Genomic DNA, 113,259 nt, shown 5'->3' with positions numbered 1-113,259 from the left:
TCCCAATTGTGACATGTTCGGAAATATTTCTTGAATGTTCCAGCTGAAATGCAGAGAAGCTGTTTGCATTCCTAAAGGCAAAACCTGTGAAACAGACACTGCAGTCTTGTCTGGTCAGTCTCCTGTCGACTCTCTTATGTGTTTGCTTTTTCATTCTAACAACACAGCTGCAGACGTGTCCTGATCTGAACACCTGTAATCTTGACATCCTCCTAAAGTTGTGAAATAACAAAACTTGCCCCTTTTGTAACAGTAAAAGTGATGCATTGTGTCTATAAAAGAGCGATGATGTAAGAGTAGAGATAAAGAGTAAGATGTCTTTTATGTCTGTTACATTCGTACATCCATTTAGAGAGACATAAAGAGGACAATGATTGTGGCACCATTGTTGTACAACATTCAATTTGATTCATCCATCCATCCATCTTCTTCCGCTTATCCGGATTCAATTCAATTTTATTTATAGTGTCAAATCACAACAGAATTTATTTTAGAACACTTTAAAGATAGAGTAGGTCTGGACCACATTCTATAATTTACAGAGACCCAACAATTCCCCTGACAATTCCCCCCAAGAGCAAGCATTTGGTGCCACAGTGGCAGGGAAAAACTTCCTTTTATCAGGCAGAAACCTCAGGCAGACCCTGGCTCTAAGTGGGTGGCCTTCTGCGTCGACCGGTTGGGGGGGGGGAGACAGATATATAGAATTACAGAGATATGACTCAGAAAAATTAGAACAGTGTGTATAATGGAATGACATGATGAACAGTGGCAATTACTATAAAAACATTAGACTACCGTACAAATGTAAAATGATCACAAAAGAATCAAAATAAATACAGTAAAGAATGTAGAATTAGAATTAGAAAGCAGCATCAAATTAGAATATTCACAAAGAACAACAACGTTGATCTAATTTTTAGTCATACTACCGGGTGACATTGTTGTAAAATAATCCTCAACTTCTGCAAACATACACACATGCACTTCCACGTTTACTGTTAGAAATGTGAAGTATTTCCACCCTTTGATAAGGGTGGAATAAATAATAAATACTTTTTTGTGAGGTACTCAGCTTTGAGTACAGTCAGGGTGCTAATACTGCATTCCAGTCGTGTGTATGTGTGTGTGTGTGTGTGTGTGTGTGTGTGTGTGTGTGTGTGTGTGTGTGTGTGTGCTTGCGGGTGCATGTGTGCATGCGTGTGGACTTGCACAAAGTTAGCGGAAAATGCTTGCGTTTGACAGGGGATTTGTGCCACCCAGATAGAGCTTTTAATCAAAACAGCATTTTTCGCCATTGAACTGAACAAAAAATCTGGCTCCTCTGCATCTCATCAGGTTTGTCATATTTGAAATAAATGCAGTACCCTTTGCTTTAATAGCAAGGATTGAAAACTCCAGATAGAGAAAAACAATATTTGCATTGTGGGTTGATCGCCATCACATGCAGCCAAGCAGTAATACCCCTAATACTCCTTGAAAAGGCGCAATATTTTCCTCCATAATGGTTTGCTTAAAGAAAGTATTCAGAGATAATCAGAAAGCCTCCAAAACCAACAAGCTGATAATGTTTCACCTCTGCAGCACTGCAGAATCAGATCACAGAGTGAAGGAGAGCCAAGCTCTGTGGTTGATCTTCTAGTTGATCTCACCTCCTGACCAATGCCAGAAGTGTTTGTGTGTGTGTGTGTGTGTGTGTGTGTGTGTGTGTGCGTGCACACGCTCTTTGAGAATGTGTACAGTATTTACATAAGGATTGCAGGAGCTGAATTCAAGCTGCTTTCCAGTCCTCTGATGATATTTTCATGTGTTTGCTTCCCCTTCTTTTCTTCCCTCTAGCTGCTTTGCTTACAGTGTGCAGTTGCTCAGTGAGCTCCCTGCTGTAGGCGGACTGAGGAGATATCCCCTTACACATATGGGGCTCTGGGGCCACAGTAACCCTTTTGGAGCACAGGCTCACATGGAGTAAAAGAGAGCAAGGGAGAGAAAAGTTGGATAATGGTGGGGAAACAAAAAACGAGAATCAAGGCAAGTTTTATAGCACAGATCATACCCAGGGGAAAACTTAAAGGGATAGTTCTCATATTTTAGAGTGGGTTGTATGGGGTACTTATGCATAGTTAGTGTAATACTTCAGTAGATGGCGGTCAGCACTACCCAGTTTGGAGAAACAGACACAGAAGCTAAGCAATGTACTGCTGTTGATGGGGGAGGCAGTAAAAAACGTATTTTAGCCACGAAAAAAAGGCCCTCATAAAAAGAACAATATCAGTTCACCGCTTTATCTGGCCGTTGGACAGCCCTTTTTTTTGGCATTACATTTATGCAACTGTGCCACACACTGTATTATGTTGCATATCAGCTGTTTGGGTCAGACTTTCAGCAGTTTATGGAAGAAAAAACAAATTCAAGAAAATAAAAATAATGACAGTGATGACGAAATACCGTTCACTGTGGAGAGAAGAGGATATCTTTATGAGCCAGATTATACAGAAGAAGAACTTTTGCAGAGGGAGACTGAAAGAGAGAGAGGGGAAACTTCTGTGAAAAGGAAAGGGCTGTTTGAGGGCGAGATAAAGCAGTGAACATATTTTAAACAGATTTATAGTTACTGGTTACTTTACAGATTAAGATTTTACATATAACTTGTGATCAGTTTATAAAATATGATGCATTGTTACAGATTTAATCTCTCTTATAAGATGTTCAATGTTACATCATTATCAATCAGAAAATAAACAAATATTTGGATGCTGTTAAATGATTCTACATTACTTAGAATTACTGACTGCCAGAGTGGCATCCAGATGTTCATGTGTCATCCCAAACAGGGGCACAGTTCAGAGGAAAAACACAGTCAAATAACAGAGAAAGGATCATTTAACCCCTGCCTCTCCGAGAAAAACATCCCACACAATCTCTCATACTTTGAAAAAATTCTATGGGAATTCCCATAAAGTTAATGACAGAGAGAGAGGGGGGACGAAAGAGTGGGACATACAGAACAGAAAAAAAGGTTCTTTTGAATTGTCAAAATAAATAAACATGTTTGGGCTTATAGGTTGGAGCATTAAACCCCACAGTGAGAATCTTTCCTGGCAGAGTCCCAGCACGAGATGAAAGACAATCCCACTTTAAACACAGGCGTAGGAACGTATCATTTATCTCTCCACTTTATGGGAGGTCAAAGCTGTTATGATCTAATAGCTGAGGTGGAGCTACCTCTCTCTTTCTTTCTAGAAAATTCCTATACAAATATTTTGAGCATCTACCGTTCGTGGTAATTATAGAACACAAGAAGCCTGTTCCATGCTGCCTGTGCGTACACATCTGGCAAACCTTAATTTACAAACATAAATACATCCATCTTCAAGAGCCCTTAATGGAAAGCAAAGCTATAATCTGAATGTATTATTGGTGGGAAAATTAGTTTTAAGGTAGATGATACTTGGCCAAGAATCTCAAGCAACTCTCCCTTTATCAGATGGAGTTGATTAAAGTCTTGGTTCTGAGGAAGCACATGACTCAGAAAACATCTGTTCAAGATACAGGGAAGAGCTCCTTGGCATTTAATGAATGAAACTCTTGGCCTGCTGGGGTTATTGTAGAAATTATTGCTAATTCGCTGTGGGGGGCATTTAATAAGGTTGCTGGGAGTGATTTAGAGGTGAATCACTAAACAAAGTTTCCATGGCAATTAAACCTCCTTTTATATGCACAATACATGTTCATATTTCTTTTGGGAAAAAGTTCATTTACTAAATATCTGCAAGCTGTGGTTACAATATGTTCAGCTGTGTGTGCTGCTGTAGCGGAAAAGTAATGTCACATGGAATTTATGCTTATACTCGTGCATTTGTTGTAGTACAATCTGGCTCAACGGATGTACTTTGCTGGGATAAAGCCTGACATCCGGTGCATCTCCCTCCTCTTTTGCTATGTCCACTTCAGGGGGCTTTGGACGGTTGTGATTGGTTTAAAGAAAGGACTGCAGTTTAAGGGAATTGGTTCTACCAAATCATGGATGAGAAAAGGCAAAAAGTTAAAGAGAGAGACCGCCAGTTTGAGCCAACAATGCTAACCAGCAGGACCGAGCTGAACTACACCGTGGGCTGTGAGTGGCTCTGAGTTGGTTGTGAACAATAGCGCAAAGGGAATTCTGACTGCCAACATGACACAATATGGGCTTGAAGCTGTCTACCACTAATGCCAACAGAAACAAGAGCATTTGACTGCTGAGCAGGTGTGTACTAAGACAGCTCCCTTCAGTTGCTTTCAGACAGCTTTTTCCAGCAACAAATCTCTAAAAACTAACTGTACACTACGTGTTCAGCCTCAAATGACAGACAGACAAAGTTAGCAACTAGCTGGTGAACATACTGAAGCATTTAGCAGTTTAAGAGCCAGGTAATCCCTGCAGTAATGGGTAGACCAAAAGCTAAATGGAAAGTCAATATTGGAGTTACATTCTTCATGTGGCCAGAAACACGACTTCAAATGAATGCTGATGTTGTTCCGTATCTGTATCCAATAGCAACTGTTTGTGAACAAGTTCATCATATCAACATAAAAGGTGATACTACGTCAGTGTTGTGTTTGCAGCTGGTTTCTGCTGCCCCCAAGTTGCCAACCCCAGCTATGTGTTAGCCTGACATCGCCAGACTAACTTGCAAATGCATGTTAGTCTGCCATCTCTCAGTTAGTTTTTGATTTCCAAGGGGCAAATGCCTCTGGACGCAATTTAATAGACCTACAACTAATTCAGAGCAATGAAATATTGTGCAGAGATGAGCTGTGATGGTCTAGCATCAACATGTCTGTAAACGAGTGTTGCCATTCTTGCCATCATAATTTGAAAATAATACTTCACAGAAAGTTCCACGTCAGCTGCAGCCATCTTGGTTGGTTTCGAGAATGCCTTAATGGCGCTCTTCTTTACGCTAGGTTGCTCAAAACCTTTCTTTTTAGTAAACTCTGGGTACACAAACAATGTTCTCAATGCTTGCGTTCATGTGTAGAGCCCATGGTGCTAATTCGAGCAAAGTTTCATGTTGTGTCGAGCCTTCTTAGTGTTTTAAAAATAGCTAGCATAGAAAGAGGCTAGCATAAAAGTGCCCCTAGCACTCCCATTCAAAAGGCCATTTGACTGAGAAACGAAAACACGGTAAATCTTAAAAGTGGCGATTCCGTCCTAAATATGCTTTTAAATGAAAGTGTGACTCGGGTACATTCACAAAAAGACCCTAGGTTGCATTTTGGCGAGAGTTACGCTTTAAGGAAGAAAATCTGGAAACCGTAGGGGGACCAGACACATCTGCCAGAGCAAATAAAACTTTAAATCTCAGATTCATCTGGTTCCCAGGCAAGGTTTGTGTTGTTGCGCCCATTTAATAAGGAATGGACACTAATACAGTCATTTCTAAAGGAAAGCTGTTACCATGTTACAAGCCTTTCAAAAACCAAAGTATATTCGGGAACAATATCAAAGAGCAGTTGTCAACACCATTATAAAAATGAAAAGCTCAGCGAATCATCCTTTTAATAGTGATTAGCATTACCGTAAAGCAAACCCTAACCTAGTTCCACTCCAGTCCCATGCTATTACCCAGACTTGAGCTTACTGAGGGAAGACTTTAAGGTACTTTATGCTAGTTGTGTTTTTTGTAACCATACTCCATATGTCCATCTGTCATAGGCCTGCTATACATACAGATAAGAGGCCAGTGTAATTGCCGTGCGGCCCGGCAGTCACGGCATGACCGCTGATGTTCTGCCAGCACACAATCAAGATGCCTGCTCCAGATTATCACGCTGTAAACAAACTGGTGCGGGCCTCTCCCTCAGCGAACTGTCAGGTCTCTTTCCTGCTCTGGGATAAGCAGTTCTAACTGTCAGCTGCCAGACTGGGCTCAATGTTTCTCTCTTGACATACTGAGTAAATGTGTCAGAATCAGATAACCAAACCAACCAAATCCATCAGCACTCCATGAAAATATTAATTGTTCAACATATTTGTAATTATTTATAATAGTATCTACTTGATCTGATTGTGTTGTTGAATCCACATTATTCATTTCTGCTTGTCTGGTGCTCTATTCGAAAGGGGGGAACTTTACATTTAACTGCTTATCCTGAGAAAAACAGAAAACCAGTAAAATGTCTGTTTTTGGAAGGCTGTAAATTGTAAATGAGGGGAAACATTAAGGCGGCCTTTTTTTAATGAGTGCAGAGTTAAACTAAAGAAAGACTGTAGATAGTAAATATAAGATAATTGCTCCTATATAAGTATGAAGAAATACCCACAGGGACTGTGACTGCAATATTTTGTTTTATAAAGTCAAAGTTGAAGAAAATATGTCACACAAGTTACCCAACAGCCATGGCAGCTTGTGAAAAACAAATATCTTTCCATGTCCCAATGTCTGTTGTGTGCATGCTTTTATTATTTGGCTTTAACCAGTGAGCTCCAATCTGTTCCTATTTCTCGCCGAAAAAGTAAATAAGCATGCATATAAAGCGATATATATACTGTATATATAAATAATGAATTGCAACACTGCCTCTGACAGAGAATTATAAAACATTGTAGTTTGGTAAAAATTAAATTAAATTAGGTGGATATTTTATGTCTATTTTGTTGACAAAGCATGAATGAACTTTGCAACCATGAATTACAAAATCTGTATAAAGTTCATCTTCTTGCTTAATACTAACCAAAAACAACACATTTCAGGAAAAACACAGGCTTAGGTACAGCCATTCTCTGACATGTATCACCACAGCAGAAGTAACTAATGTCACATCAAGCCTGAGAAAGTGAATGATACTAACTAAACATGCTGGTATGCAAGAAATAAATACGACTTGAGCTGGTTTTTATGCATTCAACATATTTTTTTTACATTTGACAATACACACAGTGTGTTTATTGTAAACAAACACCAACATTATTTTTGAAATATTGTGCAATGGATTTAAAGTGTAGGAAGCCTTCTATTTCTCACTCAAATGTAAAAGGTGATACTATCATATTCTGCTTGATAGCACCTCACGGAAACATTAAGTCTAAGACCTGTTTTGTCAGGATGTAGTGCAGATGTGTCAGAGCCCTGTGGCTGAGTGTGTGAGGTCTTCCTACCTTGTAAAAAAAATGTAGCTGTTAAACCAACTTGTGAGTTTTTGGATTGAGTTATTCTTAGACCAAAAACATTAACAAGGACATTTTAAGGAAGGATAGAAGGGGACTTTTGAAATAAAGGGCCAGTTATTTTCAGAGTCACTGCCACAGTGGAGACCATCTTTATTGGACCTGAAGGACCTGAAGTTAGGATTGACTTACGCTTCTGACCTTTGACTATCTTGCCATTCTTGTCAGGGATGTAACTGTGTTAAGTAAATCTAGCTTGTGTCCTCACAGTCCAAACAAGGAGCTGGACATTCTTGTGAATGTGGGAGTCAGGGGAATGGGACATCTCTGATGACTTAACTGCCTCTCTCCCACAAGCATGGCTTTGTCTGCGTGCGTGTTTGCTCACATGAAACAGGCCTGTGCTTCGCTGTTGTCTGGTCAGTAGAGAAAAGCCTGTGTGGCTGACTCGTTCCCCTGACCAACGCCACAGTCTAATCTGCGGTCCGACAAAAGATAAATGGAGAGTCGCATGTGTTAACATAGACTTGGCAGAGAATCCTACAGCTTAGACATTCAGTTCAGTTAGAGACGTGTAAAAAGCTGGAAGTACATAATGAAGAACAGATTAATGGACAGTAAGGTAATAAAAGAGCTAGGTAGTACTGCAGTCAGAATTTATTCCACGGCATGTGTTTTGTATTTTACCCAGTTTCACGTGAAACTAGGCCATGGATAATCCACGGCTTCCAGCTGCGAGACTTCAATTTTGGAAAGAACACACACACACACACACACACACACACACACACACACACACACAAAAGCACGTGCACACGCACACGCACGCACACACACACGTGCACGCACACACACGCACGCACGCACGCACGCACGCACGCACGCACGCACGCACGCACGCACGCACACACACCCCTGGAAGACTGCATGCTGGGTGGAATTCTCCACAGTGCGTTTTGACCTGGGAAAGTAAGAAAAAGAAGAAAAAATAGAAGGAAAGGAGGAAATAGAGATTGACATTTTTCTTAGTTATGGCCAAAAGTCTTAACTACACCTGTAAATATGTCTCTTTAAATGAGAATGAATGTACACATGAATGTAAAACAGCTTTTCAGAGATTGTTCCAAGATGCCTTTTGAACGATAGAACAAATGAGAGAAAGGGTTTGCATTACAGTAAGCACAAACCATTTCTATGCCCATTGACATATGACTGCCTATACTGTGGCCAAGTGAAAACAGGCTCATTGCACAGCGGTGGATATGTTTCTCTCTTCTCTGTGCTGCTGTGCAAACTGAATATTTTATCAACTTTGATCAATATTACTGGATACGTCTTCTCACCTGCCTATTGCCTGATAAACCGGCTGTGGGTGGTGCCTGCACAATTCATATAAAGAATGTGCATCTGTGCAAATGGCAATGCACATAACTTTTGACAGCCTCTAATAAGAGTGCAAGGTTTTGCAACGGATTTCCATTGTTGGTCCATTCATTAAATCAAACAAACATAATGCCACTGTGAGGGAAATTGTAGAAAACCTTGAACTGAAAATAAATGAACAGAGCCCTCAGGGACACCAGAAGAAAATAAGGGAGTAAAAAAAGCAAAAATTAAAATTAAAGCCTATGTAGGATTTGAACATTCTAACTTTGCCGCCCCCAAGTGGTAGGGTCAAAAAAGACCCAGATGGATCCGATCAGGGGACACTGTAGTAAGACCCAGATGGCACCAGTTTATTCTTTCAGGAACAATATCCTTGCCAGTAGGTTTGTATTGCTACATTGCAGTACTCAGACATTATTTCTCCTATTAGCCAATGGAAATGCCAGTATAATGTGAATGTCTGATCCCTGATTAAGAAAAAAAGCATCAGCTAAATGATGCCTTAATAACAAATGTATGTAATGAAAATACATCATGATGCATTATGTTTTCAACACATCTTCTACCTAAACAACAGAATAGGTAGATTGCTAATGACTCCCAAAACAACATATATGATATGCACATACATACATACTCACACTCATATACCCTACTCATACACATTCTTATGTTATGCATGCATGCATGTGTATGTATGTATATTAATCAGAGTATATATATATATATACTGTATGTGCAAGTCATGTATTCAGTTTTGGCCTAGGTGGCTTCTCATAGTTATGAGCTGTTTGCAAAATCGACCTTGCGGTTGTTTTCTGGATGAGGACGATCTGAATGTTGTACACCCTCTAAGTCAAGCTTTGCTGTTCATCTCAATTTTTTTGGTAAACCTACCTTTTATGTTACTGTAATACTGAATTTGCATTGATCTTGTGCCAAACCCCTGATTAAATGTCACTGCAAAAATGCCACACCTTCCTTTTCAAACTAAGGTCAATTATTGTGCAAGCCTAGTGAAAGAAAAATGAAACACTTGTTTGACCGCCATCGAGGTGCTTTTGTAATAGATACAGTATTCACTTTAGCATCAACAAAAAGGCCCGTTGAAGTATTGTGGCAGTTAAACATGATGTGACACCCAGCCTAAAGGCAAAACAAATGACAAAAGGGTTTTAGATATCAGTTATTCTTATTAGTCTATTATTCCAGCAGTCTACTGAATGACTTTTCGTGCTGGGTGGGAGTGATTCATCTTTTGATGAACTGAAATGTGAGCAGATTATGGGCGTTGGGGGCAAATGCTGAACTAATAAAATCAGATTAAATTAGGCATTTAAAAAAAACCTTTTGCAAGAGCAGGGTTCCCGTGGGTCCTTAAAAATTATTATTATTATTATAATTATTATTAAGAGTAGCTGATGTTCTGCATCAGCTAATGGGGATCCTAATAAAATCAAATCAAAAAGTCTTAAAATGTCTTAAATAAAATTTTGTGAAATTAAGGTCATAAAATGTCTTAAATTTAGTGTAAATTTGCTGTAGGTTTTAAATTAGCTGCCCGTGTTTTTAAGATGATGGGGTAATTTGTCACGGATAGTCTACCGTAAATCACCTAATGTGTCTTTGGTTACCTCACCTTCGTAACCATTTGTAGTCTTTTAGAGATAAGGCCTTGCAGCATTTTTAGGAGTTATATGTTACATTAGCTAGCTAGCAGCAGAACGAAGCGAACAAAAATTTCAGACTCCCTCGCTGATTCTCAACTGGCGGCTTCGAGTGGTTTTGTGTCGCCGCCAGAAACTCAAAGGGCAGAGGTATTGTGGATTCTTCACACAGTAAGCCAACACGATTATAATGTTACCAACAAAATAAAAGTTAGCTTTGTAGAGATCGTGGGATTTTCCAAACCAAATAAATAGCCCACATATTTACACAAAACTGCTTTGCTATCCCATTGTGGTGTAACTAAGATATCTGCAGAATATTTTTTTTTCCATTGACAGATTTAGCTCCTGTACATCCGCGAAATTCACATGTATAGCTATTTTTAACATAGCACCCTGTCAGCGGCACAGCTGATGTGATCCAAACATTTCCAGTAACAGTTAACTTCAGAGTGTGAATTGTTTAAAATTAATCACTTTATTTAAATATGTTGGAGAGTTTCTGTGTGTTCCACTGTGGTTCCTGATTTGTTTTCATGTTTCAAAAGATTTTTGGATTTAATTCTGTGATGTTGACATGGAAATGGCGAAGTAACATTGTAAGTGATGAACCTGGTGTGCTGTCATCACGGATGTATTGGCTGTCATGCTGATTTGAGCACGTTCTACATGTCTTGTTGACCAATCAGATTGCCTTTTCGAATCTACTTGTATAATTTTTGTTTTTGAGGATGCTATAAGGACATTATTAAGCTATTAAGTTAGTTAATAATCTTATTAATGACTCAATAAATTGTCTTTCTTATCAAATATTTTTTCCCAACTTTTTTAGGTCTTAAATTATATTTGTGGTGGCCTTAAAATGGTCTTAAAAACCATTACATTTGACTTTAAAAATAGTGCAAGAACCCCAAAGAGACACTAAAATATAATAAAAGTAATGCATGACTATTTATGACTTAAATCATTGGCCATGCAGCAGCATACACTGTGCAGTTTTCTTTTTATGATACGACAGCATGTGGTTTAATCAAAGCATTCCTGCATGAATGAATGTGAATGTCAATACACTCTGTCACGCTATGTGAAGAAGGCGATGCATAATTACACTCATTCAAACACTCACACTCAAATATGTTTACTCACTTTCTCACATCTCAACTGCAACACAAACATGTGGTCTACAGTTTTTTTTATTGCTTTTAGATCGTCAACTTACATGTATTGCAGATGTACACACACAAACAGTCATGTTAATTCAACATAGACCATCAACATATGAACAAATAAAATAGAAAATATTAATCAAATTAAGCTACAGACTAGAGGGGTGAAATTGACGTTTATTAATTATCCTACCTAATTTTGACATGCACAAACAAATAAAGTCTTTGGTGATTCATATTGTGTGCTATTAATATGATTTCATCAGAGATATGCAGGTGGTTTTCAGTGTGTGTGAGGTGAGGCCAACAGGTGAGGCAATAATTGCTCTGGAGTTATTGGCAACATGTTGCCAAATAAAACACAGTAATAAAATCACTGTGGAGTAGCTGGAGGAAAACCACCCAGGTCTGATATGGCTCAAAGGGAAGCTGTGGAGAGATAGAGAGAGAGAGAGAGAGAGAGAGAGAGGGGCGTGGAGCGGGCTGAGATAAGTGGCACCTTTGGGTGGTACAGAACTGGATAACTAGTCATATTTCAACACGTTTCTAGCCCTTAAGTCTAAAATGGGGCAATAAAGTATGTATAGATCATGCATTGTTACAGGTGGGGTCGTATAAAGCACCAGTCTTATGTCAAAAGGGAGAGGAAGTGAGTGAGGATGTGAAATAACAGAAATGAGTCTTTTTTTCAGGTGAAGTTATTAACTGAATCCAAAATGTGAAATGTTACCACAGTGATCGAAATATGCACTTGCTGTGGTATGCTAGTAATCAACAGTAATATGACAATACAATCTAAACTACAGAGTTATTACGTAACTTTTTCCCAGATCTGGATATCACATTGTCTTTGTCAGAGACAAGAGATTGCTTCATTGTAATGATGATGGATCTGCTGACAAGCAAGCACTGAGCATTTCAAAATGGATGAAAAGTGCAATGGATGAAATCATAACAGCTACTGAGCTTGCATGGCAACAGATACATTCCCATGACATCTAAGCCATCTGGTGATGAAGATTGTGTGCTACGACTGAAAGCTCCAGAGAGAGTTAGTTGAGATTATTTTGTCAAACTACTTTTTCCAAGGTCAGGAAGGAAATTTCATTTGATCCACAGTGATATGTAACAAGTCACGTGAGAGATATAAAAAGCACAAATGAGGGGATAATTTATGTCCATTAGTTGTGTAATAATTACAGCATTTTAACAGATATTTTCCCTTTTTGAAGTGCTCAGTCAGCAGGTAATTTTTTCACTTTACCAATGCGTCAACTCAAAGGCAACTTGCTTCACTATGTGTGATCATTGTAAAGTTCATATCAGGCTTATTTAAATTATCCAAGTGTATTTTACTGTAAACTTTTCCTCTAACAAACTTTGGTCAGCATTTGTTGTTTTTAAATCTTTTCTATTAGATAAAGTGACTGACTTTAAACACTCTGAAGACACTCCGTTAGGAAATGTTTGTTGTCTTACCTTTATATAGAAGGACTCACAGTGGCAAGTCCTTTTTTAGGACACATTGTGTAACACCTTGGACATGTGCCACTATGTGGCTTTATTTGATTGAAAAGTGTTGAATGTAAGATTTGTAAAGATTTAAGATGGTTTAATAAGGTGCACCAGATCAATCAAAAAAGGATTGCTACAGTGAGGTTAAAACATTCAGCTTCGGTGCATTTCATTCTTCTACAAAAAAAAATTTGTGGAAAATATTACTATTCTGCAGCCATTATATATATATATATATATATATTTTATTTTTTATTTTTTATTTTTTAATTAATGTTATTAATCTTAAAATACTGTAGCTTTGTTTTTGAAGAAATGTGTCCTTCACTATTGAGATGAAATAAAGTAAATAAATAAAATGAAATAAAAAATGTAAGTAGAAAGAACAACATAAACACCATACTATACAAAGAGGTCAGCAGGTCCCTCTCTGTTACATCCAGTGCAAAAGTCTAAGTCAAAGGTCAAGATTCCACCTTGACGTCTAAGTTTAGTTCAGTATGTAGCCAAGCAGTCTCTTTTCTCTCCCTTCTGATCCTGATCCATCCGCCAACACAGCCAAACGTCTTCACCGAGGCCTCACTCGCATGTTTTAAAGTCTTTCCTGAGTGTAATCACAAAAGAAGACCCCTGCAATGAAAAATGAGCTTAGATTAGGTAGAGAGAAACAGCATGTTGTTAAGGAGGAAAGCTGAAACTAAAACTAGGTTTAAAAACAAGAGAGCTGTGCCTATCAGCACAAACCATGCTTGACCACCAAAAATTTGGGTGGTCATCTTCCACCACAGATGAAGGCTATTGGACTGAACTTGCCTTAGAGAGCTGTGAGTGAGAACTGGCCTCCCTGTGTGGAAAGTCAGAACGTACTCACATGGTGTTTAAGAGGAAAACAAATGAGCAACAACTTCACCACTTTGTTTTCAGCTGTGACAACAGCAAAATGAATGGAGACGTATTCTGTGATGACATTACATGAATCAAAAAGAATCAAAAATATGCTTATGTTTCTTACTTTTTTCTTTGTCTGCAGTTTAACTTCTATACAGCCATGACCCTCGCTCTTGCCAATAATTTCTCATGCTGAACCAATTTAGCTTGAGCCGACTAAATGGGATTACCCCCTTGGTTTTCCTTTTTGTGAGTAAATTAATATAAACTCTACATAAATAAAATTTACAGTTTTTCTCAGTCGCTTTGGTACATTTCTCGAATCATCCTCAACATTTGCAAAACAGTAAGTGCATTTCTCAAAACAATTTGTACAAATAGCAAAACACCATGGATTACCTGCAAAAGCCAGTCTCTTGCTCAAAATCCTTAGTTCATCTCTCAAAAGTAAATATCTGTGTCAATGAACATGTCAGTGCCATCAGAATGACAAGTCCTTGTGTCATTGTGTACGGATAAGACAGTCTTGCCAGTTGATGGTTCATGAGCTGCACCTTCGTTAGAGAAAGTCAAGATTCACCTGGGAGCAATTTACCAATTCAGGACAGATTTAGAAAAAAGTCTAATGGAAATGTATAGAAATATGCTTGACATATTATGACAACTTGTTCAACCATTTTGCATGTAAAGACTTATGCTATGAACTAATGCCTAAATGTTGTTGGGGGTTGACATAAGCAATTGATAATGTAGGAAACAGCAGAGAATTGTACATAATCATTTGCATGGATGTACCAAAGCATTTGCAACTTGCTCAAAGAAATGAGAAACTGCTTTTTTGATGTGCACAAGTGACACAATGATGTGAAAATTGAACAGGTAGTTTTGAGAATTTCAATTCTGATCTGAGAAATGTACCAAAGCGACTGAGAAAAACTGTAAAAAAAAACTGGGGAATCCAAAGTGATGAAAGTGCTGCACATTCCTAAAGGTGTGGCTTTTGTAGATAGAGTTCAGTACAGAGGAGAGTTGCTGTGCAGAGAGGCCAGAGAGAGGCAGGGACAGAGCGCACTCATGACACTAACACTAAAGTAAAACCAAGGAGTCAGTAAAGTAAGTAAAAGCAACTTACACAGATACCATTGCACTCACTCACTGCAGAGCTTACTTCTTCTTCCCGCCTAATGACATATTTTCAGTTTTTTTCTTCTGTGCCTCATTGAACAAAAGACACACCTTTATGTTAGCAAGGGGTTTGTGTGTGTGTGTGTGTGTGTGTGTGTGTGTGTGTGTGTGTGTGTGCGAGACCTCATGTGACACAAATGTCATAACTGATAATTGAGTGTTTGGTAGCTCCAGGTGAAAAGCTTAAATGACACTGTGTTGATTGACTTGGATTTGGTTTCTACTTGCCTCCTCACAGCAGGAAACCTGTATTACTGCCATTGTTTTAGACCCTTACACTTTGATGACTGTGAGTACCTTCAAGTCTAGACTGACATTGTACTACAAACCAAATTTAATTTAGAAAGGTTTTGCCTGTGATCGCTGCATGTGTGTGCAGGCTCAAACCATTCCTATTCCTAACATTGTTCCCTGCATCCCCTGAGGTCACAATATGACATGTTCACTATATGATTGTTGCCATAAAAATATCATAATAATTAAACGTAATATTCTGATATTGCTCTAATTTTGCTAAAACCAAAAAGTAAGTATTGTATTCAAATAATTATTCCTGAAATTGTTTATGGAGCAAAAAAATTGTCATTTTTGGAAATACGCTTATTTACGAAGCCCCTCGAACATGGGGGAGAAAGAAATAGATTTGTAGAAAAAAAAAGATAAATACTGTACTTTTTGTGTTCTCCTGAAAAACTTTTTCAGGTTGGGAAAAAAAAAGAAGAAAAAAGTCAATGTACTTCTAGGTCAGTTCGGCACCATGGAAACAACCACAACAATGGAACACACACACCCGTTGGAGAGGTTCATAAAATAGAAACCCCAGCGCTGGGGGGTCACAGTGTTGTTTTTTTTATCCCAACTTGAAAAAGTTTTGATGGAACGCAAAAGTTTCTCGGGAGAATGCAAAAGTATTTATCTTTTTTTTTTCCATCCATCTATTTTGTTTCTCCCCATCCCCACGTAGGTGCTCCGTAATAATTTGCTTTCTGGCAGTTATTTCTTGGCTGGGACCAGTGACTTTCTGGAGTCTCTGCTGGAGGGCGTCGTATGCTCTACAGATTGTAAAGCGTTTGAGGCAAATTTGTGATTTGTAATTTTGGGCTATATAAATAAAATTTACTTGATTTGACTTGCCTGCAACTGGTCAGAGCCAAGAAAGTATAGAGAGCCAAGACATATTACACTAAGTGTATTAAATAAGCATATTTCCCAAAATATCAAACTATTCCTTTAAATAATCATTTTTTCCTTTCAATTTTTTCACATTGTGAAACATCTCTTACTTACTAACAGAAACACTGATATTTCAACTCTCACTACAGACTTACAATATCCAGACAATTACATGTAATAGCCACAGTAGATGGCAGGTAAATAAGAGGAGGTCAGAGGAAGTGTATACATTGGAATAGCATGTGTGTGTCTATACATGTGTGTGTGCATGTATGTGTATGTTTTAGCAATCTGGCTCATATCACATCTCCATCACAGACTCTAGCTTTGCTACTCACCACCTACATTTCGATGTTATGTTACAAAGATAGATAGATAGATAGATAGATAGATAGATAGATAGATAGATAGATAGATAGATAGATGATTAGAATGGAATGGAATAGAATAACATAGAATAGGTTCTACCTCTGTCATGGCATCATCAATCTGTTTCAGCTCCTCATAGTGGTCACGAGAGTCTCTTAAAGGTTGAACCATGATCTCCTCAATCTGAGGGAAAAGCTGTTGGACACCACAGTGAGAGCAAAACTTGTTAATCAGTGAGTGTGTTTGTAAAGGAACACATCTGTACAAACACATGATCCTACCTTCATGACAGTCTCAAACATTGGGATGAGGACAAACTTGATGAATCCAATCTGAGCAGTGGGTTTGGTGACTTTATCTCTGTCCATGAAGGGAGCCACAGGGAGACCCTCAGACTTCTCCCTGTCACTCTGGGAAGCACATCCGTGGGAATATTGTCATTTAGCTATTGCTTACACTGTAAAAAAATGTTCTACATCTTGAATTGACATGATGGATTTTGATAATGGATTTTCCAAGAGTTATATTACATAAAGCTTCAGTTGAGGTCACCTGCATGAAGTACTCCTCCAGTAGGCAGTCCACCCATGGCTCAGCTACCTCAGTTGGCCTCACTTCGTTGGAAATGTCACAGCACTTGATTAAAACCATCTTCAGCTGAAGACACACGCACATGTACACAAACATACATGCAGCACATAAAAAAACACAGGATAAAGAAGTCTTTTCATCATCAGCACACATACAGCATCTACGGTATTTCTGTGACAATTTTCCCAATTACACTAATACAATCCATTTGGCCTCTGCTGATCACAGATAAAGGCCTGCTTGTGTTGAGGTCATGTGTTGCATGTGCAGTACGGTAAACAGCTGATGTCAGGTGGAGTTGCAACATGATCTTATAAGGCATAATGTATACATACACATGTCACATGCTCTTCGTTGGTGAAATCAAAGTTGTCCACTTTTTGCTTAAAGGAGTCTAGTATCTCCCCGTGTCTGGCCATGTCGGTGGCCAGAATGAGGGTGATAATTGTCTGGAAATATAAGAACAAAACCAAAAGTCTGCTAGAAGATAGTTACATTAGTTACAAAAGACTGTGCAGGATTAAGATGAAATTTAGCATGCTTGTCATGAATAGTGAGGGTTTTACATGTGCATCTCACCTGTCGGATCTGTTTGAAGGCCTCAGGATCCACATTTGCAAAAATATTGCACTCAGGAAGAGAAAGGATCTGGAAGGCCACAGCACAGTGATGGTTCTCCAGCGGAGATATGTCATTGTAGCGCACTGCCAGCTCTGTGTGGGCATTGATTTGGTACCTGGTAGATGGATGACCAGGGTGAATGGATGGATTGATAGTATATTCCCATGAAGCTTTCCTGAAAAGATAGGTCCTTGCCCGCCCAAAACTCCAACCAGAAACAATATGATAATCTGAATCAGTGTGTTTACATACCTGAACTCTCTCCATGCTGAACTAGTTTCACAGTTCATTGACAAAAGTGTTGTGCAGAGGATGTCAAAACATACTGGGGTCAACGGGCATCTGCAGTGCTACATCTTTCAACACACCTACAGACAGAATAGGGAGTCTTACGTGTTGTTGTAGCCAGGGTGGTCCAGGTCATGACACACTGCAGCTGTCATTAGAATGCCCATATCTGTGAGAGTCAGCTTCTCCTGCACAACAGTATAAATGTATACGTATATAAGTGTTTAAGTATAAATTATTACAAATTGTCAAAACAATGGCAAAATGTCCAGTCTTGGTCAGTATTTCAAACAAAAAAACAACTTGTAACACACACACACACACACACACACACACACACACACACACACACACACACACACACACACACTCGGACCATACCTGTAGGTTGCAGAGGTGAATCATGCCATACATCATCTGACTAACACAGAAGCAGTGGCGAAAGTTGTGGAAAGGGTTGCTACGGTAATTCTCCTGAATAGCCAACTAGAAGAGAATTATTCATTCAGCGACTGACTGCAAAATTCTTAAACCAAAAGTATTTCCAGCTTTGTACCATTTGAAAACAGTTTTGTAATGCCCTTTATTGCTCTAACTATACCAGCCAGCGTTTGAGTGTGATGGGGTTCATGTTGAATTCCTTCACCAATCCCAAGTCATGGTACATATACTCCAAACAACTTAGCATCTGCAGTCACAAAGGAAGGGAAAACACATTCAGACCTCAGACACATGGCTAACATAGAAAGGAAATGGCCTATTGAGTTCTGGAGCAGCAATGCCAACAAACCTCGTTATGTTCCCAGTGCCAGACATCGAACGTTGGCTTCTTGAGCGCCTCAACAGTCTCCTGAGACAGTGTGTACTGTATATACCAAATAAACAAGGCCATCAGAACTTCAAAAGAGGCTGTAGAGATCAATGAAGTTAGCTTTGTCTAAAAGTAATGCAAGCAATAGTCCCAGTGGACATACCTTTGGGTAATTGGGGACATCTCGTCTAGGAGTTACCTTCTTCCCATCGTCAAAGTTGTATTTGCATGGACAGTTTACTCTGAATTTAAAAGGAAAGACATCCCAAAAAGTTAATTTCAAATTAATTTAACATGATTCTGTTGACATCTGTGAGTAAGATGATCTAATGTCTAACCTGCCACCACCTCTTGAAGTCATCTCATCTCGTAGCTTTTTCAGATCATTTTTACACTTCTCAATCTCCACCACCTTCAAGCCCTCCACTGAAGCAAGATGACAAGAGGTATTACAGTTTGGCTTCAGCGCAGTTTAGCTGCATTTCATGTTTTGTTTACATCTCAGGTTGTATTGCATTGGAAAAGGATTTTCTGGGGAACTCTTTTCTTTAAACTACCTACTATAAAATGTACCACTTACATTCCACTCTCTTCTCCAGCATTGCTAGTCTGTTGGTGACCTCAGTCTTCAACTCATTGATGCGAAAGGCTCTGTGAGAGGAAAAAATAGAAAACGATAAGAGACTGACACATATTTCACATGGTCCATTGGTCATAATGAAAAAAATAAAACTGGAATGGGGCCTACAAAATAAATGACAAAGGTGAAAGAACTGATTTAACTTGCCTCTACGGGTTGAAGCTTGTATTACCATAAGTACCTAGTGTCAGGTATGTATGTGAGTTATGTATCAGAGGGTGGGTGTGTGTTTGGGGGTGGGAGGGGGGGTGGGGAAGGGGGTGTTTGAAAGAGGCAGGCTTCAGCCATGACATAATATAAACAACTGCGGCGTTACCTGCTGAACTGATCAGCCACCTGGGACAACACGTTCTGAAACATGTCCTCCTTCTCTGCAGACATAAATGCACTCCTGATAAATCATCATGATCAAGTCTGGTATTTTCAAGCTCATTGTTACTTTCACAGTAGATGTGTTGTTGTTGTTGATGCATGCATGTGTGTGTGTGTGTGTGTGTGTGTGTGTGTGTGTGTGTGTTAGTGTGTGTGTGTAGAGTGAAAGGGAAATAAAGCTGTTGCTGATAGCTTACCTCCAAGTTGACCAGTAGACAGAGGAACAACTTTGTACAGAAAGCTGTGAAAAAAATCAGCGGAGCAGTAATTATTCCTAATTTATGGTATCAGCCTAACAATTTCTTCATATTGTTCTTATTTCCAAATATTGATCAATCTGACCACAACGTTCATTAAGTAGCTGTTGAAGAAGCTGTTGTGTAGAAAACTCCGTAGCAGCTACTAAAAGAACCCTATGCTGATTGTTTTGTTAGCTACTGTTTCCAAGGTAAAAAAATCTTTAAATCTTGACCTTCGAGTTTTTGTAAAAATGAAAATAAATTTAGAAAAAGGATGACATAAGTAAAATGTAAAAATGTGATTTCTATACAAAAACAATATGATAATGCTGGTATGTTACTTTGGAGAGTTGGTGGGCATGGTTGGATCTATGGAGACCAAGGCCCCTTCTGGGTCCACCATCATGATGGCAGTGTTCCTGCAGTGAGAGGAAAATTAAGTAGATATACAGCAAGTTTTATTCACTCTCCTTAATATTTTTTTCTCAAGCTAGAAAGTCTTTTGAAAATGTGGACTTTTTTTTACCCAGGGAGACTGTTAAATAGTGTTAGGGTTAAACAGCAATGATCCATACATTGCGTATACATAGAAATACGTTTTTTTTTCTTGCTTTACAAAAAACTGTGTACATTTTACCTAGAATGTGTTTTTTCCTACAGTATGTTACAAAGTTGAGTCAGTAAAGACTTTGGCTCACTGAATGAAAGAGAAAGAGGGCCAAATGGATGAAAAATACATGTATGTATTTACTTTCTTCAATAAAAGCAAAACAGAACTAAAGACAGACGGCGACTCCATATTGCATATATCATTTATCATTGTCTGCTTTGATGTGTATGGCTAATGCAGTGTGTCTGTCTGCCTATTGCATCCACATGCTCATGTTCTTGGCTGCTTTATGCTGCTTTGTGATAGTTCTAAGGTTTTAGGGCCATTTTCAAGTACACCCAGAGAGCCAGATAGGGAGTGATGTGATCTACATGTGAAAAAAATAATTGAGATAACAGTGAGAAAACAAAACAACAAACCTGGGAATGTGAGATGAGGAACACAGAAGCTCCTTGATGTCACAGGGGCTGCAGTGCCGACTGAACACCACCTGTGAGGTAAATGCATTTTGTATAAATTCATATGATGGAAATGATGGCAGAAGACCACTACTATGTACATTGGATGAACACAGTAGTGGTAGCATGTTTAGGAGAAACCCTCTTCTGTGGCCCACATATCCAATACAGTGCAATCTGTGTCTACATGGTTTCACAAGGCACAGGTTTTTGACATATGGGAACATAGAGTAAGGGTTGGCTCGTTTTATGGTTGAATAAGGTCAAGTCAGCAGAGAGACCAATGAGAGAAAGAAAAGGATAGCTGGAGTGTTTGTGTTCATGGAGCTATTGAAGATAGCAACAGTATCCATGCCTGTCATATAACCAGCCCAGTTTATAAAACTTAGTACAGTACATGCATAGAGATTACAAAATCTGTCTGTGGAGGGTTGATAGCAAAGAGTGGGCGCGTAAACTGCGTGCAAAAACTGTGATCTCTACGGTGGCCCTGAAGTGCAAATCACAACAGCAAATAGAAAAACGCAACAGCAAATCATAAAACACAACAGCATATAGGAAAACACGACAGCAAATAGGAAAACACTTCAACAAATCATAAAACACAACGGCAACTAGAAAAACGCAACAGCAAGTAGGAAAACACGACAGCAAATATGAAAACACAACAGCAAATATGAAAGCACGATACAGTTTTTTTCAATTGCTTACACACTAAAATTAAAACTTTCCCACAATTAGCAAAACCTTACACTCAAGGAGCAAAACACTGGCCTAGATTTGCACAACTGTAAGCACATTGTCAGCTTCACACTTTTTGCAAAACATTACACAGTGATTTGCGAAACACTAAACACACTTGTATGCATTTGACACAGAAATCTATCATGATGTCATTTCCTTGCAATTTCAAAGCAAAGGCTTTCAAATGAACACACCCATGAACCAATTGGTTAAACACAGCCACCAGGTACGTAAACACATGATTGCTTAATTGTAGACACACCAATCAGGTTTAAGCACTATATAAAGTGCAGCAAGTAAGTTCACCTGCTTTCAACCAAAATGGAAGGAGTCAGAAGAAGAAGACTGAGAGTGAGAGGGGGAATCCACAGAGGAGGAGAAGGAGGTAGAGGAAGAGACCCAGCCAGAGGTAGAGACCGAGGTGGAGGTAGAGGAAGAGGGAGAGGGAGAGGAAGACCTGAAGCCGGAGAATATGCTCAAAGAAGAAGAGGACCAAATTTATCAAATGAAAGTCGCGCAACACTAGTGGACCATGTTGTGAACCACGGATTGACGCTGAGGGAGGCTGGACTAAGAGTTCAGCCAAATCTTAGCAGATATACAGTGGCATGTGTCATAAGGACATTTCGACAAGGAAACAGGTAAAAGAAAATCTGTCTACAGTTACAGTAATCAGCTGCTCATTGTATGCACCATATCAGCACTTTTGATACCCCTCCCCAGGGGCGTCGCACCCGTGGGGGATGTGGGTGTTTTAACACCCACACTTTTCCCGGTGAGAGGGTTCAACACCCACACTTTTTCTGCAGTTTTTCCACAGTTTTGCACAAACGCCTTGCGTCGAACTGCCGCCGTAGCTACGTCGTAGGCTGAAGGCTAGCTCTAGCTCCATAGGTTACTCCAAGCTTCTTCCCTTGTGAACACCTCCGCTCTTCACTCTTCTCACACCACGCTCCGATCTACACCATAGACTGTATGATCTACACACTGCTGTTTACCTTTTCCTGCTACAACTGAAATCCCACGGGACTTCAGCGCAAGACTACAGCCAGCCTTCTGTAACGCTGTTACTTTACAAGAACCAGGCATCATTTGTCCCGTGTCCATGTAGTTACATAGTCACTGATATGATCATAACCACTACAGTGCTCAATTACCTATTTTTGAGGGGGAAATAAACTTTTTTCGCCGCGAAAGCATGAACTGTCCTCTGGAGGACATCCACCAAACCAGCGGGTGCCCGTGGATTGTTGTCGGCCGCGGCAGGTGAGGAAGGCGGGGAGGAATTAGAAGGATGCCGGTCGGCCCTGCTAGCCTGGCTAAGGCAACTAACACACAGTTTGCCACTGCAGAGACTACTATTCACCAACGCCAGATGGATCGCACACAAAATGGATATATATGCTACAAATACACACAGAACTGCTGCTTGATGATTATTACCGAAGCCTGGCTGAACACTCACTCATCCCAGACGGCAGCTATCAGCTAACAGGGTAGGTGAATTTAAACAATGTCTGAGTTGAAAACGCATCTTGTTGTCATGTAAGGGCCCTGTTCATGTTGCACAGACATCTTAATTGCATTTTGTGTCTGTTAAGAGGCACAAAGGCACTCTTTATGATATGCCCCCAAAACTGCCGTTTTAGCTAAGTGGGAGCTCTCGGCATTAGCTGCAGCAGCTCCAGTTAGCTAGCACCGATTTGGCTCCTTTTTTTTGCTATCGACAGTACTCACATACTTATAGCGATCAAGTAAAAATTGTCCGGAGTTCTCCTTTAATGTAAAGGTCTGAATGGAACCCATTTAGGCTACCCATGAGCATTAATACATAGAGGCAGGAAGAAGTGCTTTAAACCAGTATTGATTATTGAGTGTATTAAACCAGTATTATTATTGCAGAGATGGGGTTTGGGGCTGAGTCAGTGGGACTGTTTCTGGGGGATGAGTCTGAGGGAAGAACAAGGGTAAGGAGAATGCAGAAGACAAAAGATAGGTAAAATAAAAAGTGAACCCCCAGAAACCCCACGGACCCAGCCCCAAACCCCATCTCTGCAATAATAGGCTAATTAATAAAGGCTGGTTTAAAGTACTTCTTCCTGCCTCTATGTATTCATGCTCATGGGTAGCCTAAATGGTTCCATTCAGACCTTAATATTAAGTCTTTTTCTGTTATATGTCAACAAGACATTTTCACCTGGCTATACCCAATGTTTAGATCTGTTGTGCTATTTATGCAAATTAGCACATACATAATTAGATTATGCTCCATTTGCCCATGTTAACAAACGATTATCCATTGTTTTTATTGTTAATAAACAAATCACATCCATCCCCCTCACTTTTGAAAAGCTTGCTACGCCCCTGCCCCTCCCTGTGACATTTGAGGATTGAGGGTCGAGAACGACAAGGAGGAAGGGGGCCCATATTCATGCGAGTGTTTATGATCTCCGGCCCCAGGCCCAGGTAGGACGCCTGTGACCAAGTCGACGCCGCAGCTGTGCAAGGATGGATTCGACATTCAAGACAGTTGTCTTGCCAATGAGGTTATTGCCTGTGATGTTGATGAAATTCTCTGGCCAGATCCAGCTAGGCGAAGAGCTAATGTCTAGTATTTTCTGTACTTTTCAGATCATTTTTTAGTTTGTTGTTGTTTTTTCTGTAATTGTAACCTGTATTGGATACAGTATTTGATGTTTGTCTGTTGTTTGCTGAGCTAACAGTGTTATGCACACTACTGTAGTAGCTGTATGAAAACTGGGACTTGTTTTGTTGTGATTCTCCATGTTGACATGTTGACTGATTTGGGTATATGGAGAGAAATAAATTATATTTTCCTCAGTCTGCAGAATTGGTCTTGTGTAGTGTTTGGTGAAGTTATTGTATATTTGCACTTTCTCTGTGTACTTCATTTACAGTACTGTAATCACTGGGAAGTAGAATTGCTAAAAGTGTTTTAGGTTAGCAACAGCAGTGTGTATCTGATTCAAACATAATTAAGTCATATGGAACATGTGTGTTTCATATGGTAACAAAATCTGTTTTTTAAAAATTAGTGTATAGTTTTTGCAAGAGTGTTTAATTTTGCAAAGGGTCTGATGTGTTCTGCTAATTGGGTGTGTGGTTGTGCTAATTGTGTGTAGTGTTGTGAAAAAAACGGTCCCTGTTTTCAAAATTGTGCTTAAGCAATTGAAAAAAACTGTATTTGCTGTCATTTTTTCCTATTTGATGTCGTGTTTTCAGATTTGCCGTTGTGTTTTCAGATTTGTTGAAGTGTTTTCCTTTCCTATTTGCTGTCGTGTTTTCCTATTTGCTGTCGTGTTTTCCTATTTGCTGTCGTGTTTTCCTATTTGCTGTCGTGTTTTCTTATTTGCGGTAGTGTTTTCTTATTTGCGGTCATGTTTTCCTATTTGCTGTCGTGTTTTCCTATTTGCTGTCGTGTTTTCCTATTTGCTGTCCCTATTTGCTGTCGTGTTTTCCTATTTGCTGTTGTGTTTTCATATTTGCTGTCATGTTTTCATATTTGCTGTCATGTTTTCCTATTTGCGTTGTGTTTTATGATTTGTTGAAATGTTTTCCTATTTGCCGTTGTGTTTTATGATTTGTTGAAATGTTTTCCTATTTGCGGTCATGTTTTCCTATTTGCTGTCGTGTTTTCCTATTTACTGTCGTGTTTTCCTATTTGCTGTCCCTATTTGCTGTCGTGTTTTCCTATTTGCTGTCGTGCTTTCATATTTGCTGTTGTGTTTTCATATTTGCTGTCATGTTTTCATATTTGCTGTCATGTTTTCCTATTTGCGTTGTGTTTTATGATTTGTTGAAATGTTTTCCTATTTGCCGTTGTGTTTTATGATTTGTTGAAATGTTTTCCTATTTGCGGTTGTGTTTTATGATTTGCTGTTGCGTTTTTCTATTTGTTGTTGTGATTTGCACTTCAGGGCCACCGTAGTTCTCCCATCTTGAAGGGAGCAGGTGTAGCAGACAAACATTCAGCCTCAGGCTGTGGGCTCCGGGCTCTTGAACAGACATGTGTCATCGCCAGCTCTCTACTTGAAGCACTCTGCATCACCAGATCAACAAGTGTTTCATTTATCTGGCAGCATGTTTGGAACGCAGAAACATGAAACTCGAGGCTTACACCATTTGCCACGACTGTTTGAATGATTGCCGTTACGACTAAAACTCAATGAACTAAATCAGTGCTACACTTTATTTTGCATTCTGTTTTTTTTTTTTTCTTTTGTTTATCACCACTGTGTATTGGCTTAATTGCTGCTTCTATAAAATGAAGCGTAAGGAAATAATCTAAATCCATATTTTCATTCATATACAACAGAGGTGTAAGGCAGCAGAAAAGAATGCTTGTGTGTAAGCTGTTAACAACATGTTTTGTTTAAAGTTGGTTTTATAATTAAACCCATTATTAAATTCTCAATGTCTTATTGTAAAATGAAATAAATAAATAAAAATGTAAATTTAGTGGATGAGTCCCAACTGCATGAATTTAAACATACTTTGGAATGTATTGCCAAAACAATCCATACAACATTAATTCAAGTATTTTTCATTGATTGATTTATTTGACTACAGTTAGATACCTAATGCCTAAAGATACTGTTCACGGTTTACAGTTAACATTTTTGGGTCATATTAAATCTATATTTGTTTGCATTTATTACCAATCCTATTTACAGTATATGACCAGTTTGCTGGCAAAATACAATATGATAACGTATATGTATGTATGTATGTATGTATGTATGTATGTATATATATATATATACTTTATCATATTGTATTTAACAGTCAGCATTTTAACCTTGTTTAATCCAGCTACTAGCTAGCGGTACGCTAACGTTAGCTGCTGTCGAGTATAGTGTTAACTAGCGTCACGTGCAGCAGTGTTTGTGTTGCCTGTTATCGTCTGTTTCAGAGCATCAGAGAGAAGCGCAGACATATGTATATATATAGTCAAACCAGCTCATTTCACACCTCAGAAAATGTTTTTAGTCACATTATATTTGTAACAAACAGGGGAGACTGAACATAATTTTACAATGTTAATAAACAAAAAACCCAGAAATACAGCCTTTTCACTAGAATTAGACCCACCTTTTGCACTTTCCCATCCACATCCAGGTAAATGGTTTTAGGGGCATAGGAGGAGGAGCTGGAGCCCATGTTGACCTCCTTCTCCTCTCTCAAACACCCGCAAAGATTCTGGCTCGAAGCCCTGATCGACAAACTTGATGAGCCACTAGAGATACTGGAGATATTAGATATATAGATATTCTTTTCTGTTATTTCGTGCAGAAACAGCTGAGTGTACTGTGAATGCCTTATAAAAACAGTAAATCATGACAAAAGAAGATAAGAAAACATCAGCAACAGGTGCGCAACACATTTCTGTCAAATGTCTGTCAACAAATTTCAAATGACATAACTCAAGTTTTTCCTGTTGCCATTCTCAAGTTTAAAAGAAAGAAAAAACAAATACAAATATAAAGGAAACCCAAAAAATGACCATGACAAATGTATAAAACATGAATATTTTCCATAATACACAGCCTGTTTTCACAATTCTGTTAAATAGTAAAACGTTTTCTTTCAATCTAAAACAAAAAAACATTTTCATCATACAATTATACAGTTTAAATAAATCACAGTCAAATTAATTGAACAAATGCAAGAGCACTCACAGTGTCAGCGAGGCTTTCCCTGTGGATATGAAAGGTAATGTCCCAGGTGCTGAGGATGCAGCTGACTCACATGAAGACACACAAATGCACATACACAAAGGGAGAGCTACAGGGGGGAGAGAGAGAGAGAGGATGTGAGTGATAGAGAAGATGAGAAAGGGTATGTGTAAGGGAGCAAGAGGGATATGGAGTAGTATGAATATAACTGGCCCTCTTACTGGTTGCCAGGGGACAGTTACTATGGAAAAAAAGACAACCCTAATGTCTTAATTGTATGTGGCTTTTACATGCGCTGGTCACACTTCTTTTCTGCATAGTCTGATTCACTGTGTCTCATGGGGGGGAAATACACCAAAGCGTTACATCTTCATCAAATACTGAACATTACTTGTTAACTACACAGCTATCTGATTGAAACCTGGCTAGATAAATATATTTTACGCATGTGTTCTGTTAAATACAGCAATTATTACTGGCCTAAAAGGCACGCAGGCACAAAACATTAATTTTAGCACCAACAATAGATGGAAAATGATATCATATCAGGGGGGACCTCATTTCAAGCAATGCTTTGTTTTTCCTGTCAACCACTGAGTTGCATGAGTGCTGAATTGTATATACATGTGTGAATGTGTTTTATGTTGCACATTGCCTCCACCAAGAAGGTTAAGGTTTTAGTTTGGTTTGTTTGTTAGTTTGTTCGTCTGTCAGCACAATAACTACTGGCCTGATTTTTTACTTAATTTGGTGGGAGGGTGTAGCATGGGCCAAGGAAGACCAAATTCAATTTTGGAGTAGATCCGAATCATGGGGCAGATATACAAATTATTTTTCACTTTTTGTTAATACTGCGAGATAGGGCATTTGTGCTGCATTCATGTGGTGTCGGAATAATTGAAAAAATGTGTTCCCCACTGGGAAAATTCATACTGCATTAACGATCGAGTGCCCTTCTACAAACATAGTTTATGTATTTGTGTTTGTTTTAGGTGTGTGTGTGTGTGTGTGTGTGTGTGTGTGTGTGTGTGTGTGTGTGTGTGTGTGTGTGTTACCCTCCCCAGTCCACTCATCCACTTGTTGAGAACAGGTCTAGCAGATGGTTTTGTCAGACAAGTTCACTGTAGCACTTGAGAAGATTTTGAAGTGAGGAATGACTTTTCTTTATGCATTTCATTTCATGTCATGTTAATTCTTCTTATTTTTATAGCCCAAAATCGCAACATCTCCCTCCATTTGTCTTGGGGGGCTTTATAATATGTAGCCTTCAACATTTGTCTTGATAACATCGATTTGGATAAGGAAAACAGATTTATTGAGAAAAAAGAAAGACACCTTAGGAGGGGCAACAGAGGAGGGATCCCTCAACAGCAGTGTGGAAGAAGTAATCTGGCCCATATATCTAATCTATTAATATATATTACAATAAATTAATACTGATAATACTGGTGCATCAGTGTGTAAGAAGTGTTTTTCCTGTTGGAGCTTTTTTTAAACATGTTATATGCAGTTAGACAAGTATTAAAAAACCCACCCTAGGGGACGTCCTCCCTCCTGAGACACTAGATGAATGTAAAGGGTCGATAGATGATTAATGAAGTAGAAAAGAAGAATAAACTAAGGTACACACATTTGTATTCATAATTATTTTGTATTTGGATGTTTCTTCTGATCTTTGTTTTTTTGTTGTTGTTAAATATAGGACAATTTGACTTAAAACAGATATTTAAATGAAACTCTCTGAGGCGTTAAAAAAGGAAATGTCTCTTTGGTGGAACTGACAACAACTCATAGACATCTGAAACGTGACAAGGAACTCCAACTTTAAAAGATTGGGATCCACAGGTTTAATATTTAACAAGGCATTGCATTTCACATAATTATTATATGTTTTAATGTTTCATAGTTCTAATCTGAAAATTAACAAGCAACTATAGCTCTGAAATAAAAGCAGTGTAGTAAAAAAGTGCAATATTTGCCTCTGAAATGTATGAGAGTTAACATAAAAATACTCAAGTAAAGTGCATGACAGACAGTCAGACAGACGGACAGACGGACGGACAGATGGACAGCCAGACAGAAAGTCAGACAGACAGACAGACAGACAGACAGACAGACAGACAGAAGTAGCAATTGTAGAGTTGTAATATGGAAAAAATTAATTGACAATATTAAATACATTAAGTAAAAGTACATAACATGTAATAAGCAAATATTAAGTGTTATAAGTTCTAAGAATTTTGGGGAAAAGGGACAGTGAGTAAAGACTGTGGATCAGAGAAGACACTGGTGGGACTCTTTTGTCCATTTCTTCTGTCCATTGACCCAAATAAAGTAATGACTACTGCAGGTCGTGACACAAGACACACTAGATACAAGCTTTCCAACAATAAAGTCACCCTCCTATTCTGGGAACTTCATCACACATCAACAGGCTGGTATGAACAAGGACATTAGATGCAAGGCTCGACGAGGCAATAAAAGGAAATAATTCATTAGAGATGCAGAGCATCATACATCAACTCTATTTAAGTCATGGGACACCTACTCTCCACACGCTTGCAGATTCACAGAAACATGTGCTGTATGCACACAGATGTGATGATCCTGCTCCCCAGAGTCCAATTACTGCCTGGGCTTCCAAGCTCCTCTGCCACTCTGGAGGAGAGGTGGAACATGATAGGACAGACTGCATGGCTAATAAAACCATGACATTAAAACAGATTCAAAGCAATTTCCAAGCTCAATAAAAATCACCCACTATCATTTTCTGAGTAAATTTCATTTTCCATTTACTTTAAGCCACAAGCGATTATGCACATGTTTATGTGCTTGCTGGTCTGTGCTTGTGTGTGCCCGTGATGCTGTATGTGTATTCATGAGTCTGTGTGCCAAGGAATAAATTGAGTTTCAAATAGAACAAAGACGGCAAAGCACAGATCAAAACAGGCGGATCTGATTTGCAACCACAAGACTCATCACACCTTCAGTACCGGAAGATACATTTCAGGATAAAAGCAATACATCCAATCATGCAGATCTTAATGACAAAAGATGTGCAGCTGGACCTCTGAGGGGAACACATTATCCTGATAATAGTGATTGACCAGGCCACTTTGTGCGTGCGTCTTTGTGCGCATTAGTACACCCTTTCACAAGTTTGTACCTCACAATCATTCAGCACTTCTTTTTATGCTTGCTGACAGTGTTTCTTGTGCAGTGGAAAAAAAAACAACATGCAATATATTTGGGGATGAAATAAACCCCATATTAAGTAATCATTACTCTAATGCATGGATTTCCAGGAACAGTTTTTCCATAATTAGTTAGTCAACCAGTTGGGCATGGATGTCGCTTTAGGTAAAGCAAAAGAGCAAAACAGTGGTAACACACAAAATATACTCCAAAATGGCATATGTCAACTGCTACATTTTATGGATTAAAAGTAGTAAAGGTAAAAAAAATATATAGGGTTAAATCTCTTCCTGACAAGTGTGCATTGAAATACAGTAGTTAAAGAAATGTGTGGGCGACACCTAATGTACTAGAAAGGAATTACGCTCACACTCAAGACTGGCAGAACTCATTCAGCTCCCTCACAAAGACAAAAGAAAAGTTAAAGCATTTCTACTTTGTGGTATTACTTTGTTGAAACACTGATTAAAATACAATACAGTTCAGCCTAAAATGAATGTTTTTGTAGCAGAGTTGTGGTGAAATTTCTTTTACATAATTGATGACAAACTACAAAGTATTTAAACAGTTTTTATTACCTTAGGTTATACGATGACCTAATGTTGAATAAGAATACACTTTGTGGTTTAATTGTTTAAAAAAAAAAACACCTGACCCAAAACTATTAACTTACATATGTACAGGTATTATCAAAAGTTCCCAGGAAAATTCAGAGTTCATCAAGAAGCAAAACATATACCAGAGCTGGAAATTCTTTACTGTCTCAGCATCATATACATTATATACTACATGCTGGTACACAGAATATCATTTTTCATATGACAAGATAAAAGACTACAGAAATATTGTGCATAGCCGTAGAGAAATACATGATAAATAATGGCATATGAAGAATTAGCTGAAAGTGAACTCATCTCTTAACCTAGTGCCTCAAATCCATTATCCTCGTGGCTGGGTGAAACAGAAAACCAATAAACTACATATGTACTTTACATATCACAGAATGAAAACGTACATTAAGCCGTTGTCACTGCTGTGATGGACAGTGAGTCTGATCACAAGGGTCAAGACACTCTGCCTCTACAGGCAGGTGGCTAGTTGGGATGCCTACTGGTGGACGGGCTTTTCTAATCGGGCTGAAACTGCGTGGAGATGAACAAGGAGAGTGAGCAGGGGAGCGGATTGGGTGCAGGGGAGGACCTGGAAAGGGTTGTGGGAGAGGCTGTGCCAGTGGAGATGGGCAGCGGGGGTATCTGCGTGGGGCAGACCAGATAGGCAGCTCAGTTCTGTTGGAGGAGGGGGGAAGCACTGGAGCATAGGTAGCAGGGATATTCATTTCTGATTGGACGGCAACATTGCCAGAACATTCTTCCGAACGCTCCATAGTCTCCTGAAACAAGATGAAGATACACAGGTTAAAATCATCATCAGCTGTGGTGTTATCTATGATTCTCATTTTAATGAAGCCATAAGTTGTAAAACATCTAAACTGGTGCTCTATGGATGTTGGTCCTGAAATATCTCAACAATTCATCAACTGCCATGAAATTTTGTAGACAGACATTCATGGTCCAACAGCAGGTTGGCATTTTTGATTTTAAGGAAATATTTTATTCTATTCTATATTCTATTGGATGCATTAGCACAATGTGATTGCAGCCATTAGTGGCACCCAGAGGATGAATCCTGAATGACTTTTGTGATCCCCTGATTTTTACACTTGGTGGATTGCCATGACATTTGGTACAGACAAATGTGCCTCTCCTGATGAATTGCAAAAACTTTGATGATTGTAGGACTTTGACTTCTTACATTTTTTATGACTACCTGCAAAACTAATGGCATTTTCACCTGCCTCAGCTGTACTTTGTGTTTATTGCAAACTGGCAAATGATAGCATGCTAACATGAGTAACTATAATAGCGAACATGGTATACATGTTACCACTGTTATTGTGTTACCTCAAAGTACTGCTGTGCCTATGGTAAGTACAGCCTCACAGAGCTGCTAACATGGCTGTAGACTAGTCTTGTTTTATTGTAAAGCTTTCAATGGCTCATATAATTTAGATGCTAGATGGAAATTTTGGTCATAAAAGTTTGACTTACATCTTCATTGAGAACATAAAGAGGCATGGGACTCCTTCGGCCAAGTGTAGTTGGTTTGGGAACAACATCAACTGCAAAACATATATATTTCTTTTAGTATTGTTTGATATTCTGCTGCCTAGTAAACACTTTAATGTGCAAAATTATTCTTGGGTGTTGTGTGACATGTTTTAAAAGTTAAAACAATATATATATATATATATATATATATATATATATATATATATATATATATATATATATATATATATATATATATATATAAAGGTGTTGTACACATTTAAAGATGTTTAACTGTAACTGTTGCTCACCATCATGGCCATGTTCACTCTGCTCCAGATAGATGGGAGCTCTTTGGGGGACAGGTCGATGTTTCTGTCTAAAGCAGGAAAAAAAACACATGGTAGTTCATAAAAGCTACAGGTCACTGAGTTTATTACTTTTTCACCAATTTGTCAGTGTATAGTGACACTTTTGAACTACTTGAGATTCTAGTCACATCGTCAAGTGCCATATCAAAGCCAATGAGAGAGGGAGAGAGAGAGAGAGAGAGAGAGAGAGAGAGAGAGAGAGAGAGAGAGAGAGAGAGAGAGAGAGAGAGAGAGAAAAGAGGACAGAGAAGAAAGAGTAGCTCTCACTTGGATGGTTTCCAACAGGCACACACTGTCACCAGGGTGATTAGGAGGAATATGCCCCCGGTGGACAGGATGATGTATAGCGAGCTTCGTCCTAAACCAGAGTGATACACAGAGGTAGACAAAGACACAAAGGAAGAAAGAAGGAAAAAAAGAAAGAAAGTGGGAGAGGTTTGTGTCAATAACAGCAGGGCAATTGAGTTTCTCTCTCACTGAACTGCTGACTTGTACCTTTGCTTCACATATAACTTCAGAGCTTAACAAATATATTGCATGCAAAACTTCTATCTATTCCTGTTTTTCTCTTTGATAGTGGAAAAGTCAAGTTTACAGGATTAGATGAAGTTGTGTCTTCACTGGTATAAATGTGTCAATTTGGAACATCCTTTTTTCTTTCAAACTATATGTTTATGGAACAGGCATAAAAAAATTTTGTTATTGTTTTATTACTCTTTTTTTATTTTACATTGCTTGCCAAGTCTTTTAAGTGTGCTGGCATGAATAAAATGCAGTGAAGTAGCACATTAGGGTAGTCTCTTTGAGACTTTGTGCCGTGCTGCTATGCATACAGAGGGAAAAGAGAGCAGTTTGAGGGCCTGTCTCTTCATGCAACACATCATAGTACAGTGATAATGAAGTCAGCATTACTGAAGTCCACTGAGGCAAAGCGTCCTCCCCACCTGCCTTCTTTTCCTGTTCCCTCCTCATAAATAACTGTCCATTCATTGGATTAGACTGCTTTTCCCTCTCTCTCAGCGTGACATGTCGCCCTATGCTGGCGCCCAGTAACAGCCGCTGTGGGTCAACTCTCAGGCTCACAGCCTGGATTTGCACTTGTTGTAAACAACATTGTTGGAGAGACAGGCATGCATGTGTACGGGTTGCCATGAGATGATAATTGCTTCTGCTAGCTACTGAAAATGGATGGTTGTTGAACAATGAGATATAATATATCTAGTTTCCATACTCGTTTTTACATTGGTAAATCGGTTGGTATTTATTAGACCTAGAAACCAGTGTTGGAATGTAAGTAACTACATTTACTCAAGTACTGTGATGTACATTAAAATGCTTACACATTATTGCACAGGTAACAATAATCCAAAATTGTAATTTGTAACAAATTAACACCAACAGGGTAATTCTGCATCTCATTTGACATTGTAAGTACATTTAGCTGATTCTGTACGTTTATTTAACATTTTGTACGCAGAACTTTTACTTGTTGTGAAGTGTTTGCTATTTTTTATTTAAGTAAAAGATCTGAATACTTCTTCCTCCCCTGCCCATCTGATGTTACTATACCATCATCTCTTCATCCTAAATGTAAACTTGTATAACTTGAGATCCTACCGGTGTAACATGCCACCTACTGTAGACAGTGAGCCTGACAGGTGTGCTCTTCATGCTGCTGATGGGGTTCTCCACTGTGCAGGCGTAAATGTCATCATCTGACATCACAACGCGTGAGATGGTCAGCACTTTTTGGTCATGTGAAAGCAGCAGACGTGTGTCATTGGTCAGCACCTTGCCTCCCTTCAGCCAACCGTAGATGGGCTTTGTGCCGTTATTGTGGGAACAGTGGAGGTTAAAGTGCTCGCTCCACTCCAGGACGGACGAGGCTATCATCTGGATGTAAGGTTTGGACACGGCGACTGAGACAGGGAGACAGGACAAAAACACAGGGGGGCTTAAGATTGAATATTCAAAGATACGAGAGGGTGGTTGAGCTCTAGTTATATAAGAATATAATAAGTGGATTCCTACTTAGTGTCTCAAAAAGAACACTACCAACTCTGTGAATCACTGCGTATCATGTTCTGAAAAAACTAAACTCCAGTATTACAACTACGCTGTCTTGGGCAAGATAAGGTATTTTCAACTTGTATTGATTTTCTTTTAGCTTCATAACTCCTCTTCCGTGTTCTGCTCAGACTCACATATTTTGAAATAAGAGAGAACCCAGCTCTTTGAAAGCAAGGTCATTCTGCATACCATCCACAGTGAGCTCAATGTAGTGCTCTCCAGTGAAGGTGTCATCTGTGATGGAGATCTCAACTTCGTACGCCCCTTCGTCTGACAGCTGCAGGTTGTGAAGCAGCAGTGACCCATTCTCAAACACCACGATACGGTTGCGGTACTCTGGCCTCAGGTTCCCTATGATGTCTGTTCCTATGGACTGCACAACAGTGATAGGTTTCTCTTTGTCCCTCTTTAGCTGCCACTTAATCACAGGCTTGTCTGAGCTGCTGCTGGAGTAGCTGACTGACAAGAGGGCCTCTTTGCCCACAGTGCCCCTCACCACCTGGGTTTGGCTGGTCACATTCACTCCAGACACCTCACCTGGAAAAAATCAAAGAGACGATAGTGAGGTCTTGAACTGAGTAGCAAATAGATATGAATACAGGGATATGAAGGAGTTGTTGGAGGTAATACAAGGTCTATCACTTTGCAGCCTTTGATGCTCACACGTAGTGAAACAAGAGAGGACTTGTGCAAAAACACACTAATTACTGCTACACTAATTACTACAATAACTAGAACAAACAGAAATGAAAAATAACAGTAGCAAAGGGACATGGATACTATGATCGTGTACAGTAATAACGTACATTCACAAAGTGTAAGTACAATATTACGGTACTTTGATTTTACATGAATATTCCTACTTTTTAGTGTCAATAGTTTCCACCAGTGTTGTATTATGTATTAGAAATTTAATTGTACTTTTTACTCTATTTATTTGATTTCTGTAGTGACTTGTTCATTTGCAGTATTGGTTTTATCTTATTATATGACAAGCCCTCATAAGTGTTACGATGTTAGAGCTTGAACTTCCCATCAGTATGTTGTTTCAACTGTTTTAAATAGTGAAACCACTTGAAACATTAAAATACATCTTACACGGTGATGCATTCATAATCTTAGAAGCCAATGTTATTTTATTGTTAATTGCTGGTTTTACTTTACTGGTCCATTTTTGACAAGATCACCAGCTCACGACGCAAAAGGGTTTCAAACGTGGAGAAAAAAGACTCTGCACACCCTGGTCCAATGCAAGTATCCAGTTTTTAAATCTATTTTTTAAATAAAGACTTGCATTCAACCTAAAGTGCAGAGGCTGCCTTTGTCCACATGTTATTGGTAATTGAAATTAGAAAAATTATGAATAGTTTTCCATTATGCCAATATTGCTTTTCCAGTACTTTTTCCCGCCACTGCTAAAAGATGAGACAGTTAAGTATTACTTTTGTATGTAAAATCCACTTTTAAACCAATTTTACATTCCATCCTATTTACTTTGAATAGTTTAGATTAGGTATAAGTAGGTAGGCCTATATATGCATAATATTTTCATATTCCTAACTGCAGGAAATGCACTTAATTTTGATGCAATAAAACATAAAAAAAATTCTGACTTTTATTTTAAGCAGCTTAAGTTCAATTTCATGTAATACCACGATAATGTCACAAAGTGCTTTTATTCTTTAGGCTTTCACCCAAGATGTTTTTTTCTTGGTTGCAGACTTGACATTTTTGCCTTAAAAGGTGCAATATGTAACAGCTAGCGTTTATTATAGTTACTGCAGCCTAAATTCAAAATACTGGAGAGTCGTCTCCCCCGGCCCGTCCTCCCCAGACTCGAAGTTTACGGAGGTTGCCAGGTTGAGAACGCAGCATCTAACAATGAGTATTTACATGCACACCATGCACACCAATATTCCGCTATTATTCCAAATATGACAATATTCCGAATTTGATACAGGTCATGGAAACAGCCCATTCCAGTTGGATATTCCGAATAAGGACTTTTTCCAAATATAGCATTTTCTGATTAAGACATGTGGGATATTGCGGTATTATTCAGATTTTAGAGGCATTCTTTGGACATGTATACAGCGCATCTCAGTCCAAGTTTTTACCGCAAGCTTGTGGTCAGTTCTGTGTGTTGCTACGGTTGCTGTACAAAAACCAACCAGCCAACAGTTTGCAAGGCTGCAGACCTGATAAGAAGGAGGAACACAGCTACTTTTAAACATTATCAAAGACATGGTTATCACTAGGTTTTTGGACATGCGCACACATCGCTACGCCAACCTTTTCAAGAAGCTGGTTAAAGGAATGAAAGAAACGCTGTGTCCGCACGGTCCAACAAGTCCGCCACCGCTGGTGAACTTAGAAAAAAATCATATTTTGCACGGCTACATATAAACGTGAATATTGGTGGAACATTCACTTTCATTAGCCATGTTTAGCTTAGTCGGAATATCGTCTTTTTTGGAACAAGGGCAAAAACCGGAATATTATGTACATGTAAACTTAGTTACTGATGCAAGTCTCACACAGCCAGACATTACTCCACAGTGCAGCCGACTAACGTTAGATGCTGTCATAAAAGCCCGTGCTCACGAGGAGCTCTGTCCCCGCTGAAAACACCAATACCTTGCTGTCCTCTCTACCCGACTGACACTTTCTCGGCTTAAAATTACGGCAAAACCACTAAAAACACTACTACCTCGCCGTCCTCTCCACCCAACTGACAGACACTTTCTCGGCATAAAAGCGGAGTTGTCAGCTTAAAATTATGGCAACAATCGCTAAACTCACGGTCCTCTCTACCTGACTGACAGACACACTTTCTTGGCTTAAAATTACTCACCGTTGGTTGGCTACGGCCGCTGAAAGGGCTACACGGTTGTTTTGCCAAAGTTAAATTGCATGTTTCCATTATAAGGAAGTCCAACTTGCGGTTTCTGTCATAAGTCTGTCAAGGTGGTTGTAAACAGCCGTGGCCCGCTTGCCTGGTCCTCTGGTAACATTAGGAGTTATCGCGTGTTACCATGGCGGTGTTAGCTAGGACCAGTCGGGATCACTTCACTGGTGTTTGTGATTGTCAATTGTTTTTGCGAGTAACCAACTTGAGTACTCTATATAATTCAATGTGAGTACACATATGTTAAAATGACTGAAAATGGTCGTCCCTAGTAGTCGTGATAAATTACTAGTCATTATAAATTAGCCTGAATCTTAATGCTTACCTGTTCAGGAGAAAATTAGCTAACTCTGCGTCCTTTTGGGCTCTAAGCTGTCTCCACCTTCCAAATACATCTCTAATATTTACCTGGGTTTTGTCTCTGGTCACGCAACTGTTAGAAATACTGAGGTTTTTTAGGTTGGGTAGAATCTATCTCCTTTGATCCCGTTCGTTTGTTTGCTGCTTCCATGGCGTTTTTTTACAGGTATATCTGGCAACCCGGCCCGGTTGTCAAAATGGGCAGTTGATACCAACACACAGGCCAAAACACAAACACACATTCTGTCATGGATTAGAAATTTCAAAGGAGAAAATACTGGCTGCATTGTTGTCAGAAAAGATAGTATTTCAACTTAGCATGTTTCCTTAATATCTGATGACATATTGTGGTCATTTTTGGATTTAATACAGTAAATATATTAGGCCTACATATTGCACCTTTAAAACAGCCATTAGTCAGCTTATGTGTATGCTACCCACACAAACAAACTCATATGCACACATGTTGCTTTTCACTAATCACTGGTCTGTTCCTCAGAAACTCCTCCCAGGAATTCCTCATGACCCCTCGTAGTGAACAAGTATACTCTAATTCTGATTTGTGCTCCCCAATTATCCTCCACCTCCCACAGTGATAAGGTATTACAGTGTGAGCCACATTTCTTCCTTTATAGAAGAGCCCTGTCTTGGAAACCAAACACAGTAAAGCTATTATGTTCATAGCGGAGATTCCTATAACTCAGCTGCGGCTGAACACACAGAGGTCTAAACATTGGCTGCGGGCCTGTGAGGGGCATCCTACTGTTAGAGCCTCAGTGATGGAAAGATCAACCTAGAAAAGAGGGTGGAGAAAGAGTCTGCACTGTTCACTATTCTTTGCAGTGAGGCAGTTAGCAGAGCATCGCCTTATTACCGTGGTAACCATTTGGTTCGCCTGACAGGGGTTGCTGAGGCAATAAGACAAAGGGCATGATTGTTGGAACTAGTTTCCTCCCTTGAAAAGAGTGAGAGAGCGTTAGAGAGGGAGAGAAAGAGAGAGAGAGAGTAGGTCTTTGTCACTGGTGAAGTTGGAGATAGACACTGGATCCAGTGATTCTACCAAAACTGGGTAAACTGAGCCCATACTAGGGTCATGAAATTAAATCACACATTTTAAAACCAAAATCTCCACATACTAAACTTTTGACATCGCTTTAGCCCTCAAATTAATTCCTCTAAAGCTTCCCACACTCAAAAAAGCAGGCCCTGCCCTATTCAACAGCTCTGCACAAAACTTGATATCATCACACTTAACCTACACATCCCCTTCTTACACGCCTACAATGGACACTCCTGGCTCTTTTGAGCTTGTGATGGGGGCCCAATAGAGAGCACCACCCATGAACGAATCCATTGTGCCGCCAGCCGTTGGAATACACGGATAATAAAAAACAATCAGCAACTAACTTAACCTGGATTAACTACACTTCAAAAGGAGCAAGGATTTGAGTTTTGATCTGGTTTTCAAGTGACACAAAGAAAGTAACAGACTGTAAAATAAGAAAATTCTAAAAATGTGTTAATTGAAATGATAATTACTGATAATGGGCCCAGACAGGTTTTTCTTTGCTTGTTTATAAACTGTCAGAATAGAACAATTTAATGAAAATCAATTTGCTTGGTTGGTTGTCATCTGAAAGATAGCACAGTCTGGGTAGATTGTTTATCTTCTAATCTCTGGATAGCATAACAATTGTTTGAGCTTACCTGTGAAAAGAAGGAGGAGGAGGCCAAAGATCGTCAGTAGTGGAGGAATGTCAGTAAAACTGTCGCCTGTAGAAGAGGTCTTCCTCTCCACCTTCATCTTGTGTCCTGGGCAGAGTCTTTCTCCCACTTAGTGAGCATGGTTTATCCACTCTGGGCACGTCGCTGCGGCTCAACACTTTCTCCACTGCCCGCCTGCCTGCAACACTGGCCTCTGCCTGGTCACACTGAGCCCCACTCTCCTCACAGCACCCCAGTCACAGCCAACAACAGCCAACTGTGTGTGTGTGTGTGTGTGTGTGTGAGACAGAGACATAGTGTAGATGAGCTCCTCTCTTCCACTCCATGTTGCTCTTTCTGAAAGGAGCTCAAAGAAAACAGTGTTTGTTTTTTTAAAGCTTCCTGTAAAAAACAAGTGCTGTCTTTTTTCTACATTCAAACCCATTAATGGGCTAAATCCAATTTTGAGTTCAGCTACTTTGCAAGAATTCCTACCGAGAAGAATTACTGTACTTCAGCTCTAAGAGGAGCCCCCTTAAAGCTCTGAAATGTCTGAGTTTGAAAAACAACTCACTCACCCCATTTCTTTGGCCCACTTTTGTCACATAGTGCAAACTCCTCTCTGGGCTGGAGCCTCACAATAGACTCACAATTTGTTACTGGGCAACCAACCCTGCTCTTGACCCACACACAAGCACATGCAGCCTTGAAGCATTTTGCTGCTAGTTGCTACAGTACCTGTCGGGTGCATGATCCTTGGTACTATATTCGGAGCTGAGAGCTACATGATAATAAGAGCAACACATGAAGGAAACTCATAAAAAAGAATGTTCTACTGTACCTACTGTGTCCCCTAGGTGGTGTAGAAGCTACAATACGGCAGTGAACTGATGCATCTTTGGCAGTTTACATCCATGGCAGTTTATCAACAGTGTTGGCCATGATTTTACATTAAAGTTGTGGCTGTTTTGCTACACTCTTGCTCTCTTTGTTTCCTGTTATTTAAATGTCCAACACGCCTGTGTAAAACAAAAAAGGGTCAAAAGGTGTATGTGAAACAAAAGGAAAACATCAGGCTCTCTTCAAGAAGGGAAGTCTGACAATTAAAACAATGTCTACAAAAAGTCAAAATACAGTAGATTGAATTAACTATTGTATTTGTATTGCTCTCTCTTCTGACGTCCAATCTACCATCCAGCTCGGAAACACTTTTAATAACCATCACTAATAAATGGTAAAGTGATAGTTAATTAAACCTATGCTTATGGTTATTTTACTGTTAACAAACAATGGAATGATAATTAAAAACTTGTATTAATTATTAGCAGTGCTATAATTTGTGTTATTTTACCAGTTTATTCATATATTATATTATGTATGCGTTAATGATTACCAAATGATTTGCAAACCTTTAAGAAATCATGTGCAAACTGTCTATAAACATTATCAGGATGGTCTTTATACAGTTACAACTGATGATTATATTACCTTGTTAAAAATAAATACTTTGTAAAGCATCTATATACATTATTTAGACAGCTATTATTAGTGCACTAATAATCAAATAACCATCTTTTTTATAGCCAAAAAGATTTAATGGGGCCAAATTAATTATACTTAATGCTTTGTAAACAATTTTTTAATCATTAACTGATCATGCTAAGCATTAGTTGCAACTTTATAATAGCATCCAAATAATGTTTATAGATGTAGTTTTGAAAACAATTATTAACGAGTCTCTAAAAGTAGGATGGGAGCCAGAGCCTTCAGCTACCAGGCTCCTCTCCTGTGGAACCAGCTCCCAGTCTGGGTTCGGGGGGGCAGACCCCGTCACCACATTTAAGAATAAACTGAAAACCCTCCTCTTTGATAAAGCTTATAGTTAGGGAGTGAGGAGATCCAGAAATGCTTGTTACTAACCTAGCTCTGGGGAGTTTACTCGCCGGAGTCCTTATTTTCTTTTTCAATTCAATTTCAATTCAATTCAATTCAATTCAATTCACTTTTATTTATAATATCAAATCATAACAAGAGTTATCTCGAGACACTTTACAGATAGAGTAGGTCTAGACCACACTCTATAATTTACAAAGACCCAACAATTCCAGTAATTCCCCCAAGAGCAAGCATTAGCAGTGGCTAATGCGACAGTGGCGAGGAAAAACTCCCTTTTAGGAAGAAACCTCAGACAGACCAGCATATCCTGATCCTGCTTCACTACACCCTGCTACGCTCTGCGGTGCCCTGCTGAACCTGCTACGTCCAGCCATGCCCTGCTGTGCCACGCTACATACTGTAACGCCCTGCAGTGCCCTGCAGTGCCCTGCTATGACATGAACTACTACGACTACTATTTCTAGTCACTGTTCCATTATCTTTTATTGTGACTGTTATTGCCACTATTCATCACACCCCCAACCTGCACCGTCAGACACCGCCTACCAAGAGCCTGGGTCTGTCCCAGGTTTCTTCCTAAAAGGGAGTTTTTCCTCGCCACTGTCGCACTAAATGCTTGCTCTTGGGGGAATTACTAGAATTGTTGGGACTTTATAAAATATAGAGTGTGGTCTAGGCCTACTCTATCTGTAAAGTGTCTCGAGATAACTCTTGTTATGATTTGATACTATAAATAAAATAAAATTGAATTGAAATTGAACAAGTGACAATAGAAATTATCGGTATAAACTAATTATTTAATATTTCACTAAACTAATGATAAAATAACATAAATTATAACATTACTAATAATTAGTAAACAATATAAATCATAATTTCATTGATTGGTTTATTAACAATAAAATAATTATTAAGCAAAGTTTAATTAACTATCACCTTACTATTTATTAATGATGGTTATATTAATGATGGCTATTATAGAGTGTTACCTCTAGTTCTAATTTCTTGTGAACAGGACTGTCAGATTTTATTACATGAGACAGTATGGGCCCCTATGTGTTACCTCAGTCATTTGATCTGTGTTCCACTGTTTTCTGGAAATTGTTTGTATGCATTAATGAGTCAATTGCAAAAGTAATCTCTCCCACTTTAGGAAAGCAGTCTTTGTTTTTTTTGGTTTTTTTTTTTAGCATTTTGTTTGACGACAAAGGGAGTTTTTATGCGGAGGAGGAATCATGGTTAATAGAAAACTCCAGGAATGTGGGAGCAGCTGCTGTTCACCACCACTCCCCCAGAGTCCAGACTCCTGTGTAGTGGCCCATCAAAGCCGAACCTCTCCCCTCCACCTCTGCCCTCGATAAAAGCAGAACCTCCCTCTTCCTCTCATCTTCTGACACACTGTGAATCAATGGGGACTCTTTCCACTCAATACAGGAAGAGAGAGGAGCACAGCTGGGGCCTGTGTGTCTAAGTCAGTTTGGGTGCTTATGTTATGACAGAAACCATTATCACGTTTGATCCACAACAAGGCTGATGTCATCCCATGTGACTCAGATATACACATTTGACAAAATGTATCTTTACAATGTGATACACCATGATGCCGATATCACATCTTTTGACTGTGATTCCTTTATCTTACAGTGTAACTGATGGTGATCTATCAGGTGTTACACACAGCTGTGGCATTTAAGTCCTCTCATTACTGCTAAACTGTGTAACCTACTTGGTATTGAAGATACTGTATCTCCTAAGATGGTGATGCCAGTGGCCAGTGGCACAACCACTGGAAAGCAGATAATTGCGCCCCCTGCTGTTTTCTTTTGGCTTATTCATATCTAATTATCACCCAGGAGACCAGAAAGATCTTTTCTCTCTGACAAGCTGTCTGAGAAACAGCACAAACCAAGCAAGCCGATCTTGCACATGCTCTACTCCTAAAATAGTCCATGTTCAGCTTTAAAGAGACAATGCTATCAATTTCTGCTTCACCGTGGCAAGTTTAAGGCTGCGCTTCACAAACTCGCACCCGCTCACATGACTCACATAAGGATCTATTAAGACCCTAACCAACATGATTTTCAGGCTGTTTTTGTTTGTTTGTGGAAACCTGTCTTTTTCCTCACTCTCAGAATTCAATCTACAACACAAAGTGGGTGTTGTGCTATGTTTGGAGGTGTGCAGAATATTGATTGTTCACCCACAGTCATTAAAGAGACAGGAGAACGTGGCCATGGCACCTCTGGGACTGAGTAGGAGAAAAGAGAGAATCGGTCCATATAAAACCCATAGAGGATGTTTATGAGAGCGTGGCAGAGGAGGAATGTCAGCCTGAGAAGGAAGTGGTTTGCACTCTGTGTTTCCAAAAACCACTGAGAGCAAGACTCATGTTGGTTATCCTATCTCTACAGCTGGTGACACAATCAACAACGCCTGTGTATGTGTGTGTGCGAGAGAGAATGAGTGACTTGAGTAGGATCTGCATACTAATCTATGGGTTGTGTTTTTCCTGTGTGAGAATGCATGTGCAGTTTGAGTTTGTGCAGAGTGCTGTATGGCTCAGATGTGTGTAGGTGGGCTGAGTGGGAGCACTGGGAGACTGAAGATGCTCTAGCCTGTTTCTCATGAAGCGAAATAAGACGAAGCACAAATTGTGTTGTGTCTTTTGTGATTCAAACAGCCTTATTGCAATAAAGATAGATAGATAAAAAAGCATTGCCAAATATCCAACAGGTGCACACATCACTCAGTGGTGTAGCTGTTCATAACAATGCTGTTGATAGGATGAAAACTTTTTATAAATGTAATGCATCCAGGCTTTGCGTACAATCTAATTATTTAAACAGCCCTATCTAATAGCTATTAGTATGAGTAAAACCCCAACTAATTTGTCTAGTGTAATTGGCAGTTGTAAAATGAGAAATGCACATAGTTTTATGTAATGAATTATTCATGAGATTCCTCGTGCAAGAGAGCCACACGGGAGACAAAACAGCTTCATGGAAACTGCTCTTTCTAATTAGCAGCCTTGCTTATGTTGCAGTGACAAAAGAAAAAAGGGCAGCTTTGGCTGCTGTAATGTTGTACAAAAACCTCAACTTTACCATTGAGGAATAGAAATGGAAGTGACAGACGACAATAAAGGTTTCTTTGAAACAAACCTTACTTAACCTGATTGAATTAAGTTTAAAACAGACATTTCACTGTGTATTTAAGGTGGATTTATTAGTGTAATGACATGACTCTACAGCAAAGTTCAGCTAGGTGCTATTCATTTAGTTAGCATGACGACTCTGCAAACTATGATAATACATTTCACTCACCTGATTTAACACACGTCAAACAAGTCAAATCCACCAACACAACAACAGAGCATATTGAAGTAATGTCTCAAAGGAAAGCTGTACCAAATGCATCTGCAGAAAAAAAAAGTGTAATCACTGCATGCTTACTGTTCTGGAAGATCAGATTTATAGAAAATGCTTGAATAGGTGAAAAGAGAATGTACTTATCATGTGATCAAAAAGAAAATTGAGGTGCAATCTGAATTAAGTAACTTAGAATAAATAGAACATACATAGCTACTTCTCCTCTCTGATGTTTTAATAATTTTTGTAAGCAAGTCAAATAGGTAAATAAAAGTCAAGATACAAGCACATCATTAACAATGCAAAATAAATAATTTTAGCCACTAAATACGCAAAGTCTAAAGCGGATGCTTACAAGGTTTATACACAGATGGTATGAACTGATCCATCCAACAATAAGCCCTGTTTAGCATTTAGAGAACATTCATTTATCACATTCACAGATCATCATCTAAAACTAGCACACTACCAGAAGTTTCACAAGTACATGCAGTGAGTTGCAAATTCTGGGTCAAAGACATCCGAACTGATGAGACTGCTGAAGAAGCAGAAAAGGAGTGTTAAAGTTCACAAAAATTCACATAACACACCCTCAAAACTGTCGGTTCATTCTCTACTGCTAATTTGTGTTGAAGAAGAAAAAAAAGACTCCTGGGGTAAAAAGGTGTGCCTGAAAGCCAGCCCAGCCAGCTTATATCAGCCATCTCTCGCTACCTTGCTTCCCCTCTTTCTCTTCATCCAGGTCAGGACAGAGGCGTCACTGCTCTGGCACAGATGTGTCGTCACTCTCTACTGCCCCCGATCCTCCTGTCTCTAAAAACAGAAACAGGCAAGGCGTAGTTAAATACAGAGCCTGGAAAAAAAACTGTTTCTGTTTACGCTCTTATCGTCAAGGTTAAAGGCTCTAATGCATAGTCACAAACTGTACGGATACTTGTTGGTGGATCTATTATAAAACACACACTTGAAGAAAATTTGATATCGAGTTGCTGCTTAAGGAGAATTAATTTTCAAAGGAGGTGGAACTTTCCATCATGCAAATATCTGTTTGTAGAATTAATTTCTAAGTTTTGACGCATTTTGTAATGCTGAGAACGTGACTTACATGACAGATAAGCTCAAAAACCCAATTTTATGGTGAAAAGGGGGTCTCCCCCAATGGGAGGGAATGCATGGTTCCAGTCCGACAGGTCCATTAATTCTGCTTGGCCCTCTGAAGCATATACTGTACCTAATGCACCTGGAGCTATAAATACATATCCTACATAAGGATGCAAGGGAGCCCGCAACTGGGTTAAGGAGAATCACTGAAGAGCATCCCTTGTTTCAGCCACATCCCCAAAGAAAATGCTGCTTTGTCTTATAGGAAAAGGTGAAATTTTGAGGGCTGGGAATCTAAAGCTTTGTCTTACTTCTTAGAACAATTTTATACTACAATGACTTTGTTTTCTTTTGTCCTTTTCAGAGATAAAAAATAAATAAAGCATACAATCTAATCGAAGTGTTTGCTTGAAACTAAAAACTGAATTCTGAAACCATTTCCTCGTCCACAGTTCAAGAATACAGAAAACACAGTATAAAATACAAACTAGAAAAACATGTTTACCATTGTGAGAATGTAACTTGACATTTTCAATCTCTCTAGCGATTTAACAGCACATCTATCAAGAGATTCATTTATAACCCCTTTAACAGAGTAATTAATTGAGCGATTCCATCATCTGCTGCCGGAGACAGTATGGGGTAATTAAATGAGTCACTCAGTTATGTATTGCAGTAATGACACTTGGGAAAACCCATAAGGGCCTCTAATAGGTGTATTTAATTACGTATAGCTTTTAAATGGTCCTAGTGTGTATAATGTTAAATCAGTGTGACATTTTCCCTTGAACGTCTTATTATGGGACACCTGAAGAAATCTTATGCTCAACCAACACCATGCAGAACATGCTATAATAATAGCTAAATAAAAGTTATTTTATTTATATAGAACCTTGAATTGTTCTAACTAGGTCTGTTTACGGTAAGCAACTTAAGCTCTCCATCGCTTACCTTCCGTCACCTACTGTGGTTACAGCTCCTGATGGGAGACTCTGTTACCATCCTTACAGTCACCAGCCATAATGCCCTCTTTGACGGCATTATGTGACCTTATCGCATGGTTCTACACCACTGACCTGTGCCCCCCTCGCTGCCGTTGAGCACATCCCCAGTGCTGCTCACCTCCTCCCCTTCTGCTTTGTCCTCTGGCTTCATCTTCTTACGGGTCATGTGTCCACGGAAGCCAGCCTGGATTTTGGCAGCAGCCCTGTTGGCCTCGGGGTCATCCAGGGGGATGTCCATGATGTCCTCCTCCTCCTGGGGCCGGCTGCACTCCTCCTGCAGAGAGGACCAGAAGTCTATCACAGAAGGGTAGCATATTACATGGTCATATGAGGATGTTTTTTTCCCCCTGGAACATGGGTGGAAGAATCTAACCCTCAACAGATTGCGATACCATATTTTGTTAATTGTATACGCCACAACACTACCTATTAGACGGAGAGGAATGTGCGCTTGTTGCAGAGTGGCTCACCCTTATTACATGACTTCAACGGGGCTCTCAGGAGGTCACTAACCCACATTGCCTCCTTTTTTCTCTCCCCTTCTCCTCTTGTCATATAATTCACTGATGTCTGAGTCAGCCTATTTTGTAATGAATCATCATTGTCTGCTGTGTTTCTTCTCTTTTTACCATGGAAACTGTTTTTTAAAAAAAGCCATAAAACTGCATGTTTAGATGACATGTGGATTCCCAAACTGAGCAACAGTCAATGATTATAAGATCATTGATCATCATTCATTACACAAAATAAACCAATCTGCTTTTTATTTGGATAAGAAACAAAGTTGGGGTAAAAATGTGCACAAAATAACTTCTTTCTCTGCAACCTGGGCCGAAAAAGGACGATTCAGTGAAAATGCTATTGTAGTCAACACCAGCAGCTCATTTAGTGACTGAAAGTACAGCATCCACTGTCCCAAAGGAAACATGGGGGTGTGCGGAAGAGAAATTCTGGCTTGTCATAAAGTGTCAGGAGAAAAGTGCCAAGGCTGTCGACAAGTTATGTAAACACCAATTCAAATTCTGTGGCAAACACATATCAGCTACACCCCGTGCTTTGCTTATAGAAACAGATTGACATTTCATACAAAGGCAACCCACAGAACGAGCCCACTGTCATCCCACTGCCTTGGTGAAGCAGTGCATCATGTCTCCAGTGAAACCCCTCCAGTGTAGGAGTGTGACCACCCACCTGTTCCGCCAGCATTCATTAGCCTCTCTGTCTGACTGCTCACTGTGCAGCCAGAATCCAGTTTTTTTTGCAGCAGAGATACACGAGTGCTGCACTGAAATTGGCTGGCTACACACCTTCTCAGCTCTTGTTGTTTTTATTGCCTCAGGGTCTTTAGACTTGTGCTGACACAAATTGATTTGAAATATTCTGATGCAAATCTCTAATATTATCCACTTATAATATAAATAGCTTGAAAACTGTGCAACATACGACTTTATGTGGTCCTTTTTTGTGAAGAATGTACCATGTGTGAATCACACTAACATAATATATTTTACTCCAGTAAAAGGGGAAAAAAACACACATGGCAGTATGCAATTCCAGGGAAAACAAACACTAGTAAATACCATAAGTAACTAACAAACTGTATTACCCAATTAACCAAACTGACGAGTGGTTAAAAATAAAAATAAAATTAATTTATTAAAAAAAAGTTAATCTGAAGCTTCTACTTACATTGTGACAGTCCATTTCTTACTCTCAGAGACGACTTCAGTCTTCAGGTGAGCTGAACTAGTCTGACTTGAATGCCTCGATTTCTATGTGGACCAAGCAAAGCTCTCTTTAAATGTGTCTCCGGTACAATACAGATGCCTCACTGGCTCTTACTAACAATCACTGTATGTTCAGAAACACACGCTCACGCACAGAGTGAGAGAGAGACATAAAGTCAGAGTGAGAGGAAGAGAATAAGAGGGAGGGAGGGAGGGAAAGAGAGACCTCCTACAAACATGGCAGCAGGCATTCCATCTTTTCAGTCCCATTAAGGCTGCTGACCTACTGTGTTCACATTAACATTCACCGAGTATAGCCTAAAGACTTCAGAAAAGTAACTGAAACATGCTAAATATGTAGATTATTTCAGTGATTTCAAGTTTGACCGTTTTGAAACACGTGCAAATGATGAACTATACAGTCTGGATATAAATTAGGAAACCACAGAGTGACTATCACATGCACTGAGCATCATAAAAATTCACAAGTTGCAGTGTTACAACACTAAACTCCACAAATAAAAACAGATGACCAACTTAGAAATACTGTGTAAAAAGCCAGATGGTCATAAACAATAAATTCTGACTTTAAATTCTACTAATAGCATGAAAATAAAACAGTGTAAGCATCTTGGACTGTTTTACACTCAGAGGTGTTATACATTTATTAGAGGCAGAGTGAGCTAACAACCCTCTCCATCCCTCTGATCCCAGCTGGTATGGCCGCCCACACTCCTTTGCCAGCCTCAGAGACAAGACGGAGAGGGAAACAGAAAACATCCATTTATCTGAGTTATATATCTGACATTAACAGTCTCTATGTTAAGTTATCCTCACGCTTAATTTCACAATGCTGACTTGCTTTATCAATCAATTCACTGTTAATCTGAAGGAACAATCACCACTGTGTAATTCAGTTTACTGTAATCAATCATGGTAGTTAGTCTGCTCATATTAGCCTAATCATTAATGTATCTAATAGTATTTATTCTCCAACAAGGATAAGGGAATAGGAACATAATTGCAGGCACTAGTAAACAGTGAATTAAAGACATAGAAATTAAAATAAAAAGAATAGACAAAGCATCTAAGATACAGCAGCTAGGTCACTGTTAGAATAGATGGCCTATATATTGTATATATATATATATATATATATATATATATATATATATATATATTGTACTGTTTTGTGGTAGCTTTTTTTCAGCTGAAACCACTTCTGCCACTGTATGTTTTGTACGTAAAAATACACAAAGCAAAAGTGCTGTTTTACTGTTTAATCAGTCAGTTAAAAACTGCTATTAAGGTAGATTGCTGATAGAGATGGTGCCTAGCAACTATCAGCATCACCATCTCCTATTAATTCCATGACGGCACTAAGAGGGAGCAGGATGGTAAGGGGTTACCATGGAAACACACTTAGTACCCCTTCCTACACTCCCCTCCGTGTGTGTTTGGAGCCCTGTTGGTCCAGACAAATCCGACAGGGCTAACTGTGACAGCAGTAAAAATGTTAAAGGCCTTAATTCACAAGACAAATTGTCCAGTCGGTCTTATAGGATGACGCTGTGGTGGCTCCCATGAGGAGATTGGAACTGGAAGCAGTATTACAGTTTTATGAACATGCGGCAGAGCAAAGGCCTCACACAGCATCTGGAACACGCCCCTATGAACAAAGACACAGATTATGGTGAACTTTGAGACTGAAACTACCATTTCTGCACATTTCAGTTAAGATGATTTTGATTGTGAACTTCTCGATGACATTTAAAGTTTATCGGAGCAACCGCCATCCAGAAAATAAACTATTTTCAATCACCTATCCCTAGAGGGTCCACGGAAAAAAAGAGGGGCACTGTTGTTCAGACTCGTCCTTGAAGGGTATATTTATATAGGCTACCTGAGACAGGAATGGGAGCAGAGCAGGCTGTAGCTAAAGACACCTCTGTCTGAAACTGTAAGATTTATTCTCAGCCTGCTGACACATGTGGAGGAGATGTGGTGAGTTGCAACAGTCTATATTATATTTAAATCATACAAGTTATGGCCATGAATGTTAAACTATCAGGGCTATTTTCTCATTGCAAAAATGTTCATCTATGATGTTAAGTTGTATAAAATTGTACAATTATATGAAATATGAGGCATTACTGATGCATATATTGGATTATTATATTCTATATTGAGAAGAAGCATCACATTTTACCTTGTCACCACTCTTGCCTTCAGGCTCTGTGGAGTCCTTTCCAGACCCAAGTGGCCTCTCCTCTCCTTGGTGGTCTGCAGCCGGCCGACCTACACTTTGAGCGGGGCTGATGCGTCCCTCTTCACACACTGCATCACTCTTCTCTTGTATTTCAACCTTTCCTTCTTCTACACGTTCCTCTGCTTCTAAACATCTCTCCTTTGATGTGACCTCTTTTTCTATCACTGTATCCTCTGGCTGTGACTCTACAGGTGTTCTCTGACTCGCCTCGTTCTCCTTTGGTAGATGTTGTGCACTTGTCTCTAAAGTTTCACTCTCCATCTCCATTGCAGCAGTTGATATATTTGACTGGCTCACTTGTGATGAGGGATTTTCCACGCCACCATCATCAATTTCTTGATCCTCCACCATACTATATCCTTCTGTATGTACGTCCTCTTTGTCTCCTCCAACCGTGTCTGTTGTCTCATCTTCTTTGAAGTTAGGGTTGTTTGATTTTTCCTCTTTTTCAGAATCCTCATTTTGGTGAAATTCGCCGTCACTTATCTTCTCATTATCTTCATTTTCGTGATCCGTTTCATCCTCTGGGTTCTCTTCGTCTGTCTCGTCGGTGGGCTGATGTGATGCTGAGCTGATGGTTTTAACACCTTCGTGCTTCTCATCATCATCACTATCATTTAAATTAGAATCATTTGTGTCCACCATCTCCGTCATTATATCAGATGCTTCGTGCTGACTTTTCATTTCCCCCCCTTCAGAGTTAACTTCCTTTTCAACTCCAATCATTTCAGGTTCATCATGGTCTAGTGTGCTAGATATGTTTTGGTCTGTTGCCAATGCAGTAGTCTCTTTCCACTCTTCCTCCTGTTGTGTTTCTAATACCTTAGCCTGTAAGACCTCTACTGAGCCCTCTTCCTCTAGCTGTTTCTCCTCAACCTCTTGAATCTGCTGAACATCTGGAACATCTTCAAAGCTAATCTCAACCAATGAATCCTCCTTTGCTATAACATTACTGTCTAAATCACCCTCTACAGGAGCTAAACTTTCATGTATTCCCCCAGAAGAAGGCTCAGTCTCTGGTCCTTCCTCCTCCTTTGTTTTTTCTATCTGATCTTCTGCTTCTTGTTGATTGCCCTCACGGGTTTCAGATTGAGACAATGATTGTGCAAAAGTTTCCTCAGGTTGGGGTTTTGAGCTGTCCTCATCAATGACATGTGTATCATCTTCAGCAGTGGCTCCTTCCATTGTTCTTTCTGTTCCTCTGAGCTCTGTAGCACACACATTAACATCAGAATATGGAAAGACCTCCACAGGTTCTTCAACGTCAGCATTTTCCTCTTCTTCTGAGACTACAATCTCCTCATTGACAACTACAATCTCCTGTTCATCACCTCCCTCATCTTCTGCCATTCCTAACTCCTGAGCACACACATCTAAATTTGAAATCCCTCTGAATGATAACAAGTCAGTGGGCTCTAGCTCAGACTGAGATATATCTTGGTCTGGAGCAGAGCTGCTATCCATTCTATTAGCTGCCCTATCAACTTGATCACATGTCGTTATTGTTGGGTCTTTCTCCTCCTCTGTCCCACTCAGCTCATCTGGCTGTACATCTGCAGCTGGGATCAAGTTGACTGATTTGTCTTCTGAATGTCCCTTTCCCACTGAAATAACACCTTTCTCTGTTATTTCATGTTTTTCTTCTTCTTCTTCATCTTCTCCATCATCATCATCATCATCTTCTTCTTCTTCTTCATCTGTGTTTTCAGTTAAATCAACCTCTTCAGAGACATTAGGTTGTGTGGTGGAAACATTTGAAGGTTCTGCTGAATGACTGGATTCATCTTCAGGTTGAGACTCATATGATTTTTCTCTAAAAAAGTACCAATCAAAATGAAAGACTTAAGGTGATGAATGTTCAATATGACTGGAAGAGAATTTAAGTGATACTGGTGATTTAAGAGATGCTTCTTGAAAACAATACAAAGTCATAATGCTACTGTTACTGTCGTCCTGCAGCTGTTGGCCTCTTGTCCTTTAGTCCTGCCCTTTCTTCTCACACTTGACACTGCTAACCTGAAAGTGCTTTCAATACCGAGGTGACCTTCACATATGCATGATTCATTTCAAGCATTTAAAAATGACACCTTTCATGAGGTTTGGACAATGCATTGTCCCAACCCCATTGCAGGCTGAGAGACTGTAGACTAGTGCTGATATCTCCAACACTGGGCAACTCACACCACAACAATCTAGTTTGATAAATAGCGCTACATTTAGAGGAACAATATGTATTTTTGATTTTAGGGTGAACTGTCCCTTTAAGATTGCGCACATTTTTTCTTCCAAATTCTATTTCCTCATTTTCCTAATCAGGACAAACAAACAAACAACAACAACAACAACCATGTCTACACCTCACACAGCAACTCCTGATGTACACCTTGAAGTATTAAACATGAAAAATATATTTTATTTTAATTCTCATTACTTCTTCTCTTATTTTAATTCTCATTACTTCTTCACTTGTCACTTGTTACTATTCTTTCCCTCATGCCCATCCTCTCCCTCTCCTGCTGATCTTCCTGGCTGTTGATAGCACAATAAGATGAGACTCACTTGGAAATGGTCACCTCTGTTGCAGGCTCTTTTTCAGGACAAGGCTGTAGAGGGAAAAGAAGGTGTGATGGTAAATAAACATAGTGACAAACAGAAGAAAGATTTATAGGTGTGATGAGAGGTGTGACTTTGATTTAGTACCCCAGTATCCTTGAATGCATGGTTGTTATAGAATCTATCTTCCAGTTTAGCAGCCCAGTCAGCAGGGTCCATGCCACTATCTACAAGAAAGAACAACAATCAATTATTTGATAGCAGTTAAATGGCATTGGCCTCATTTTTACCACATGTTATATTGTAATATGCAGTTACCTTCTCTTTGTTTGAGAAGAGCATCGAAGTACTGTGCAGCATATTTAGGGATATCTTCAGGCTGGTCTCGCAGGACTTCTCTGGCCAGCCCCTCCAGGATGGTACCAAATCCTCGCGGGACCCGGAGGTGAGTGTTGGAAAAAGGTACTGACATTTTGTTGTTGTTGGATACACTGAGACGGAACTTCTGTGACAGACAGCTAGGGATAACCGACCTGGAGAAGTTGAAGGGTTTCTCAGTAATTTACTTTCTTCCTGATGTGTAGCGTAGAAGAGGAGAGAAACTAGGTAACACTGGAAACTTTCCACAGAATATAAGCTATAAGCGTTTGTGACGTTAGTTATAACTTATAACGTTAGCTAGTTAAATAGAGTAACGTTAGCTAGGTATGTCGTCACACACCACCTAAATTGCTAAAACATATATTTAGTAAGATTTAGAACATGTCAAAACATTAGTAATTAGTTAGACCTGTTACCTGAAATGACTCGCACTTCGTATCCACCTTAACGTTACTTATGAATGTTTTAGGTAGCTAACATTAGTTAGCTAACGTTACCATAGACAGTAAAAGAACGTTACTGTGTTTTGTTGATAACTGTTTCTAGGCAACGGTTGTAACATTAACTACGGACACTGACGAGGCTCAAATGTCATGAAACTCACAGAAAAGAATGGCTTTATTGGATAAAAAATGCGGGTCCATTACAAACATAGAAAACGTCACAACAAAAAGGCTAACGTTACATATAAAAAAGCATTACTGAAATTAAAAATACAGATAAAATGTAGCATGTAAAACTAAAAACAGACGTGTTTTTCTTCTCCCTCTCCTTTTCCAGCAGCAACGAGCCCAGTCAGGCATATGTGATGACTGCATACTCAGAGTTGGTGCTCATCTTGCGGCTGACCTCTCTGGGCTGGGGGACATGCAGTCTGTCAGCTGAACGTGAGGCCTGCAGGTGAGACCTTGATTCATCTCCCCACCACTGGAGGAGAAGCAGAGAAAAATTCATATAACTTTAGCATGTTGAGAATAATGAATGTCGCAAGACTTTTGGGGGGGCCTCCCCTAGTTAGGCTCTGTCCCAGGTAACAATTTTTGGTTCCCAGAACGTAACATATTGACTCTGAAGTCCAGCCCTCACCTCTTTTTGATCTCCAGGAGTCAAGTAGCCAACCTGAGTGAGCTCTGGTGTACTGACGCCTCGGACAGTGATCATTATGTCAGCATATGGAACCTCAGTGTCACTCTCAGTATCTGGGCCAAAGAAAATATTCAATATATCAGTTATTGTCAGTCTTTTTATTGCAGACAGTGATGCTGGATCACTTAGAAAACAAGTGTGGTGGTACTGCTGATCCAGAGATAATCTCACCTGGTGTAGGAATCCTCAAAGTCACTCTTTCACTTTGTGTTGACAGTGACCCTGGGGAATATGACGGGTATGAATGGCAGGACTGCATTTGTAGACTATATTTTTGCATTTGATTTTTTTAATATTTTAAACTCTTTACCCTTCACTGGTGAGGGGACAGCGTGGGGAGGTAGTGGTGACCTGAAACAAGCGCATATAAATAAAGAATTTAGCAAAATCATATATTTTTGAAGGTAATTAAACACAGATTTACCCAAATAGTCATTCTTAAATTGTACTCACCCTGACCTTGACACAACAGGCTCCCCTGGAATGTATGACAATATTAACACAATTTTATAGAGATGAAGTTGTGTGCATTTTCTTATTCAGAAAAGTCTTACTTTTTTTTTTACAGCCAATGTAGGTTTATAGTGTAATATTTTGTGATCACCTTTATCATTCCGACTCTGTCTGTTCCGGTTCAGACATAGGTAAACGGCCAATGCTGCAAGCACCGTGGCCACAGCAACGGTAACTGTTGCTAAAACCTTAATTCCAGTAAATTCTCCTGTTAACATGGAAACAACAACATTAACTTGGATTGTATTGTTATTATTACTATGGATATCATTATCTACCTTCATAAACTTAATATTATATACTGCATCTCACCCCCACTTGAATCTTTTGGCTGAGCAGGAAGAGATGCTGAGAAATGTAGAATATAGTGTATATATAAATAAATCTATAAACATAATGCAATGTTACAATTGTAAAATATCTTAATATCAGACATTTTAATTAAAAAAATAACATTCAAGGTCCTCACCATTTTTTGTTTTACTCTTTGGGGTAGTTGTCCAGTTTGGGGCACTTGTTTGAGCTGAAAAAAATGGCACACAAAAAAAACATTAAAAAACACGAAATTAAATCTAGTTCGGGCTTTGTAACATGTGTTTACTTGTTGCTTTCTTAAAGAATTGCCAAAGACAAGCTATAGCTTATATTGAGTTTCATACAATAACCTTTACGTTGCAGTAAAACAATGCGCTCTGTTTTCGTTTGTAGTTGAGGGTCCCCTGTATCTTGTGTGTAGCAAGTGTAGTTCTTCTTGAGATCTTCACTGGACACATTTGATAGATGAAAGGACATCGTGCACAAGCTGCCTTTGATTAATGTCCCGTGACAGCCAGAGTTGTCGGATGATTTACTCCAACAGCCACGAACAAATCCATTGGTGCAATTGTAGGTGCAGTTCAATGTTAGAGAGTCGCCTAACGCTACAGCCACGGAATCAACGGGCATCTTCATATTAATACAGCTCACAAAATCTGCAAAAAGAGGACATTATATTAACTTTACAGAAATAAACATATTACATTAAATACAGAGCACATTTTTATAGATGCATGAATTATGGAATACATGCACATATATTTAACACACTTAATTGCTAAAGTCTAGTCCAATGATAGAGTATATAGACTATACTTTACCTTGTGTCACCCAAAAAAAGAGCAAAGTGAAGTGGACTGAGATCATCATTGTTATTCTGATTACTGCTGCCTCAAAACATGCACTCAAATATCTTGTGCTCATGTAGTTTGGTGGGTGCATGCACCTGCAGAAAAATGCTGAAATACCCACACATATGTTCCAACCCTTTAGTAAGGGTACAGGAAGTGGTATACGACAGGTTTCAGAGCTGTGTAAAAAATAATTCATAACTTTCCATGTATTGCACCTGACTTCCTGCAAAGTAAAAACAAAATGTATTCTCAAACATGAAAATACACAAATTACACAATAACATATTGAATCAAAGTTTTAATCATGTTTTAATAGTGCAAAGCATACATTTTGAAAACAAAACAAACACAATGTGGTTTGCATCTGCAGATGCACCATTGTAGCTCGCTCTCTGCTCAAACAGAGGATGTGTCTTGACATTAATTTTCCACTAACATTAAATAATTCATTTAGAAATCCTCACACTTTGAACACAAAAGGGGTCTTTGTGATAAAGCTTTCAACGTTAGCATGTGGATTCATTTGATTCCAGAAACCCATCCGATTTTCATATCTGTCCCATATTTTCTTCTCTTTATAACCTCTAATTGAATTACAGAGGTAACATAAATAATTGAAGTGATCCACTCACAGAGACCATATCTAGGTTAGCCTTAGCACATACTCATGCATTATGGAAGTGGAAGGTACAGTTACAGAACATCATCGCACACCATTATCAGCTAGAGCAATCACATGGGACTCACATTTCATGCTCTTGTATCACTTTCAGTGACTGAGGGCCTCTCACTTTCATGCCTTTAAACAATCTGTCCTGTAGGCTCAGACCAAACCGTCTTGAATGGAAATACACACAATAAAGAAGAACCAGTGTGGACTTCAGTGATAATGTGTTCAAGGAAAGTAATGCACCTTTTCTGTTTTTCAGCTTCATGGATTTTTCTGCTGCTGACACAATCTGGACTTGCCTCAGGTAAGAGCAATTGACTGTTACAAGTTATATAGTTGTTTTTTGACAGTATATTTAAAAATGTAGCTTATTTAAGAAGAAACAAAACCATATTGACTAGACGGTCAAACATACATATTAACTAATGACTGATATTCATTTATGTATGTAAGAATCATCTGAAGGCAGTGCAGACCTCCCCCTCTTTGAAGAGACAGACATTGCTCAGTGTCCAGAGGGAAAATACTTCTCCCACCAGCTTTGTTTGGAGTGTCCCTCTGGTCATTTGTAAGTCATTAACCATTTTTGAAATGACTAACCTGTGTAATTTTACTGTGTACAGTACACTATGAAAATACATCAATGCAACCTTAATATAAAAATACATTATTTGCTCCTTTTAATCACATGTTATCATTTGAAATAAGATTAAAAAAATGAAATGTTTGAAGACATTTAACTGTAATATAGATACTACATTACTATATTTTGTTTTATTTGTTGTATAGTTGTCCTGGCAATGTATCTGCACCTCATAGATGTCCAGGAGTAACATTCAACCTCTACACGGGGAAAAGTAGTATCAGTGACTGCAAGGTAAGAGGCAGCTGTGGATAACAACCTATCATCATACAACAAACCTTTCCTTTATGCCCTTCTTTGAAAGCCAAAGAAATATTGCATATGTTATATGCTTACTATATATAGTTTTTCTAGCAATGAACCCAATTCATACATTCATCAAACATTTTGACTTGTCATAGCAGGAAAAAACTAAGCACAGGTGGAAGTAATAACATTAAGAAGGACTTTAACTTAAGCTTTACTTCACATGTTTCTCCTCAGCATGTACGTTTATACCTACATACCTCAAATATTGTCCCTGATGCAGTGTGACAGGATGTCGTACTGTTGTCTTTACTCATTTCTGTATGTTTACAGCCTTGTTTTCCAGGTCTGATCAGTGCAGTGGACAAAGTGGACTGTAGCCTGTGTCCTGCGGGTTTCTCATGTGATCCAGCCAATGGGACTCTCTCTTTATGCCCCCCAGGACAGCATTCTCCAGAGGGGGTCCTACAGTGTCTGACATGCCCTGTAGATTCTGTCTGCACATCTGGATTTCCTAGTAAGGTAACTACAGCAGACTTTCATTTCCAAACCTTTGTCTTAAAATGTGTTTTATCTAAGAGAGAAGAACGTCTAGTTTGCCATTATAAATTGTTGGTGAAGTGTGCCTAAAAATTGGAATTAATCAAAGTCATATGCTTTATCTCCTTTCTCTTTTATTCATCTCTTATATGTGCTTATAGTGTGGGCCTGGCAAAGAGCCCAACGTAGATCACACTGTGTGTAATGACTGTCCTCCGGGCTTCTATTCCACTGTGTGTACTGTCCAGTGCCTGCAGTGTCCAGCAGGTAGTTCAGTTATGAATTAGCATTATCTGATTTGCTCTTAATACAGTGTTTTGATGTATAAGTGTGTCATCTGCCTGCCATAGGAAGTTACTGTCCAGATAGTGGGATGTCACAGCCGCTCCCCTGTCCTCCTACTTGGTCTTCCACACCTGGGCAGACTTACTGCCGTAGCTGTAATGATACGTCTTTGTTGTGTGGGGGAGCTGTGGCCCCCCGCTGGAGCCAGCATGTCCACAGGTCCGGTCAAACGATCACCTGTCGACCAGGAACATACAAAGACACGAGGGAAGAGTTAGAATGTGTGGTCTGTCCAATAGGTGAGTGTTTATCACTGCATACTGACATTTATATTGCTGTCATCCTGGAAGAAGCCTGATATGTATTTGTACATGTTTTTCTTCACCCCAGGTCATTACTGTGTGGGAGGTGTAGCTGTACCCTGTCCTGCAGGGACTTATGGTCCAAAAGAAGGTCTGCAGAGGCTGAGAGACTGCACAATCTGTCCTGCAGGTAGAGTATTGATTGATATTGGCAAACCTTCTAAATTGTTATTCTCACAGCCAAAGACTGCAATATATGCAATCATATCAGTATCATTTTGTATACCCCTAAACTTACCGACTCAGTTAAATTGTTTAATTTTACTTAGCTAACTGTTTTGCATGAAAATATATATATATATATATATATATATATATATATATATATATTTTTTTCTAATGAACTTGTCTATAAATACTTTTCTCTAGGGTTTTACTGTCTGGAAGGCAGCTCACTGAGACCCACCTCCCAGTTCCTGTGCCCACAGGGCTATTACTGTGAAGAGGGCACTGCCACCCATCATGGGTCACCTTGCCCTGCTGGTACAGCGGGAGAACAACTGGGTCAGACAAGTAGGGCAGCCTGCAAGAGATGTAGAGAAGGACGCTTCTGTCCTGCAGGTATGTCTTTGCACTAATACACTGACTTCAATTGAGCAACAAATACTGAAACACTAAAATAAACTGTCACAGCAAGTAACTGCAGCAATACATACAAAAAAAAACATAAAAGGAAGATTGTTTGATTTAAAAAAAAGTGTGTGTGTGTGTGTGTCAGTCAACAACACTGGACCGGACTGAATCTTCAGGGAAAACCTGCATGTCTTCCTTTTGCTGATCACTCTGTGTCTCACTCAATCGTCAAGAACACTGCACTCAATGAGGACATTCTCACATTCACAGTAAAAGCCAGATTACAAGTCCTCCCTACTAGACTCAACCTCTCTATCTGGTTTCCCACAACTCAGGTTGCCTGCATCACACTCAGAACAGATCACTGAAACACTGTCACACATCCTAAATGGCTGCCATGCCTACAAAGGCAGTACATAGCACGTCATGACAGAATAGTAGACCTCATAGTGAAAGACATATCAAACCATTTCCCTCTCTCAGTAAGAATGTACAAACATTCTCAGGTAAAACCATCCATGTTTCAGCACTGCAGTAATAACTCTAGTACTTTCTTACACCTGGTTGCCAATACACCAGATGTTGTTATTATCAGTGAGGAGTCCAGTGAGGTGCATATTTTGGAGGTAGGCAGCAGCTTTGATTCCAGCATGGAGGAGTCTTTCTACACCAAGGTAGTTAAATACCAACCACTCCTAAACACCATCTCAGAGCTAGGCTATAGCTGCATGCTACTAGTTTTCATATTTGGTAGCCTAGGAAACACACACAGGTTGGTAGTAAGAGGGCTGCAACAACTTGGGATGGCCAAAAAGAGGGCTAAACTACTTGTAAAGTACTGTGCCATATCTGCTATTATTGGCAGCCGCCACATCTGGCGGAGACGCTGCTCCTTATACCCTTAAGAACTGAGTATTGTGCTACTTATACCCTTAAGAAGTGAGTATTATGCTTGTTAAGTGATATTGTGAGGATCTGCTGCGTGCCACTGGTCCATGAGTTTGTGTATGTATTGTATTGCATCGGTATTGTTTGTGTCCCTGTGCTATTTTTTTTTCATGTGGACATAAATAAATGATTAAAGTGTGTGTGTGTGTGTGTGTGTGTGTGTGTGTGTGTGTGTGTCACAGGCTCATCGGGTCCTGGCTTGCCCTGTGCTCGGGGGAGATACTGTCCTGCTGGCACCTTAGAAGAAGTGATATGTCCTCGAGGCACCTTCACCCCTCATCAAGGAGCAATAAGTGAATTTATATGCTGTATTATTACTGTTTTATACTCTCCACTTATTAAGTCATATTTACAGTCATTGATTCCCCCCGATAATTTATAAGTGAAATTATTATTTGGGAACTGCCCTATAGTTCCTCAGCATCACAGCTTAAACTAATGTAGTGCTATAGCAGTCTATCACAGCAAAACTCAGTGATTATATAGAGATCTGTGTGATTTAGTGTCCATGATGAACCGGAATATATGGATGACAAATTATAACAGATGGATGCCAAGAGGGCAAAGAGATGCGTCTAATTTAGTAGTAAAAAATAAATAAAATGTTGATGGCAAGCCGGAGCTTTGAAACCAGTAATGGATGACTGTCAAAGAAAACCTAACTATGAGCTATGTGCTAGATAAGCAGGGCCCATAAAATAGGGGTATATTGCAAAAACTCCTATTATAATAATAATAATAATAATAATAATAATAATAATACCATTTAAATTAATCTAGCAGACGTTCTAATAAAGTAGGCCTACAGTGTATTGTTTTCTTTTTTTTTTAATAGATTTTTGGCATTTTAGGCCTTTATTTAATAGGACAGCTTAGATATGAAAGGGGAGAGAGAGGCGAAAGACATGCAGCAAAGGGCCGCAAGTTTTAATTGAACCTGCAGCCGCTGTGGCGAGGACTGAGCCTCTGTACATGGGGCGCAAGCTCTACCAGGTAAGCTACCCAGGCGCCTCTACTACAGTGTATTTTTGACCTACATTAATTTTTGCATTTTTTAACTTATCCCTCCAGGTGTGAAGGACTGTCTTAAATGCCCGGCTGGTTTTTACTGTCCCGAGGGGAGAAGCGACCCTGTGCCCTGTCCACCGGGCTCCTTTAACCCCTTAGAGGGCCAGGATGAGTTGGCTGATTGTAGGGAGTGCTATGCAGGGAAGGCCTGCACACAGGTAGCTCTGAGAGCCCCCGATGTGGACTGCATGCAAGGGTAAGTAACCTCTTCAAATTCAAGAAAAGGTTTTCTGTGAAGCATGCTTCAGTGAAACAGTCAACTTGTGTTTTGATACTTCATGTCTGGTTTGAAAGAGTAAAAATGTTTCTCTTACAAAGGATTTTGTGTAATATTGCCTGTAATCTAATCCTGCCTTTAAATTGTTACCCTATCATTTTAACCCTTGTGTTGTCTTTCTGTCGACCATGCACTTGTTGTCCTCCAACAAAATTAACTCCAGGTCTGTTTTGCCTTTTTATAAAGCATAAAGTATAGTATCACCCAATTCTATTGTGCACATTCTAGCCAACTTCATTACAACTTATTACCAATAGTTTTATACTTTTTTTTAAAACATTTTTTTATTTATGGTCAATAAACCACATTTACTGTACAAAATAGGCAGACAATATGAATTATTTTCACTATAGTGAAGATCAGATGAATATATGTTGATGGATTATCACAGACTGGTGTATGTCAATGTTTTGAAACCCTTTTATTATTTTGAAAATGGGTCAAATTTGACCCGAAGACAACAAAAGGGTTAATGGATTTGCCTTAATCTTGATAGGTTTGTGTGTCCCCCTGGTTCTTCTAAACTCAATGCGCCGACCAATGCCTGCCCACCAGGGACACTGAGCAATCGCACTGACCTCACTGACCGCTCCCAGTGTCAGCAGTGCCCAGCGCGATATGCCTGTCTTCGAGGTGCCACTTATCTTTCACACATATATGTACATGTTCAGCTGGCCTCCTTTAAAAGTACTGTTTAATATTTCATAGTATCAGAAGCAATTTATTTAGTTGCCTCTGCCAAATAAAACTCGGTGATATATCAATAAAATATCTATTTTGTGATATGAGTCAACATGTTTTAAAATTAATTAAAGCTTTAATGTGCCCTACACCTAAAGGGTGCATTAAGGATATGATATACACATTTTTGAGCTAACTTGACTGCTCTACAGAAAAAAAATTAACAATGAATGCCTCTACTATATTACTATATTTTATCACTATATCCACATTGATAATTTACTTAACATTAACATTTACTTACTGAATTTTTCTTGTGTGTAAGTTCTAAAAGCTATAATAGTAATTCTCAAAATATTGTCAAACTATGTCACCATTGGGGTACTAGGTTGAAAATATAGCAATATTTGATTGTTTCAGTACCACCTAAACCTACTTTATATCAAAATCTATAGCTTGCAGCTTGTTTGCAAGTTTTCCTACCTTGATGATAATGATATTATTTATGCTTTATCAGGAACTGGTGGTATCCAGAGACCACCACTCTTCTGCTTTGCAGGGCATTATTGTCCCCCTGGAACTATGTTCCCCACCCAGTATAAATGTCCTGTGGGGACATGGAGTGGTCAAAGTGGATTAGAAGCTGAAAGTGAGTGCCGGCCATGCCCACAGGGCTGGTACTGTTTGGCTGGATCTGGAGCTCCGTCAGGTCGATGTAGCTCTGGACACTACTGTCCTGAAGGTACACATGAGTGTGACATAAGTGGTAATGTAGGTAGTATCTAAATTAAATAATTACATGTGTTACTGCTGTAGTTAAAACATCTAAATACAGCTTTCTATATGAAATTGATTTCATAAGATAAGATTTGTTTTCTCTTTAAGAGCTGTATCCATGAGTCATTCATGTGGATATAACTATTTCTATGTTGCATCACCAGGGACTGCATATGGCACCCAGTTTCCTTGCCCTGCAGGCACCTACAGCATCCAAATGGGCAACAGATACAGACAAGACTGCCTGATTTGTCCTGAAGGCTCTTTCTGTCAAAAGGGCACCTCCAAACCTTCACCCTGCCCAGCGTAAGCAGTCATTGTGTGTTCATTTGCTATATAGGGTAGGGATTAAGCTGGTGTAATTAGTAGGATTTAGTGTATCCACTCTGTTCTGTCTTTCTTTAGCTCCACATTTCGCCATCTGAAAGGAGGTCGGAGGCTAGAGGACTGCTCTGCTTGCCCTGCTGGCTATTTTTGTCCCCACTCAGCCACTGTCAACCCCAGAGTGTGCGGAACTGGCAGCTACTCTGTAAGGCCACATCTATAACACAGTCCACTTTGACTGATTAACTGACGGAACCAGTGGAAACCAGAGCTGGCTTATTATTTTTGTCCTTCCATAAACCATTCTGTTTGTCCTATTTTTAGATTAGCATTTTCCACCCACAGTGATTGTTTTACATTACCCACTATGTATGTACATCTGTAAATGTCAGCAAGATGAGTAGTTAAAGTCTAATTGTATTTTTTTTGCTCTCAATATTAAATAAATAGTGTGTTATTACTGCGTCTTACAAGTTCGATTCTCTTTTCCGTTGTGTTTTCAGTCTGTATTTTGCTCTGTCACTCCCCCATACTGGTTGATCTTTAACTTTAACTCTCTGAATCTTCCTTCACATTCTCTTGTGTGTAGGATGAGGGCTCTGTGGAGTGTTCTCCATGCCTGCAGGGCCACTACTGCAGTAATGAGACCACTAGTGAGGAAGCCATGTTAAGCGTCATGGTGTGCCCCCCAGGCTTTCTCTGCTCTCAAGGTTTGGCACGAGACCCCCAGCGCTCAGCCACCCTCTGTCCTCGAGGTTTCTACTGCCTTGGAGGAGGCATTGTGAGTCAAAGAATGATGTATACAGCAAAGGAATACTGTATATTAATTAATTAATTAATATGGTCTAAAGCACTTTTGGTCCATTAAACTACCTGCAAATGTGATTACTCTCATAGGATCCTAACCCCATTCCTTGCCCCAATGGTACCTACAGTGAATCTCCTGGTCTGCGTGATGCCAGCGAGTGTGTCCAGTGTCCAGAGGGGAAGTACTGTTATTCCCAGCAGCCTCAGGAGCAGCCTATTACCAGGCCTGTAAGATGCCAAATAAATGAGACATACAGTATTTAAGATAAACAAATACAGTAAAGTATCCAACTTTTTCTTAGTGATTATACATGGTTATATAGTTAAATACTAAGTAAAACATTTTTTTCACATGGTGATTTTTGATTGGAGATGAAGAATGAAGTTATAACAAAAAAGGTGATAGATTTATTATGTTTGCTGTAATATTTCAGACAGGTGTGTGTCCTCATGGGCACTATTGCCCCAGAGGGACTGGCTACCCCCACACCTACCCCTGTCAGGCTGGCCAATATAGGAACAATACACTTGGTCACAGGGGAGAGGCATGTGTTTTATGTCCATCCAGGCATTACTGTGACAGATTGGGAACTCACATGCCCTTAGTCTGCCCTCAGGTAGGAATATACAGCATTTTGAAAAACTGTTTTGTCACATAGTCAGACAGTGCTTGTGAAACATGTTTCTCTCTGTCACTCTATTAATAGGGCTTTTACTGTCCAGAGGGCACTTCTACTCCTAAACCTTGTCCTGAAGGAACCTACAGCATACGTTCAGCTCTCAGTGATGGGTCTGAGTGCTCCCCTTGTGGCGGAGGCCAGTATTGCACCAGTGTGGGACTAACAGAGCCCTCTGGAAGCTGCAAGGAGCGCTTCTACTGTAGAGAGGGAGCCAAGTCTGCAGTATGAAAATGCTATTTCAGTTTTTTATTAAATATAAGTTGCTAGTCTTTAATGCTTTATTCTTGTCTTTATATATTAAAGATCAGTGACACATGTCACATTAAGACATTTTACACTTTTAGATTTTCAATGTGGTGATGAAACTTATATTATGAAACATTACGTTGCTGTGTATTTACATAAAATTCCCTGGAACGGGCCTCTGGAATGAAATGACTTCCCTGCAGTACATTTTGGCTTCTCTTTACTGTACATGCATGTGCTGTGACTATGCCTAGACTCCTGTGGATGGGCCGACAGGCGGTTTGTGTCCAGCAGGAAGTTACTGTCCTCTAGCTTCTTCCTCTCCCCTCCCCTGTCCCCCCGGCACCTTCAGCAACAGCACTGGCCTCAGCAGACCTGAGGAATGTATCAGCTGTCCACCAAGGTAATGCCACTCATACTCACTTACTGTTCTTCCTTATGTTATGACTATTCAGGACCATGTAAAATACAAACCTCTATTCTTTGTGTCAAATGTTTCTCTCCTTGTCAGTTTCTATTGTTTAGGTTCCAACAACACCTCACCTTCGGGTCCTTGTTTTCCTGGTTACTACTGTACCGGCGGCTCAGCTACGCCTGTTCAGAATGAAGCAGAGGAAGGTTATTATACCTTGGAGGGGGCAGCCAGGCCACAACCATGTCCTCTTGGCACTTTTCAGTCGGTAGGGAATAATCCATACAGAATTCCAAGTGCTGTTCTACTGAGGGTGCTGTTAAAATTAGATAATGACATTAAGCCATATTCAAGGTCATTCCCTTGTCTATAAATCCTCCACAGCGTCGAGGTGCACAGTCATGTGTGGAGTGTCAGGGAGGCAGACTGTGTAACAAGACAGGCTTGTCCCAGCCAACACTGTGTCCCACAGGACACTACTGTCCTCCGCGGTCATCTGTTGCTCGACCCTGTCCTCCAGTCAGTATTAGTGTGTTGTTATGCGTGTAGTGTGGTGTGTGTGAATGTTCTTCTTTCTTGTCTTCTTAGTCATGTTGGCTGTATTTCTTACTTTTGCACTAAAGGTTCATGAATTTGATTTACTCTCATTCAAATTCACAAAATGTATATTTTATAATGATACTATCTTATTATTCAGGGCTCTTACTCTGACCAGCCTGGTGGCGATGCTGTGCATCACTGCCGGCCATGCGAGGCTGGTTGGTTCTGCAGCCGAGCCAGTCTCTCTGAACCTCAGGGTCTCTGTGACCCGGGACACTACTGCACCTCTGGAGCCTCCACTGCCTCTCCAGTAAGAAGTAATGAATAAAGACTTTGATACTGCAGCTCGGCTTCCAGCAGCTTATCCAAGAAAGAACTGTTTTAGGAAAAATGTAATATGAAATTGAAAAAGAAGTATAATATATAATACATAAAAACATTTTAAGAAGTAGTTTTAAACATTCCTAAAGTTTGAGTTTTTTGGGACAGTGTAACAAAAGGTAGTTACTCTCGTGGCAGTCTCTTCTAGATATAAAGTGCCTCTGCCAGGGTGAGAGAGAGAATTAAAACAATGACTTCATTCTACAGGTATTGAAAGGAATTACATTGACTATGTTTTGATGTCATATGACCAAATTGTTGTTTAAATTAATTTATCTATAGATATGTTTCATATGCAGTGATGTAGTAAGGAACCCGACACTATGCCTTTCATGTTTACCATGTTAAACTCTGAATGATATATGATGATGGTGAAGGTCTGACATTTTGTCTGCTATGTGCTTGCGGTGAGGCAATCCTGTATTTAGCTAGCAAGTTACAGTATATGAGCCAGAGCGAAGGAGCACCGACAATGAAAAATTGTCCACTTTAAAGTGGTGGAATGATCCGGTCTTTAAGTTGAATATTTTTGCTTTCTAAGTTGATCAACTGTGTAGTTGATTTGATGGCAGCTATTCAGTTCCCACTCGCTTTGACTGCTAAAGTGTTTTCTGTCATTTGATATGAATAAGAATTTAGAGACCTGTTTAGTAGGTTTAGGTTTGCATTAGGCAAATAAAAAATGTTTTTCAGCAGTGTTTTTTGGATAAGCTGTTGATAGTGCGTGGGAAATGAATGACAGCTTCCAACACAAACTGCCCACAGCTTTAACTTCTTCTTTTAACTAAGTTCTTACTATAACTGAACGCCAAAATGATCCAACTTTGTCATACTGATGATTATTCCAACATTCCCACAGGTGGCCGTGGCCTCTGGAGGGGTATGTTCTGCAGGCTACGTCTGTCCACGAGGGACCATGTACCCCCAGCAGCACCCCTGCCCTGTCGGAACCTGGAGCAGTACTGTGGGAGCCCAGAACCTGTCCTCCTGCTGGCCCTGCCCTCCAGGACTCTACTGCAACAGTACTGGACTCAGCCAGCCTTCAGGAATCTGTTATGCAGGTATGGGAATTAATGATGTGGTACAAAGTGGGAAAAAGCTATATAATGTTTCAAAACATTGTTACATGATTTTTTTTACAGTTATACGTATGATAGAATAAAATTTGAACGTTGGAATTTTTTTTTGTTTGTCTACTGACCATTTCAAACTATTATTTAATTGGTAGGTGAAGATGCCTGTCCTTTGTTTTCTTACTTTATGTCCATAAATAATTTTTGTATACTGATTTATAGGGTATTACTGTTCAGGAGGGGCCGTGTCTTCATTGCCTTCAGATGGTGTGACAGGGGACATTTGTCCAATTGGACACTACTGTCCCATGGGCTCAAGGTCTCCTGTACTCTGCCCTGATGGGACGTACTCGAACACTACAGGTATAGAAAATGAATTTCATGGAACTGCATGACATATCAAGCGGTGCATTTTTTATTTTTTTTTTCCCAATTACGGCAGCTCTTTGCACTATTTTTCAACCCATATCATAATAGAAAGCTTAAAAATCTGTACATCATTTGGGAAAAACATGATATAGTACAGGTACAAGGGAAAAAATCATCCTGTAGAGCCGACATCTTATTTCGTATCTGATTGTTCTCCAACTGTCTTCGTCATTCTGAAACCAGAACGCAACAAATGTTGAGGATGACTCATTTTCACTCCTGCCACCTAAAGAGAGGCAAACATTGATGTTACTATTTATTTATTATTTATTATTTAAGTTACATAACATAGGTAGGGCAGGAATTTGGCGTAAAGAGCATTACTAATCTTGAAACCTGTTTTTGTTATACTATGCTGGAGTCGCGTTCACAGGATGAATGTTTGACAAATCTACTACATTTGAATCCATCCTATAATAATCTGGGCTGCTCTAACTGCAATACACGTAGGAAAGCGAAACAACCTCTGAATTCCAAGTCAGTGGTCTCAAGTCAGTGGTTGTAAAGTTTCATGAGGCCGGGATTATCCTCGAGGTCACAACAGGTCATTTTATACAGTAACATCAAGTTTCACAAAATGGTCTCACTACAATGAAATGGCTACTATGGGGACTAACATAACACATCAATACAATACAAATACACAAATGGGCTCATTGAATTCACAAGAGTCTCAGATTTCCAGTCATACCAAATGTATGCAGTTGTAGGACTGTTAGGGACCTCAGTATGCAGAAATATTCAAATACACCATTTTAGAATACACATTTATACTGCATGGGATTATCATGAAGTGGGCATATCTGTAAAGAGGATAATCGCAGGTACCCATAGAAACCATTGTCATTCAAATATCTTGAGGTGAGAGGTCAAGGGACCCCTTCGAAAATGGCCATGTTAGTTTTTCCCTTGCCAAGATTTAGCCTAGGTTTGGAGCGTTTTTTTAGCCCCCTTCCTGACAAGCTAGCATGACATAGTTGGTACTGCTGGATTCCTTAGGTTGTCTAGTTTCATATGATACCCATTTATTCAGTGGCTGGAGCCCCAGTAGCCACCCACCCGCTCTGCCCCTTATATCAAGTATTATGATTTAAAATATAAAATGCAGGCAATACTTTATTATGTTATTCGTTCTTTTTTCGGATGAAGGGGCAGAAGAGTGTGATGACTGCCTCTCAGGGACCTACTGTCTGTCAGGAGAAGGTGTCCAACCCTGTCCAGCAGGACACTACTGTCTTGGTGGCGGTGTTGAGGGTATCCTGCCCTGTCCTCCTGGCACATACAGTCCTCACTTTGGCCTCAGCCAAGTGGAGCAGTGCCTCATTTGTCCAGCAGGTGATAGTATTGTCACATAGTTGTCTTCATTGCTCTGCAACACACTGGAAAATCTTTCAGTAAATGTTGAATCAGATTTTAATTGATCAGTTTCTTCATTTGGTAGACGTGTTGGAACTAATTGATCAAGATAAAAGATAAATAGAATGTTTTATCACATTTAATTAACTAGAGGAGGAATATTATTTTATGATGCAATGGGATTAACCATCAACACTTTGAGGATTTCCATGCCTTTCTGTTACTGCAGTGGTGTTTTTTAAATTGTTCATGCTGTGCTAACAGGATTCTACTGTGAGGACTGGGGTCTGTTTGAACCTACTGGACCCTGTCAAGCTGGTTACTACTGCATAGCAGGTACACTACACGTATGATACTAGCGCAGTTGTGACAATGGCAATATTACCATTTATCATTGTAATCTAACTAAAGACCTGCTACTGTAGAAAAAGAGCCAGTATGCTGCTAAACTGAATTGGAAAACTAAACTTATCTTAAATGTGCAACTTCTCAAGGTGTGAACTTTCCGAACCCAGATGGTAACTTCAGCACAGGAGTGGGAGGAGCATGTCCAAGGGGGAGGTACTGTCCTGAGGGCACCAGTCTCCCACTGTCCTGTCCACCAGGAACCTACTCTGACAGGTGGACCCAAATATTACTCGTACACACTTGTAAGCAGTTAATCCGTTTTGCTTTGCTATGTAACTATATGTTTGTGTGTGCTTACGTGTTTATACACGTATGGTTGCAGTCTTCACCTGACAGACACCCGTGACTGTAGTCCATGTCCAGCGGGTCAGTTCTGTGGCACTGCAGGTCTCACTCGTCCATCTGGACTGTGTCAGGCAGGATTTTACTGTCCAGGGGCAGACAGAAAAGCTACAGGTAGAATGGCAAAATATTAAGTTTTTATTTTATTCATGACAAGTTAATTTAATGTGTGCTTTTTTCTGCAGGATAAACCTAGTTTGAGCACTCAACACAATGATTTCACTGTTATTTAAACAATGCTTAATAATGAATGTAGTTCACACATATAATTAAAAAAAAGTGGAGGGCAGAGCTAATATGCAATGTGTGGCGATAAATCGTATGAATAAGCATCAGAGAGAAGAGAAACAGCTGCTGATAGATGCAGGAAATCTGAATGTGTGAGGGTGTTTTGTTATTAACGAATGATTACTGAATTAATCAGGGTTTATCACATGATTCATCACATTAAGGGCTTAGCAGTCATAATCTCAGTAATTCACCACATCTAATTGTTTTTTTTCTCTCCAGGCTCAGAAGGAGGTCTCTGCCCACCAGCTCATTACTGCCCTGAGGGTAGTGCGAACTCAGTGCCCTGCCCAGCTGGGGCATACACCAACCTCACAGGCCAGTCAGTGTGTTCACGCTGCCCTGCTGGCTACTACTGTCCAGAAAAGACTGGCAACTTCACCAAGTTCCCCTGTCCCCCTGGCTTCTACTGCCCTGATGGTAAGACTCCACCCAAACACTATCAGTCATGCTTGAGTTTCTTAATGAATGTATTGACAGTAATAACACTATCCAGGATTTTCTTGTTGTACTGCTTTGATAAACGATTGCCCTCAGCTTTTACAATACAAGTCAAAATCTATAGTATTTAAATGGCACGTCGCACTCATTTGAAAACAAATTGTTATATGCATAGGTACAAGGCATGCCACCCAGTTTCCCTGTCCTCGTGGATACTACAACCCAGAGCCTATGACTCAGAGTCTGGACAGCTGCCTGCCATGTCCTCCAGGACACTACTGTGAGAAGGAGAGGCTGACCAAAGTGTCTGGAAAATGCAAGGCTGGTCAGTAACAGCGTCTTTGTTTATTTCTGCTGAAGACACAATCACAGCCATACAGCCTGCTTTTTCAGTGTCAGTACTTTGTCCTCTGTGCCAGCCTTTGTCTCTAGGGGTCGGCAAGCCAGTCTAAAGCAGTCTGGAAGATTGCGGGAAGGTAACCAAGAGTGCACATTAAGCATGAAACATCGCCAGCACCCGCCACATCAGTCAATATTTTACTTCTCCTCTCTTTACAGTTTTATTCTAGCATTCCAGCAACAACAGCAACTTTTAGATAATTCCTTGTATTTATAATTTATGTACAAAGGCGCCAAACAGCCTCGCTCCATATGCCAACCGCCTAATGCGCACAAGTCTGAGGCTGAATTTTTAAACAATGGCCACCTGGTTTATTAAGCTTTTTTTTCTTTCACCTTGCTCTGAATTGCTGTGTTCCTCCTCTGTGAAGCGTCTTTTTTTCCCCCCTGTGCTGAGAAAGTTATCATGTGATGTGACATCTACACTGATTCTACTTTATGCCACCAGCAGGAGTGTTTGTATATCACAGAGATAGACAGCAGTCAAAACATCAGTACATCCTCTTCATTGTCTCCCTCTATGTCTTTTGCTGCACTGTTCCTCTCAGGTTGGTTCTGTGTGTCAGCAGCATGGAACTCCCAGCCTTTTGACCTGGACAATTACACCAATGCCAACTGTCTTTGTCCAGCTACATCAACAGGGGGGCGCTGCCAGGTGGGCTTTTACTGCCCCTTAGGTAGCTCAGAGCCTGTGCCTTGTCCACCGGGAACCTTCTGTAACATCTCAGGTATTTCGACACTTATAATCACAAACCTACTCATGCACACTAGCCACCAGTTCACCGTCAGCAAGTCAATGGTCTATGGCACTGGTTCTTCATATCGGGCCCCAAGACGTATATTGGTTTTTATTTTAACCTTTTAACCAAACACATGCATCTAATATAACGACTAGGTTCTCACTTAGAACTTTAAACAGTGAAACCAAACAGTAAACATATTGTAGTGTCTTGTTTGTAAAGTCTTAAGGCTACTTATACATATGTTTTTGGGGTATATAAAATACAAATAAAAAATGTACTTATGTTGCTCAATAGGTTTGGCTCTGCCGATGGGTCCCTGCTTCCCTGGGTATTACTGTGTAGGAGGAGCCACTGAGGCCAGACCAACAGATGGAGAAACAGGCAGCATCTGTCCACCTGGGGCATACTGTGGTAAGCCGTGCTTTACTGCATTCAAACGGTTGTATTACTAACTTGCCAACAAAGTTTTTAAGCCTATTCATGAAGTGAAGTGAAATGCTTGGTTAATTATGATTTGATTTTGATGATTTATAATTGAGTTTGCTAGGAAAAAATATTTACTTACTGTACTTAGATTAGCTGTTGGCGTCTGCAATTTTAAGAGCAAAAAGAGGGTTAATCCATGTCTATGTTTACAAGCATCTCTAGGCCTATAAATATTCTTCTCTTCTATTCACAAGTCATCTTGTGTCTATTTTCCTTAGCCTGTCGATAAACTGTTGGCCCGTGTAAGGTGTCTCCAAACTTTCTGCCCAATGTAACCTGTTATAACCTTTAGTGCCCTACAGCCCAGAGTAGGTATTGACATGTAAAGGCAATGAATGAATGGCTGAATACATGACTACTTTAACTATTTCTCTCTTCAGTTGAGGGCTCAGGAGTGCCAGAGTTATGTCCAGCTGGTACTTTCTCCTCAGTGCCAGGTCTAGTCAGTGAGGCTGGCTGTCAGCCCTGTACCGCAGGTTTCTACTGCGGAGGAGCAGGTCTCAGGGCTCCGACTGGACCATGTAGCCAAGGTCAGTCCATACACTGTGTCATGATTTATTGGTATTCTAAAACTTAAGTAGAAGTTTTTGGTAGTTGCCTGTGCCATAAAGATATGTTTGTTTGCTACATTTGTTCTGCTCCAACCAACTTTCCATCCTTGCACACTACAGTAAAGTATTGTCTCTTGTCACCTTGATAGGCTATTGGTGTCCACCTGGTCAGACTGTGGCTACAGCTTTGCCATGTCCCCCAGGCCACTTCTGCTCACAGGGTAGTGCAGCTCCAGAGCCCTGCCCACCAGGAACCTACCAGGACAGAGAGGAACAGGCAGCCTGCGCTGTCTGTGAAGAAGGTACAGTAGGAGACCTCTTTACTCTTTTTACCTTCTCAGCAGAAGCATATATATTACTTTCTTTTTTAAACACTGTTTGGCGTTGTGCCATTTTTGTTTTGCTGAACAGACTGTAATGAAAACAGCTCTCAAGCTCCCCAGCAAGTGTTTTATTTATTAAAGTTGATTGCTTGTATCAAATGCATCTGTTCTATTTATTATACAGCACTTTGCAAGTTTGTTGAAAGAAGTGTTTCATTTTCCATAATCATGTTTTCAGTACTTTCACAAATTGGCAGTGCTATTTAAAAAAAAAAAATACATTTCTCTTCTTTCAAGGTTACTACTGTGATTTGAGACTAGCAAATGCCTCTTTTCTGAGGCCCTGCCCTAAAGGACACTACTGCCCTGCAGGTACAGCCCTGCCCAACCAACACCCCTGCCCCATAGGCTCCTTCAACCCGAGACAGCGCACACACAGTCTTGCAGGCTGCACGCCATGTGCTGCTGGACAGTACTGTCCTTCTGTGGGAATGTCAGAGCCTGCAGGTGAGAAATAGTTCTCTTCTCTTCTCTTCTTTTTTTCCTCAAAGACTGGTATCTTTTAAAGCTAATTTGTGTGATCCAGTTGTGTACTGCGGGGCTGTAGGTGCATCTATATTACTGTATGATGATTATGTGTTGTGATACTCTTCTTCCTATAGGACCGTGCCATGCTGGTTATTGGTGCAGAGAGGGAGCATCCTCTCCCAGCCCGCTGGATGGACTCTCAGGTTCCCGGTGTCCACCTGGTCATTACTGCCCCTCAGGTTACTGGGTTGTCCTCCGTTAATAAGCAATCAGCCAGCAGCTGCTTCAGTGCTGCTATTTGGTGCCTGAAATGTATCAAGTTGCAGGCGATCCATATTTTCAAAATAATGTTTTTTGTAATCCAATGCTTATGCAGTTTTTTTCATAGGCTAATGCAAGCAGATTTATACTGTGTGAGGCTATTGACATTTTACCCCATTATATTCAAGGGCTACAATGTTTTATTCATGCTAATTACCATTTGGTGTCCTACAGAAAGTACTGAGTACTTTACACTTGTTCTTTCTGACATGGGGCACTTACCCATGCTTAAATAATGCTGCTGTAGGGTCAACTCTGCCTTTTTCTGGGTTGCTCAACTCTGCACACACACAAACCAATGGGTGCTTAAGTGTCTCACGTATTTAGTTGCACTTAAATTAGGCTTACATTGTGTGAAAAAATTGTTGCAGTACAGTATATTGTATTGCCAAACCCAGTGGCTGCATTGTTCTTGTCATCTTTAAATAGTCTTTGAATAGTTTTCTGCATACTCCTTTGTTTAATGTGAGTTGATGTTTGTGTCATCTTTATAGGCACCACAGCTCCTGTGGCCTGCCCTGAAGGAAGCTGGTCAAACAGCTCAGGCCTGCATATCCAGGAGGACTGCACACCCTGTCTGGGGGGATTTTACTGCGACTCTGTCGGCCTCACTAAACCTAGTGGACCCTGCAGTGGGGGGTACACCAGACTCTGATGAACTTAAGAAATACACATTACTTGTTCTTTTTATTATATAAAACCTACTCATAAAAAAGTGCTTTTCATCCTGTCATAGAGTTTTAATGCTGTTTCTTATGCAGATATTACTGTATAAAGGGAGCCGTCACATCTACCCCCACTGATGGAATTACAGGGGGACCTTGTCCTGAGGGTTACTACTGCCCAGAGGGAACTGTTCAACCTGTGCCCTGTGATCCAGGGACATATGTTGCTGTTACACATGCTACTCAGTGTGAGCCCTGTGTGCCAGGCTGGTACTGTGTGTCTGGCTCTCTTTACTTGTGTCCTTCAGGTGTGTAGTTTGCTGTTTTGTATGCCCTTAAAACCATTTAAAAAAATATTTTTTAATTTGTATGCTAATTTAATAAAACTATCAATTATCTAGCAAAAAAAATCGCTAAAACACTGAAACAAACAACAATGATCAGTGAAAAGGCTGATGCTGATGCTAACAATTTAACTATAATTTTTGTATCCTTCATATTTATGCATTTCCTTGTGTTTGCTCTGTGGCCTTGCAGGCTTTTACTGCCCTGAAGGTACTGGATTTGACTTGAGAGGCTGTCCAGAGGGAACGTACGGTCCTGACCCCGGCTACTGGTCTGTCTCTCAGTGCAGGCAGTGTGACGGCGGCCATTACTGCTCTTCCAGAAATCGCACAGCTGTCACTGGACCATGTCAGGAAGGATATTACTGCTCACATGGAAACACCTCTCCACAACCTCTCTCACAGGCTGCAGGTAAACAAACATATTTATCATGTGGGCTACTGCATGTTCAGGAAATGCAGTGCAGTATAGTCTGATAATAGCACATTTTATCTTACTAATATGTGAGAAAATGTAATTGTCAGCCTTGTAATTCTGAGTTAGTGGTTCTCCATCAGTATTCCTGATTTGAGATGGTTGACAAATGTCAGCTTTGTTCTGTGTCTCTCACCAGAAGAGGGAGGGCCATGTCCTGCAGGTCATTACTGCCCCCAGGCCACCATACATCCTCTGCCCTGTCCACGTGGAACATTCTCTAATCTCACCAAATTAGTCTCCCAGGTCACTTTGACTCAATCACACACACATGTCTCCTTGACAACAATTGAGAGAGTCTCTCCCCTCAAAGTTGCAACAGGATGTAATTTTGCTTGGAATTGTCAAATTTGGTTTCCTATTTGTTTTGTTAATTATGAATATTTGTATATGGATAACACAAATATGCAGCAACTACATATGATTTTTTTCTCTGCATAATTCAAGCTGTTTTGTGATTTACAGCATAAGACATAACATACAAATATAAACATATGAATATAAATGCAGACAAAATGTGATGTATATTCATTCATTCAGAGTTTTAAAAAATGTATCATTTCACAATTTTACTGTTATATATTGTGTCTGTATTTATGTTTATATTATTTATCTGTTATTTATTTCATGTCAAGTCTGTTTGCTTCATTTCTCATTTGTATTTCATTATTTAATATTATTCAATATTGAACACTGTCAGATGTCTAAAACACTACAAAACATGTTTATGGTCCTGCCACAGTACACAGACCTATACAGTTTATACACTAACTTATAGTGTTTTCTCTGTCTTTCATTTTGACAGCCAATCAATATCTAATCCCAAATCAATGCTGCAAGAGAGGCACTTTCTATAATTCATTTTCTCACAGTCTCTCTCTCTCTCTCTCTCTCTCTCTCTCTCTCTCTTACTACCTCTCTCTTTGTCTCTCTCATTTCCTCTCTCAGGATGATTGCCAGCCATGTCTCCCCGGTTACTATTGTGATGCTGCAGGGCTCTCAGCGCCGTCAGGGGAATGCTGGGAAGGTTTCTTCTGTCTGGGGGGTGCAGATCGCCCTGACCCTCCTTTAAGAGACAGTCGGGGAGGACCGTGCCCGAAAGGTGATCAGCTCCCTCCAGATTTAGACATCTGTATCTAATTTTTCAAAAAAATGGGAGAGAAAAGTGTCAAAACAAAATGCATGAAGCCAGTCAATAGAAAACACATGGTGATAATGTGATGATGTTTTTATTCTTTAGACAGCTGAAAGCTATACTTTGCATGGCATTGTATGTAATACAAAAGAAAATGCATTTACATAATCCCAGAGCCAGTTTACTGAACAGGTAAACAAAACCTTCTTTCAAGTTTTAAGTTAATTGGGCTAAACATAAGTAGCTGCTGTGTTGACAGTGGAAATCAAAGCCAGTCCCCTGTGGATTATGCATGTCTCTGTGTGTGCACTTGAATGTGCATCTCTTTCATGACTCTTGCCTTCACACAACCAGGTTATTACTGTTCTGAGGGCTCTGTGGCTCCTCAGCAGTGCCCCGTGGGAACCATCAGTGTAGAAGACGGCAGAGCCAGCTGCAGTGCCTGTCCCCAGGGGTAAACTCGCTTATCAGCCACACAGTCACTCTGCACAGTAAACATATAGACATTCTCACATATAAACATGATGGATTATGAAATAACTAACTATACAGTAAAGTTTTTGATGTTTACACTCATTAATGATTCCCCCCGTCACTTTGTGTACATACACGCGCACAGACACGAGTATAGCCATGCCTCATTGCCTCCATCAACAGCCAAGAACTAAATTATTCTATCCTTGTTTTTTGTCTGGGTAGTTTTTATTGTCCTGGCAGACATAATGGCTCTCTGTCGAGGACTTATGAGTGTCCAGTGGGTCATTACTGCCCGTCCGGGACCTGGTCCAAACACCAGTACCCGTGTCCAGCTGGATCCATCAACCCCTACACTCGGATGGCACAACCCCAGAACTGCTTGCCGTGCCCTCCAGGTCACACATCATTTACTGCTAATTATGAGTTTCCTCAAGGATGAGTAGTTGACTCAGAGTTTAGGACAAACTTGATCATAAATGGAAATTAAACACTATATTAACAAAATAAGTAAACTTTAAAAAAGGCAGCTGTTATTTAAAAACTGTACTCAAAAACAGAAAGCAATCACACAATAATATTGCAACTGGGATTAATACAGTATGCAGTGCCTGTTCTACATTTTCTGTTTAGCAGGGTAATTCAGGGTCATTTTCCACTCAATTTCACTCTCTTTTTTTCCCCCCTATCAAACCAGGCTCCTTCTGTTCGTCTCCTGGGAAGGGTGTTGCATCAGGCCAGTGTGCTGCAGGGTACTACTGCGTCTCTGGAGCCTGGTCACCCACACCGGAGGATAGAGGGACGACAGGTGACAGATGTCCTGAAGGTCATTACTGTCCCCAGGGCTCGTCAGCACCACTGCCTTGTCCCATAGGACATTACAGCAACAAAACCAGAAACAGTTATCTCTCCGACTGCCTGCCTTGTCCTCCAGGTTGGAACTAATTTATGTTGCGCACATTAGCGTTTAATTGTGTCATTTATCTGCCAGAAGATAAAGCTTCTATTACGTAACTTGATTTATTGCGGAATAATCCCTTCAGTGTTCCTTTTGTTTTGTAGGTTTCCTGTGTGTCACCAGAGGGCTCTCTTTCCCTTCTCATATCTGTCCAGCTGGCTCTTACTGTCCAGGCAGGGAAAACGGCAGCCAGTTGGCAGCTATACTCTGCTCACCTGGAAACATGTGCCCACCTAGATCTGATAGACAGATACCCTGCTTGCCAGGGACCTATCAGGGTTTACCTGGACAGGTGAGGAAGATGAGGATAAACAGTCTGCTAATATTCTGACATATCCTACAGTCCAAAAGGCAAGGTAGCACCTACTACTGTATATTATGCAATCAGAATAACCTTCAATAACTGCACTACTGTCTTAATGAGTATATGGCTTGATATACTGGACTGAAAAATATGTTTTACTCTAAAACTGGATCCAAAATAGTGCTATTGACTAACTGTATATGACCTATAAAAGATGGGTTTTTAACATATCGTAGCTTTATTCTGGGGAAAGTTATAGCTCTCCTGAAAGCATCTTCCCCATCTGTGTGCACTGTATACAGTTTTTAGTTTCACTTTTATCATCAAAGTGTTCATGTCTGTTGATATTCGTGAACATCTGTAGTCATAATTTTGTATTAAGTCTGTGTAGAAAAAATGATGTGCGCAATGTACCCCTCCACAGGCAGAGTGTGTTCAATGTCCAGTAGGATTTTACTGTGCAGGCTCAGTGGATGCTGACACTGGGCATGTGTCTGGTACTCACACCCCCACGCTGTGTCCTAAAGGACACTATTGCCCACCAGGTAGGATACAATAGTCCAGCTATTCTTACACACTCTTGACAAATGTACAATGTTACGAGATCATTTTATCAGATATAAATGGAAGTGGAACACAAATGATGCTGCAGACTCAGTGAGATTGATTAATTAACTAAAATGTGTTGTATTGCATGCACAATGTTGTTGAATATTGCTCTTGTTATATGTGTACTCCTGATTAAGTGGCTGTAGCAGTAAATGGCCTTCTAATTATGCAAATGGCCATTATAGGGCATAATCAAGATAATGACGGCCTTTATAAACTGTTCTGTGATGGTTAGTCCTGGACCATCTGTAGATATTATGTGCTATCTGTCTACAGGAACGCAGTCTGGTGTAGCATACCCCTGCCCAGCTGGTACCTTCAGCAGGCAGATGGGGTTGTCCACTAAGTTGGGCTGCGAGCTCTGCCCTCCAGGGAGATATTGCAGCTCCTCTGGACTGGCTGCTCCCACTGGGGTCTGCTCTCCTGGGTAAACACATGCTACTGAACACATCCTTCATCATGTTCACACTCATGTAGACTATGAAAGATATGACATCCTGTTTCGGTTTAATTCTGTCTCCCTTGTCTATAATTAAACCTCCCTTATGCTTTGTCTCCCTCTGTCTTTCTCATCTATCACTTCATATATCCTGTATACCCTTCCCCATTGTCTCTGTCTCCATCATCTCGCTGCCCCTAGTTACCTATGTATCCACGGTTCTGTTTCTGCCCAGCCAGAGGAGGGCCCAACAGGGGGACGCTGCTCTGCAGGGTCCTATTGCCCTCAGGGTACAAGCTATATGGTTCCTTGCCCTGCAGGCACCTTCAGCTCCGTAGATGGTGACAGACAACACTGAATAATTAAACTATACACTGTTGCTGACATTTGAACATAATGGGCTAACTTAACTGGAGTTATTGGCAATGTTGGTGGACATTTTTGAAATCAATGAAATAATTTGCCACCCTCCTCCATCAGAAAACAATCACTGAAGTGAAGTGGAATTATTTCACTTGACCCATATTCATTCACTTTTTTATCATTTAGATAACAAGGCAAACATATGAGTTCTATTTCTGTTGTTCCAGGGGCAGTTTCTATCGAAGTGTGTCAGCCCTGTTTGCCTGGTCATTACTGCGCTGAGGTTGGCCTCTCCTCCCCATCTGGGCTCTGCAACCCAGGCTTCTACTGCGTAGAGGGATCCAGAATGGCCACACCTTGGGGTAATACCACAGGTAACAGGCTGATTCGTCTTGCCCCTGATGTAGTGTTAATAAATGCATGGTAACATGCAGATTGGTTAAATGGTATTTGTAATGTATAAAAACAGGGTAATCTGACACAAGCTTGAAAAACACTCTGCTGTGGACCATTTTCTCTCAATGCACTCCTGCTTGTATTTAACATTTTCATGACCTTTGACTCCACAGTGCTGGAGAGGTCTCCACTGAACATTTACCAGTCCCCATTGCTTTCTCTTTATAGTATTTCTCTTCCTGGGATTGCAGAAAATGGCTCTGGCCTTTTAGTTCACTCACTAACCTAATGAGTAATGACATCCAATAAAGGTCTATTGTCTCTGTTACAGGAGATATCACATCGCCATCCCCACTTCCTGGCAATTCAACCCTGGGTCAGTCCCATGGTGATGTGTGTCCGGCAGGCCACTATTGTCCTAGAGGGAGTGCAAATCCAAGCCCCTGTCCTCCAGGTAGAAAACCAACATAGCCAGACAGAGCTCTGTAAGAAGTGGAAATTATTTCTGTTAACATGTATTATGAACATGTTGCTACACAGACTATTTAAATGTCCTGTCATTTCCCTGATTCAGCCATTGGTCTGACCTCTTGCTTTTTATTACACTGCCTCCAAAGGTAGCGTATAGTGCAATAAAGCCCCCAGAGGTACAATATAATGACTTAATCCAACCAAAACTTTAGAGGTGTTGTAAAACCTAATGGGAGCCCAAAAATCATAATGGTCAGCTACAGGGTTCATACGTTTTGAAAAAACCTGGGAAAGTTATGGAATTAAAAAAATGCAAATTCCAGGCCTGGAAAGGATTTGGAAACACAAAAAGACCCAGAAAGTTTAGGGAAAGTCATGGAATTTCTTTTTTTAACACAGCATAATAATATGTGATTAATAAATGTATTTCACGTTGTCCTAACCTCAGCGTTCTATTCGGGGCACGATATTACGAATCCCGCTATGAACCACATAAATTGTTATTCATTTTATTGTTAAACCTCTGAGGGTAAACTTTAACACAGATTTTTATTTTTATTGTATAATGTCGACTGACATTTTCAGGAATACATAGTCATGGAAATTTGCCAAAAAGTCATGAAAAAGTCATGGAGAAGTATTGGTTAAAATGCGTATGAACCCTGCAGCTAGCTACTTAACCAAGTGAAAAAATTGAGCTATCTATGGTGCGCATACATGACACTATTATGCCTTGCTATTTATTTTTCTCTCTGTGTTTGTCTGTGTGTGAGAAAAAGAATAACAGTGGACATTATTTTTACTCGCATGGTAATTTGTCTCCTCAATATAGGCACTTTCTTGGGGAGGTCTGGGGCTGAGTCGGAGGCTGACTGTGGAGCTTGTTACCCGGGTTCTTACTGCCCCGCATTGGCTCAGACCTCTGTCAACCTCCTCTGTCCCCCGGGGTGGTTCTGTCCACCAGGATCTGTGTCTGGACATCAGCCAGGTACAGTACACATCATCAGGTCAGCTCAGGTTTAACCACGGTAGTCTCTGCACTTCATCATTTTCTTTTTTATTAACACAATGTCTGATCACGTACTGTAAGTCTGGTTTCCAAATAGTTACGCTCACATGATAAGTTGGATCAGAAGCTTTACTTACCGTATTTACTGTATAAGGTTGTACCGTAGTGCAACTTTACATATTAATTATATTGCACACACTCTCATTCTCACTTAAAGTGGATGGACAAAATACTGTACACAAAAATGGTTGTACTTTTGAAGTAAACTGAATCAAATTATACATTATGTCCATTACATAATATCAGATTGCATGGCAATAAGCAATGTCAACATGCTCCATATGGCATTTGTCTTGTCCTGTGAAAACCATGTATCTCCGAAATTAAGCTATGTAAAACAGCACTGTTCAGGTTTGTGACAATGTATTGTCTAATAATCCAGTTGTTCTGTACCTCGTGTAGAAACTGGTTCTGTGGATATGTAGCAGAACTCATCAATTACTTTACAAATCATACTCTACATGTAAGGTAATTATATGCCTTAGATGGGCCTTCCTCCTGCTCTTATTACATGCATGCCTAGAGATTCTTTGAAAGGCATCTGACCTGTTTTCGCCTTTCATCGAGAAGATGTTGCTAATTTGAGCATGAAATGGCCCAGAACCTATCAAAAGAGTCAGGGCACCTGCTGCTAAGTCTGCCTTCTCTTCTCTTTGCCTCCCACATGATTTGTCATACAGGACGAATACTGCTCATAGACACTCTTTTTCATTCCTTTTTTTCCATGGCACCACATGTGTCATGGTGAAATACAGCAGCCGTGCTTTTTTTCATGGATAATTGCCACATCATTTATTTAAAATATATATTACATTAGTACAGTATTCTATATTCACATTACTCTTGTTTTCATATTAAACCAGGAGGGACAAGATGACAACTTTTCTTTATCTGATTATGTCGCAGGATGTCAGTGCCCGCCTGGCCATGCGTGCCCACGTGGTAGTGCTGAGCCGGCCATCTGTAGCCCTGGCACTTTTCAGTCTTCATCTGGACAGTCCACTTGTAACACTTGTCCACCAGGTAATTAAAAAAAAAAAACAAGTGTACTTGCATGTATAAACTATACATAAAGAGTACAAAGTAAACTTAAGCTGACAATGACATGCACCACCTTGGCCAGGTTTCTACTGTATGGAGAATTCATCTGTGCCATCTCCATGTCCGATGGGAAGTGTCAGTCCATCAGCAGGCAGCACGTCCCTGACTGACTGCTCCCCCTGCCCCTCTGGCTCCTTCTGTAACAGCACTGCTCTGACAGAGCCGTCTGGACCGTGCAGCCCAGGTCTGACAGTCCAGCATCACAAGGGGAAATGGTGTCAGAGAATTGAGCTATGAGTGTCTTTTCCTCTCCTGTATTTCTGCACTGTATTAAGCCACAGTTTCCCCTCAATGTTGCCTTGTTGTCATTAGGATGTCTGATCGTATTGTCTACCGCAGGACATTTTTGTTCCCTGGGGTCCACTGAGCCTTCTCCTGTCTCCCAGCCTTATGGAGATGTTTGTCCCACGGGACACTTCTGTCCGCGGGGTACTGGGTCACCCAAACCCTGTCCTGTTGGCAGCTTCCTCCCAGGGCCTGGAGCTTCCTCCCCCTCTCAATGCCACCATTGCCCCCCAGGGAAATACTGCCTCAGTCCTGGAGGCTCACAGCCCACAGGTGGGGGATTTTACCAGGTTTCCATTAGTCAAGGACAATCAGGCTTATCATGAGTATAGAGTGCCAATTTTGTAAAATCCAGATGTTCTAGACACCTGAATCGCTGCCCACATCAACAATTCTTTCTCGGGATTAAAATATTAAATAATGAAGTCAATAATCATCCCATGCTTGTTTTCTAAAACCTCCTTGTGTTAGGTATGTGCTTTGCAGGTTTCTTCTGCTCTGGAGGTGCAGATATCCCCACACCTCGAGCCCACTCCTCTTTGTTCAGCTGTCTTTGTGAAATACTAGAGGTTTATACCACAAAGACGGATGCCGCCCCCTGGATTCACAATCTGTCCTGCCTCAATAACTCCAGTAAGTCTGGTAAACTATGTTTTTTTTCAGTTTGTAATAACACAATAAATGCTTCCTTTGAAAGGGCAGTACATCAATTTCTTCAAACTATTCAACTAGAGTGCAAAGCCTCACGTGTTGTGATAAATGTTCCACAAAGCAGCAGCTTTTCAGCTTGACCTTTCCCTCAAGTAATCCACAATTAATCATTGCCTTGCAGTGTTACATTTTAAAAAGATGTTGGCAGTCTAAACTGTTAAATCACAATTTAAAAAGAGAAAAGTGTCCTTTTTGGTTTCCTACCTACAAGACAAAGATCTTGACTTGACATCTTTCATGCTTTATCTGCCATGTTCTATTATAGGGAGAGACTCTAGCTGGATCGAAGCGGTAACGCCGCCACAGGCAGATTCAGACCATATTGTGACTCAGTCACCATCATGTCTCGAGAGTCCACATTATGCCTGCTCCAACTACAGAGGGGATATATGCCCTAAGGGTGGGTAAATCCTGACAGTGAACTTGTGTGAACTTGTGTGAACATGCTCGATGTGATACTTAATTCATTCCCCCAGGCGCACACGTCATCTTTCTTGCTCATGACATGGGTATCCCATTTACTTAAGTTGCTGTGACATATGACTGATTTCATCTGATTTGTCCAGTCTGTGCAGCATATTCTAGCTTTAATACCACTTAATCTTGGTTTCATTTGAACACTCACCCTTTAAAAATGATGACTGAAGTGTTAAATCGGGACATGGTGAAGAATTAACTTTTTTCTTTCACTGTTAGTTTTTTATTTTTTATTTAAGTCAATGACTACAGAAAAGACTTTGTCAGTTACACCCCTTAATGAAATTATCTTCTCGATACAGTAACTCGATGAAGGCAGCGCAAGATAAATGCTGATGGTTATTCAAATAGAATACCTCCCGCACAAGAACCTCACTCTTGATGGTTCAAATTCCCCTATAAGAAGCCTGAAAGCCTAAGTGCTGGAGTTGGACTTCCCTCTTGAGGAACTGCAGATGGTTGGGTGATGATGCGCATAAAACAGCTGCACTGAAAAAAACAGCTTATGTCAGACCAGCAAGAACCCGATTTAAATTCCTGCAACAAAGTAATTACTGCTCACTGGAACATAAAAACAATCAGTTGGATTACATTTAACTTTAAATAAGAGTGTGGGAATGAAAAGTTCAGAGTTTGAAAGAATCCTCTATCTTTAGAGGAAGTGTGTGTGCATAAGAACAGTAATCATCCTGATTGTGTAGCTGAAGTTGATTTATTTCAGTGATACTTTTTGTGGCTATTTTTCAGGTTTCTATTGTCCTTTGGGGTCTGCCTACCCCCAGCCCTGTGAGGCTGGCTCTTACTGCAACCAGACTGGTCTAGATGCCCCAGCAGGGCCCTGTGCTACAGGATATCACTGCCCTAAAGGCTCTTTAAACCCCCATGCCACGCCTTGCCCCACAGGACACTACTGTCCCCCTGGAACTCCTCTTCCTCTGCCCTGCCCTGTTGGAACCATAAAAAGTGAGATATTGCTCCTTTGTAATATAGCTGTAATTGTTAGATGTATCTAATAATCTCGTTGATTTAATTATCAAAAGAAACTGTATGCGAGATGTATTTTCTCTTTATTTGAGAAGAGGAACAATTCATAACAAGTCAGTAATCCCCTGCCCTTTTTTGGTCATGAATGAATGATGAATATGAGTAATAAGACACAATACTAAACTGAGAAATACAACAGCTAATCCTCTTTGTTGTACACATTGTCAGTTTTTCCCCGCTAATGTCCTTACATGAACTGGTGTCAATATTTGCACTTCAGTGATGCGGAGAACTATGAAAACTTCCATTGAAGCCTTTTTTTTCTCTCCCTTGGGGGCCTATGAATAATTTCAGTAACAAAGTGGTTTAATCGTGTAATTGTATTCTTGTCTCGAGGCGGACAACTAAAATCCTATTAAAATGTGCATTAGCTCCTTTGAATGGTTATGAATTAGAAACTGATGAATAGGTATGTACTTTGCATCAAATTAATATTGGTATCTATTCTAATGCTTTCATTTCATAAATTTTGTTTGCAAGTCAACAAACGCTGTGTACACAATGAATGTATAGATAAAACACCAAACAATTCAACACTTTTTAAAGTATATCAATTTATGAATTCATTTATAATTGATATGTGTATTGCGTGCATCCATCAGGTTCCCTTGGTGGGTCTACAGTCGAGGCTTGCCTGCAGTGTCCTCCCGGTCACTACTGCCACCAGAGAGGAATAGCTGAGCCAAGTGGCCAGTGTGCAGAAGGCTACTACTGTCCTGAGGGACAGAGCTCTGAGAGACCACAACAACATGTCTGCTCAGTGGGACATTGTTGTGAGAAGGTCAGCCATCCGGTATTAGTCTTCAAGCTATTGTTTGTCACCATTGCTGAATATTGTATGTAATGTCTCTGCGTGAGTATTCCTCCTTGGCTCCTTGGCTCCTTGGCTGGCTTTTATTCTGTCATGACAAGTTCATTACTGCATAAAATAGGTCAATTCATGTTTCTTTCCTGTTTTTCTTGACTTTCTCTGTCTTCTTCCTGTGTTGTGTGTCTGTCTCAGTCTCAACTGTTGTTATTGTTGCACCATGATTATCCCTGATGATGTATGTAATTCTCCAGATATAAAGTCTAATAATTTTAATGGTCGCTCCAGGGCAGTGTCAGACAGACGGCCTGCCTTCCAGGCAGCTACCAGCTCGGATCAGGCCAGGGCAGCTGTGAGACGTGCCCTGCTGGTTTCTATTGTCCAGATCAAGGTAAAGGTGATGGGTGGACAATTTGTTTTGACGACAAAGCATTTAGCAGCTGGGAACATAAATGTAATTTACATTTAGATTTAACAAGAGTAAATTCCTTTTCATTCTGTACCGTATCTGTTCATCAGGAATGACCCTTCCACTTCAATGTGAGAGAGGATTTTATTGTCCCAAAGGATCAGCAAATCAGCATCCCTGTCCAGCAGGAACCTATGGAAACACATCAGGACTGGTTGAGGAATGGCAGTGCTCCCTGTGTGATCCTGGAATGTACTGTAAAGGAACAGGTACAATGCATCCCCTCCTGTGACCCTATTAGTTACTTGTTGTTTATTTCTCACAGATACCTATCTTACAGACAGCTGCAGTATACATTTAGTGATGTATTCCAGTAACAATTAAAGGTAAATGGCTGATCTGTTATTAGGGTGATTAAAAACCTTGCTTGAATGATATATTTATTTAAAGGGAGGACTTTCCCCAGTGGACCCTGTGCTGCAGGGTTTGTTTGTGTTGGCGGAGCCTCTGCACCTTCACCAGTAGACAGTGTGACTGGATTCCCATGCCCTCCCGGCTTCTTCTGCTCTGTGGGGACTTCTGTACCAAAACCATGCCCAAAAGGAACATTCAGGTGCATATCCTGCAATATCTCTATAATCTCCTGCATATCTATAAATGCCATGAACGATAATATTTATTAGACATAATAGGATTTGAACTCTAAAACTACACTTGTTATCTAGGTATAAAGTAGTCATTTTTGAAGTTTTGAAGATGTACTCAAGTCCACAGACATTGATGATGTTCCACGTTAATGCTTTGTCAGTATAAAATATAACATTGTGATGAAACAGGATATGTAATCTGAAGCGTTATCGTAGGTTGTGGCATTGAGTGCTCTCTGTGATACTGAACAATTATCTAAATTACATGAAATCACTTGACTACTGCTGCAGTTTATAGTTAGTCTGCATCTTTCGACAGTGAGCAGAGTGGGCTTGTGGACGAGTCTCAGTGTCGTAGCTGTAGGTCCGGCTTCTACTGTTCAGAGACTGGCCTCTCTGCAGTATCTGGACCCTGCCTGCCAGGTCAGAAATATGAATGGAAATGTAGTTGTTAGTGTGGTGCATAATCCTACTTTTTATAAAAGTGTAGCTTTTCAAACATTTTATTGAAGTGTTTCTCCCCAGGTTTCTACTGTCTAGAGGGATCCCAGACTGCTACTCCAATGTCAAGTGTATCTGGAGGTGTTTGTCCAGTAGGCCACTACTGTGCCGAGGGCAGCAGTGTACCCTCACCCTGCCCTGCTGGCTTTTACCAAAATGAGACTGGAAGAAAAGGCAAAGATTACTGCAAAACATGCCCTCTTGGTAAACAAGAAGTTATACTTTATGAATTTAACTCTGCAAAACTCTGTACACATTCCCTCACCCTCTCTGAAGATGTCCTCACTGTTTGAATGTCTTTGCCAGGCTGGTTCCAGGATTTATCCGGCCAGAAAGAGTGTAATCCCTGTCCTCCTGGGTTCCACTGCCAGTCCCAAAGTCTTAGCCCCACCAGGGGGAGCTCCTCTGGAGTCTCCAGCCCTGTGCCCTGCCCAGCTGGCTACATCTGTCCCAGGGAGAGTCCAGATAGTCAGCCTCTTCCTTGCCCCAAAGGCACCTACAGCCCCAGCCACGGTCTCACCACCACAGGTAAAAACCCAGAACCTTTGTGAAAGAAGAGAACAAATGGGAAAATCTTGCACTGTTGTCTGGATTTTTTGAAGACAGATTTGTAGAGTAAATGACTGGACTGAAGTCAAAACGGTTTATCTGTGTTGACAGGTGAGTGCCTTGTGTGTCCAGCGGGTCAGTTTTGTGGGTCGGAAGGTTTGGTTGAGCCTTCGGGACCGTGTGCTGCTGGGTTTCTTTGTCTGATGGGTGCCACAGTGTCAAACCCGAATGACAATAGAACTGGATCTCTCTGTCCACCTGGGATTTTCTGCCAACAGGGGCTTAGAGCAGGTAAATGAAATAAATTAAAAAAAAACACCTAAAATGAATGTTTATTTTCCTCAGTAAGTTTCAGTCTGAATTTTAAAGATAATGTCCTCCATTTGAATGTGTTGTTTCTGCATTTGTGTTCTAGGGGATTGCTGGGCAGGGTTTTATTGCGACTGGGGCTCCAGCAGAGCAGACAATGCTCTGTGCCCAGCTGGTTTCTTCTGCCCCAGAGGAACGCCAGTCCCCATGCCTTGCCCTGCAGGAACCTTTAGCTCTGAAACGGGCAACACACATCAAGACAACTGCACCACCTGTACCCCTGGGTACTACTGTCAAGGTGGGAAACATGGGTTGTCTTACATTTACTTTTTCACGATAGCAACAAATACACACCCATTCTATGGGGATTGTCACAAAGTCACCCTGGGAAGCACATGGTTTTACTAATTGAAAGACCTCTCTTTAGCTCAGCTAATCTAACTGAAAACCGATTTTAGAGTGCTAAAGTGTGCATTTCTTTATTATGCAGCTGTATTGTTTCAACGTGTCAAAGTCCGGTTCATTTTATTGGTCTCATCGGATATCATCTGTGTTTATTCATTCTTCTTGTGTGGCTCAGTTGAAGGTATTGTACAGCCTGCACTGTGTCCTGTTGGATACTACTGTCCTCCAGGACTGACTCTAGGACTGGAGTTCCCTTGCCCACCTGGCACTGTGCAGAGCCAGCTCGGAGCCTCCAATCCTGATGCCTGCCTCCCCTGCCCAGCTGGTGTGAAAATGATTAGTGTTTTGTTCAACATAATCATAACCTAACCCTTTTTTTAAATGACTTGTGCACAGTCAAGTCACTGTGTTTCAAATATTTATAATGATTTACTTATTCTGTTGGTGTTTCTACAGGAATGTTCTGCTCTCAACCTGGTCTGTCCCAGCCAACAGGACTCTGTGAGGCAGGATACTACTGCCCTACTGGATCAACCAGCCCTAACGCTACTGAATATCAGGTGTTGTTGTTGTTGTTCTCTGTTGACTTTGTTGGTCTGTAACATTGTAATGTTGGTCGGTAGATCCTTGTTTTCCAGAGAATGATTTATAATTTTATATTGGGGACCCATGACCTTTCATCTAATCAAACCTAAAAAAAAAAATTGCCTGAGCACATTCATGCTTACTGTTTTCTATGTTTTACCCTTTTCTTTGCCCATTATCTCTTTTCTAACAGCACCATTAGCTGAAATGTCAACTTTGTGCACAAGATATAAAATATTGCTGCATTTACATTTAATTAACTATGGTTATTGTTGGTGCCTTGTTGATGAATTGCTTTTCCTCTAGCACTATTGTCAAGATGCATGCAAGCAATGCATACTTTACTGTACGTGTAGGGGCGCCAGTAGCTCAGTCTGTAGGGATTTTTCTTGGGGACCGGAGGGTGGCGATTCAAGTCTAGCATGGACCAGGAATGGAGTGTGAACTAGTAGCTGGACAGGTGCCAGTTCACCTTCACCACCTCTCTCCACAATAATAATGCATGTCTCTGTGTGTGTATTTGTGTATTTCGGGCCTGTGTGTGTAACAACTGAGTAAAGAAAACAAAATTTCCCCAAGAGGGTTAATAAAGTATAGCTTCATAATATGCATTAATTCTTAGGCAATTATGCCATTAAAAGTACAAATGGTATTATAATAGGTTTTATTTTATTTTATTTTTGTCAGGGGAATTCTACCAGAAGCCGTCTTTGTCCTTCTGGCCACTACTGCCCCTCTGGCACTGGCTATCCACTCCCCTGCCCCACAGGCTCTCTTTCCATCTCCCAAGGACTGAAGGGAGTTGATGAATGCCCACCCTGCCCCCATGGTCTGTATTGTGACAGGCCTGCAATAGCGGAGCTCTCAGATGCTCTCCCATGTCATGCTGGGTAAACACTTCTGGTCTTCTGCTTTTGCAGTTTCAAATCTCGCCACTCACACACACTGTGGATGCACAGTTTTCTTTGTTTTCGTCCATAATGGGGTTCATACTATTCACTTGACTGTTTCATCTGAGCTGAAGGGAACGTGGTCCATAAAATGGTTTTGTTTATAAAAATTAAAATGATCTTTCCCAGTCTTTCCCTCCTGCTTTCAGTCTCACCCTGATGTCTACTGTAAAGTAGTCTCACCTTATTTCGTGAAAGTAGTTTTCGATTGATGTGTGGGATTTAAACATGGATTAAAGGGAGCAGTCCAATATTTCAGCAAGATATCCGGTGTTCAAAAATCAATTACAAGCCAGTATACACGTAAACTACAAAATCAGACCGATAATTGGGGGGTGGCTTTTACATGAGTCTGTTGAGTCTCAGCAGGAGATGGAGCAGGTGTCTTCAGCAGCATAAGATCCACTTGAAACACTTTGCTGTCTGTTGCATCGGGTTGCATGAATGCTCTGCAATAAATACTCAGAGATAAAACCCACTTTAAAGCACCTGTAGCACTTCAGTGTGTCGGCTGCTGTTTATTTCTATTCCATTTATAATCTCTAAATAAAAAGATCTGAGAAGAATTTGACTAGAATTGCAATTTGGTGCAATTCAAAGACATTTTGGCCATGAAACATTAATTTTATTGTCTGACTTTAATCACTGCCAGTTATTAAAGCATTGTTTTCTGGAAACATGCATTACTTAGCGGCTGATGATGCTTATTTCTGAATAATTAGAACTTAAGTAAAATAATGTAATGGTAACTGCATTAGCATTAAATATTGTATGGTGTATTTAAAACCGTTTACCATTACAAAACTGAAAACTTCTCCAAAATTTGTAAATTATATTTCCTCACTGACAGATTGTTCAATCTCACTAATGGCAGCTTGTGGCAATATTTGTGATATGAAGTTTGTTTTCCTTGTTTATGCCTACAGGTATGTTTGCCTTAGTGGCAGCTCCAGTCCCACCCCGTCTGATGTTTCCCATGGCTACCTCTGCCCCGCTGGCCATAGCTGTCCTGTTGGCTCAGCGAGTGAGGTGCCCTGCGAGCCTGGCACTTACAGTCCTGCTCCTGGAGCAGCTCACTGTATGATATGCCCCAAAGGGACCATGTGTTCCTCCTCAGCCACTCAAGAGCCCTCTATCTGCCCAGTTGGTGAGGATGGTGAAAATAAACTTTGAGTCTACAGAACAAATCACATCACTTACCCGTTTACATACAGCAACAATACTGTCCAGTGGTCAAATTTCTAATTCTGCAGTACCAATATTTAATAAGTGCTCTCTTCCTAGGCCATTTTTGTCCTGCCGGGACAGCCCTGCCTCAGCTCTGCCCTTTAGGGACTTTCAGCAACCAGACAGGAGCCCTTTCACTTTCTGTCTGCGCACCCTGTCCCTCTGGAGTGTACTGTAGCTCATATGGAGCCTCAACACCACAAGGTGACCAAACACAAAGATATTTGGTGACACATTATTTTAGCCAAAATGCACACCCTGATACTAGTTCAACCATTTAGTAACAAGGCAAGGCAGCTTTATTTATAAAGGACATTTCAGCAACAAGGCAATTCAAAGTGTTTTACATAAAACAAAAAAAAATATTATAAAACAGCTAAAAAAGAATAACAGGTATAAAATACAAGAGTAAAAAAATACAGTGCAGTGTAAAAAATGAACAATTGCTTGATTTAAAAAAAAGCATCAAAAAGAAAGGTCTTCAGCCTTGATTTAAAAGAACTGAGAGTTGCAGCAGACCTGCAGTTTTCTGGGAGTTTGTTCCAGATATGTGGTGCATAAAAACTGATGCTGCTTCTCCGATCAGAAATGTATTTTGGCCCTAAACCATTCAGTGATTTATAAACCAACAGTAGTATTTTGAAATAAATACTTTAGAAGACGGAGCCAGTGTAAAGACCTCCAAACTGGAGTGATGTGATCCACTTTCTTGGTCTTAGTGAGGACTCGAACAGCAGTGTTCTGAATCAGCTGCTGCTGTCTAATTGATTGAAGGATAGACACTGAGTGTATCTTTGTATTTTAGGTTCTTGTTTGCAAGGTTATTTCTGCCAAGGTGGAGCTATGGCGCCAACGCCGCAGAGCTCTGACAACTTCCCCAGGAATGGCCCTTGCCCCGTCGGCCACTACTGTCCAGGAGGGTGCCTCTCCCCAATTCCATGCCCTCTTGGCAGTATCCGCAACACCATTGGTACACCTACTATTTACGCTCATATTTTTTTCTGTTTGAGTCACAGCACTGTGATGAATTGAATAATTTGATATCTATCATCTCTTTAATTAGGAGCTTGCATTTGCATTTGAAAGAGTTCCTAATGGGATTTCTTGTTATCTGCTTGTCTGATCTGCGTCACTGTTATCTGTGGTCATAGGAGGAGTGTCCATTGAGAGCTGCTCTGCCTGTCCTGCTGGTCACTACTGCTCCACTGAGGGTCTGGCCAACCCAAGTGGCCCCTGTGCTGCTGGTTTCTACTGCCCTTTTGACTTCTCTTCAACCACTCCATATGCCTTCCTCTGCCCCAAGGTGCAGTAAGGGTTATTCATATACTATTTAATTATTTTAATCTCTGAGCTCTCTTTCCCTTCCACTGAATTCCCTTTTCTCTCCTTCCCTTTTACATTGTTCTTATTGTTTTCAAACAGTATCTCTCAGAGAGAAGCTTGTGCCATGTTGCTTATTATTAATGTCCTGCTGCATTGAATCCTACCCCCTTTGTCATTTCTATCATCTCCTAGGGCCACCACTGTCCAGAAGGCTCTGCCCTGGCCCTGCCTTGTCCCACAGGGGAGTACCAGCCGAACCCAGGCTCAGACAGTTGCATCCCATGCCGAGCTGGGTTCTACTGTGAGGAGGCAATAGTGGGAGAGCCATGGCCCTGCCCACCACACTCATTCTGCCCTGCAGGTACTTTAAAAGGACATTTTTTGACTATAGCAGATGGCAACTTTAAATTGATTCATGTATAACCTTAAAACCAGACTTGCGTTTTAGTTTAAAAAACATATTCCTTTGTTGTAATTACTATGTAATAAATCACCCTGTCAGTCTCCGCTGTACTGCATCTTTTTTTTCAGGCACAATGGTGCCTCATCCCTGCCCTAATGGGACATACACTCATTCAAACCAGGGAGGGCTACAAGAAGAGAAAGAGTGTTTACCCTGCCCTCCAGGGAAGTTTTGCAGGTACACTGGATGCAGTGTATGCATGCACAAGCTCTCCAATGTGCACTTTGTCTCACATTCACATACAGCCAGAAATACACAGACAGACACACAATTAGGAACACACACATCCTGTACACACACAGACACATGCTCAAAGGCAAACATTCTTCTCTGCTCTGATTATACTCACAATTAGCATGTTCAGGAGTCACGGCTCACTGAACAGCCAAATTAAGACATTGATATGCATGAATATAATGAATGTGGATGTGGGAGGTGAAAATGTTAGAAACAATGTAATTATCATTCTATTTATCTAATGAAGCATACATTTTAGAGTCGGTTCCTGTGTGTATGTGTTTTTGTGTGGTTTTGTGTGTAAGCTAACCCTGTGAATCTTTTTTCAGGGCTGGTAGGATCCAGGGTATGTGTGCTGCAGGCTATCTCTGTGTTTCTGGGAGTGCAGATTTCACCCCTCAGGGACCAATGTCTAATCTGACCAAGTGCCAGTGGGGCATGCAGTGTGCTGGACCATGTCCACCAGGTACAATACATCAATCATTAAAAAACAACATACAGATTTTTATACTTAAATCGTAGATTATTCGACATTTAAGATTAGTTATCATCAACTTAGTTAATCATTTTATTCTTTAAATATGTATAATAAATTGGTAATGCAAAAAAATATTTTTTATTCTAGGTTTCTACTGTCCCGAGGGCACAGAGGAGGCTTTGTTGTGTCCTGCAAACACTGTCAGAAGCTCCCCAGGAGGTTCCAGCCTACAGAACTGCTTACCCTGCCCACCTCAGCATTGGTGTAAACCTGGTATGAACTTATAATGCTCCTTATGTTTAAGTAGCTGGAAGTGTTTTTGTGGCTACTGTTATTAGGTTTTCAGGGTAAAAATGCAGGATAAAGTTTCAGTTAAGATGAGGACAAGTTGTTTTTAAGTGATGAAGAGGAGTTTGAGACATTGATTCTTACAGTAAAACTAAAAAATGTCCTTTTTTCTTTGGCCTAGATGAGCATTTTTCAATCCGATGCTTGGGAAGCAGCATAGTGCTTGCTTGCTTTCCTGCCGGGAGGTTAATTGCATCATTGTGTGTTTCATGTGTAAACAGAGTATAAGTAGATACCAGCAGGATCCTGGGACTGGAACTACAGCTAAAACCTCAGGTTGATAATTGGAAGAAGCCAGAAGAGCCCTGCCTTGAAAATTATAACTTTGAAATTTAGCCAGGGGCAAGGGCTTGATGAGCCTTAAAAGTGATCAATAAAGTATTGAAATCGATTCCTCAACTGATAAGCAAAAGTGTAACAAATGTGGCATTAAAACAACCTCACCATGAGCATATCTGAAAGCTTTTTCCTTGTTTGTTTGCAGGCGACCCAGTCCTTCATCTGTGTCCTGCTGCTCATTACTGTGATGGCCTGCCTGGCAGTGATTTCAATGGAGGGACAGGACCCAGGCCATGTCCGCTGTACACCTACCGAGCTTCCCCTGGAGCAGGCAGCAAGGGCGACTGCCTGCCCTGCCCTCCTGGTTCACACTGTAACAGCACAGGTCTGTTGAACTCACCACATTGAACTCACCATGACGACTAATTAAAAAGATGAACTAAAATTACACATTTCAAATGTAACAGAATCCTTATCCTTATGTTTTCCATTAAAGATATTGTTCTCTTTTCATTCTACTACATCCTGTGCCTGCTGTATAATAAAGTGTAAAATACGCCCTAATAGTCCTCTCTCTGGCAGGTTTGATTTTACATTTCTAAGGACACAAAAATTACTTTTCTACAGTAGGTTGTATTCATTTTAGTATGTATGCACATTATTAAACCTGTGCCTGAGATAAGAGGGAAGGAGGTATCATGTGATAGAAGACACTACATTTAAACTTCCTATATCAAAAATACAAAGAAAAACCTTCTCATCTTCCTCATGAATGCTTTAAATGATTTCAAATTGAAATCATATTGGTACTTTATCTACAGTAGTGGTTGATTCCCAGCAGATCCTCCATCTTCTCCCTAAGATTCTTTGAATGCGTAAATAAAGGCTTCCTCAATTAAGAGTAGTAAAGAACTTCACTTTTGTTGGAGTCATTTTGATTAACTTAATGGTTCAGTTGTTTTTTCATTTAAGGTCCCCTCAATATGTGTGGACGATGATGCAGCAGAGTTATTTCTATTTTCGTTATAGTGTGTGAAGTGATGAATAGTTATTTTCAGAAAACTGTTGTTTTACAGGGCTTACAGACTATTCCAACAGTCCCTGCCCACCTGGTTTCTGGTGCAGTGGGTCTGGACCACCCATCTTCTGCCCTGCAGGCACCAAGAGGCCCGTTCCTGGAGCTGCTGCACCCAGCCAGTGTGAACCGTGTGCAGGGGGAACCTTCTGTCCAGATCCTCAGGCTACCGGAAAGCCCAATGTGGAGGGGATCCCCTGCAGGGCCTCTTATCAATGTCCCATGGGTAGGTTCATCAACACAGTTTATAATGTTAGCATGGTATATTAGGTTCTGTATGTGATAACTTTGAGTCTTTTATTTGAATAAATGTTTTTCTCCCTAAAGACAGTAATGAAGTTTGCACTAATAGTTTTTGGATCATAATCCAGGTGCAGTCTCAGAGAGGCTGTGCAGAGCTGGCTCATACTGTGGACCTCAGACTGCTGAGCCGCAAGTCTGTCCTGAAGGGTATTTTTGTCCTGAGGGATCTCATTCCTACCACACCCCCAAACAACTGTGAGTGCATGAAATGTCCAATATCCTGAAACCTGAAATGCAAACACACCGTGTATGTACTTTGGTTGTGGTTTTTATATAAGCCGCTACAGGTTTCTACCACACCCTCAAGTGTATTTTTGTATTTCTTCAGTGTAATTTGTTTTTTTTCATGTTCTGTGAAACAAATAAACTAAACTATACTTTTGTAAGATTGACATGGAAATTAGAGGCTTTAACTGTTGAAATGAGGAAAGCTTAATAAATTTGGCCTGATTCTATACGGTATGGATTAAAGCTTATAAATAACCCTGTTACCATGCCCCACAGCTGTCCATTTCCCTACTACTGCCCAGCCAACAGCTCTGCCATGAAGTCCTGCAAAGGGGGTTCCATGCCTGTCAACACCAGCGGGCTCAGAGGATCCCAAAACAGCTGCTGCAGTGTGTGTGAGGGGGGCACCTATCGTCCGTACCTCTCTGCTATCCTACAATGCCTTCCATGTCCACCAGGATACTTTTGCCCCCCAGGTATTTGCTCACTACCACAAATCATCTATTTCATGCCAAACTCCAAATAACGTGTGACTTTATTTTAATTCAGGTACAGACCACTACAAGAGTAACCCTTGTCTTCTTGGGTATGTCTGTCCAATGGGATCCACCCAACTAATACCCTGCCCCCCTGGCTCCTTTGGTATCCGCATTCATGCTGAGACAATGGCTGACTGTCACCCATGTCCAGCTGGTACCTTCAACCACCTGCCTGCTCAGAAGGCATGCTTTCCCTGCGGCAGTTCCTCCACCTCAACAGCAGGTTAGATCCTTTCAGATCTTTCCAGATAACTCAGATCACATTAAATGCTTTTATCTGAACACATTTTATGCTTATTTTACCGTTTTTAAGTTAAGTTACAGTTTCAAAAGCATTGTTCATCAGTACAGGAAAATATCTGTCGATCACATTGGTGTGCCATGTCACACCTGTTTCCTCAGGTTCTTCTTCTTGTACTTGTATTGGTAAGAATCGTGCATTCCAGCACTCGGATGGCTCGTGTTTGTGCAGAACTGGTTTCATCTTTTACAATGAACTGGATTTCAAAAGCTCTACCTCTGACAGTGAATTGGACTGCCAGCCTGAGGTCAGTATCATATAGTGGCTATTAATTACCGCATTGACCTGTGGAAAACACTGCCTTAATGTGACCTGTTGGTGATGATTTTACTATAATTTTTTTTTTTTCCAGAAGAACAGTGAGATGGAAAATACTCTTGTACTGCTTTTTAATCATGAATGTAATGTAATTACCAGCAAGATCTGTGTGTTTAAAGACATTTTTAGATATCTGTGTTCGATGTGTTTCAGGCAAACAGACGATGTGCCACAGGTCAGGTACGTCTGGCAGCATCCAGGGAGTGTGTGTCACCTTCCCTCTACTCCTGTAATATCACCTGTGGACAACATGGAGGAACTCTGGATGTGGAGATGGGCATGTGAATCTCACTTATACTTTTTAATTCAATGTGGTCCTTCAGAACACCTTGCAAAGTCAATTACTATTTGAAAAATGCCCCTGTAAAAACTACTAAAGCTAGATAAAATAAGGAAATTAATTATTATTTCTAAATAGCCTGAAATGTTATCTGTCTTTCTGTGTCTTGTCTTATCTGCCTGATCCTAATGTCCCAGCTGCCAGTGTGAGCGATATGTGTCTGCTGAAGAGCATTGCAACACTTCCTGCCTTTCCAGACTACCTCAGCTCTCTGCCCAGTTCTCGCCAGATGGACACCTGCTGCTCTGCCTCAAAGAAAGAGACAAGATGGTCTGGGCCAGGGTAAGGGAGCTATGACAGGGCCATTGACAAACTTGTGATTGGCCATACCTTAGAAGATAATGGATTTCTTATTTACCTTATACGTACTTATGAATTACATTAAATGTGTATGTGAATGAGAGGATTTTCTGAAGCTGCTTCCACCAGATAAAAATAAACACAAATCTAATACTAGTATTGTAAGGATGCAGCCAAGAGACTTTTCAGACTGTAGGGGTTAGCAAAATCGGTTATTGGCGGAAAGCTTGCCATAGCATTTATCAGTGTCTCGGCCAGTCTTAGTCTCAGCAGGACACATTGAAGAATGTTGCAGCTGCACATTTGGTGATATCATTGCATTGCGATAAAGGGAAAGTGATGAATAATGAACTCATCTCTCCATGCAGCAAATTGTATTTAGCAGTTCAACAAAATAACCACTTGGTCTAATAATTTTAAGCAATTTCATCACCTATGAATGTACATGTTTTGGGTGCACTGGGTTTAGAGATATTAAGCAGCCCAAACTGTTGATTTGTGTAATATCATTTTAACACAACAGTCTTTTTCTCGAGTACAGGACGTTAAACCGTACACGTTAAACCATTTTGCGTTTTATTATTTTACCATTTCAATTCAATTCAATTCAATTTTATTTATAGTATCAAATCATAACAAGAGTTATCTCGAGACACTTTACAGATAGTCAGTCTAGACCACACTCTGTAATTACAAAGCCCCAACAATTACAGTAATTCCCTCAAGAGCAAGCATTAGCAGTAGCTATTGCGACAGTGGTGAGGAAAAACTCCCTTTCAGGAAAAAACCTCGGCAGACCCAGGCTCTTGGTAGGCGGTGTCTGACGGTGCAGGTTGGGGGTGTGATGAACAGTGGCAATAATAGTCACAAAGATAATGGAACAGTGACTACAATGGTAGTCGTAGTAGTTCATGTCATAGTAGGGCACAGCAGGGCATTATGGGGTGTAATGTGGCACAGCAGAGCATGGGTGGACGCAGTGGACGCGGCAGGACGCAGCTGGACACTGCAGGGAATCGCAGAGCGTAGCAGGGTATAGCAGGTCCATAGCGACAGCTGTACCCGAGACCCCGGTTCTTGGTGCCACCCTAATCCAAGGCGAGTAAACTCCCCAGAGCTAGGTTAGTAACAAGCATTTCTGGGAGAAGGATGCACACAAAGGAACCAAATGAAAAGAGAAATGAGAGAGCAGCTCATTGTGTCAGAGGAAGGAAGGAACTTCCCCAGCAGTCTAGAATTATAATAGCATAACTAAGAGAGGCAGGCTAAATAGAGGAGCCGGATCAGGCTAGAACTCTCCCCTGCCGGATCAGGCTGTATCTACTCTCACTATTTTATTGATTATATGATAGGTAGATCTGATGACTATGAGGAGAAGCAGAGAGAAGCAGGGGTGCTGTGTCTGCAGCTATACACCCTGCCCCGCCGGTCTAGGCGTACGCTGCAACTCCTCACTCCTTAACTATAAGCTTTATCAAAGAGGAGGGTTTTCAGTTTATTCTTAAATGTGGTGACGGGGTCTGCCCCCCCAAACCCAGATTGGGAGCTGGTTCCACAGGAGAGGAGCCTGGTAGCTGAAGGCTCTGGCTCCCATTCTACTTTTAGAGACTCTAGGAACCACTAATAGCTCTGAGTTCTGGGAGCGCAGTGCTCTAATGGGACAATAAGGTACTAAGAGCTCTTCTAGATATGATGGTGCTTGACCATTTAGAGCTTTGTAGGTCAGGAGAAGGATTTTAAATTCAATCCTGGATTTTACAGGAAGCCAATGCAGAGAAGCTAGTACAGGAGAAATATGATCTCTTTTCTTAGTTCTTGTCAGAACACGCGCTGCAGCATTCTGGATCAGCTGGAGAGTCTTAAGGGACTTATTTGAGCAACCTGATAGTAAGGAATTACAGTAGTCCAGCCTAGAAGTAACGAATGCATGGACTAGTTTTTCAGCATCGTTTTGAGACAGGATGTTCCTAATTTTGGCAATGTTACGAAGATGGAAAAAGGCTGTTCTTGAGGTTTGTTTTACGTGGGCGTTAAAGGATAAATCCTGATCAAAAATAACTCCTAGATTTCTGACAGTAGTGCTGGAGGCCAGGGCAATACCATCTAAGGTAGCTATATCTTTAGATAATGAAGTCCGGTGGTGCTTGGGTCCCAGCACTATAACTTCAGTTTTGTTTGAGTTTAACATCAGAAAATTGTGGGTCATCCAGGATTTTATATCTTTAATGCATGCTTGAAGTTTAGCTAACTGACCGCTTTCGTCTGGCCTAATTGACAGATATAATTGGGTGTCGTCTGCGTAGCAGTGAAAGTTAATTGAGTGTTTCCTAATAATATTGCCTAAAAGAAGCATATATAAGGAGAATAGAATTGGTCCAAGCACCGAGCCTTGAGGAACGCCATGGCTAACTTTAGCGTACTTGGAGGGTTTATCGTTAATATTAACAAATTGGCATCGCTCAGAGAAATAGGACTTAAACCAGCTTAGTGCGATTCCTTTAATGCCAACTAAATGTTCCAGTCTCTGTAACTGGATGGTATGGTCAATAGTGTCTAATGCAGCACTAAGATCTAATAAGACAAGTATGGAGACAAGTCCTTTGTCAGCAGCAGTTAGAAGGTCGTTAGTAATTTTCACCAGTGACAGAACACAATTGATTAGCGACTACCTTCTCAAGGATCTTGGAGAGAAAGGGGAGGTTAGATATAGGTCTATAGTTGGCTAAGACCTCAGGATCGAGGGTGGGTTTTTTCAGAATAGGTTTATTACCATAATCTACATGTTTAGCCATGGAAAGTGTGTGTGTGTGTGTGTGTGTGTGTGATGTAGAAGCACAATATGCCATTACTGTTCATTATATTTAATTGCTTCCCCGATATGATAAAAAAACATGGCTGCCGTGTCAGTTTAATGAGAGCGAAGGCCTCTCAAAATGAGTTATTGATATTTCGTCATTTTATTTCTTGAATTGATGTATTATACTGTTGTATTGTGCTGCAGTAGCAGTTCTTATTTAGCTTGTTTCCGTTTACTCCCAGACTGTAATCGATGTTTTAGGACCAGATATCCACGCAAGGAGTATTGGTAAAATCCATTTGGTCCAGTTTGACACTAAAGGGGTGTTTGGTTGGATTCCCACACAGATAGAGCTCATCAATCAGTTTATGTCAGGTGACTAAACTTAACTTGTCATATTGATTCTTTCTGTATCCAGTATAATTTTAAAGTAAAAAAGATGAACATTCAACTTGATTGTATAAACCCTGAGCACCGAGCTATCTCTACTCAGAACCGATAGAGCTCCTAAATACAAGACCCAGAAAGAGGAGAGACACAGAAGATGATGATGATGCTTTCGACCTAGCTGTCCTTCCTCGTATCCCCAACCCCATCGCCTGTCTGTCCTCGGGTGACATGCTCATTTTCCATCTTACCATCAACCACACTGGTACCACATATTTTGTTTACTTTCATGTTGTTTTTTTATCATGACAGTGTGATTTCTTTTTGTTTTAAACACAGTAATCTTGTTTTAACTTTCTTTATATCCCTAAGACCGCCATCTCAGCCACTTCCCAGTGTATCAGAAGGACCACCTGTTTAACAGTAACCCCAGTTGGGATTTTGGTGCCTTTAGACATCTGCAGATACTCATGGAGCAGACAAACTTTAACTCTACAAGGTAGTGTTGAGTCCATACTGCAGGTAGAGCCTCAAGTATTGATTATTTGAAATCACATTTTGTGACGTGCCCTATACATCACAAACTTCTCTCTGTTCCTCTCCTTTTCTCAGGTTTGCCCATGTGTTTACAGAAACAGGGAAGTATGTGTTTGTTGACAGTGCTGTCCCAGAGTGGAGTATGGTGGTGGTGGTCAGTGAGGAGGAGACAGAGTGTGACCCTCGGGCCTCCGTCTTCCAGCCCATGACCCCGGCACAGCTGGTCAAGTACGGGATTGTCAAGCAGCACAGACTCAACCTTCTACCTGACTGGGGAGTGATAGCAGGTGTACATCCTTACTGTTTACAATTAGTGTCTACTCAACATTTTATCATGCAGGTGCATGGCTGTGCTTGCTATTTTATCATGACACAATGCTAACTGTGTGTAGGGATCCTGAGTCTGCTGCTGGTTGTAGTTGTGGTTTTGACCACCACAGTGCTAGTTCTGCGACCTGGCAATGCAAAACTTGCCTCCCAGTGGAGGACTAAGCCAAAGTGGCGCAGCCTTGGGGAGCCCTTCTATCCAGTGGATTGTGTTTGCAGTGGAGACAGGTCTGTTGGCTAGACATCAAAACTGATAGTGTGATTTATCAACGTGTCAGGACACTGATGTTGGGAGTCCTAGCAGCACATATTAATGTACCCTTGATAACATATGCTAAAAGTCACTCTTCTTTCTGTCTCATTGTTCTTGTCAACCTTTCTGTAAACTGTGTAAAGTGACATAAGACATATATGTGTGGCTTTGTTTTTGTGTTTCAGCATAGTTGTCCCAAGCCTAGGTGGCTTCCTAGGCAGTAGGGGTGTAGGAGAAGGAGCAGAAGCTGAGGAGCCCGCTGTTTCAAAAGGAGGTAAGGTCACTGTTTATTACACTGTGCTGTAGATCGAACCCCTTTTTAAAATGTATTAGTAGTAGTAATGTCAGGAAGTCATGGTGTTACCAGTGGGTGTGGTGGAGTGCACAGTGAGTTTTGCATTATGATAAGATAAGATAAAACTTTATTTATCCAGAGGGAAATTGCTGTGCAGCAAATGCAATACAAAGTGGGAAGACTGCAAATATAAAAGTCGAAGATAACAATAATAACCACTAGCAGGGCACTCCGCCAAGGCATGCCCTATGTCACAATGTTAATGAAGTATGAATTTTCCCAGTCAGGAACAATTTTTTTGATTATTCTGACACCACATGAATGCAGCACAAACGCCCTATCTCGCAGAGTTAACAAAAGTAAAAAAAATAATTTGTGTATCTGCCCTATGGTTCAGATCTGCTCCAAAATTAATGGGTTGTTCCTTGACATGAAGAATAGTGGAAATTATATTAACAGGAAAGAGGCAGTAATAATAATATGCAGGCTAATAATAATAATAATCGTAGCAGCAGTGGGCGTCGAGCAGGAATGCAGCCGTAACCACGATTCAGGTGTTACCACACTGCAAGGAAATCTGCGACGCGGGAAGCACAAGGATTTTGGGGAAGAAGCTAAGTTAGTAACATTGGGACATTAATGCACACATATGGAGAGAGAGAGAGAGAGAGAGGAGGAGAGAGGAGCTCAGTGTGTCATAGGAAGTTCCTTGGCAGTCTAAACCTATAGCATAACTAAGAGCCGGTCCAAGGCAAACCTGAGCCAGCCCTAACTATAACCTTTATCAAAGAGGACCAAGCTAACATTTGCCAAGTAGCACTAAACACAAAGTACATTTGAGGCTGATAGAAATACAATTAGTTTTGCAGGTGTTTAGTCACAAATGTAAGTACTGGACAAATTGAAATCTTGATTTGATGATGGCGCTCAATGAAAAGTTAGTCAGATTCAAGCTCTGAGCTCCATGAATGTCTCTACCAAAGATCATGGCAATCCATCAAATAGATGTTGAAATATTTCAGTCTGGAGCAAAGTGGTGGACCTACTGAACGACCGACAACCCAATATATAATAGCCATCCATTGTGCCATGCCTCTAGCATGGCTAAAAGAGTTTACAGTATATGGGATTGACCCATCAGTTTTTATGTTTAATGTACCACTTCAATAACTGGTCATAAATCAATCATTGAAAATGTTTCCAGAAAAGTTTCACTTAAAAACACTTTGGCAACTGTTCTTCAATATATTTGACATCATGTTTTTTCTAGTCTGATAATGTTTGAAATGACCTGAAGGTAGAGTTGGCTTTAATGTTTCTCACTTAGTGCTTATTGCATTATTCATGCAGCTTGATAGGGCGTTTAAATGGCCATTGGCCTAGTCATTATGAAACCATCACGCATGACCAGGTAGCATTTCACAGCCTATTCACCATTTGATTGATGATAAAGAAAATAATGACTAATATCACACCCTAATGACTTGTGCTGTTATCTCTGGCTCTCTAGTTAGCCTCTGCAATTTTAATTTAAGTACTTATCATCCATTGCATGCTCCATCCGGATTGTCTAAAAAGCTTGAGAGACTCGACTGAATTGTTACAATAATAATAATAATACATTTTATTTATATAGCGCTTTATATGGTACTCAAAGACACTTTACAGTAAAACCATTACATATAGATTATTAGTTATGGAGCCCAGTTAAGGAAGTCTTTGATTTCAAGGTGCAGTCAGTCATCAGGGGAGTACCCTTCTTTAGGATGGCGTGATGAGACGTTTGCCCTTTATTTTCAGCCCATTTCTTTTTGTCTTTTTTTTTTTTTAAGATTATTTTTTGGGCTTTTCCGCCTTTAATTTTTGACAGGACAGCTAGGTGAGAAAGGGGAGAGAGAGGGGGAAGACATGCAGGAGATTGTCACAGGTCGGATTCAAACCCTGGACCTCTACATCGAGGCATAAACCTCTCTGTGCGCCTGCTGCCACTGACCCAACCCGGCCACGTTTTCAGCCCATTTCTAACTGACATATTATTGACATTTACTGTTCCCATTTAGGAAGTGTGTCAGGGCGCTGTGATTTGGAGGAGTTAAATGTGAAGACTCTGTACGACAAACTAGAGGATCAGAACCTGCACATAGCCTCACAACTGGCCCGACACCGCAAAGACACACAGGAGTTTTATAGAAACATTTGCCAACAGACTGAAACACTCAAGGTGAGTTTTTTTTATAGTGAAGTGAAGGCATAAAACAAATATTTCAAGAAAGAATTGGACATCAGATTTGTAATGTTCAAGACTTGTGGTCTTCTCAAGTGCCACAACAAAACTGTGTAAAATTGTGTATTTTCTTTTTTTTAGAATGTCTTCGACAATATGGATCATAAAAAACTAAGCCTTCTTAAGGAGCTGCTGGTTCATAATGCAATGAGGGATAAACCATCTAACAGCAGTGTAGGAGAGAGAGATACACAAGGTAAAACTGGATTATGATGATGATGATAATGATAAATCATAAAACCAAGATGATTAAAGGAATAGTTTGTCCTTTAGGGAAGTATGCTTATTTGCTTTCTTGTCAAGATATGGATGAGAAGATTAATACCCTTTTCTCTGTATGATAATTATACTGTAAAGTTACAGCCTGTTAGCTTAGCATAAAGAACCATACACATTATATGTTGAGTGATATTTAGAGGTGCTGGTAGGTGGACTCTGTTACCCTCATACAAAGCCAGGCTCGCTGTTTCCGCCTGTTTTCAAGACAACTGGCTTCTGGCAAATAAAGCGAATAAGCATTTGCCAATATGTGAGACTATTCCTTTATTGCCCAAAGACTCATATCTAGCTATTTTACTCTTTGAGTCACCCATTGTTGTGATTTGACAGGTTGAATACTGTGTCACATCCTTCATTATATGTTTTTCTTTAAAACAAAATTTGTGTGGGACTGAATATCCCCATCATCCCAGCCGAGGCCTCCATCGCATTACTGGGAGCTGTTCTCAGGTCAGTGGAAGCTCTCTTATGTAGGCTGACAGGAGAAGCTTGGCAGAACCAGGATTTGCCTGGTCCCCCATACTGTCATACTAGTCCTCATGATGCCAGGGAATGTGAGCCGCAAGCTGGATACACACAGCCCGGTGACACCAACATGTGTTATACACAGGTACTGTAGTTGCATTTGTTTTGTTTGTAGCATATCTTACAATAGAATAATTAAGTGAAGAATGATCTGGTCCTTCAAATTATGTCCACAGTTTTCATTTATGAATATGACCAAAGCAGAGCCAGGTAAGGAACAAATCTAAACAAAGGTGTGTTGAATTTCCAAGAGCGTGAGGATGTTGTGTCACCCCAGTGAGATGATTCTGTCTTCCCCAGTCCATCTACAGAGCACAGCTCCTTGTCTAAGTGACCACGACCTGTCCAAGCTGGTCAGCATATCTCCTTTATTCAAGACCCTGCAGGAGATCCAACAGTCTTTACAGACCCTTACCACAGCTGAGTCTAATCAGCATCTCCACAGTGGTAAACATGATTTAACTAGATTATGGGGCCAACAAATAAACAACAAATTATGGTAAATATGAAGCCTAAAAGGCAGTGTTTTCCATCTGTTTTAGCAACCACAGAGCTTTTTGTCCAGGAGAACCATGATGGGCAACTTATCCCGACTGCGTTGGACAACCTCTCACCTCAACACTCGGCCGTATTCCTGTTTGGTTGCCAGGTGATGCAGTTGCTTGCAAACTGCCCCCTGTTCCCATCTGTGCTTCTGCTACTGGCCAAGTCAATCCCTGTTTCTTCATCTTCCTCCAATGAGGCTCTGCTGGTTCATTGCTCAAGGGACTTTTATTTTGATGCAATCAATCAAATCCTTTATTTGTCAGAGGCAAAGCTTCAGCACGTGGGACATTTCATCGCTACAATTCTGCAGTCCATGGCCTACATAGCATCAGGTAATCACACAGATAGTTATGGAAGAGCATACTGAGACCCAATCTTGTGTCATTGCTTGGCAAAAGTCATGTAATGTCTTTTTCTTTTTCTTTTTCTTTATTAATCTAGGATCCAGACCCCAGAGCTTTGTGCAAGCTCTCCATGAGGCCATTTCAGCTTTAAGCCTTCAGCATTTCAATTTTTCTTTCAAATGGAAACCAGCAGAGGTGAGTAAGTGCTGTGTAAGCATCACACATCACCCTCATACTGCACAAGTAGGGGCAGCTAACTTTTTATCATTTCTTTTTATAGACAAAATGTGATGCTTCAGAGGGGCGGCACGGTGCGTTAGTTGAGGAATTTCTCAACATTAGAGTTCCCACTGAAGCACAGTTCACTGAGCACCTATTAGCTTGCAGGTTGGTGGGAAGAGCAGCAGAGTATGGTATGCCCTTTGAACAAAATAATGTAATTAAATACTTTTCTGCCTCTTTTCCGATTTAGACTTCAGAAATATAAATATTTCAAGTTAGAACAACTCATCACGAACCTCAAACAGAGTTCAACTGAGGGGACGGACACAGGTAAGACAATTGTTGTTGTGGACTCTGATGAAGATGTAACTCTACATCGAAACGTTAGTCACTGTTTTGCACCTTAAGTAATAAAAGTATCAAGTAAGAAGACATCTGTGTTGCACCGGCTATTTTTTGTCACTTTAAGACAATTGTTAATTTATAAAAAGATAGAAAGTGAAGTTATACAGTATGCAAATCAATGACAACAATTGTTCTGACAAAACTATTCAAGGGATGGACAAAATATTGTAACACACCACATATCTTAAAAGAGCACTTGACAGAATCGTAACCCTATAATTTGACACTATGCATCTGTCAATGCAAAGTAAATATGGCAATGGGAACAGACATGCATCAACAAAATCGAGATGATTGAAAATCATAATGTATCACCGCTTAGAAGCTGGATAGTTGCTAAATTAGTTAATTAAAAAGCTTATTACCTTTTATGGCATTCATAGTTAAAGGACAAATCCGGCGCAAAATGAACCTAGAGGTTAACAACACATGTGTACCTTGTCGATTGTTGTCTGGGATATGTTTTCATGAAAATCGAATGTGACCAGTTTTATCGCAAACTGCTAATTACCTTATAACGCTAGTCGTCGGGGCAAGGGTAAAGTAAAAAGAAATCGCTGTTTCTATACCACTAACAAGGCTCAAAATAGCACCACACTTCCACGGTAGCATAATGAGGGTCCCTACATGTAAACCGAACCATTGAGAACTTGTGTACAGACAGTTTATTAAAAAGATAGTTTATAAAGACAGTACCGTTTACGTATACAGGCGGGCACCATCTTGGGAAAACAGTCACGACCAGACGAACGCCGTGCAACCAGTAACCAGTAACATAGCTCAATCATGGCGTTTGTCGTTCGACTGGTCGTGACTGTTTTCCCAAGATGGTGCTATTTTGAGCCTTGTTAGTGGTATAGAAATAGCGATTTATTTTTCCTTTACTCTTGCCCCAACGACCAGCGTAATAAGGTAATTAGTGGTTTGCGATAAAACTGCTCATATTTGATTAGCATGAAATCATATCCCAGAGAACGGTCGAGTCGGTACACATATATAATTAACCCCTAGGTTCATTTTGCGCCGGATTTGACTTTTAAGTCAAAAAACTGGTGTAAGAAGCCCAAACTATTGACCCTTGATCAATGGAAAACCTATCAAGGTTTAGCAGTCCAATTATTTTTTGTATGTGGAGATGGGTTTAATGCTTTTAAACTACTATTTTCTGCCCTGAAGCCATTGATCCATAACTGCATTGGCAGGCTATCTTGTGAAACCCATGAAGTTCCCTTCTCCCCAGTCACAAGATCTTAACATAATTAAACTATTATAGCTTTTGTTCCAGAATGGTCCAATATCCTAGCACACAGTTGATGAGTTTCATGACAGCATACCAATGAAACCACTGAAGCTATTCTAAAGACAATAGATAGTTGTGCTTCTGCTAGATACACAATTAGGAGTTTCAATTATTGTTTTTTTCGATCAATAACAATACTATTGAACACTTGCCAAATATCAATGTTTAAATTCTGAAAAATCAAAAGCCTTGTTTAATTCCTACAGGTTTATCACCAAAAGCGACACCAATGCAGGTATCACTTAGTTACAAATCATATCTTAGTTTCAGAGAATAGTCACTGTCCTTCTCCAAGCACTGCACCTTACTTCACCATTTCCTCTGTCACAGATGTCCTGCATGGAGGAAGAAATTGACCGCATGAATGAGTCTTTCTTGCAGCTGAGCGTGCAGCTACAGAAGAGAGCTCAAATGAGCACATGGCTGAAGGAGAGAGAGAACAGTGCTGGCAACCATTCTGCGGTAATTAGTTGGAATATTACACATCTCATATGTAATTGCATAATCCAAGGAATTATTCTGTGTGGTAATTTAATTGCATTGTGAAGGGCTAAGAAATGATCTCTTAGTCTTTTTATTTCCTACATATTTCAATTTTTTTAGTTTCTTTCTCAGTACTCATTTTTATTTAGATAAATGACATATTACATTGATACATTTAGTTGATTCAGTCATTCAAACATCATGCTGATATTCATTTGCTCCTATTCAGCCCTGACTAAAGAGGAAAATGTGTGAATCAGTATGCTTGAATACGCTGTGTGCATGCATTTGCACCATTGCATGAGACCATGTGTATTTTTACCACACGTAATCTAAAATACATTATCTGTGATATACTGTATTCTTATGCAGAGGGCAACACCAACAAGCATGCCAAGCCTGAGTCGTAATGGAACAATCCTGCTGGAACTGAAGAGACGCTATGTATCACAGCGCCTCAATGAGCTCCAAATCACATTAAGCCAGATCAGACAGAGCCAGCAGCATGACAGCAAGTCACGAGATGGGACGAGAAGCAGTACACAAACAGACAGCAGCACCACTCAGCAGGGGCAGGGGGAGCATTATCCTGGCGTCGATGGCTGCAGTCCCGCTGACGGCCAGTGGCAGGACAGTATTCCAGCTAGCGAGAGTGTCAGCCAACAAAAAGTAAAGAGCAAAGGTCTTGGTAGCTATAAACTGGAGAGTCATATTTCTGACCAGCAGGCGAATTACACTGTCCAGAGCAACAACACTGACACATTACTGGACTGCCAGATGCTGGAGAGCCAAGATTGGCTGCATCTTAATGTCCAAGGAAAGCAGGAGCTGAACAGTCAGGTCACAATAGACAATACAACTGGACACACAGATGTGAATGTAGATCAATGCTGAGAAATGTGTTTTTTTTATGTGTTATGTGTTCTCTCGTTATTTCTCCTGCCTGTTTGTGCTTCTTCATATTCATCCTAAAATGGCTCAGTTATCTATGCACAGTATAATATTCTGTCTTCTTTGTTGAGGAACGATCAAAGTGACCTCTGTCTTAATTTGCGCCAGCTGTGAAACAATTCAGCTGTTTGTTTTTTTAAATAATCTGTGATCCTGAACAGAATTAATTTCTGGCAACAGGTAGCAGTGTGACACAATCTGTCATCTTGTCCAAATAGTTTCTCAGGCAGGAGTTAACACCAGCCTTTCAGACAGGCTCTGTTCATTAACATATTCTAATTAAGATAAGAAACATCAGCTGAATGAACACAAGGTGACACTTGTGCTCCTGTGTTGGTTCATTACCACAACAACTTATCTGTGTTGTAGAGGTGACGACCCACATGTCCTCATGAATATTTAATATTAAACTCCAAAATTCTTCCCCCTTTTCTCTGTTTAGCAAACATGCAGGTCCTCTAACCTTTCTTCTCAAAGCCCTTTTCATTGTGGTGAGCTTTCTCTAACCAAGTGAAACTAAAAGTAGCTACTACTATTTCTACCTTGAAATCTTGTAAGAAAAGTATATGCTCTCTCTATCTGTACGACTGCTGCCTTCCTCTGGTTCAATGGTTTATCTGACACACAGGGTTCTAGGTCTTATAATAGAAAGTGAGTATTCCTATAGGGGGCTGTGAGCCAAATCAGAAGGTCAGATGGAACAAGTCTTCACTTGCTATCAGTGTTAGCTTAGAGCGCTGTGCCAAGTCCCCCAGGTTGAAGCTGGCATTGCCCTGTAGCTTTGTGTGTGTGTTTGTGAGGGGTGTGGTTCAGTGGCTCCCTGAGATGATATGCCTTATCAATTAGATTAGCTGCTATGTGCCACTGATTTGGCCTGTGTGTGTCTGCCTCACGGTGGGACATAGCATCATAGAACTCCATGCTGAGCTGCTCTGGAGCCGTGTGTGAGTGTGTACATCTTTGTGTGGTGATATGCAGTGGTACAACATTATATTTGCTCTAGTTGTTTAGATCAACACAAGGGTTATTTTTAGGAAGACTGTATTTGTGTGATGTTTGTGTGATTTATTTGTGTATATGTGTTTATATAATATATATAATTATAAAATATATTAATTAAATACAAAATATACCACAAAAAGTATGCCACTGTTGAGAAATTAAAAAAAACTAAGTAAATGCTTAAGTGTGCTGGATGTACAGATACAGATGGATCGAGAATGAATATGATACATGTTTAGAGAGATGAGTAAACTGACAAATTGCAGTGGGTTTTTCTAGCAAGCACATTAGATTTACTTCTCAATTTCCAACATGCATGTTTCATCCATGGCTGTCTGCTGTAATCATGTTATAATCTTGAAATCCTTCCAAATCCCTAGAAATCTGCTCTCATTCTCGAGGGGCCCTACACACAAACACACACACACACACACACACACACACACACACACACACACACACACACACACACACACACACACACACACACACGAGCAAACATACTCTCTAACCCACTTATTTA

General features: G+C 40.3%; 6 protein-coding genes and 2 long non-coding RNA genes across 13 annotated transcripts; 4 read left to right on the top strand and 4 right to left on the bottom strand.

Annotated features, from left to right (window-relative positions):
* The first annotated feature begins 10,409 nt into the window (after positions 1–10,409).
* Positions 10,410–22,732, top strand: LOC118495118. The gene is made up of 4 exons (XR_004897430.1): positions 10,410–10,419; positions 15,994–15,999; positions 16,318–16,324; positions 22,594–22,732. It is a non-coding gene; the product is annotated as an uncharacterized LOC118495118 (long non-coding RNA).
* pde9al (phosphodiesterase 9A like) lies at positions 13,150–27,678 on the bottom strand. 2 transcript variants are annotated; one of them, XM_031297031.2, is made up of 20 exons: positions 27,570–27,678; positions 26,983–27,127; positions 21,088–21,158; positions 20,400–20,477; positions 20,017–20,060; positions 19,764–19,818; positions 19,388–19,458; positions 19,146–19,233; positions 18,971–19,049; positions 18,787–18,861; positions 18,598–18,684; positions 18,378–18,482; positions 18,102–18,184; positions 17,667–17,823; positions 17,423–17,536; positions 17,049–17,153; positions 16,778–16,906; positions 16,596–16,691; positions 14,902–14,984; positions 13,150–13,511 (listed from the first exon to the last, which is right to left on the bottom strand). In XM_031297031.2, the coding sequence occupies exons 1-19, from the start codon at positions 27,659–27,661 to the stop codon at positions 14,934–14,936; spliced, it is 1,725 nt and encodes a 574-aa protein (XP_031152891.2). In that variant the 5' UTR covers positions 27,662–27,678; the 3' UTR covers positions 13,150–13,511; positions 14,902–14,933. The 2 variants fall into 2 exon arrangements, with proteins under 2 accessions (XP_031152891.2, XP_031152892.2); XM_031297032.2 differs by lacking the exon at positions 14,902–14,984.
* A 3,639-nt stretch (positions 27,679–31,317) lies between these two features.
* Positions 31,318–40,568, bottom strand: hepacama (hepatic and glial cell adhesion molecule a). The gene is made up of 7 exons (XM_031297030.2): positions 40,286–40,568; positions 35,500–35,847; positions 34,878–35,159; positions 33,508–33,598; positions 33,181–33,248; positions 32,870–32,940; positions 31,318–32,151 (listed from the first exon to the last, which is right to left on the bottom strand). The coding sequence occupies exons 1-7, from the start codon at positions 40,380–40,382 to the stop codon at positions 31,789–31,791; spliced, it is 1,320 nt and encodes a 439-aa protein (XP_031152890.1). The 5' UTR covers positions 40,383–40,568; the 3' UTR covers positions 31,318–31,788.
* A 4,814-nt stretch (positions 40,569–45,382) lies between these two features.
* Positions 45,383–55,163, bottom strand: spa17 (sperm autoantigenic protein 17). Of its 5 annotated transcripts, none has more exons than XM_036001388.1 (7): positions 54,998–55,163; positions 54,519–54,714; positions 54,348–54,427; positions 54,207–54,250; positions 51,588–53,460; positions 47,724–47,925; positions 45,383–46,359 (listed from the first exon to the last, which is right to left on the bottom strand). In XM_036001388.1, the coding sequence occupies exons 2-7, from the start codon at positions 54,670–54,672 to the stop codon at positions 46,304–46,306; spliced, it is 2,409 nt and encodes an 802-aa protein (XP_035857281.1). In that variant the 5' UTR covers positions 54,673–54,714; positions 54,998–55,163; the 3' UTR covers positions 45,383–46,303. The 5 variants fall into 5 exon arrangements, with proteins under 5 accessions (XP_035857281.1, XP_035857280.1, XP_035857282.1 ...); XM_036001387.1 differs by having other exon boundaries at positions 54,519–54,733; positions 54,998–55,083; XM_036001389.1 differs by having other exon boundaries at positions 54,519–54,718; positions 54,998–55,078.
* An 18-nt stretch (positions 55,164–55,181) lies between these two features.
* Positions 55,182–57,530, bottom strand: LOC116047970. The gene is made up of 10 exons (XM_031297029.2): positions 57,377–57,530; positions 56,906–57,211; positions 56,710–56,763; positions 56,553–56,588; positions 56,332–56,448; positions 56,181–56,205; positions 56,038–56,078; positions 55,899–55,949; positions 55,668–55,780; positions 55,182–55,508 (listed from the first exon to the last, which is right to left on the bottom strand). The coding sequence occupies exons 1-10, from the start codon at positions 57,495–57,497 to the stop codon at positions 55,377–55,379; spliced, it is 996 nt and encodes a 331-aa protein (XP_031152889.1). The 5' UTR covers positions 57,498–57,530; the 3' UTR covers positions 55,182–55,376.
* An 805-nt stretch (positions 57,531–58,335) lies between these two features.
* Positions 58,336–59,775, top strand: LOC116048007. Its single transcript, XR_004104542.2, has 5 exons — positions 58,336–58,383; positions 58,533–58,647; positions 58,869–58,956; positions 59,302–59,490; positions 59,670–59,775. It is a non-coding gene; the product is annotated as an uncharacterized LOC116048007 (long non-coding RNA).
* Positions 59,776–59,881: 106 nt separating this feature from the next.
* Positions 59,882–80,471, top strand: LOC116048013 (zonadhesin-like). The gene is made up of 41 exons (XM_036001514.1): positions 59,882–60,092; positions 60,184–60,285; positions 60,525–60,716; positions 61,859–61,969; positions 62,748–62,940; positions 63,518–63,654; positions 64,220–64,444; positions 64,644–64,785; positions 64,885–65,008; positions 65,393–65,584; positions 65,701–65,838; positions 66,045–66,227; positions 66,318–66,512; positions 66,791–66,939; positions 67,048–67,216; positions 67,333–67,467; positions 67,646–67,798; positions 68,729–68,930; positions 69,165–69,305; positions 70,521–70,706; positions 70,992–71,063; positions 71,222–71,348; positions 71,458–71,591; positions 71,988–72,185; positions 72,382–72,531; positions 73,154–73,333; positions 73,643–73,759; positions 74,215–74,364; positions 74,535–74,687; positions 75,006–75,215; positions 75,371–75,475; positions 76,052–76,196; positions 76,319–76,530; positions 76,760–76,978; positions 77,181–77,287; positions 77,990–78,143; positions 78,531–78,630; positions 78,876–79,048; positions 79,348–79,584; positions 79,713–79,900; positions 80,337–80,471. The coding sequence occupies exons 1-41, from the start codon at positions 59,882–59,884 to the stop codon at positions 80,469–80,471; spliced, it is 6,546 nt and encodes a 2,181-aa protein (XP_035857407.1).
* A 330-nt stretch (positions 80,472–80,801) lies between these two features.
* LOC116048011 (zonadhesin-like) lies at positions 80,802–112,176 on the top strand. The gene is made up of 57 exons (XM_036001231.1): positions 80,802–80,948; positions 81,162–81,301; positions 81,551–81,697; positions 82,051–82,173; positions 83,023–83,178; positions 84,166–84,282; positions 84,383–84,544; positions 84,700–84,918; positions 85,117–85,278; positions 85,622–85,756; positions 86,581–86,796; positions 87,480–87,658; positions 87,974–88,076; positions 88,205–88,363; positions 88,545–88,707; positions 89,061–89,164; positions 89,267–89,446; positions 89,549–89,770; positions 89,903–90,082; positions 90,207–90,398; positions 90,681–90,830; positions 90,962–91,065; positions 91,778–91,980; positions 92,967–93,187; positions 93,325–93,471; positions 94,073–94,237; positions 94,419–94,570; positions 94,783–94,951; positions 95,122–95,230; positions 95,620–95,756; positions 95,916–96,041; positions 96,601–96,780; positions 97,472–97,696; positions 97,842–97,968; positions 98,278–98,477; positions 98,551–98,763; positions 98,943–99,088; positions 99,313–99,440; positions 99,637–99,781; positions 102,839–102,971; positions 103,090–103,248; positions 103,356–103,482; positions 103,596–103,807; positions 103,913–104,075; positions 104,286–104,374; positions 106,456–106,616; positions 106,761–106,875; positions 107,372–107,568; positions 107,660–107,693; positions 107,784–107,930; positions 108,026–108,361; positions 108,471–108,568; positions 108,654–108,760; positions 108,846–108,925; positions 110,507–110,535; positions 110,631–110,762; positions 111,156–112,176. Exons 1-57 carry the CDS (start codon positions 80,851–80,853, stop codon positions 111,675–111,677), a joined length of 9,045 nt encoding a protein of 3,014 aa, XP_035857124.1. The 5' UTR covers positions 80,802–80,850; the 3' UTR covers positions 111,678–112,176.
* The last annotated feature ends 1,083 nt before the right edge of the window (positions 112,177–113,259 follow it).

The sequence above is a fragment of the Sander lucioperca genome, chromosome 5 (assembly GCF_008315115.2).
Source record: "Sander lucioperca isolate FBNREF2018 chromosome 5, SLUC_FBN_1.2, whole genome shotgun sequence".
Classification (NCBI taxonomy): Eukaryota; Metazoa; Chordata; class Actinopteri; order Perciformes; family Percidae; genus Sander; species Sander lucioperca.
This window is presented reverse-complemented; position numbering and strand designations above follow the sequence as displayed.

What these genes read in the sequence shown, in the direction of transcription:
- spa17 (XM_036001388.1), bottom strand. Translation starts at nt 54,672, where the DNA reads ATGTCAGTACCTTTTTCCAACACTCACCTCCGGGTCCCGCGAGGATTT. An exon ending in TCTTCTCAAACAAAGAGAAG is followed by an intron (nt 54,428 to 54,518) that starts GTAACTGCATAT and finishes TCTTTCTTGTAG; the next exon opens with ATAGTGGCATGGACCCTGCT. An exon ending in ACAGAGGTGACCATTTCCAA is followed by an intron (nt 53,461 to 54,206) that starts GTGAGTCTCATC and finishes GTACTTTTTTAG; the next exon opens with AGAAAAATCATATGAGTCTC.
- pde9al (XM_031297031.2), bottom strand. Translation starts at nt 27,661, where the DNA reads ATGTGCATTTGTGTGTCTTCATGTGAGTCAGCTGCATCCTCAGCACCT. An exon ending in TCACACTCAAACGCTGGCTG is followed by an intron (nt 18,483 to 18,597) that starts GTATAGTTAGAG and finishes ATTCTCTTCTAG; the next exon opens with TTGGCTATTCAGGAGAATTA. An exon ending in CCTTCAAACAGATCCGACAG is followed by an intron (nt 17,537 to 17,666) that starts GTGAGATGCACA and finishes TTATATTTCCAG; the next exon opens with ACAATTATCACCCTCATTCT.
- LOC116048011 (XM_036001231.1), top strand. Translation starts at nt 80,851, where the DNA reads ATGGGGTTGTCCACTAAGTTGGGCTGCGAGCTCTGCCCTCCAGGGAGA. An exon ending in AATGTACTGTAAAGGAACAG is followed by an intron (nt 88,364 to 88,544) that starts GTACAATGCATC and finishes ATTTATTTAAAG; the next exon opens with GGAGGACTTTCCCCAGTGGA. An exon ending in TGACTGGGGAGTGATAGCAG is followed by an intron (nt 103,808 to 103,912) that starts GTGTACATCCTT and finishes AACTGTGTGTAG; the next exon opens with GGATCCTGAGTCTGCTGCTG.
- LOC116047970 (XM_031297029.2), bottom strand. Translation starts at nt 57,497, where the DNA reads ATGCACCCACCAAACTACATGAGCACAAGATATTTGAGTGCATGTTTT. An exon ending in GCCAAAAGATTCAAGTGGGG is followed by an intron (nt 56,449 to 56,552) that starts GTGAGATGCAGT and finishes CCATGTTAACAG; the next exon opens with GAGAATTTACTGGAATTAAG. An exon ending in TTTGAGGATTCCTACACCAG is followed by an intron (nt 55,781 to 55,898) that starts GTGAGATTATCT and finishes TCTTTGGCCCAG; the next exon opens with ATACTGAGAGTGACACTGAG.
- LOC116048013 (XM_036001514.1), top strand. Translation starts at nt 59,882, where the DNA reads ATGTCACAGCCGCTCCCCTGTCCTCCTACTTGGTCTTCCACACCTGGG. An exon ending in TGTATCAGCTGTCCACCAAG is followed by an intron (nt 66,940 to 67,047) that starts GTAATGCCACTC and finishes TCTCCTTGTCAG; the next exon opens with TTTCTATTGTTTAGGTTCCA. An exon ending in CTGCCTGCCTTGTCCTCCAG is followed by an intron (nt 79,585 to 79,712) that starts GTTGGAACTAAT and finishes TTTGTTTTGTAG; the next exon opens with GTTTCCTGTGTGTCACCAGA.
- hepacama (XM_031297030.2), bottom strand. Translation starts at nt 40,382, where the DNA reads ATGAAGGTGGAGAGGAAGACCTCTTCTACAGGCGACAGTTTTACTGAC. An exon ending in CCTCCTCCTTCTTTTCACAG is followed by an intron (nt 35,848 to 40,285) that starts GTAAGCTCAAAC and finishes GATTTTTTCCAG; the next exon opens with GTGAGGTGTCTGGAGTGAAT. An exon ending in CATTGAGCTCACTGTGGATG is followed by an intron (nt 35,160 to 35,499) that starts GTATGCAGAATG and finishes TCCCTGTCTCAG; the next exon opens with TCGCCGTGTCCAAACCTTAC.